This window comes from Sciurus carolinensis, chromosome 6 (genome assembly GCF_902686445.1).
Source record: "Sciurus carolinensis chromosome 6, mSciCar1.2, whole genome shotgun sequence".
Taxonomy (NCBI): Eukaryota; Metazoa; Chordata; class Mammalia; order Rodentia; family Sciuridae; genus Sciurus; species Sciurus carolinensis.
In genome coordinates this window covers 121250733-121394911 of record NC_062218.1, presented here as the reverse complement: position 1 = coordinate 121394911, position 144179 = coordinate 121250733, and positions in this window count along the sequence as shown.

The window sequence follows — 144179 nt, the reverse complement described above, 5'->3', positions numbered from 1 at the left end:
TTAATATGAATAATCTTACATTTTTGCATATCAGTTTAAAATGAGAAGAAATTTTAAAAATATGTTACTTGATAGGGTGTAATGAATAAACAGAGCATCACTTTTTTTGACATTCATGCTAAAGACATAGTCTACATATTTTAAAGCTAACCATGAAGAATTATCAGACAAAACCAAATTGATAAGTATTATACTAAATAAATTGCCTGTAATTTTCAAAACTATCAATTTTATAAAAGTGAAAGAAAGACTAAAGAACTATTCCAGATAAAAATAAGGGATCAAGCAAACTGCAATGTGTCATTCTGCACTGAATAATTTTACTATAAATGTCATTGTTGGAAGAATTGGTAAAATTTAGGTGGGGTGTGAGCATTAGATGGTAATAATACTCCAATGCTTATTTTCTAATTTTGATGGTTGGATTAAGGTTATATAGTAAACCCTTGTTTGTGTAACACAGCAAGCATTTGGCTCTGAAGAAGTATTAGGTAGGCAACCTGCTCCCAAATAATTCTGAAAAAACAAAACTTCTATTTTTTCTTATACATTTTATTTCCAACTAAGCAAAATAATTAAAATTAAATATAATCGGATATTGGAAGTATATTGCCTTCCAGATTATACACAATGGGGACCCAATCCTAGTGGTAAGGAAAGATAGTCTGCCATAATGAAATTAGTAAATTTCACAAAAGTTAAACTTGAACAGTTTGTTGGTGGAAAGTAATACACAGATATACTATCTCAGGCAATTGAGAAGTTCAGATGTAATAACTATGATTATATTGGTGTTGGATGGTTGAGAGCTTTGTGATTGCAAAGAATAAGGGCAATTAATTATCAATTTGAAGCAAAATCTAAAACAGAGGGAAGACTCCAGTATTACAATCTGAGCCCAGCATTATGCCAATTCTCCCATGCTCAGAAAAATATAGGAATTGGGGCTATCTGAGTATCTCACGGAATATCACACTGATTTACTGTGCAGTAGAGAACTTACATACCATTCGAATAAGTTTGTGGCATATTAATGGGTCCTTAAAGAGAATCTAATGGTTGAGACTTATGATTAGGAGCAAGATTCTAGTAGGCCCACCAAGTGTTATGCCAGAAATACTCACCAGCATGGATGTGGGGTAGGCTTATTGGCCATTGATAATGGGAAAAAAAAGGTCAACCTGATTTACCAAACAGATGAGCATGTTATGTAGGTGCACACCCAAATGAACTCTACTAAAATGCAGCTCAACTCTCAGTCTTTCTGCAAGAGTGATGAGAATAAATCCTCCAATGGGAAGTGAAAACACATTCATGTCCATGGACTACCATAGTGCTCAATGACTTATCTGGATGGCGGACATCCCGGGAAGAAAATACTGAAATATTAGAGACATGGATTACTTTGGAAAGTGGATATGGATGCAGCTGTGGAGAGTACACAAAAGTGAAGATTACTGTGTCACATGTTAATGCTAACCAGAGAGCACCCACCATGAAGTATGACTCAGACGACTGATGTCAGCCTGCAATTGGCCATCCCTGTGCTTGCAAAGTTAAGTTCATAGTGAGTGGATAGTGGCAAGGATAGAGGATATGCAAGGACCAACTGCAAATATTGCTCCCTAAGGCTATGTAAATACTAATACTACTGAATCCCAAACCTTCTGTCTAGCAATAGAGACAGACTAAAGCCGAGTATATCACTATTCTTTTAAAACTTCTCCCTGACCCTTGGTGTTCCTTCTGGGAACAAATACTTCAAAATTCACAGAGCTTAAAGGTACAAGGATGGACTACACAAAGAACTCTACTGATAAGGGGCAGGATTCTTCTAAATATCTTTTGAAAAGTCCAACCTGGTACTTGGTGGCAAGTTGGCTACATTGGACAGCCTCTATCCCAGGAAGTGTATCTAGTCATACTGCTGGTGTTGGGGTATATTACAAATATATGGCTTGGTTAAATCAGAAACATTATCAAGTTTACTGAGTTTCCAATTCACCCATTTTGTATCTATAAAATCATCATATCTTCAATGAAAGGGTATACTTTATAGACAGTTGGTACAGCAACAGTCTCATTTCTGAGAACTCTACTCATCTCATCACCCACAGGTGACACAATGAAAGAGTGCTGAAACAGCATTTTGAAGACATAGATAATTTGTGAATAGAGAAATACACTGAAAAGATGATTGTTGCAATACAGTCCTTAAATCAAGATCACTATATGGTGCTGTATCTCCAACAGGTGGAATTCCCCTCTTGATTTGTTAACCAAGGGTTAGAGGTAGAAATGGCCTACTTAGTTCTACTACAAGCTACCCATTCGAATTCTTTGTGCATTCCATCTTGGTACCATTTGATTCTTTGAACTTGTGGTCTTTGTTCACAGAGAAAATGACTCAAACAGGAGACACTATAAACATTCTACTAAACTTTAAGCTATGATTGAAACCTGGTTCCTCTTACAAAATGTCTAGAGGTAAGGAAAAGATAGATCAACTTGGAAGGGTAGTTGACCCTGGTCATCAGTTAGATATGGAACTATTGTTATATTGTAGGGTGGGTAGTTAGTTGATCCATAAAGATATCTCTAGAGATTGCACTGCTTGATTCTTATAGTAAATGGAAAAGTACATTAATCCTTTCAAATTATTAATTCATCAGATGGATTAATCTACTGATGAGGTTACCACTCTCACAGTCTATTCATTTCCCCTCTGAAAATTCCTGCATTAGCATAAGAGCTTTTGGGGGGCACATCTCATATTCAAACCATAACAATCACAATGTGAAAAAAAGTCAGAGACCAAATGAAAAATTACTGTAGGAGCAGGAAAAGCAGCTATATATGTTGGATATCTAATCTGTGCCCTACTGTAGAGGTTTTACATATTTAATCATGTTTAACTGCTAACAACCACCTGAAGAAATTATTATCCTAACTTCAGAGTGGAAGAAACCAAATGTTAGAGAATTTTAATAGCATGCACAATATTGTTCCTAGTACCTCAATGCAAACCTGATTTAATTCTTAGAGTCTCCTCTTTGATTTATCAGAATAAATATCAAAGACATTAGAATTGGAAACAGTAGTAAAGCAGGTTAGGGTTTTTACAATAAAATATAACAAGCTCAACCATCAGAGTATAACAGCTAATAAGCAGGACCGAAATTTATTGAACATTTACTCTGCATCATACATGGTATTAAATTACATACCTGGATTTTCTCATTTAATTCTGACTGAAAAGAGGAAATATTATTAACCTAATTTTACCAACAAGAATACTAGTATACAAAGAAGTTGAATAATTAAGTCAGATTCACATAAACAGTGAAGTCCAATGATTGTTGAATTTTATCAAGGAGAACATCTGGGTAACTTGTTAAAATAGAGAGTACTAAGTTATTTAAACTAGATAGTTGCTATATTATTATAACCATTAACTTAATTGTGTTAATTACTAATTCTTAATAGTTATATTATAACTTTATATTAATATTCAAGGTTATAACTATTAATAATATGACTATAGTTGATATTAATATAATAGTTACTATAACTATTATAATAATAGTTATTATTTAGTGAAAATAATAATTCTAGAGTTTCTGATTTCAAAGGTCAGGAGTGAAACTTTCCAGCAAGATGCCACATGATGCTGAAGCTGCTGAATCAGGACCCATTGGAGAATCACAAGTAAAGTCAAGGATAGCATTCAGAGCCCAACTCAAGCACTCCAACTCTGAAGTTCACACATTCTTTGCAAAATTTCCATTTCTAACAGAAAAAATCTGAGCATGAGAGCCATTGTTGGTACAAACCTGACTTTGCAACACTAAGCAAGGTATTTTTTTTCAATTTCAATTTCTTTCTAAAATAATCATCAAACCGTCTACTGAACCATGAAAACTTAACATTTTCTCCAGTATTCATACAAATTGTCATTGAAAGTAAAACCAAGGAAGTCCAAATAACAATTCATTTCCAAAGAGGGACCATACTGGTTTACTCTTTCTAGAGACAGCAGGAGGTTCACACCAAAGATGCTACAACAAAGGAGAGAAAGGAAATTAGGGGTGTCAGGTGAAGGAAGAAAAGGACAAAGATATGAGACAGATGAAGAAAGGGAAAGCAGTAATAACCATTTTACTTACTGCAATTTCCCTAAACATGGAGTTAAAGGGAGCATTTTTTTTTTCCCTTTTCTTTAGAGGAGAGATGAGCAGAACCTTGGAAGAGGGGATTGCAGTACTTGGATCCCATTACCCTGCTCTGTGACAGACAAAATGTGCAGCCTCCAGTGGGGTAGAGTGTCTGAAGAAAGACATGGGTGAAAAACTGTATAGCAATTACAAAACAGCACCCAACAGTATGATCAAGTACTCGAACATATAGCACTGTTCTTGTCATTAGAAGCCACACAGAATCACATGGGTGTAGTTGGCACCCAGCCCTGGACATATCAGAACAATAAATAAGGGAATTCAACAAGGAAATGATTGAAGAAGTCACCTTTACACAAACATTCCCAAATATGATAAGCTTAATTCTGTTTATTACCTTGGATAGAATGATGTTTGAATGGTCTGGAAGTTTTTCTTTTTATTCACTGTCATTAGTATACTAGATAATATAAGATATGAACAATTGATTTTGTTTGGAAAAGGGGGATTTCTATATGTTTAACAACATAAGACTCAGAAGCTGAGAATACTTTCAGATATTATTGCACTAAGTAAGATGGCCCTTTTCCAAAAAAATTCATGTATTACATTAACTTTGCTTTTTCACAATCATTTTCTTCCCTTTAAAATAAATACATTTTCCAACAACAACTTTTAAAAATTAATGCATATTCAAGAGAGAAAATAAATCAAATATGGAAATAGGCAAAAAGAAATAGTTCTAATTTTTTTTTTTTTTTTTTTTTAGAAAATGTTATACTATAACTAGGTACAGTGGAACACTCCCATAGTACCAGCTACTCAAGAGGCTAAGGCAGGAGGATCTCTTGAGCTCAGGGGTTTGAGACCAGTCTGAGCAACATAGTCAGATCCCATCTCAAAAAATAAATAAATAAATAAAAAAAATAAAACAAAAAAGGTTATCTAGTATATTAGAATATTTAACAAAATTTCCTGAATGTCATCTGATTTTTTTCACAGAATATAATTTTTATTTAGTATTCATAGTTGATTAGGACTCACATGTCTTCTAATTCAGTAGCATTAAAGATTAATTTGTAGGAAATGAAGCAGATTTTATTTTTTTCTTCTGTTTGACAAAAAAGATTGCCCCCAAAGGTTATGGTTTTACTTCTCTGTAGGATATTAATATGTTCTTTATCAAACAAAACAATCTTATCCCAAATTTCTTTTCCCACTGAACTTTATAAGTCTACATTTCTCATATCTTCTTTGAATCAGCTTTTACACCCTGTGGATTCCTGTATTAATAATTTAAATCAAATTTGACATGGGATAACTATTTATGTGAGTATAATTTTTTAACAATTTGAGGATCACTTATTTACACATAGATTCAATGAATCTATGTTCAAATATTTTATCTGTTTTTTCTCATATTTGACTTGGATGAGAGGTAATGACTTGAATGAAGCTCAAGTGAATACGGTAAGGTCAACTACCATGTCCTACATACCCGGCAACAAGACTAATGTTTCTTGCTACCTTATCTGGGGCTTTGAAAATTATGGGTTATTAAAGAACTTTTTAATATAAAGATTTAAGAAGTCCTAGATCAACTAAATCAACTAAACTGCTCCCCTGGAACAGACCTATACTCTGTCTTGCAAAGATTGGTCATATCCCTCTGCATTTTTATAGTCACTAATGAAACAAGGTTAATATATTGCAAAGTTTTGCCAAATTACTGCAAGCTTTAGCAGCAGGAACTATGGCAGAGTCTCTATAAGAAAACGAGCATTTATTTTATGCTGGGATTCCAAAGTTCACATGTCTTACTCTACTTCTTCCATGGACTTGTGAACATTTATAGTTCAATTCAATAAACATTATGATTGATAATGGAGAACAAAAAGACATACAGCATAGTCCACACCTTTGTAAACCTTACAACTTAATCTGTTGATTTATTTCACATACATACATGTACTGCCTTCAACATAATCCATCCTTGATATAAACAGTACATAATTTTTTCTGCCTTTGAACATATTTTTCAGAAGAAAAATGGGAATAAGAGGCAAAAATGGATGCAACAATACAGTTTGCTATTGGTAAGTGCTAGAGGAAAAATTAAAGAGATCAAGAATCACAAAGGTTCTTATTTTATACATGGTTTAGATAGAGTTTGTTTGAAGAATTTTACATTTCAGCTAGGACCAGAATGAAGTGAGAGAACAGCATCATTCCTAATTTATATTAATCCACAGCAAATTATAATATGTTCAGTGTCTTACAATGGCATTCTAAGATAATTTTTAAATATGTAAACCCCTGTTAAATGATGAATGAGAGAGCATCTAAAATAGAAATTCTATTATAACATATACAAAAATTGATTCAAAAATTAAAAACAAAGTTAATTTGTCTCCTTTGATTAAGTAAATACACTTAACTACACAACAGAGGATAATAGAGTTTCTATTTTTAGTGCCATAATCTCTTTGATTCCTAAAAAACAAAGTCAAAATAATTATGTTTCCTTATTCTGGTTCAGTTCCTCAAAATCATTTCAAAACTTAGCTTGTTTATATTTAGAATTGCAGTCCTTAACCATGGCTGCACATTGGAATCACTTGGGGAAATGTGTGCTCTGTGTGTTTGTGTGTGTGTGTGTGTGTGCGTGTGTGTGTGTTTACACTTTTTTTTTTTTTTGTCTGGATCCCCAACACCAGACTCTGATGTATGTGGTCTGGGGCAGAGCCTAAGTGTGGTGATTGCATTAACTCCCCAGCTGATCTCAACGTGCAGCCAAGGCTGGAACACCCATTTAGAGTGTAACTTTAGGAGGCAGTTTCAAGTTTGCTTGCCCCTGCCAGGTCTACCCCCAAAGTTTCTAGCTATCTTTTAACTTGTTGACAGAAGACCAATGTCCTCACACTAATAATATTTTACAGCTATTATTAACTCTTCCTGTTATGGACTTCTATGTAACTCTTCACCTCTGAAAGACCTTATTCTCCCTATGGAGCTCACAGATCTCCTGTTTTAACATGAAGTGATTGCAAAATAGACCTATTTATTGCCATCATCCTCATCCTTATTTTCACTGGACTCTTTGCTTAGTTCCACAGTTGTATGTAAGTTATGTCTGACTCTTCTGGTTTTTGCTTTTGTTTTGTTAGAATACACCCTGATAGTTCTTCTTAGGAATGATGTGTGGCGTCCTTTGAGACCTTGTAGATCTGGCAATGTTTTAATTATACACTCATACTTGCTTAATAATTTACCTGTGTATAGATTTTAAGTACAAAACTATTTTCCCTTGAAGGAATTTGGAGACATATGTTACATTATATTGTGACACCAAAATGCTGCTGATGAGGAATATGCTGTTTCTCTGCTTCTACTATCTTAATTTTATTTCTAGAACAATTTGTTATATTTTCTATATATTTTTTCCCAGGGAATATCCTACAGGCTTTCATTATCTTTACTTCTGTTAAATCTTCTATTAAAGGATCATAATTTTCAATTTCTTTATTATCTTCCTTGTTTTCTTAATGCTCCTTTCTTTTTACCTACTCCGCATGTACCAGTTTATCTTCACTTTTCTTGAGGATGTTTGTACTGGGTTTTCTTTTTCCTTTGTCCATCATCTAAATTTTCCTTTTTTCTTTGTCTATCCTCTAAATTTTCACGTGTTTCTCTAGGATCAGGTCTCTTTCTTTATTTTATTCCTTCTCTTTAGGCATTTTCTTCAAGCATCTTATAATCCTCTTTTGCTTTTGAGGTTGAAATGTAAGTGGTAGAAAGGTAAATTGAGGACCCAAAGTACATGTCCAAAGCTTGAATGCTTGTAATATTTGCTTTAGGTGACAGGAAGAGGAGTTTTTCCTTCATTGGGACATTCTAAATGTCAGAATAAGGGGCTTCACTTTGGAAACCAATTCCCATCATATAAGCATCCATTCTCATTGATTAATCTCTTTATTTATTTATTTATTTATTTATTTATTTATTTTTGTGGTCTACTGGGCATTGAACCCAGGGGTGCTTAATCAGTGAGTCCCAGTTCCCAGTCCTTTTCTTAAATTTAATTTAGAGAGAGGGTCTCACTAAGTTTCTGAGGGCCTCACAAAGTTGCTGAGGCAGACTTTGAACTCACGATCCTCCTGAGTCCTGGGATTACAGGAATGCACCACCACGCCCAGCAGTTAATCTCTTTAGAGGAGAGCCTTCATTTCCACCAGGAGTCCATATCAGGATGCTGATAAGCCAGTGTGGGAGGAGGCAGGAGAGGGGATAGATCTCTAGTGCATATGCTCTGTTACAGTCTTTCAATTGATCACAGTTTTTAGCCTTTTCTCCCACCCACATCTGAACCCAAATCTGGAGCTTTACTGAGTGCTGCAAGGAGAGATCATCTGTCTTCATTTTCCTGGGAGTGTCCCTCTGGGTATTCTGGGCTATGACTCCCTCCTCTCTGCTCTATTTGTTAAAACACTCCCATTTGATTTCTCTCTTCCAGAATTTGTTGAAATCTGTCATCTGCTAATAATTACCCTACATTATGTTATCTCCTTTAGCGTGGATTTATTCCTTTTAAAGTTTTTTTTTTTTTTTTTTTCCCTCTGTTATTACATTAACAGTATCTCAGATAAAGGGGAACCAGTAAGTATGCTTATTGTGCCATCTGGAGTCAGAGAGATCAAGGTTTTTCTTTTGTAAATTTCTCATAATTTTAATTTTACCTAAAGAAACCCTTCTCCAAATCAGTAGTTTTGATGATAATAGGCAAACCCATCTACAACTGACAGATGAATTACATCAAGTTTCACTTCGAATGGACTATACCCAATTGATAGCAATAAATCCAGATTTTTTTAAAAATTAAAGGCAGATGTTAGGACCAGAGAAGCCTGCTTCGATTAGATAGGCAGATGTCAGCCTAGGAGTGAATGTTTGTATATAGGACTGGAGGGGTAAACCTGATTCTTCCCACAGATAGAAACCACTTAAACTCCTTCTATGATATCAAACTCACTTAGTACCGACTTATACCAATTACAACAATTAGAAATGCAAGCAGAGAAGAAAAACAACTCTGCTGAAATCTATATAGTAAATTTTTAAATATATGACAATTTTGAGTGACACTGAAAAGTTGAGTAGTTCTGAAGAATATCAAGGCTCCTCCCTAAAAGCAGCAAATGATTACAGAACAATTGAAAACAGATTAACGAGAGAGTCAAGACCAAAATCAGAGACAATATGCTAGCCATTCTGTGATTAGGTCTTTACCAATAGAGAAGACAGTTGGGATTAATGGTGTGTGAATGAATATATGTACACACACACACGTATGATTACACACTAGGTAATTGTACTTTATACTTTTACTTGTAGGCTTACATTAGCTGCTAGTTGAAACTGATTTACCTGTACAATTAAGCCCTTTGGCTAGTTTAAATCAGAAATGTATCATGTTTACCCTTAACTTCCTTTCTGTAGGATGGGGACAGGAACATGGTAGATTCTCAATAAATAGAAAAAAAATATGCTTCAACTAGCTGACCCAACATTTTCAACCTAGGACAAAAACCAAGGTAATATATAACAAGAGCTTAAAGAATTAGTTCCTCTCTGAGTATATTCTTATCTGAAAAAGCCAGCCCTCAAACAACTCTACTTTTTCAAATGGATAAATTTCCCTAACGTATCCAGTATGTGCTATAAATTTTTAATAGCATTGACCTAAGCTGCTCAATGCTCTTTACAACCATAGAGCCACCTTGTTCATGATCCCTGATAATTTTTTCAGTTCAATACTGCTGACACTTAACCTTGTAAAAATGGAAAAAGCATGAGACTTGGTGAGTTTATTCTCTGTTCACTGGGTCTTCTCTGGCAGATAATGCCCACCTTGGGTGTACAGGAAGAGGGAAGCCATACTGCATGAAGCAATTATATCCCCTATGATCTGGTCAAAAGATAGTGTCTGCGTCTACATGGAGAAAGAATTAGCAGTATATCTAGGCTTTACATGTAAAATTTGTTTCTGTGAGTATAGTGCTTAATCCCTTTGTTTCCATTAGAATAAAACTGCTCTAAATAAGCCCTCTTCAAGCCTGTAATAGAGAACAAAAGGCTACGTTTGAGATTTACCCTAAGAGTCTGAGACTCTTGATTTAGCTGAAAACAAAGAATGACGTAGATCACATGCTCAACTTAAATCTCACTTGAAGATTAGAGAGTAAGATTGCTGGTTAATCTTTCTAAGTCCCAAAAAGACTTAGGTTAATCAGCTGGAGCATCTACCTTCAGTTGAGGTTCTTCTTATTCAGAAACTACCTCCTAAACTCACCGTGTTCTTGGCTTACATCTTATTTTCTATAGATAATAATCAAAGATAAATCCCAAAGAGAGAACGCATGTCTGTATTAGTTATCTATAGCTACATGACTGATTACCTCAAAGCCTAGTGCCTTAAAACAACAGCATTCATTATGTCACAAACTCCTAGCACAGCTTACCTAGGTCCTCTGGCTCTGAGTCACTCACAAGGCTATAATCACTTTGTAATGGGTATCTACCTCAATCAGCTGAGACTTTCCAAGTTGTTCAGTATCAAATGAAAAATATGTGACTATGTTTTTGCCTACCCTGTCCTTTTAATTCTAAAGTGATATTTCTACTTGAGGATATTTCCATTGTCCCTTCAGTTGTCCTGTCTCCTCAAAGACTCGTGTTTCATTTCTCATTTCTCCTGTACCTTCAACACAGCACCTCTGATAGCTTCCCTCATCACATGTCAAATGATCAAGTTTCTCCCATATTTTTGCCTTGTCCACTTCAATTGCTACTTATTTTTTCTCCATAATACATTTGAATGCAGTGACTGTTTCCACCAAGGCAGTGGCCCAACTTTTGACTAGGTGAGCCCTAATAGCTAAGTAACTCTTTTCCTGCCTCAGTTTAATTTCCCTTCTATATCATTTAACAGGTCTGATTGCTTCTATACTCTAGTGGTACCCTGTTTCTCTGGATTGCATGATTCTTCCCTCTTATGGGATTTCCCTACTTGTCCACCACTGTTTGTCAATTTTCTTGGCAAGGGAATCAGTCTGAGACTAGCCCTTGAATGGTTCCTTTTAGATTTCTAGCTCAGGTCCTCTTATCTTTTTACGATGTAGCTAAGTTCTCCTGAGAAAACTTTAGCCACTTACTTGATTTTAATTACCACGCATATGTGAATAACTCCTAAAGTTTTATCTTTAGCCAAAATTTCTCTTTAGTAAGCTTCATGCTCTTGTCCAACTACACAGGAAACATCTACTTGGTAACTGAGTGTAATGTCAAACTGAGCTCTTCACCCTCTGCAAATAAAGATATGGCTCCTAGGCTTCTTCTCCTTCAATAACTCCCTGCATTCCACTAGTCATAGCCCTCAGAATCTTTGACTCCTTCTCACAGATAACTTTAGTCAATCAATCATCAAGTTTTTATTCAGAAGGAAAAAAGTTAAGGTGGTAGAATAATTCTTCACAACCCCACACTACCCTTTTAACCTCCAAATTTAAAAAAAAATTAAATATATAAAGAAATGACCTTTTAAAAATCTGAATGGCCTTTGTGGTAGACAGATAACGTATTCTGCCAAGATATCCAGATTCTGATCCTCAGAACGTGTGAATATATCATGTGACATGGTGCAAATAAGGTTACAAATGAAATTAAGTTTGCTACTTAGATGATCTTAAAATTGGGAGATTGTCTTGTCAGGGGCAATGCGATTTCAAGGGTTCTTGAAAATAGAAGTGTGATACAGAAGAAATGTCAATATCAGAGGTAAACTGATGAACTCAGAAATTTAAAAGTGCATCATCTCACTTTAGTCCAACAGTCAAATTCAAGAGAAATTCCAAAATGCTTTTATACAGTAAGCAGGAGGCAAAGAGCATGACTGAATCAGAACACTGAATAAGATGTTCCTCTCATATTTTACATCCTATTTTGACTACTTTAATTTGACTTTTAAAACTTTTTCCTGGAACTAAAGGGGTCCGAGTTCCTATTGATGAATATTCTCTTACAAACTTTTTAGACCAGACCATTGTCATTTAAAATTTATTCATCTTATTTATTAATGCTTCGATTTCTACCAAGTCTGCTTAGAAACACAAAAACAAAAACAAAGAAATAATGCAGGCATATGAAAAAGATGTAACTCAGAAATTAGATTTATCGAAAAAAGGGAAAAATAAAAGGCACAAAGATAAAATATTTTATTATTCTTATATTACTAGAACAAGGAGATAAATATTTGCTTAAAGTAACAATAGCAATATATTTGATTTTACTATGTGTAAAAATGAAATAAATAACATGAATGCCATTAGGAACAGGAAAAAGGATTGGAAATATACTGTTATAGGGTACCTGCACTTCAGATGAAGTGGGCCATTATCTGAAGGTGGACTGTGCATTTTTAACTGTAAAAATACATGTTTTTAATTAAATTCAAGAATGACCACTTTAAAATTTTGAAAATGAAGTATAATTGATATGTTAAGGGAGAAGATAAAATGGAACAATATAATTGGTCAATTAAAACAGGGAAGGCAAAAAGAAAGAAAGAAAAAAAAAGTAGAAGTAGAAAACAGTTACAGATATGAGAAACATTATTAGTCAAATTGTATCATTCCTTACTTTACAAATTTCCTAAACATACAAATTCTAAAAACAGAGATTGTCAGAGTTGGTTAACAAAATGAATCTATGCAGTGTATAAGTAACTCACCATAAATATAAGGAATCACAGAAGTTCGAAGTAATAGAATACAGATAGGTCTATCTTATTTACATTAATCAAGAGAATCAGGAATACCTACATCCATCTTAGATAAAATAGATTTTAGAGCAAGAAAAATTATCAGGAAACAAGAGGGAAATTACATATGATAAGGAATTTAATTATCCATAAAAACATAATGCTAAGTATGTTTGCACCTAACCAGAGTGAATCAAAATTTCATGTGAAACAAACACTGACAGAACTGCAAGAGAAATTGACAAATCCACTATTATAGTTAGAGATGTCAATATCCCTCTTTGAGTAATGAATAGATCAAGTGGGCAGGAAATCAATAGGGATATAACTGACCCAAATAACACTATTAATGAACTTGTTCTAATTTACATTTATAGAATCCACCTCTAACACAACAAAACAACACACACTTTTTGAAGCTCACAGAGAATGTTTTCCAAGATGCATAACATTCTGTAACATAAGACATACCTTAAAAAAATCAGCAAAAATAAAAATCATATAATATTCTCAAACTACAAAAGAATTAAACTAGAAATGAGTAATAGAAAGAGAACCCCCAAACACTTGAAGTTTAAATAGTATACTTTGATAAAACACATGGGTCAAAGAAATGTCCTAGGAAATTTTAAAATATTTTAATCTAAATAGAAATGATGATAAACATAATAAATTTTGTAGAATTTGATAAAACAGTGCTTAAATGGAGATAATTCTAAAATCAATTATCTAAGCTACGTTCCTAGAAAACTAGACAAAGAAGAACATTTCCAAAATTAAGCAAAAGGGAAAAAATAGTATAAAAGTCAATGAAATGGAAAACAGGAGAGAAAATTGATGCATCTAAAAGTGGTTCTTAAAAGATCAATAAAAGTGATCATTTCAGCCAGGTTAACCTAACCGAATAAATAGATAAATAAATACAGAGGTGGGGACAAAAATTGCTAATATCATGATTGCAAGAGGGGTCATCAGAATTGATTCCATGAACATTAATGGGTTTATAAAAGAACGTCATGAATAAGCCTATGCCCACCAATTTGATAACTTAGAGTGGACCAATTATATGAAAAGCACATCTATCAAAACTCACACAAGGAGAGGTAGATACAACTTGAATACTTTCATATCTTAAAGAAATCGAACCAACAATTAGCATCATTTCTGAAAAAGAGGCACCAGTACAGATGGGTTCATGAGTAAATTCTGCCAATCATTTAAGGTAGAAATGATGATTCTGTACAATCTCTTGTAGAAAAGAAAAGCAAACATTTTCCAAGTCATTGTATTACCAAAACCAGATAGAGACATTGCAAGAAAGAAAAACTACAGACCAATATCTCTCGTGAACATAGATACAAAATTCCTCAATAAAATATTAGTAAATCAAATCTTACTCTTCTTTATGATTGAATAATATTCCATTGTGTATATATACCATAGTTTCTTTATCCATTCATCTGTTGAAGGGCATCTAGGTTGGTTCCACAATCTAGCTATTGTGAATTGAGCTGCTATAAACATTCATGTGGCTGTATTACCGTTGTATGCTAATTTTAAGTTGTTTTTGTTTAACTAGAGTAGCAATGAAAAACTGGAATTTGATTTTTTTTTTAAATATTGTTTACATTGATACCCACAAATAAGATACTTAGTCATAATTCTAATCAATATATGCAGGATTTCTATGCACAAAAATGTCAAAACACAACTGAATAAAATCAAAGACATAAATATCAGAAATGAAGTTTACCTAGGAATCAGAGCCTTGGTATTCACTAAAGTAGACAGGACCTTAATGGGATATTGACTATTTATCACAAGACAAGCTTGATCTTTCTCTTTATTCTACTACCATTTGCTTCCATTACCAATTTTCTCACAAACTTCTCAACTCTTTGCTCTTCAGTTAACATCATTTCGTATGTCTAGTAACCCTACTGAGATGTAGCTTTGACATGATTGTATATGTGTGCAGATATAAACACCTATTGAAGAGGATAGTGCATTTAATATGTAAGATTTTTTCTCTAAAATGTCAAACCCACATTGTTCTAATTTTTCCTATTAAAATATGTGTGCACTAGCTATCAAATGTTATAGAAATAAGTAACATTGATCTCCTGTTTAATATAACTTTTACTGGTGGAATTTAGCTATAATCAATGTATATCAAACCTACATAAGATAATTTATTAAATCAATGCCCATACAATATAAAAGCAGTCCTTTCCTTTTTCACTTTTAAAAATGGTTTGATATTATTTTCAAATGCTGTGAATACAAAGTTGGAGTAACTACCAGAACCTGTTATGCTTGTGTGATAGTTTTAAAATAAAACCAACACTCTCAGTCTTTATGTTATAAAAATTATTTTTCACACATTACAAAAAAGAAGCTTAGCAAATCTGATTGGTCACTCAGCAAAATAATACATTATCTGCAGATCTTCTTATGGTGAGTAGGCAAACTTTAGAAAGATATCACAAACTCAAGATAAAAGATAAAACATCCCTGAGACTTTTAAGGACAGAGAGTAGCACAGAATTGCTCTACTATTCCAAAAATCAAAGGGCAATTCTAGGAGATAAACCAGAAAATCAGTTATTTTAAATAACATTAATAACAATTTAAATTTGTTCAAATCTAGTACTATTTTTTTGTATGAAGTGTCAGTTTTTATGGAGTAGTAGAAATGCTACTGGTCTGGGTGTCTTCATTAGTTTAGAACTCCAAAACATAGGCCAGAAAATTGGAAAAGAACCAGTGTGAATTGGAAAAACAAAAATATTTTTCACATGTAATAAATTTCCAAATAGCACATATACCCTGACAGTCATTTGGAACTGGATCACAAGCAGAAACTATACAATTGGGAAGGAGTGATTGAAAAATTGCACAAAGTACTTTATTGGCTTCATGTCATTCTTTGAACAGCAGCAAGTAATGAACTCCATTCTCGACAGAAAGAGGCCACTTGTATTCAAGTGCCAGTTACTTACTCTCCTAATCAATTATGTCATTTTTCACATTGCCTTCTCTTAAATAAAATGAGTTGAGGACTTGGAAAAAGTTAGTGATGTTTTCCATTGTCCAAATTGCAAGAGAGCATATTTTAGTAATTAAGTTCACATTTGCTAAAGATATTATCAAATCTGGAATAACAGTAGCAATGACTTGTCAACACTGAAATATAATTCCCAGTTTCCTTCTGAGTTCTAAAACGGTTCAGTATCATGCTTCCACAATCCAGTACAGTTCTTAATAGTTGGAATTAGCAATTCACATTTCCATATCTCCATAGAGACTAAAGAATAATCACTTTTATATGTAAATACATTTAGTGTAACTACCCTAGAGACTGCAGTGGCTGCTGCAGTTATTAATGAAGCTGCACTTAATTTGATGCTCATCCAAATTATTCTCTAGGAAAAATTCAAGAAGCTGAACATGATCTGAGCTCAGATATCACACTTGCCATGTGTGATAAACTAGGTTAGAAGTAAAATTGCTTATACACTAAAATGGTGAAGTGGATGTGAAATACCCAAATCTCTGTTCTTCTCTCAAGGTTATATAATACTTTGTTCTGGGTGCATTTTTTGAAGCTCCTCATTGTCTTTCCCCTAGGGTCACCAGTTAGTCTTTATCTGTGTTCTGGTTTGAATGTGAGGTGTCCCCCAAAAGCTCATGTGTGAGACAATGCAAGAAAGGTTTGGAGGAGAAATGATTGGGTTATAACCTTAATCAGTGAATCCTGATGGGATTAACTGAGTGGGAACTGGAGGCAGGTAGGGTGTGGCTGGAGGAAGTGGTGCATTGATGGTGTGGCTATTTATTTGTATATTGAGAGTGGAGTATATATTTGTATCTGGAGAGTGGAGTCTCTCTCTGCTTCCTGATCACCATGTAAGCTAGTTCCCTTTGCCACTCTCTTCTGCCATGATGTTCAGCCTTACCTTGAGCCCTGAGGAATGGAGCTGGCCTTCTATGGACTGAGACCTCTGAAACTGTGAGCTGTCAAATAAACTTTTCCTCCTTTAAATTTGTTCTGCTCAGGTCTTTTAGTCACAGCAGTGAAAAAGCTGACTAACACAATCTGCAATACAACCGACATCAAACCTGAGTCAAAACCAAAAGCCAAAGTGAGGATGAGAGGCTGCTGCCAGGGCACAAATTTGGCTGGGTTGTTACCATCATCCTTTAGTCATTTGAAAAGTTTTCTCCAATATACACTTACACTTTAATGGGGTTGTGCTTTGTAGTGAACATGAAATATTGGGTGCCTAAGACTTAAGATACCTGAGAGGCCCAGGGAAAATTCAAATGTTCACCAGAGATTGCAGTGGGTCTGCCCACAATTCTCTATGAAATTTACGGTAAAGTCCTTTATATTGTCAAACCCATAGATCTTTTCATTTACTGCAGATATGTCTTTCCTCATTTTAAAAGTTTTAGCCCAGACCTGGACATTTTTGTTTTCAGTCTCTCTCACCTTTTTTATCCCTAACTTTCCACCCAATTTCCTTAACCTGAGAAATCATCAGCTAATTTCCTCTGCTTGTTTATGTGTTCTGCTCTGGTGTTGTTTCCATCCCACATTTACCAGGAAAGACCTACATTCATCTGTGTTTGATCAGTTTCTATTTTGACAAATGCATCCCTTTGAATGTTCCTCTAAATAACAACAAGCAAATCCAGCAGGTAGGCTAGTAGGGGCAAACCAAACCAAACCAAACCAAACAACACTGTCCTGTCTAACTTTAAGAAACATTTGCTTGTATTTGTTTCCCTGTGCTAAAGTCATGACTCAGGCCCTGGCTTAGGTAATTGTAGCTCATAGCTATGATCAATAAATTACTTTGTTCCCAAACTGGTTGAATCTTTATCCCAGAAGGAAAAACATTTCACTAGACTCTGCTGGAACTTCATTGACTGACCTAAACATACAGTTGGCTTAAGAATCTGAATGACTAAGAATTAAATTAAAAGCTTGGAAGAAAAAAGAAGAAAAATTAGAAAAAGTTCTATGAGGATCAGGGTGGACGATTTCCTAAACCTTCTCCCATTTTCTCAAATGTAACAGCTTATTTCTCATTAAAAATTACATTCAGAGAAATCCAAAATGAATGAATGAAACCTGTTCTGTACTAACTCAGTAATATAGGATATTAAATACAGTTCTTCGTTGTAAGGTTATAGTGTTTTGAGTATTGGATGATGTGGTTCATTTTGATCAGAAGTAGGACTATTCATATCTGCATTAATCATTCCATGTCTGAGTTTTTGTTTGTGTATTTATTTGAGGTGCTGGGGATATAACCCCATTTCTAGTACATGCTAGGCAAGTGCTCTAACTCTGAACTACATCCCGAGTTCTTGTTCTTAATCTACAAAAGTGTTTTAGTGTTTCCATGAATCTATTTCAAGTAAAAATACATAGTAGGCATTTATTGTAACAGATTTATCTTCCATTCATCATGAACACTTAGTGACCCTTCCCAGCCCTCACACCAACCTTAAAAGAAGACTTACTCTCATCTCCATTTTTGACAAGAAATCTAACCTGTCAAGCATGTTATAATTCTAATAGTCTGTTCAATTGTAGAATCACACAAGTATTTTAATTCCAATTGCCATTAAAAACGTCTGTTTTCCCCTAGACTTAGGGACCTACTCAACCATGGATTTTCTTTTCCTTCAATAGACTTTCCCTAGCATGGTACTTTGTCTCCTGCTTCTGTCCCTGTATTTCCCTTGGGAAATTAAGAGTCCCCATCTATATCAGAAAGTGCAGTTAAACTCCACTCCTGTTGCCATCCCCAAACTTGCAAACCCAAATTCACCACAACAATATGCACTAAACAAAAACTTCCATTTTAAGACCCATACTTTTTTTCCCCACATTTTTATTGGTGTATTATAATTATGAATAATGGGACATTTGTTGTTACATATTCATACATGCACATAATATAACAATATAGTTTGGTCAATATCACTCTCCAAGGACCCATCACTTTTTTGATATGTGAGTGGCCACCTCTTATTAATTTGGGTTGCATTTGGCAGTTTTTTCTCTGAATCACACCTACACACGTTCAGCACTCTATTGATTTTGAAAAAGTACATTTTAAAAGTGTTCAACTTAAGAGTTTCCTCCATCTCTTTATACACATGAAAAAAAATCCAATCACCTCTTCAATCCCATTGGTTTAAAATAAAATAAATTTAAAAAAATCCATGTGAATTGGCATCCTTCACTCATTTCAACTAAGAAGAAGCAAATTTCACTTGCCTTTTTTTTATATCAAGTCTATTGATGTGCTGAAGACTTTATTCACTTAAGAACTTGATAATGAATTAGGAGGGAAATTCTATCCTCTTATTGCTATCGCCATCTCATTGTTTGCTAATCCTGAGAGGCAAAGTAAAATTCTTTTACCTTCCCCTATGCTTTATATCTTCCATAGACTTGGAGATGATAGCGGCTTCCCTCACATATTCAAACACTGCATATTTTGAAATTGTGAGAAGTCAGACACTCCATTTATTAAACCAACCTATAGTGGGCACTCACTCCATAAACTGTATATACTGCAGGGTCTCATTCACAACACAGAAATGGTATTAGATTTAATTTTTACAACATCTGGGATATTTTCCAAACCTTTAAAAGAAAAACAGATCCTATCGAAATACTATAAATTATTAAGTAGTTAAAACATTTAAATGTCATTTTTGCATGCTGTCCTTCGTTAGCCAACCAATGTCCTTTGTCACTTGAAAAATATGAGTGTTTCTAATTCCTGACTTATAATTAAACTTGATTATCAAATGACAGTATAAATGACTTCTAATTAAAAACATAGATTCTGAAAATTTGACCTACTATTTTATTCCCATGTCAGGCAGTAACTGTGAGATTCATGATTTAGCAGAGTTTCGTTTTTGTTCTCTATCAAAACACATGCCCCAGTTTATTAAACATGATTTAGAGTTATGTAGCTTTTATAATTTTACATCATTTGATCACTATCAGTAATGAAATGTACTATAATTTAAACCAGGAGACAGCCATTAATCTCTAAAACAATGATCACTGACATTTAATAAAAATATATTACATGAAAATCATGGTTTAACTCTACTTCCAATATTCCCTATCATATCCACTCTCCTACATACATTCTTTTATAAAGTAACAAGAGAATAGATACTCTTTGGTGTTGATGGCTGGTTCAATTAGATTGATACAATTGATATGATATAGTAATTTAACTTAAAAGAGTTAGGCAATCTCAGTTGCATATTCCCCTCTTCTTAATGATAAGGTGGTTTCTTCATGAGGAGACTGTGTCATGTCATTGGACTTAACCTTTCCTTTCTACATTTAGAATTACATATTTAAGGTTAAATGAATCACATCTCTCTCAAAATTGTCCTTACCTCCTGATTTCCTATTTCTTTAAATATGAGTATTTTTTCTCCTAGCTATCCAGTTGTGGCTCCTAAACATATCCCTGAACTTCTCCTTTCCTTGAATTCTTATAGTCAATCATTCTAATGCTTAAGTGTCTTTTAAATCTATTTCCTTTTGTTCCTGTTGCACTTAAAACACACACACACACACACACACACACACACACACACACCCCACAAAGTCTTACTTCCACTTTACAACGTTTTGATCAAAGTCTTTAATTAATTCATTTGGACACAATTACTTCCTGTGTCATCCTTAAAGAAAAGGGGGACATCATGTTCCTGAATGCCCATTTCTATTGCCCAAAACCTATCCAAGTTTAAGAAACAGTATAAGTTGAGTTTGGGCCAGAATGTTCAAATTCATATACTGACTTTCTCTCCCATATGCTGGGAATTAGGGCAAGTTAGTGTTATTGGTTGAAAACTGCTTTCTTGCATGTATGCCAGGAGAGCTGCTCTGTGGGATGCTGGTCATACAAAGAACAAAGCAAACTAAGCAAATTAATGATGTTCTGCTTTTATAGCCTAGCTTATAAAACCCCTCTCCCTGTGGTAACTGGTGTATATCCTCTAATCCATAAGGAAAGGGACGTGCTTGTCCAGATGGGTGCCCCTGAACAAAGCCTTTTGAGGGATGGGAGGTACTGTAAGAACCTCATGCTGTCTCTTCCATTTCACTCTCCTGCTCACGTGCCCTTTCTCTTTTCCTCTCATTTTCTCTCTTACTCACTTTCTCTCTCTCTCCTCCTCGCTTTTCACACTCTCTCTTGCGTGCGCTCTCTCTCTTCCTCTCTTTTTCTCTCTTACCCTGCAGGGAGACACTCTGTTTGCTTAATAAACCCTCTTACGTGAGTTCCCATGTCCGGAGTGGTTTCTGGGTTCTTACATTGGTGCTGAGACTCGGATGGGCTCTTCCACTGCCTAAGCAAGTGGCATCCCATCTGACGCCCCAGTGCCCCCTGGACACTGGGAAGCGACCATTGAGTGTTCAGGGCCCTCCAGAGTTCCCGTGTCCGGAGTGGTTTCTGGGTTCTTACAGGTACTACTATCTGGGGAGGCACTGGATGCACTGTACAGAGCAGAGTTGTACCTGTCCAGCCTGCTGTCTCTGGGCTTTCTGGCAAAGTACCTGTACATTGCCACGTAACCTACCCCATAGGCATTTATCACTAAACCATGTATCTCATAGCCATCTCCAGGTGTTTTCCTTGGTCTCTCAGCAAGCTATCTCGGTTCACCTAGAACAACTGAGCTGGAAATGTTATATTTCCCAACTAATTTTTCTACTAACAACTCTCTGCCTCCCCCAATCCAAGCTACTTTACATCATACATATTTATCTTAATAAAACACTCAGACCATTTACCTTCTGATTACAAACCCCCATAACCCCTCACTACTTAAAAACAAAATCCATCTTCATGAAGGTTCTACACAATCTGAGCGCAGACTCCTTCACATTATTCAAGATATTAGTTACAAGAACTGTTCTTTAACCATATCTTCACTTTTTCTCCTTCCTGCCTTTGTTCTTCACCATATCCTACACACTTGTTATTCTCCATGCTTTTCCTTTACAACCTATTCTTTAAGGTTTGTATAGATTCTGCTTTTATATCCTTAGAAGTCTCTCGTCTTAACTTTTAAGAGGCTTTATATTTGTATTCCATATGAAACATAGAGACTTTTCCCCACTCTTTTATGTTAGATTTATAGGCCTCAAAGCCACTGACATCATCACATTTTTCTGTATCTAATACAGAACAGGATGTAGATGGAATCGTTCAATAGATGTCTACATTGATATATGAAATAACAGCCTGCATATAAATCTGGGATTAGCAACTATTGCCTGTTTTTGAAGATTAAATTTCATTGGGACACAGCTATGTCTATTTGTTTGTGTGTTGCCTATGGCTGTTTCTGTGCTACAATAGTAGTATTGAGCAGCTGCAACAAGGATTCTGCCCCACAGAGCCTGATATATTAACTGTCTGGTCCTCTAAGGAAAAGGGGTTCCTGACTTCTGATAAAATACATGGAAGGAATATGGGGCAGGGGATAAGTTTTGCTTGGGTACCTGAAGAGATTCCATAAGAAACACCCAAACTTGGCACTCTGCTCCCATTTCTGGCACTTGCCCTTCCTTCATTGCCAGCGTACCCACCTGTTCTGTAAGTACGATGATGTTTGGCTAAGCCATCTGAAACTGCGTTTTGTGTATCTCTCAGGAACACAGCTGCTTAAAGGCATATACACTGAGACACCTTAGATAAGCTTCTGTGATCAATGTTTAGGACATCTGCTGATTCTCACATATGGTCACTGAGAAGCTACAGCTGTCAATCAATCAGGGCTCACATAAATTTCACCAGCCATAGAACACAAACCATGAAGAGGGTGGAGGCTGTCCAAACAGTGGTGGCAAATGTCCTAATTAGCCATCAGAAACCATTTTAGTAGAAAAATTCTTGTCCATATTCCAGAAAAGTACATTTAGCTGCTTCATCTTGTCAAAAGTGATTTTGGCAATTTCAAAACTTAACGATAACAACAAAAAGTTTGCCCTGTGTAAAGAATTCAAAATCGTGCTTTTTACGTGGAAACTAGAATAATTATTTTTGTACTTTTGTATTCATAGTTCCCTAAGCACATCACACTGTGTTCATATACATATTTATACATCCATCTAGTTAAGTATTCTCACTTTCAAATCCAAAGATTCATAGGCTTACATATATTCCTATTTAAATTCTGAGTAAAAATTGCAGAGATTCTTTTGGATTATTCTAGCTACATATAGTTTGATATTCATGAATTTATTCTGTGAATATTTCTTAGGAACTACCGTGTTCCAGGCATGAGAGAAATAGTATAGTACAGTAAAATGAGAACCAGATTCTTAACAGTTAGAACTGGGTTTGAATTTAACTTCATGAACTGAGTGACCATGGATAACTCATTGAATGCCTTTGAGACACACTTTTGTGTTTTAAACACTGTGGAATACAATTTCCTCTAAGAGAGAAGTTATAAGAAATACGTGTAGTAATTATAGTAACTGTTTAAGTACTGCCTTCTACTGGGAGCTATCCCCAAGTGCTGTCCCAAAGGGTGATTAGTAAATCCAAAATGGTCCAATTACAGTAACCTTATGCCTCTGGTAAATTTCCAAGTTTGGTCATTTGCCAAACTCAAGTTAACAGAGTTCTTCCCAGGATTTTTAAACCACAGTTTGGGTGAATGTCTCCTTGTTTATCAGATTATCAAACTGTAAGACAATAAATCCAGGGATGTTGAACAAAATCAAAAGAAAATCAAGAGGAAATGTACCTAATAATGTTTTTGCAATGACTGTAGATCACACACACACACACACACACACACACACACACACACACATACACAAATAGGAAGCTAATTAAAAGGTTATTGTTAACAGTAACAGAAATCAGCTGTTTCCCAACACTCAAGGAAGAAGAATGCCAGTGTCTTCCATTTTTCTATAAACTAAAGCAAATCTTCTACCAACAACCTATTCATCAAGGTTGCATAAAGTCTGATATTGAGTATTATCTAGATTCCTTGTTTATCACTTTTCTCTTTTGAATCACATTAAGAGTTCCTAGACAAAAATATCCTGAAAATTTTAAAGAAGTTGACTGTGACCCAGGGCATGGTGTCACTGAATGTCTTGGGTCCTGCTATGCTGTATCACCTCTCTCAATCTAGTCCATCACCATCTCTTAAATGCAATTTCTCCAGGTTGCTGCCACAATGCCTATTTTGGCAATGCCTTTCAAATTGTGTGAGGATTAGTTTTAGAATGGTGCCCAAAGTCATGTTTTGATTTTTCCAAAACCCACTCTGCACATTTCTGGTCTAGATCATGAATAATCTTACAAACTCTGACTCTATCCAATTCTCATAGAAGTCACCTCCACATAGGAACACACTTTACAAATTCGATATACAATCCTTTCCCTTCTTTTTCTCAAGGAGAATGAAGATTGATGTCTCAAGTTTAGCCCAGCTACACCTCTGAAAGGATAGTTCCTTTTTTTTTTTTTTTTTTTTTTTTGCATTGTGATTCCTCTAGTGATCAAACATTTTCTCAAATTCTTCCAACATTTTATGAAACATTGCTGTTCTATGTTAATGCAATCATTTTCACCATTGTCATGATGACAACAATGATCATGATAAAATGAATTCAGAAGTTCTGTGGATGTGGCTTGATGGAAAAGCACTTGCCTAGCATGCCCTGGGTTTAATCCCCAGCACCACCAAAAAACAAAAACAAGAAAACCAAAAACAAACAAACAAAAAACTCAGAAAAGCTGAACACAGATACACATTGATTCATTTTTTAGTTATATATTTGAAAGAAAATACACATCTTGATGCATTTCTCCCAGGAGAAATGTTATTTTTTAAGGAGTTATAATAATTGTCAGTTTGAGTTCAGTAAAACATTTGTTTTGCTATCTCAAAAATTCAAGACAAATGTGAAACATGTTTTGTTCAGGAACAGATAAGCATCATTAGACTAAAACTTCCCAAATAGAAAAGAAAAAGGTTTGAACTCATCAAAATAAAAATGGCATGAGTAGGAACGATTTGCATAGACACAGAGAGAATCTATATGCTCCATGTTCCTTCCTAGTCTGACATAGTTGAGGGCTTTCGGTGTCATCTAGTTTTAATACTATTTTTCTGGAAGCTTCTTTAGCTGGAGGCTCAACGGCCAATTCACTGTCAGTTCATCTATTTTTCATGTCTACTCGTGATGAGCAATTACTGGCACATTAATCTGGAGTCGCTCCCTCTCAGTCCTGACCCTTCACTGAGCTTCAATAGCATTACATGAGCTAGATGCACTATTCATAGGTTCCTTGTGATAAAATAGAAACTGAAGGACTAGAAGGCACTGAAAGAGACTACAACTTTTCTGGGTCATAATTTATTAGGATTAAAAGATGCATTAGCATCAACAGATTAATGCTTCTTCAAGAGAAATGTATTTCTGAGAAAGAGCTTTTTTATTTTTTCTTAGAGATAGGCAGAGATAATTTCCTCTAGAAGGAAATAATCACAATTGGCTCAATTACAAGTGCAGATAATCCACATACAACATCACAGATACCCAATCTTTTGCTGCAAAAATTTCTTTTAAGACAGAAAAACTAAAGGTCAGTGTTCAGAAATGTGAAAATTCCCCACACCAACCATGAAAACATTTAGTCTACAAAATTGTCATGGCCTTATAGCAGCATTAACTATACCACCGTAATGTACCGTTTTATTTTATTATAGTTAACAGTTTCTGAGACATAATTAATCCCAAATGAGTTTCTGTCTCTTTATAATGTATATATCATGAAAATGAATCATCAAAGATTTAAATGTATTGTATACTTTATAAAACATAGAATTTGCTATCACCTTGTTCTTTAAAATATGTAATTTGATTGGTTAGTGAAGAAAAAAAGGGGATCATTGTCCAAGCCCCATTTAGAATATGTAAATATTTAAGAAAATTTTGCATTTCAATAAGTACATTGGCTATTAAATCTTACCATCTTGTTCTTGTCTCAGAAGTGGCAATGAAGGAAAGAAGGCATAAAATTCTTTCATCCTTTGGACCAGATTATAAGGATCTTAAAATCATGTAAAATTGTCATATTTTGCTAAAATTTGCAAGACAACGTTGAAAAATAAAAAGTACTTATTTGCAAAATTTATGCTAAATCCATCTAGCATGCAGGATCATGATCAGATCAAAGTAATATATAAATAGACTTTGTGGTACAGGCTTATAATCCTAGAGATTCAGGAGACTGAGGCAGGAGGATCACAAATTTAAGACCTTCCTCATCAACTCAGAGACCCTCTTTCAAAATTAAAAAAGGTGGGGTTGAGAATGTAACTCAGTGGTAAGTATACCTGGGTTCAATACCCAGTGCCACAAACACAAAAAATAAAATAGCAAGCATCTTCTTAATTCAATCACATAGATATTTTAGAATTGTACCACAGATGTTTATACCCTAGTAAGCATATCTTTATAGAAGTATTAGTGTGAAGTACTGGCATGAAAACATACATTTGCTTTGACAAATAACAGCAAAGTGCTTACTTATCTGGTTAATATTTCCAAGGACTTTTGTCAGCTGCTAAGCCTTGTTAGCACTTACCTAGTCTTTTGATTACAAGGTCATTTAGGGCCTTTTTAAGTGCTTACCAATGACTCAAAAGGTTATGAATACCCTCATATATGTTTTAAAAAAATTTTGTGTCATTGGAAACACAATCTTTTCTTCTTCTTCTTCTTCTTCTTCTTTTTCTTCTTCTTCTTCTTTTTCTTCTTCTTCTTCTTCTTCCTCTTTTTTTGTTAATCTCACTTTAAGTGATTAAGGTGTATATATGCATGTAAAATAAATTTTAAGTGCTAAACATTATTTCACTTAGAGTAAATTTTAATGCGACCAAGGTTATGTTTTGATGATATTTTATTATCTTAAATTGTTCTAGCTTCAGAATCAGGATCTACAATGTGAATAATAATAATAACACCAGTTATTAATGGTGTGTGTGTGTGTGTGCATGTGTGTACACTATATAACTGGAATATAGTATTTTAGAGTTTAGTCTGCAACTTTTACTCTTTAGTATGAGATGTAGAAGACCACTAATTAGAAATGGAAGCAAAAAGTGTCTGCTTCCAAGGTCTCAACCTCTTATACTTTCTATATCAACAAATTCCCATGTCCTTGTGAGAGTCCTGTGTGGGGGGAGTGCAACCCAAATGGTTCTATCTCAGTACCTGAGTAGGAAAGTGAAAACTGGTCTCAGCAGATCATGACTGGTAGACAGTGACTTATCTAAAACTTCCATTTTTTTACTGCACTTGTGATAGAGCAACATTTCACCATAGAAGTAGCAAGTCTTGAGAATTAACTTTGCTGAAAATTACTCTTTAGCAAACTGACTGCACTCTGTATCAAAAGTCGGTAAATTCCTTCCTCTAGATATCAGTGCATAAAGGGTGGTGGTATCCAAAGAGTTTCTCTTAGAAAATGCTACATAAGATCCCTTCACAGGTAAGAGAGTCTCATAAAAACAAGAACTTTATCCATTACACTCTGCTGTCATCTCAGCATACAGAACAGGAACTATAACACAGGAGGCACTCAAATATTTAAAGAATAAAGAAGAAACAAAGAAAGGAATTGGACATATAATGCCTTGTGTTCTAGTTACTAGAAATTATGGGCTCCAACTTACATTGTTGCACAGTACGGTTCTCTGTGAAAGTTGCATAGAAAACAATAATTGGGATTAAGTCCTCTAGTCTCAGGCACTATGAGGAATGCCAACCCCAATAATGTCTCCTGATGAGTTTCTTTTATTACCTAAAGAAGAGGTACTTCAGGGCCCTTTCCAGTGTCTACCAATGACATCCCTAGAAACTTAAGCACACTAATTCCCATTCATCTTTTATAAGTACAGAAATCACCCTACTGACCATTCCTCTTTACTCTTACCAAAACACACCCAGTAATACTGATGCCACTGGGTCATTATGTTAGCTTTTTGTCCCTGTGAAAAAAATACCTGATAAGGACAACTTAGAGGGGAAATAGTTATTTTAGCTCATGGTTTCAGAATTTCAGACCACAGTCAGTCAACTTCATTGCCCTGGCCCAAGGAGAGGTCCAACATCATGGCGGAAGGGCGTGGCAGAGGAAAGCTGCTCAGCCCACGACAACTGGGAAGCAGAGAGAGCAAAATGCTAAGGACAAAATATAAACCCCAAAGCATACCTCCAGTGACTTACTTCTTTTAGCAGTGCCCCACTTATCTATACTTACAACCCAACTAGTTCATTTAAATCATGAATTCATGAAAAGGATTAATCCAGTGATTAGGTTACACCTGTTAAAATCTAACCATTTCACCTCTAAACATTTCTGCATTAACACAGGAGCTTTGGGGGAACACTTCATATTCAAACCATAACAGTCATGAATTGAATTATCCATGTGCATCTAGAAAAAAACTTTCTTATTCTAGATGTCAGGAAGGAAAGATGAGATACAAGATATAATCACCTTTCTTTAAGATAAACCATAATTTTTCATACAATTTGGTTGAACCACTCCAGACCTTTACATGCTAAAACGAAGAGGGCTAATTTTCTTAAGTCAAACAAACAAAAAAAATCTTTCACACTTAATAGTTTAGTCAGTTGGCACTCAGATCCATACTAGATGCCTATTGCTGCAATTAGAAATTACCCTCAAAACTTAGTGATTTAAAACAATATTACCTCATAGGTTCTTAGGGTCAGGAATGCACTCATGGAATGAAAGTGAGCCTCTCAGAATTTGCTAAATCTAGACTTCAGATGATACTACAGCTCTGGCCAACATCTTGATTGCAGTATTAGCTGGTGCTCACTCTGGCTTCTTCAGGAAGACCATTATCTCATCCCACCTGTCCCTCTCCACAGAACTGTTCTTCTGCATGGCACCTGGTTTTCCCCAGGGTAAGCAATCTGAGAGAGAGAGAGAGAGAGAGAGAGAGAGAGAGAGAGAGAGAGAGCACAACAGGGAATGTATGAAAAGTGGAACCACAGATATTTTACACCTAATCTTATAAGTAAGCTTCAGTTAAAGCATTAACTCAAAGTCCAGAATCATCATCTAATTAAGGTCATGTATGAATGAGACCCTGGGGTGAAGTTCCTTAAGTACAATTCCTATCCACCTATGGATCTAAATAACCAGAGATAAGTTGTCCACACATGCATACCCCTAATGTACTATCGATGGCTACATGTAACAGAACACTGTAGATAAACACTCATGTTCAAAAGGGGAAAAGAAGAAGGCACAAGGGTGTAACTACTCCATAAAAAGTCTTAAATTCAACTAGGCAATAATTGGAAATTCCTTGGTTAAGTCTCAAGACCTGAGAATAATTCTTCATAGATTTTGGCTTTGCCTTGTGAACTCTTGGTTCTGCCCCTTAAACCATCTTACATTTTTTATGAAAGGTATGATGTTGGGTAGTTCATGAAATTTCTGAATCTACTTTTTGTCAGTAAAATTTGAAGTCCAAGGTCATTCACTCATTCCTTACATTTTGTCCCTCTTAACACAAGCCAGTGATATTTCTTCATTGTTTCTGAAATAACATTATGGGTCCCCTTTGAATTCTCTTGGAGTTCGCTCCATTAAAAACTAAAAAGGCATACCCACAAATCTCTTTGAGATAAGGCCTTCTGGGAGATTCCAATTCTTGATTGAGAAGATTATGTAGAACACCCATCACTTCCTTGAAGCCTTCTGTCTGACTGTCTAATAGACTGATATACCACCTTAGCTCTTTTGGAGATTTTAGTAAAAGGATTTTAGTGGCATAGCCTCAATTTCATCATGTTTTTGTGGCAATCTCCTAGATCTAACCTTTGCTTGAAAGTCACTCTTAATTATTATCCCTTGTTATCTTTAGAAGTTGAGAATTTCTGAAACTATCAATTTCAGACTCCTTATATTTAATATTCCTTTCTTCAATTTACCTTCTTCTTCTTTTTTTTTTTTCTTTTTACTAGAAACATCAAAAAGAAACCAGATAGCACCTCAACCTCTTGAATGGAAATCTTCTTTATCTTCTTTACTGGATTATGCAGTTCATTAGGCACATTTTCTACTTTCCATATCATGGAAAGCATCAGTTGTTAAATATCTTACATTAAATAATAAGTATCCTTTTTTTCTAGCTTCCAATAATATTTACCTCATTTTCCTGCAAATACTTTTGACCAACCTTATCAAAATTCATGAATCTGCTATTGATAACAGTTTCAATCCACTTTGGCTCTTCTCTAACACTTTCCCCAAAACCTACTGCATGTTCCAAACTTCCACAATTTAAAGTTTTTTTTTTCAGTAACACCCCTCACTTCTAGGTACCAAATCTGTTTTATTTACCAGTTTCTATGTAAAATGGACTAGTCACAAAATTTACATCTTAAAATAACCTGTATCATCTCACAAGTCTGAGGGTCAAGAAACTTCAAGCAGCTTAACTGGATACCACTGGGTCAGGGTCATTTATAGGTTGCAATTCACTCCTTGACTCTGGCTGTAGCCTTGTCGGGTGACTCAAATGGGGGCCTTCTTTCACACTTGGCTCTTGGAAAGGTTTTCTGGCTTTCTCTGAAATGTCAGTTGCTTTTCTCTAAGACCAGCAGTCCAAGAGCATTGAAAACAGAAGCCATTTTTAATAATCTAATCTTAAAAACGACATCCCACCACTTCGCCATAATATACTCATTAGAAGCAAGCAGGTCCAGTCCACACATAAAGATGTTATGGGGCACAACTTAAGAACAGACTGATCACCACTGAGAAGTCCAAATTTGAGAGTCTTTATTAAGCCAGCCAGCTGACTGTCTCACAAAATGCCCCCCAAAATGGTTATGGGGAGAACAGCCCCAACCATAGGGTTGTAGGGGTTCTTGTACCAAAAATCACATCAATCATAAGTGTCTGTTGCTATGATTTGAAATTACAGACTAACATCATGAGATCATCAACAGAGGGGGAAGTGGGTCAAAATGACCCTTACCTAGGTACAAACTAAAGAATGATTACTAGCATCTACATAATCACTGTTCACATGGCACATTGTTTAGGAGCAATAGGAATCAAAAGAGAGCAATTTTTTATTACATAAGAATTGGCATTTTGTATTGCTAAACATGTCATGCTGAGTAACTGAAGATGGGTACAGAGGTGGTGTGTTCCCATGGGAGAAGCTTATTTCCTACATAACATGGAGTCTCAGAGCAAAATGGAGTCTGTTTAGTCATTTCCCTTATAGTCTGGCCTATAACATTCTCATGGAGTCAGATCTGTCAGACCATCACAAAGAGAAATGATTACAAATAGAGGTGACACAAGGGAGTGGAGGACATAGGAAGTCACCCTAGTGACTGCATATCGCAGGGAATAAAGCAACTTGCAAAATTATCTTTTCCATTAAGAAGTGAATTTATACTTTAAAACTACCACCACTCAGTGACTCAGGAGGCTGAGGCAGGAGAATTGGAAGTTCAAAGTCAGCCTCAGCAAAAATGAGGCACTAAGCAACTCAGTGAGAACCTGTCTCTAAATAAAATACAAAATAAGGCTAGGGATATGGTTCAGTGCTCAAGTGTCCCTAAGTTTAAACCCCGGTACCCTCCCCACTTCCCCAAAAAACTACTAACATCACTAAAGAGTCAGAAGAGCTTAGCAACAGAATGGGTCAAGAAGATAAGAAAGGCATTATAAAATATTAAAATTAGCATAGGAAAGAAGTGGCTTGAATAAGAAATGGATTTTTTTAACTTAATTTTTAAATATTTTCTAATTAGCTGTACATGCCAGTAGAATGCATTTATACATTTTGATAGCTCATACACAAATGGAGTGTAATCTCTCATTTTTCTGATTATACATATTGCAGGATCATATCAGTCATGCAGTCATACATGCATATGAGGTAAAAATGTCTGTTTCACTCTACTATCATTCCTTACCCCATTCCCCTTCCCCTCCCTTCACTCCCCTTTACCCAATAAAAAGTAACTTTATTGTCCTCTATCCTCCCCCACTTATTGTGAATTAGCATGGATTTTAATTTTAGGCAAATATTTGCATTTAAAGAAAAACCATCCATTTGATTTTGATATTGAAATATTCTCATTCATCAGGTTTAATGACACATGATTACATTTTTTCTTACAACATCAATCATACCATTTGGTTACATGATTAAAATGTGTTAAAAAAATTGCATGTCCTTTACCCCATAAATTTTAGAATTGATATGCACATAGAGAACTGGATTTTTACTTATATTTATAGAATATTTTAAATATTATAAACTTTGGAATAAAAATGTAAGATCATTACTGTGAAATATAGAATAAGAAATTATAAAGTATGATAATTTCCTCCATTTTAACAGTGGTGAGTCAAGAAAACCCTATACTTTTAATTAGGAATGTAATAGAGCTGAATATATTTTCAAAGTTATGAAGAGAGTAATAAAGTAAGCAAAATAAAAGTATAATAAAATGTGTGTGGAAGGGAGATGCAAAGACATAAATTCATCCATTTTTGAAGACCAGAGTTTGCATACATTATCTGAAGTAATAAATCAAGCAGTAGAATGATAAATACATTGTTTTGCTTTATGATTATAATGAGGTATGGAATGTAGAAAATGCCTTTAAGGGATGTGGAGCTGAAATCAAAGAAAATGATGGTGGTAAGAACTACTCGTCACTCAATCCCATTCTAAAATGTTTGTACTGTTTTTATATGCATCTATGTATCATTTTTAATGTGAACAAAGCTAATCTCCTGACTGTTCCCTTCCCATGAGTCTGACTTGGCCCTTAGACTTATCTAAGCCTTATACAATCTAACAAAAATGATGCTGCATAATTTCCAAGACTGAGTCCTAAAAAGTCTTACAGCTTTTGTCTGGGTCTCTGGGAATCCTTTCTCTGGGAATTTAGCAGCCATGTGAGATGTCTGATTTCCCTGACTGCCATGGTATAAGGAAACCTAATCAAACCTTGTGGAGAAGTTGTGAGAAAATAGCTCGACCAGCTCCCTAGCCAAGTGTTGGGCCTATGAGTGAAGGAACTGTCCAGTATATTCCATCTAGTTGAGCTTTCAGATGTCCCCAACTCCAGTTACCATGAAAGATCTCAAGCGAAGACTTGTCCCACTGCTTCTAGTCAACCCACAAAATCATGAGAATGAGTTTGTTGTTCTAAGCCACTAAGTTTTGAAGTATGTTATGGTTTGGATATGAGGTGGCCCCCAAAGTTCCTTTGTTAATGCAGGAATATTCAGCGGTGAAATGCTTAGATTATGAGAGCTGTAACAAAATCAGTCCATCCTAGTTTGAGTGACTAACCAGATGACAACCGTAAGCACATGGGAGTGACTGGAAGAGATGGGTCATTGAGGTAATGCTCTTGAAATGTATATCTTTCCTGCTGACCTTTCCCCTTTCTCTCTCTGCTTCTGACCCCACCATAAGCTGAGCAGCTTGTCCTCTGGTAGACCCATGCCCTGTAATGTGCTATCTCACCTGGAGCCCACACCAATGGAGTCAGCTGACCATGGACTAAACCTCTGAAACCATGAGCCAAAATCAACATTTCCTCCCCTGAGCTGTTCTTGTTGGGTATTTTGGTCACGGTGAGGAAGAACTGACTAAGACAAAGTTTATCATTTAGCAATAGATAACCAGTACAATCCCAAAATTAAAAAACTGCTTCTTTTATCAGTTGATCATTTGAAATTTTTCTCTAGCCTCAAAACAATGTTTATAGCTGAAGTTTAATGTTTTCTGGTTTCTTTTATTCTTGCATCAGTCATTACCCTGGATTTTATCATCAGTTTCCTTTTTGCTATATGTCTCTTAGGTCAAGTAGGAGATATGCGCTTAACCTTTTTGTGTACCTCAGAGGAATATTCAGTTAAGATGAAAGATCTTTGCTGTGATTATGGACAATTCAGGTTAGGATCATGTTCTACATGCTTCTTGGTCTGATCTTCAGTTTTATAGGTCCAGAAATTTGCTTTTGTTAGTGCCCAAAGTTTTTCAAGTTCAAGAAGAAAAGAGCTACATAAACCAAATTATAAGCAATTAACCTACAAACCAGAATTCTAAATTATACTTTGCATTTAAAACTTAAAAGTCTCATGAAGATGAGATAATCACATCAAACAAGCAACTGCCATTTCTTATAGGAAAATCTATTTCAGAAAACTTTGTATACATGGAATCAGATTTGTAAGCATTCACAGAACTGTATTAATGACCTATGATATCAGATTATGACAGTGAATGCATAGGGCTTATAACAGGCATTTCCATCACAAAGGCATGTTAAAATGAAGCAATTTGTGACATTTTCTTCTGGACATTACTTGAAGGGCAAGTCAACAGAGTTTTGTGTTTGTGATTATTTTTTTTTCTAAGTGCCATCTTTCTTAGACTGCATGTTAATCAGTCCTTCTTTGTGGATTTATTCTTTTATGGCTTGTTAATGTGGGCTGTCACTGAACAAAGGCAAACTCTTATTGAATCTTGTTTCTGGTCTAGAGATTGTTAGGTATCTGAAGTAACCTAACAATGCCCATGTAAATTTTTACCTTTATATATCATATGTTAATTTTATACCTTATCAGAGTTTAAGAGCTGTTTTGCTGGGATATCTGAGTATCACCACCACTAATCTCTGTTATCATCAGCACATAACACAACCTGGTTTCTTATTTTGGTCTCATAATCCCCAAGAGCAAAAGAAATCCAAACAAACAAAAATGCAGTAAAATATTAATAAGTGTCATATTCACAAACAGTATCATGGAATTTAAATTCAAATAAATTAAACAAAGAAGTTCCAAATACAAATTTGTGAAGAAGCAATTTTTATGCAGTCAAAAATAAATTCCATTAAAATTGTTGATTTTTAAAGATATTTTATGTATCCCTAGTGTGAAACAAACCATTAAAGCAAGTAGTAGAGAATCTGTGCTGAAATATTTTTCTTTCAATATTCAGGGCAATGCAATCCCTTATTTGAAACAAGGGAATTTGGCTATAAAATGAGTAAAACATCACATGATGTTTATAATACAGTATCTAATAACTTTAAATTCAATTTTTTCAATACAGATTTTAGTTGGCATACAAAAATGTAATTGTATATTTTTTCTGACTTATTCATAATCACCCAAGCATATCTTTCTATAAAAATAAGCAACCAGGGGCACTTCCCCTGCTTCTATTGACTAGATCCATAGTAGACAGCACAATGGCCAGCACAAGGCTGAGCCAATGCTCCACTGGGGATGAATGAGGGGACAGAACTCAGGGGAAGGGTGTGACTAGAGGCCAACTCTAAAGATAACTTTATGGGTACTGTGATAGCTTCCAGGAGAGAGGGGTCAGTGTGGGAAGCCACCCATGATCTGAATGAGAACTAAGGGTAGCTGGGTAGAAAATATGGTCTTAAGAACTCTCGGCTATTAATGACTAAATGAGATTGACTGAGTCAAGTTGTTACCCTGCTTTAGCTCACCAGTGAAGTTAAAATGCAGGCCCTGGATGTGGGAATGACCCACTATGCCAAATGGATTGCTTAACTCCACCCCTTATCCTGCTTTTCAGGGAAGAAGCTCCTACCGGCACCCTTTTGATCTGTACCTCTATAAATAAATCAAGTGTGGGCTCCTGCCTTTGTTAGAGCCAGACCCTTATGGACGGCTCAATTGGTCATGCCCCTGCTTCAAAGATAATTCTATCTTCTGTCGTTATTCCTGATAAATAAATTTCATTAGCTTTTATTTCAAGCATCCCTTCTATAGGAACCCTGTTCCTTGCCCAAGTAGGAGGTGTGGGGATGGGTCGGGGCTGGGGAACCCTATCAATCCTCTTCTGGATGGCTCAGACTGCAGAGAGGTGTGCTTCCTCACTCTCCTCAACTCTCTTTCCCCATTTTGCTGGGGAAAATAAGCAATCATCACAAAATGATGCACTATAGAGTATCAAATTCCTGAATGTCTGATACTTGTTTGGTTTACTCTGTTTTCCAACTCTGATATTCCATATTTGATATTTTATTATGTTGTGTTACCTGGTAAATCTGATAAAGAGCTGATCCACATTCTGAACCTGGAAGATCTTCAGAGTTCTCAGGACTTGGGAAAACCCTTTCCTTTTCCATTCCAGAAAAGACAGAACAGAGAAGGAATTAATCTAGAAAAAAATTTTTTCAGACAATTCCATGAAAGATAAGGCAGAAAGTAATAAGTCATTCGAGTCATTCTAAAGACTGTTAGCCCCTCAGAACACAGCGCATATGAAAACTCAGACATGATTTCAGAACTGTAAATTAGCTCAAGGTATTCAGAACTTTGATTGACTGCTACATATTCCTAAGAAATCCTTGATATTCCAAAATTTCCCCTAGCTAGATGCTGATTTGTTCATTTATTTATGTATTATTTTGGTAAAGATTTGTATGATATCTACTATAAAAGTGAGTTAGGCACTGACTTAGTAGATGAAATAAAGAAGCTGGGGCTAAAATAGAGCATTTGCCTTTAAAGTGTAAGCAGAATATTAAGGGTTTCATGCAAGTGAGCAATCACAGCACAGTTAGGGTTAAGGGAGCAGACAGGATGCAGTTGGGGGTAAAGAACAGATGCTTGGAGAGTTGCTTAAAAGTTGCTAAGGTGATAAAACTAGATATTCATATTTTATTGTATATGTTTAAGGTATAAAACGTGTTTTGATATACATATACATTATGTAATGATTACTACAGTCAGACAAATTAGCATATTCACCTCCTCACATAGTTACATTTTTTTAAACATCAGAATGAATTTAGAAATTATTTGGACAAATTGTCACTTTTCCATATGAAGAAATCCATCTGGTCTCTCATATTTTTGTCCCTTGCCTGATGAAAGCTTCCCCCTGCCTAGAATGCTTTAAATTCTATTTCTTCTCTTCTTTCCCACATACAGAGTTCAACATCTCTTGCCTAGAATATCACAATCACTTCCTATGTAATTGCCCTGCCTATATTTTCTTCTCACTCCAGGCACTCTACATACTACTGTGAAATATATTCTGAAAATGCAAACTTGATCACATTATTTCCCTGATTTAAAATCTTCTAGTATCTCGAGTAGCCAAGAAGCAACACCAAAACTAGCAGTTTATATATATTACACACACACACACACACACACACACACATACACACCCTTATTTTAACCAAACACATTCAATATCTTCCCCATCCATCCATCTGTCCATCTACCCATCCATCCATCCATTTACCCATCCATTCATTCACCTTCCTATTTCAAAGGCATGAAATTGTGTTGGCTCCTGTAGAGGCATTGACAATATAAACATAATATCAAGTTTCCATCTTCAGTAGGCACAAGTTCAGTGACCTTCAACTATTGTTTCAGCCTTCTCTGTCACCACCAACAATTAATGATATAATTTCCATACAAATATCCACATCCTGTGTCCCATTCTCACTAATTTTTCATCTTTTCTCTAAAACTCCATACTCCATACATGCCTGGTGCCTCCTTCTTCCAGCTAATGTTTACCCCCACTAACCACTGCCCTTGAGAATCCAAAAGGCTCAGCACCAAGTATAGTTTCTGTACATACGGGTCTCATGAATGATTGAAGTTCCTCATAAATGTTCATGTGAAGCTTCAGCTTAATCCTATGAAAAACACAAGTGCACCTCTTATTTTGCCTTCAAATGTCATCCAGTGACAAGAGAGGAAAGGCCCCCTTGTAGGAAGAAACAGGGGTACAAGTGATGGAGACTTACCTCTGTAACACAATTGAAAACCCTAAGTTCTAAATAAGAACATAACTTTTCAAAACTTTTAGTCCAATTATTATAACTGTATTCCAAAACTTAAGGCAATTTTTAAACATTTTGTTATTCAATTTACCTTATAGAAGGAAATCATAAATTTTCACACATCTATAAATAGAATTCTCTGAGGAGAAAGGAACTTCAGAAAAGGTGTGACTGTTTTTTATAAGCCAGCATGAACTGCTTAAGGGAAATTCATTAAAATTTACTTGTAGCTCCCTAAGTGTTCTTGCTTTGAAAGCAATTAAGTTTACCTCACAAATTCTTCATTTTTTCCTCTAATTCCACATAACATTTTTATCCTTTGTGGATGCTTTCAGGAGGAATGTTGTCCAATAGTGTGTTCCAGGAAGATGCAAATGCTCTGTGTCTGCACTGTTTGATATTCAGTTACTAGCCATAGCTAGCTATTTATACTTAAAATATGGCTAATATGACTGAGAAACCACATTTTATTTGTTTAATTTTATTTGTATTAACCCATTTTTCATGACTACAATGACATACCTGAGGACATACCTGGGGCAGGTACTTGATTAAAGAAGTTTATGTTTACTCATGGTTCTGGAGATCAAGATCAGGGCTTCATCTGGTGATGGCCTTAGTATCAGTGGCAGATAGGGACATTGTCTGGAGCCTTTGGCAGGTCCCCATACATGAATCACAGAGGAGGTCATTGGGATTTTGGAGCAAGGCCCTGCCATCATGTTCAGACAACTATTCTCCCTTTAAAAAACATCTCTTGGCCTGCTTGGGCCTTAATGGAAATTGAAGGCTTGAACATGGACCACCAGGTTACTATGCAACCTGAGCTGCTCATCATGAACCAGGAGTTATCTTACCTACCAACCCATAAAGTTGGACAAGTGCAACAGCACTCCACCATCAAGTGGGAGTGGTACATACATGATCAGACATGGGCAGGACCCAAAGGTACAAGTAAATTGCATGAAAAACTGACCCAAATACTCCAGCTGCAGTACCTTCTGTCCCTCAATATGAACATATTTCTTAATGGGGTATACCTTATGACCAATTAACAGAGGAAGAGAAGACTAGGGCCTGGTTCACGGATAGTTCTGCACGATATGTAGGTAGCATTCAGAAGTGGACAGCTGCAACACGGCTGCCCCTTCTGGAACAACCCTAAAGGACAGTGGTGAAGGGAAACCTTCACAATGGGCAGAAATTCGGGCAGTGCATCTGGTTGTTCATTGTGCCTTGAAGGAAAAATGGCCATATGTGTGACTGTACATTGGCTCATGGACCATGGCCAATGGTTGGCTAGCTGGTCAGGGAACTGGAAAGAACATTATTGGGAAATTTGTGACAAGGACATTTGGGGAAGAAGTATGTGGATAGACCTCTCTGAATGGGCAAAGGATGTGAAGATATTTGTGTCTCATATAAATGGTCAACAAAAGGTGACCTCAGCAGAGAAGGGTTTTAATAATCAGGTAGATAGGATGACCAGGTCTGTGGATAGCAGTCAGCCTCTTTCCCCAAGCACCCCTGTCATTGCCCAATGGGTTCATGAATAAAATGGTCATGGTGGCAGGGGTGGTGGTTATGCATGGGCTCAGCAACATGAACTTCCACTCACCAAGGCTGATTTGGGTCTAGCCACTGCTGAGTGCCCAATTTGCCAGCAGCAGAGACCGACACTAAGCCCCCCTGATATGGCATCATTCCCTGAGGAGTTCAGTCAGCAACCTGGTGGCAGGTTGATTATACTGGACAATTTCCATCATGGAAGGAGCAGCAGTTTGTCCTTACTGGAATAGACACTTATTCTGGGTATGAATTTGCCTTCCCTACAGCCTAAATGACCATCTGTGGACTTACAGACTGCATTATCTGTTGTCATGGTATTCCACACAGCATTGCTTCAGACCAAGGAACTCATTTCGCTGACAAAGAAGTGAGACAGGGGGTTGATGATCATGGGATTCACTGGTCTTATAATGTTCCCCACCATCCTGAAGCAGCTAGTTTGACAGAATGATGGAATGGACTCTTGAAGATACAGTTACAGCGCCAGCTAGGTGGCAATAACTTGCAGGGCTGGGGCAAAGTTCTTCAGAAGGCTGTTTGTACTCTGAATCAGTGTCCACTATATGATGCTGTCTTTCCTATTGCTAGAATTCATGGGTCCAGGAATCAAGGGTTGGAAATAGGAATGATACCCCTAGTAACTCACTAGGAAAGTTTTTGCTTTCTGTCTCTGCAACCTTAGGCTCTGCAGGTCTAGAAGTCTTAGCTCCAGAAGAAGGAATGCTTCAGCCAGGACGTACAACAATAATTTAACTAAACTTGAAGTTAAGACTTCTCCCTGGCCCCTTTTAGCTCAGGGGCATGAGGAGCCCATAGGCTATGAAGGGAGTTACAGTGTTGGTGGGGGTGATTGACCCAGACTGACATTGGACTGTTACTCCACAATGGAGGTAAGGAAGCACACTCCTGGAGTCCAGGAGATTCTTTGGACTGTCTCTTGGTATTACCCTGTCCTGTTATTAAGGTCAATGGGAAACTGCAACAATCCAATCCAGGCAAGACAAAAATGTCTCAGACCCTTCAGGAATGAAGGTGTGGGTCTCACCTCTAGATAAAGAGCCAAGAGCTGTTGAGGTACTTGCTGAAGGTAGAGGGAATACAGAATAGGTTGTAGAAGAAGGTACTCATAAATATCAACTAAGGCCACATGACCAGTTACAGAAAGGAGGATTGTAATTGCTATGGATATTTCTTCCCTATTCCGTTAAAATGTGTTTATACATACTTACATATGCATTAAGAGGAAGTGGTTGTACTCTCCTGTTATTCATCATGTAATGTAGTATTGATTGACTTAATATCAGTACTGTTTCTATTTTTTCTTCTATTCTGGAGAGAGAACTAGTATGTTTTCAGTTGTACGAAGGATAGTTATGTTAGGTGGAATTATGAACTATTAATGTGTTGATTTGGAGATGAAGTATGATGTAGAGTCATATATGGATATCAAGTTGACAATGGGTGGACTTTTAATGGTTAATTTGAATTGTCAATGTAATTGAATTAAGAGATGCTGATGACTAAGAGGCTTCTGGGTGTATCAATGAGGGTGTGTCTAGGAATGATTGGAATATGGGGTAGGAACTGAAATGGAGACCCTCCCGAAACATGGGCAGCACCACCCAATAGGATGGAATAAAAGCTGGAAGAACAACGAAGCAGATGCAGACGCAAGCTTGGCTCTTCTTTAAGGAGTTTTTGATCACTGCTTCCATTATCTGAGGATATTGGACTCTTGCTTCTTCACTTTTCCAAAGTGGACTCTGCCAGTGATTCTCCAGGTAGTTTCCAGAAGCTTTGGTCTTGGTCTAGGGTAGCACTGTTGATCTCTCTTGTTCTGAGGCTTCTGCATCTTGGATTGCACAGCTGCTAATTCTTCCAGCTCTCCAGATGCAGATGGCCATTCTGGACTATCCAGTTTCTGGTATTGTAAAGCCAATCTAATAAATCCCCTTTTTTATAATCATACTTCCTGTTGATTCTGCTTCTCTAGAGAACCCTGACTAATTCAACCTTAATGACAGAGTCCTGAGGTGAGGTGTTATAAAGCATCACATGGGAAGAGATGTGTGTGTGATCTCTCTCCCTCTTCATATAATGCCATCAGGATTCAATCATGGGGGCATTATCTAACTGATGACCTTATCTAACTCTAATCATGTCCCAAAGGCCTAGGCTCTAAACACCAGAGACAGATTAGTTCTCTACCCTCTTAATATTTCACATTGGTGACTAAATGTCAGCACATGAAGCTGTAGGGACACAAACCCAAATAACATTAATGAGCTTAATTTTAAATATAAATAACCACAATTGCTAGGGGTTATTGGATTGAACAACACAAGTCTAGCCTATACTCTATTTCTCCAAATTTCTCAACCTTAGTCAGATGTCATCTTTGAATACTGTTTTCCAATCTGGTAAGGAAACCAGGATTCCTTCAAATGAGAAGAAACTAATATATATATATTAGTTTATATATATTATAAACTAATATATGTATATTAGATAATATATAATATATATTAATATATTATATATTAATCTAATTAATATATATAATAAGATTATAATATATAATATATAATATATATTAATTAATATATATAATTAATATTATATATATAAATCTAATATATATATATTAGATTAATATATATATAATCTCACTCTAGAATTGTCTGTTTTTAACCTTATTTAAAAATGATATGTTAACCACATTTCATATATAATTTGCACTGATGCAGAGAATATAAAGTAGAGACAACTAACTCATCACCAAGTTTCTCATAAATTCAAGAGACACAAATTTTATTATAACTTGTCTCCTATAAATTTCTTTCCCTCTACTCACAGGACAATTGACTTAGAATGGAATCTTACACCTCCCAACCTGAATGTACCTGACTCCTCCAACTCCATATAATGGCACTATTATCAATCCAGCTTTACTGATCATGCTAGAGTGTGGGAAATCTCTTTTACACATGATCTTATGTCTGCTTAAATTCTCTTTTTACTATATGTGGCCTCCAGCCAAAGAATACCAAGAATTCTCCTGCAGTCAGATAAAGTTGGGTTTATTGACTTGTTATAATAAAGGAGATAACATATTATGGGTTACTAGGGATAACTCGGTGAGTAGGAGTTAGGAGATATGGGTTTGTGTTACATAATTCTGGGGAGTGATCAAGGAGTATGGTTTCGCTCTAGTAAGTGCTATCATATCTGTGACTGGATATCTTAATATTTTTTCTTGGTAAACAAAAAAGAGAAACAGAAGAGTTAATGCCTTATTCCATAAAGCAAAAGAAATCAAGCCCATCAGAATGGAAAGGGGTGGATAATTCATTAATTAAAAAAGAAAAGGTCAGTGTTCTTATTTTTGACTGTGCTTAGGCATTGTCATAAGTGATCTTGTCTGATATTGATGTTATGTGCCATAATTTATGTGCATAAACAGAACATATGATCTAATAGTAAGAGTCAGACCAGGCTTAGCTAATAGTAATCAGAGGAAGCTTTTCCTTTCTTCACAACTATCCTGCCACCCACATTCATTCACTTATTCTTAAAGTTCCACACCACACAATGGATTTCTTATAATGCTTTACTTATGTTTTTTCCTCAGAGAGTTACTTCCCCTTCTGTGTTGCTATGTCATTGAATGTGTGTATATTTATGTATATGATACACATGTGTATTCAACACTCATTGAAATATACATATTAAAGATCAAGTTATTTTTTTTTCTTTTTTATTTTTTTTTATTTTTTTTTTTACGTTTACATAGGGTAATGATGTTTATTTTATTTTTCCCCTCGCCCCCACCCCTCCCACCCCTCTTTTCCCTCTACACAGTCCTTCTTTCCTTCATTCTTATCGCTCTCCTTAGCCTAACTCTAAACCTAACCCTAAACCTAATGCTAGCCCCTCCCACCCCCCATTATATGTCCTCATCCGCTTATCAGCGAGATCATTCGTCCTTTAGTTTTTTGAGATTGGCTTATCTCACTTAGCATGATATTCTCCAATTTCAACCATTTGCCTACAAATGCCATATTTTATCATTCTTCATTGCGGAGTAATATTCGATTGTATAAATATGCCACAGTTTCTTTATCCATTCATCAACTGAAGGTCATCTAGGTTGGTTCCACAATCTGGCTATGGTGAATTGAGCAGCAGTGAACATTGATGTGGCTGTATCTCTGTAGTATGCTGATTTTAAGTCCTTTGGGTATAGGCCAAGGAGTGGGATAGCTGGGTCAAATGGTGTTTCCATTCCAAGCTTTCTGAGGAATCTCCACACTGCTTTCCAGAGTGGCTGCACTAATTTGCAACCCCACCAGCAATGTATGAGTGTTCCTTTTTCACCACATCCTCGCCAACACCTATTGTTGCTTGTGTTCTTGATAATCGCCATTCTAATTGGGGTGAGATGAAATCTTAGGGTAGTTTTGATTTGCATTTCTCTTATTACTAGAGATGTTGAACATGTTTTCATATATGTGTTGACTCCTTGTGTATCTTCTGTGAACTGTCTCTTCATTTCCTTAGCCCATTTGTTGACTGGATTATTTTTATTCTTGGTGTAGAGTTTTTTGAGTTCTTTATAGATTCTGGAAATTAGCACTCTCTCTGAAATATGAATGGCAAAGATTTTCTCCCACTCTGTAGGCTCTCTCTTCACATTACTGATAGATTCCTTTGCTGAGAGAAAGCTTTTTAGTTTGAATCTATCCCAGTTGTTGATTCTTGCTTTTATTTCTTGTGCTATGGGAATCCTGTTAAGGAAGTCTGATCCTAAGCCAACAAGTTGAAGATTTGGACCTACTTTTTCTTCTATAAAATGCAGGGTCTCTGGTCTGATTCCGAGGTCCTTGATCCATTTTGTGTTGAGTTTTTTGCAGGGTGAGAGATAGGGGTTTAATTTCATTCTGTTGCATATGGTTTTCCAGTTTTCCCAGCACCATTTGTTGAAGAGGCTATCTTTTCTCCATTGCATATTTTTGGCCCCTTTGTCTAGTATGAGAAAATTGTATTTATTTGGGTTTGTGTCCATGTCCTCTATTCTGTACCATTGATCTACCTGTCTATTTTGATACCAATACCATGCCGTTTTTGTTACTATTGCTTTGTAGTAGAGTTGAAGATCTGGTATTGCAATACCCCCTGCTTCGCTCTTGCTACTGAGGATTGCTTTAGCTATTCTAGGTTTTTTATTCTTCCAGATGAATTTCATAATTGCTTGCTCTATTTCTGCAAGGTACATCATTGGGATTTTAATTGGAATTGCATTGAATCTGTATAGCACTTTAGGTAGTATAGCCATTTTGACGATATTAATTCTGCCTATCCAGGAACATGGGAGATCTTTCCATCTTCTAAGGTTTTCTTTAATTTCTTTCTTTAGTGTTCTGTAGTTCTCATTGTAGAGGTCTTTCACCTCTTTTGTGAGATTGATTCCCAAGTATTTTATTTTTTTCGATGCTATTGTGAATGGGGTAGTTTTCCTAATTTCTCTTTCTGAAGATTCATCACTTATGTATAAAAATGCATTGGATTTATGAGCATTGATCTTGTAACCTGCTACTTTACTGAATTCACTTATGAGTTCTAAAAGTTTTCTGGTGGAATTTCCAGGTTCCTCTAAATATATAATCATGTCATTAGCGAACAGGGATAGTTTGAGTTCTTCTTTTCCTATTCGTATCCCTTTAATTTCTTTCGTTTGTCTGATTGCTCTGGCTAGAGTCTCAAGGACGATGTTGAATAGAAGCGGTGAAAGAGGGCATCCCTGCCTTGTTCCAGTTTTTAGGGGGAATGCTTTCAGTTTTTCACCATTTAGAATGATATTAGCCATGGGCTTAGCGTAGATGGCCTTTATAATGTTTAGGAATGTTCCCACTACCCCAATTTTTTCTAGTGTTTTGAGCATGAAGGGATGTTGTATTTTATCGAATGCTTTTTCTGCATCTATTGAAATAATCATGTGATTCTTAACTTAAATCTGTTGATATGGTGAATTACATTTATTGATTTCCTGATGTTGAACCAACCTTGCATCCCTGGGATGAAACCCACTTGATCGTGGTGCACTATCTTTTTAATATATATTTGTATGCGATTTGCTAAAATTTTGTTGAGAATTTTTGCATCGATGTTCATTAAGGATATTGGTCTGAAATTTTCTTTCCTCGATGTGTCTCTGTCTGGTTTAGGTATCAGGGTGATATTGGCTTCATAGAACGAGTTTGGTAGGGTTCCCTCCTCTTCTATTTCATGGAATACTTTGAGGAGTATTGGAATGAGCTCTTCTTTAAAAGTTTTGTAGAACTCGGCTGAGAACCCATCTGGTCCCGGACTTTTCTTTGTTGGTAGGCTTTTGATGACCTCTTCTATTTCATTGCTTGAAATTGGTTTATTTAAGTTGTGTATGTCCTCCTCGTTCAGTTTAGGTAGTTCATATGTCTCTAGAAATTTGTTGATGTCTTCGAGGTTTTCTGTTTTGTTGGAGTATAGATTTTCGAAATAGCTTCTAATTATGTTTTGTATTTCACTCGTGTCTGTTGTGATGTTTCCTTGTTCATTCCGAATTTTAGTAATTTGAGTTTTCTCCCTCTTTCTCTTTGTTAGTGTGGCTAAGGGTTTATCAATTTTATTTATTTTTTCAAAGAACCAACTATTTATTTTGTTAATTTTTCCAATTGTTTCTTTTGTTTCGATTTCGTTGATTTCGGCTCTGATTTTAACTATTTCCTGTCTTCTACTACTTTTGGTATTGGTCTGCTCTTCTTTTTCTAGTGCTTTGAGCTGTAGTGTTAAGTCGTTTATTTGTTGATTTCTACTTCTTTTTTTGAATGCACCCCATGAAATAAATCTTCCTCTAAGTACTGCTTTCATAGTGTCCCAGAGATTTTGATATGATGTGTCTTTGTTCTCGTTTACTTCTAAGAATTTTTTTATTTCCCTCCTGATGTCTTCTGTTATCCATTCATCATATAATAGTGTATTATTTAGTCTCCAGGTATTGGAGAAGTTTCTGTTTTTTATTCTGTCATTTATTTCTGATTTCAATCCATTATGATCTGATAGAGTACAAGGTAGTATCTCTATCTTCTTGTATTTGCTAACAGTAGCTTTGTGGCATAAAATATGGTCTATTTTAGAGAAGGATCCATGTGCTGCTGAGAAGAAAGTGTATTCGTTCTTTGTTGGATGGTATATTCTATATATGTCTGTTAAGTCTAAATTCCTGATTGTGTTGTTGAGATCTATAGTTTCTTTATTCAATTTTTGTTTGGACGATCTATCCAGTGGTGAGAGAGGTGTGTTAAAATCGCCTAGTATTATTGTGTTGTGGTCTATTTGATTTCTGGAATTGAGAAGGATTTGTTTGACGTACGTGGATGAGCCAATGTTCGGGGCATAGATATTTATGCTTGTTATGTCTTGCTGATTTATGCTTCCCTTAAGCAGCATGTAATGTCCTTCTTTATCCCTTCTGACTAGTTTTGGTTTGAAGTCCACATTATCTGAGATGAGGATGGATACTCCAGCTTTTTTGCTGTGTCCGTGTGCATGGTATGTTTTTCCCCATCCTTTCACCTTTAGTCTATGGGTGTCTCTTTCTATGAGATGAGTCTCTTGCAGGCAGCATATTGTTGGATTTTTCTTTTTAATCCAATCTGCCAGTCTGTGTCTTTTGATTGATGAATTCAGGCCATTAACATTCAGGGTTATTATTGTGATATGATTTGTATTCTCAGTCAATTGACTCATATTTGTTTTTGACATGATTTGGTTTCTCCTTTATTTGGCTATTCCTTTAGGCTAGCGCCTCCTGTTGCTGATTTGCATCGTTGTTTTTCATCTCTTCCTCATGGAATATTTTGCTGAGAATGTTCTGTAATGCTGGGTTTCTTTTTGTAAATTCCTTTAGCTTTTGTTTATCATGGAAGGATCTTATTTCATCGTCAAATTTGAAGGTAAGTTTTGCTGGGTATAAGATTCTTGGTTAGCATCCATTTTCTTTCAGGGCTTGGTATATGTTGTTCCAGGCCCTTCTAGCTTTTAGGGTCTGGATTGAAAAATCTGCTGATATTCTTATTGGTTTCCCTCTGAATGTAATTTGTTTCTTTTCTCTCGCGGCCTTTAAAATTCTGTCTTTATTTTGTATGTTAGATATTTTCATAATAATGTGCCTTGGTGTGGGTCTGTTGTAATTTTGTATGTTTGGAGTTCTATAAGCCTCTTGTACTTGGTTTTCCATTTCATTCTTCAGATTTGGGAAATTTTCTGTTATTATTTCATTGAATAGATTGTTCATTCCTTTGGTTTGTTTCTCTAAGCCTTCCTCAATCCCAATTATTCTTAAATTTGGCCTTTTCATGATATCCCATAATTCTTGTAGATTCTGTTCATGATTTCTTACCATCTTTTCTGTTTGGCCAACTTTGCTTTCAAGATTAAATAATTTCTCTTCAATGTCTGAGGTTCTGTCTTCCAGGTGTTCTATCCTATTGGTTATGCTTTCTTTGGAGTTTTTAACTTGGTTTATTGTTTCCTTCATTTCAAGGATTTCAGTTTGGTTTTTTTTCAGTATCTCTAACTCTTTATTGAAATGATCTCTTGCTTCCCGTATTTGGTCTTTTAACTGTTGATTGGTGCGATCATTTAATGCCTGCATTTGCTCTTTCATCTCCTCCTTCAATGCCTGCATTTGCTCTTTCATCTCCTCATTAGCTTCCCTGATCGTTTTAATTACGTACATTCTGAACTCCCTTTCTGACATTTCTTCTGTTTGCTGTCATTGGGTTTTATTGATGTAGTATCTAGGTTTGTTTGGGACATTTTCTTCCCTTGTTTTCTCATATTGGTCAGTTGTCAGTGGGACCCTGAGATATTGCAGATTTCCTCTATTGGCTTATAGTGTCCCGGTAGATTTCCAGTGTATTACCTCCCAGCCTTCAGTAGCCTGATGTCTTGGAGGAAGTTGATAATGAAGTGCTTCCGAAGAAAGCTGCCCCTAGCCCCCTACTCGTTCCACGGTTTGGAACTGGCTCTGTGCGGAAATGCTCTCACTGTGTGCCTGCACCGTGCAGCTGGCCGTGTGGGAGGAGCCCACTGCCGGAGTGTGGAAGGCTACCTTGGGAAGACTCTAGCTGCCCTGCCCGGCTCTAATAAGCCACCCCTATCTGGGCCTGCCACCCGGGCTGAGCTTTACCCAGTGGGCAGACTCACCCGTGGCTCTATTTCAGTCCGAGTCTCTCAATGCCTCCCCTTCTTAACTCCTGGGTTCTGGAGCGACTGGGGGTGCAGTCTCCCTCTAGGCCGCCATCTTGGATCGCCCCGTGAAGAGAGCCTGCAGCCGGAGTGGGCAGAGCTCCTGAAGAGGTCTCTGGCTGCCCTGCCCTGATCCCAGAGGCTGCTTGCGGATTGAGGCTCTCCGCTGGTTCGTTGCCGGGGTACGCTGTGCTGCAGTGGCTCCGGGACTCGGAGCTTGTTCTGGTCAGAAAGGCTCTCACTAGCGGGCTAGTTCCGTTCCGAGAACCTGTAGAAGCTGGCTGTGTGGGCGGGGCCCACCGCCGGAGTGCGCAGGGCTGCCTGTGGATGACTCTAGCTGCCCTGCCCGGCTCCGATAAGCCACCTCTATCTGGGCCTGCCACCCGGGCCGAGCTTTACCCAGTGGGCAGACTCACCCGTGGCTCTATTTCAGTCCGAGTCTCTCAGTGCCTCCCCTTCTTAACTCCTGGGTTCTGGAGCGACTGGGGGTGCAGTCTCCCTCTAGGCCGCCATCTTGGATCGCCAGATCAAGTTATTTTTAATCACCGACTTAATCAGTACAAAAGAAAGGGAGTACAAAAAGGAGCAAAAAGACAATTCCCAGTACCATTTACCTCAAAATCTAGTGGAATAGTAAATTAATATATATATATTAACCTTGCAACCATGAAAAGGGCCACAACAAAAAGATTCACAGTGGCACGATAACCTGCACAAGAGAATTTGGTCTGGTCAGAAGAAACATGAAGCATGAGACAGATCTATATAAGGCAGAGAAAATAGAGAATATAGGCAGAGAGGGAATGGTATATAGAAATGTCCTCTGGTGGGCAGGACAATGATGAGCACAAAGGAAAGTGAGGAAGACCAAGTGCCTGTTAGAGCCAGACACTGAAGGATCTTGTAGACCACACTAAGGAGACTTCTGTCCTTGTTGTTAAGAGTACCCGAAAATCACTCAAGATATTTTAACATTAAAAAGATCACTGTGGCTTTCATGGATTAAATGGGGTACCAGAGTTTTGTTTTTGTTTTTGTTTTTGTTTTTTTGGAAAAGTGAGTAGGAGTTTATTTTAGAAGCATAAGTGACATCTGATGGATACTCTGAGCTGGGGTAGGGATGAAACAAAGAGGATGTAGATTCAAGACCACTCCAGAGATGGATGTGGACAGTGCTGTGAAGGAAAGTCTAGCACCAAGGATACCTTCTAATTATCTGGCTAAGAAAATGGATGAACAGTTAACTGTAGGAGAATCCTAACCTCATTTTATTTCATTCATGAATCGAGATAGAAATAATGAATGAATCATTGAAGTTCCATGATGAGATTTCTGGGAAGTGGTTGAGCATGTTATCTATACCCTCCAAAGAAGGGATTAAACTGGAAATAATTGTAGATCAGTTGTGTATGAGTAGAAATTAAGGCTGTGGGTTGGACAAGACAAAAATCCCCTTAGAGTAGGAAACAGATTATCTCCAGTCATGTGAAAATAGACATTTAAGGAATAAGGAATAAGGAGGTTTCAAGATGGCAGACTAGAGGGTGACTACATTTCATGTCACTCCAGGACTCAGGATTCAAAAAGTGGAGGTATTGAGAGACTCGGAACCAACTCAGTACCGCCAGGTGAGTCTCTCCTATTGGGGAGGCACCCTAGACGGGGCTGTAGTCCCAGAACACAGGGAACTTTGTGAAGTAGAGTTGCCCAACGAGACCTCCCTGCTGGAGCAGTGAACTCAGACAATGAGGAGCATTGTGGAGGAGGGCCGCTCAGCGAGAGGCTTAGGAGCAAAGTGAGAGTCCCAGGACTGCAGGAAGCCTCTTGGAGGAGGGGTCCCCCAGCAAGACGCATCGTCACAGGGCGAGGCTCCCAGGCCCAGGAAGTAGGTCTGGACCCCTGGGAACATTACAGAGGAGGGCTGCCCAGCCCAGGTGGTAGTTCTGGACTGAAGGGAACTTCTAGGAGGGGAGCTGACCAGCGAGACTTCCACACTGGGTGAGTCTTCCCTGCCGGGTGAGGCTTTCCCACAAGGGCGGTAGAACCAGAGACGCAGGCCCAGACCAGCCATGCCCCAGCCCATAGTTAGTTTCCCTTGGGCTTACCATTGGTCACCAAGTGGAGGCGCCTCTGCCCACTAGCAGGGAATATACCCCACCTGAAGGCCACCACCCCTAGAGGGGCAGCTTCCTAGTGGAGCATTATCAAGTTCCTCCAAGACTTCAGGCTACTGAAGGGTAGGAGGTGAGATATTGGAAATCTACAGGGACACTATAAATCAATAGAGGAAATCTGCAATATCTCAGTTTCACTGGTACCTGACCAATATGAGAAAACAAGGGAAGAAAATGTCCCAAACAAATCTAGATGCTATATCAATAAAATCCAATGACAGCATGACAGAAGAAATGTCAGAAAAGGAGTTCAGAATGTACATAATTAAAATGATCAGGGAAGCAAGCGAGGAGATGAAAGAGCAAATGCAGACTTTGAATGATTGCACCAATCAACAGTTAAAAGAGCAAATATGGGAAACAAAAGATCATTTCAATAAAGAGTTAGAGATACTGAAAAAAATGAAACAGAAATCCTTGAAATGAAGGAAACAATAAACCAAATTAAATTAAAAACTCCATAGAAAACATAACCAATAGGACAGAACACCTGGAAGACAGAACCTCAGACATTGAAGACAAAGTATTTAATCTTGAAAACAAAGTTGACCAAACAGAGAAGATGGTAAGAAATCATGAACAGAATCTACAAGAATTATGGGACATTAAGAAAAGGCAAAAATTAAGAATTATTGAGATTGAGGAAGGCACAGAAAAACAAACGAAAGGAATGAACAATCTGTTCAATGAAATTATATCAGAAAATTTCCCACATCTGAAGAATGAAATGGAAAATCAACTACAACAGTCTTATAGGACCCCAAATATACAAAATTATAATGGACCCACACCATGACACATTATAATGAAAATACCTAACATACAAAATAAAGACAGAATTTTAAAGGCTGGGAGAGAAAAGAATCAAATTACATTCAGGGGCAAACCAATACAGATATCAGCAGATTTTCCAACCCAGACCCTAAAAGCTAGAAGGGCCTAGAATGACATTTTTCAAGCTCTGAAAAGAAACAAATGCCAACCAAGAATCTTATACCCAGCAAAACTTACATTCAGATTTGATGATGAAATAAAATCCTTTCATGATAAACAAAAGCTAAAAGAATTTACAAAAACAAAGCCGGCATTACAGAACATTCTCAGCAAAATATTCCATGAGGAAGAGATGAAATATAACGATGTAAATCAGAAAAGGGAGGAACTACCCTAAAGGAATAACCAAATAAAGGAGAAACCAAGTCATGTCAAAAAACAAAAATGAGCCAAATGACCGGGAATACAAATTATACCTCAATAATAACCTTGAATGTTAATGACCTGAACTCATCATCAATCAAAAGACACAGACTGGCAGATTGGATTGAAAAGAAAGATCCAACGATATGCTGCCAGCAAGAGACTCATCTCATAGAAAGAGTTACCCACAGACTAAAGATGAAAGGATGGGGAAAAACATACCATGCACATGGACTCAGCAAAAAAGCCGGAGTATCCATCCTCATATCAGATAATGTGGACTTCAAGCCAAAGTTAGTCGTCAGAAGGGATAAAGAAGGACATCTCATACTGCTTAAGGGAAGCATAAATCAGCAAGACATAACAAACATAAATATCTATGCCCCAAACAGTGGCTCATCCTTATACATCAAACAAATCTTTCTCAATTCCAGGAATGAAATAGACCACAACACAATAATACTAGGTGATTTTAACACACGTCTATCACCACTGGACAGATCTTTTAAACAAAAATTGAAAAAAGAAACCATAGATCTCAATAACACAATCAATAATTTAGACTTAACATACATATATAGAATATACCATCCAACAAAGAGTGAATACACTTTCTTCTCTGGAGCACATGAATTCTTCTCTAAAATAGACCATATATTATGCCACAAAGCTACTGTTAGCAAATACAAGAAGATAGAGATACTACCTTGTATTCTATCAGATTATAATGGATAGAAACTAGAAATAAATGACAGAATAAAAAACAGAAACTACACCAACACCTGGAGACTAAATAATATGCTATTGAATGATGAATGGATGACAGAAGATATCGGGGGGAAATAAAAAAATTCTTAGAGGGAAATGAGAACAAAGATACATCCTAAATCAAAATCTCTGGGACACTATGAAAGCAGTTCTTAGAGGAAAATTTATTTCATGGAGCGCATTCAATAAAAGAAGAAAAAAATCAACAAAGAAATGACCTAACACAACAGTTCAAATGTGCTGTGCTTCTCCTTATACTCCCAGGGCCTGACACACTGCCTGGTTCAGAATAGATGTTGAGTGGCACTGTTTAATTAATGCTCTTCATATTTCCTTTGAATTTGTTTCTCAATAGTAATTGAAAGTATCTGCTCAGAAATTAAGAAAGGGATTGCTATAGATGCTTGAGCTCACTCTTTCCGATGTAGGTTTGGAAGTATGCTCATAAATAGTATGTTTTTCTATTTTTACTCATTTTGCTTTGTTTTCTTTGTTTATTTGAGACAGGGTCTGACTATGTTGCCCAGGCTGTCCTCAAACTTATGATCCTCCTGCCTCAGCCTCTCTAGTAGTCAGGATTACAGGCTCATGCTGCCCCCAGGAATTTGTTTTTCTAATTTATAATCCACTGAAGACATGAAGCCTAGCCTATTAGGTCAGCACTTCACAATCACTAATTAGTCATTCCTCATGGGCCCTGTGCAAGGGAAGGGAAGTCTTACTGAGAAAAATCCTGTGTATTATCCTAAGTTATTTCCTAAAGGGTAGCCAATTAGGTATTCACCTGATTAAGACAGAATTATGATTTAGATTAGTGGTCCAAGTTTGTGTCCATGTAGCTGACTTTTCCAGAAAATTAGAAGCAGAATACTCAATAGTTTTTTTATCCTCTAGTGCATACCCTTGAGTCTTAACACAATTTCTACATTTCCATTTCTTCCTGTCACTGAAAAATTGGCAGGTTAATGAGAAGAAACCTGTAATTATTAAAACTATCTTACTTAGACTATTTTAACTTTCATAATTGATATAAGAACAAACCATCACAAATCTAACCAATTGGCTTCTGTACTTTTGTTAAAAATATGAAAATAGTCAACTTAAGGTTATAATCAGTCAATAAGCCAATGAGTATTGATTAAATATTCAGCACATCTTAGCAGAAAATTAACCTGAAACTTGAATCTAAAAGTGCATATTAATAAGACACTATTAATTATTTATACTATTTAAGTACTTTACAGATGTTATGAAATTTAATCTTCAATAACAAGTCAAAAGTTAGGTACTGAGGTGTAAAGAAACTGACATAACTGTGCCAGGGTTAAAAGTAAGTTGTGGATTTGGGATATACCCCTAGAATTCTAACCCTTCCTGTTTTACTGCCTCCCTTGTGTCTGAGCAACTGATCACATTTTACCCTCAAAAGGCATGTTGTACCTTTTGTTACATGGTGTAGATCAGAAAATTTTCATAATAATTTTAACAGGCCCTGAAATAGCAATTATTCTGTCTGAGATATGCAATATGGAATATTCAAAATTGGATCAACCTTCTGTTTGTCTGCTTTTTTAAAGTTGTAAATCTTCAACGGAAGAACTTTTTTTCTCATATTTAACTCTGAACTTGTATTCAAATTATATCAATAATGATGAATATAAGTCTCCACCTGTGGTCTAAACTGGATTTGTGTGCATAAATCTTCTAGTCTCACTTCCTCTGATTTTAAGTTCCATAATGTATCTCTTTGGGTCACACTTAATAAATGCTATTTGGGTATAAAGATTGCAAACATCAATCATAATTTGACTTTTTTCTACTGAACATTTTGTATAGACACCATAGTATGACTTTACCTGTTATAGGATAGTTAATGACATTGAAAATTACACAACATGCTATAAATTCTGCTTGAAATGCAACATATTTTTACATGAAGTTAAATGTAAGAAGAATGTATAACTTTTGCAGCAGTGTCCTTCCTATCTCTGGAAGTATCATCTGATGATACTTTATAAATGCAATAGGCAGCACGACCCACAAACTATTTATGGCCTATGTGTTATCAGAAAAATCTCTATGGGAAAAATTCAGTTTTAAATGAACATTACCTGTGTTCTGATGAGACCCTATGAACAAACCAGTAAACTCTTTAGCATTTGTGAACATTCAACATTAAAGATAACTCAAACCTGTGGCATTGGAAAAACTGCATGTTCATCTAAAAATTAATATAACTTAGGTTTTTCATCTAAATTAATAAAATTTTCAAGCAGTTTGAATTTGAATTCCACAGGGATTTTATTTCTTTCTTAAGGATAATTCTCTGGAGAAATGTGTTACAGAAATGAAAATGAATGAACTCAGTAAAAACTCACTTTGGAAAATAAGCACTTATTACTTAAAGCACTTTTTATAAGACTTTAGAGTTATTCCATAAATAAGCTTTAAACACAACTTGAAAGGAATTCATGAAACAACTGAAATAGAATAACATACATGTATGTGCATACCTGAAAAGAAAGATGGTAACATACTAGTGTTATTTTCTGTTTCACTGAAAATTTCCCCTAAAATTGTTCATTCTCCTTATGCTCAAAGATGGCCATATATTTATTATTTTTATGCCATGTTACTAATATTAAGAAAAGATTTCTATAACTATTAAACTTTAATGAAAACCCAGGCCTTATATTCATTTCAGTTACCAACAAAGGAAGAATGTGGTTTGCTATACTTCTAACTGATAATGACTAGTAAAAACAATTCATACCATAAATATGAAACTTCACATTCTCCCAGACTGTTTTAATGCTGTTCTCCATATTCCTCCTAAAAGAACTTTATTCTTACATTTGGTCCCATGATCATAATCTGAACATCTAAAATATGACCCATTTCACACAAAAATACTTGAAAACTAAGAAGCCTATGGACCTTCTCATCCTGGAATTTCATATTTCATGTCAAAGTAGTTATTTGGACAAAAGCATATTTCTAAGACAGGGTGTATCCAAAGCATAGAATGAATGTTACTAGTGTTTTTAGGTGGTACAAAACCCAAAATTTATCCTTTTTTTAACAAAATCCTGAATTATATATAGCTATCATCTTGGTATATATGAATATATATGTATATATATGTATCTAGAATATGAACACATGTATAAATATATATTCTTTTATTCATTCAAATTCATTTAATGAAGTAAAAACTAAGTTATTTTTAATTAAATAATAGTATGGCTGTCCATAATTATGTCAGAGAATTGTAATGGATGGGAAGACATTCCTAAAGTTTGAAAAGAATCACAAATCATATCATACTGAATTTTACCTATTATTACTATGACCTAGTAAGATCTCTAAGTGGCAAGATCTCTAAGCAAAATATCTTACTTAATGTTTATAAACAAAATATGACTAATACTCTCTGATAATAAATTATAAAAGACACTGGCCCTTGTTTCAAGTATAATATTCACTTACTTCTCATATATTTAATATTTCTGTACTGTCTGTATCTTTGTACCCTACTTTCTTTTTCTTTTCTTTTGCTATAATGGTCAAAAGTCTACACTTTGGGTAGATCTTTGCTTAAAAACAAAGAATAATTTTCTATCACTGGCATAATGTATGAACTTTATGTTATCTCACAAATATAACCATTTGGTGGGAGTTAATGACCTAACATAGATTTGTAAAATCTCGAGACACTTTCATTTTCAGGCTAAGGATATAATAATCTATTAGTAGTTTAGTATTACATTGTTGAATTTTTTATTCAAGTTTCCTTGGGGTTTCTATTCTTTTTTTTATATTCCCTTTTTATTATTTGTCATCAATTAAATTTAAAAATGTTCGAGCTTTGAAGTATTACTTTGTAAGTCATCCTAAGTATCTGACAATGGTACTGAACTTTTTTGCAATCACTACTCTAAATTTTGGTATGGTTTGCTCAAAATCAGTTAAAAATTGTTACTCTAAATAGAGTAACAAACAGAGTGCACGAAACTATAGCTTTTAAAAATTTTAGTGACTGGAATTAGTGAAAACAAACTTCCAAACATCAGGACACTGCATTTTATCCCTTCAAGCAAAAGAAAGGAACTGAATGAATCTCACGATGAGGTATCAAACAATATAGATGTAATCTTGAATTTTTCTGACTTTTGAATCATCTATATTTAATGGAACTCCTGTTTTCAATTGGATAAATTTATACTATTGAGTCAAATGGAATGAAATAACTAATGCCCAGTGGTTTTGAGGCATCCAAATCGGCAAAACATTCAAAAGAATCATGGAGACAATTTATTTGACATATTTTGTCTGATTAAAACTATTTGTTGGGACTGGGTAATGGGTCAGTCTTAAAGCACTTGCCTAGCATTCATGAGGCACTGGGTACGATTCTCAGCACCGCATATAAAGAAATAAAGAAAACAAAGGTCCATCAACAATTAAAAAATATATTTAAAAAAGTATTTGTTGCTTAGGGCATTCTGACTGATGGCAAAGGGACAGAACATGGGAAAATATTGCAGCTGAAATTTTACACATTTCGCAAAAATAAATCATTAGGTTTTAGAACACCTCCATTAGCAAATTTTGCTCTCAATTTGCCAAGTATCTTAGAACGTGAAGAGAGAGTAACATTTCAGTTAATAATACTATAGTCTACTGAAAAGAAGGAATTGAAGGTATTAACAATTACAAAAGAAGTAATCTTAAAATGCAACTTCAAGGAATATTGCAGGCAATTTTTATTTTTATTTATTTATTTTTTATTGTAAACAAATGGGATAAAGGTTGTTTCTCTGTACATGGAGTCAAGGCATACCATTTGTGTAATCATAAATTTACATAGGGTAATGTTGGTTGATTCATTCTGTTATTTTTTCCCTTCCCCCACTCCTCCCACCCCTCTTTTCCCTCTATACAGTCCTTCCTTCTCCCATTCTTGCCCCCCTCCCTAACCCTAACTCTAACCCTAAAACTAACCCCTCCCACGTCCCATTATGTATCATCATCCACATATCAGCGAGATCATTCTTCCTTTGGTTTTTTGAGATTGGCTTATCTCACTTAGCATGATATTCTCCAATTTCATCCATTTGCCTGCAAATGCCATCATTTTATCATTCTTTATGAGTAATATTCCATTGTATATATATGCCACAGTTTCTTTATCCATTCATTAACTGAAGGGCATCTAGGTTGGTTCCACAATTTGGCTATGGTGAAATGAGCAGCAATGAACATTGATTTGGCTGTATCTCTGTAGTATGCTGATTGTAAGTCCTTTGGGTATAGGCCAAGGAGTGGGATAGCTGGGTCAAATGGTGGTTCCATTCCAACTTTTCTAAGGAATCACCATACTGCTTTCCAGAATGGCTGCACTAATTTGCAACCCCACCAGCAATGTATGAGTATACCTTTTTCCCCACATCCTCGTCAACACCTGTTGTTGCTTTATTCTTGATAATCGCCATTCTAATTGAGGTGAGATGGAATCTTAGGATGGTTTTGATTTGCATTTCTTTTATTACTACAGATGTTGAACATTTGTCCATATGTTTGGTGATTGCTTGTAGGTCTTCTTCTGTGAAGTGTCTGTTCATTTCCTTAGACCATTTGTCGATTGGGTTATTTGTAATCTTGGTGTTGACTTTTTTGAGTTCTTTATAGATTCTGGAGATTAGTGCTCTATCTGAAGCATGATTGGCAAAGATTTTCTCCCACTCTGTAGGCTCTTTCTTCCCATTGCTGATAGTTTCCTTTGCTGGGAGAAAGCTTTTTAGTTTGAATCTATCCCAGTTATTGATTCTTGCTTTTATTTCTTGTGCTGTGGGAGTCCTCTTGAGGAAGTCTGGTCCTAAACTGACATGTTGAAGATCTGGACCTACTTTTTCTTCTATAAAATGCAGGGTCTCTGGTCTGATTCCAAGGTCCTTAATCCATTTTGAGTTTAGTTTCGTGCGCGGTGAGAGATATGGGTTTAGTTTCATTCTGTTGCATATGGATTTCCAATTTTCCCAGCACCATTTGTTGAAGAGGTTATCTTTTCTCCATTGCATATTTTTGGCCCCTTTGTCTAGTATGAGAAAATTGTATTTATTTGGGTTTGTGTCCATGTCCTCTATTCTGTACCATTGATCTACCTGTCTATTTTGGTACCAATACCATGCCGTTTTGTTGAAGTTCTGGTATTGCGATACCCCCAGCTTCATTTTTCCTGCGAAGGATTGCTTTAGGTATTCTGGGTTTCTTATTCTTCCAGTTGAATTTCATAATTGCTTGCTCTATTTCTGCAAGGTACATCATTGGGATTTTAATTGGAATTGCATTGAATCTGTATAGCACTTTTGGTAGTATGGCCATTTTGACAATATTAATTCTGCCTATCCAAGAACATGGGACATCTTTCCATCTTCTAAGGTTTTCTTTAATTTCTTTCTTTAGTGTTCTGTAGTTCTCATTGTAGAGGTCTTTCACCTCTTTTGTGAGATTGATTCCCAAGTATTTTATTTTTTTCGAAGCTATTGTGAATGGGGTAGTTTTCCTAACTTCTCTTTCTGAAGATTCATCAGTTATGTATAAAAATGCTTTAGATTTATGAGCATTGATCTTATATTCTGCTACTTTACTGAATTCACTTATGAGTTCTAAAAGTTTTCTGGTGGAATTTCCTGGTTCCTCTAAGTATATAATCATATTATCAGCAAATAGGGATAGTTTGAGTTCTTCTTTTCCTATTCGTATCCCTTTAATATCTTTGGTCTGTCTAATTGCTCTGGCTAGAGTTTCAAGGATGATATTGAACAAATAAATGACCTAACACTACAGCTCAAAGCCCTAGAAAAAGAAGAACAGACCAATACCAAATGTAGTAGAAGACAGGAAATAGTTAAACTCAGAGCTGAAATCAACGAAATTGAAACAAAAAAAGCAATACAAAAAATTGACAAAATAAATAGTTGGTTCTTCGAAAAAATAAACAAAATTGATAAACCCTTGGACACACTAACAAAGAGAAGATGAGAGAAAACCCAAATCACCAAAATTCGGAATGAACAAGGAAATATCACAACAGACACGACTGAAATACAAAACATAATTAGAAGCTATTTTGAAAATCTATACTCCAACAAAATAGAAAATTTCGAAGATATCAACAAGTTTCTAGAGACATATGAATTGCCTAAACTAAATGAAGAGGACATACACAATTTAAATAGACCAATTTCAAGTAATGAAATAGAAGAAGTCATCAAAAGCCTACCAACAAAGAAAAGTCCAGGACGTGATGGGTTCTCAGTCGAGTTCTACAAACCTTTAAAGAAGAGCTTATTCCAATACTTTTCAAAATATTCCATGAAATAGAAGAGGAGGGAACTCTCCCAAACTCGTTCTATGAAGCCAATATCACCTTGATACCTAAACCAGACAGAGACACATCGAGGAAAGAAAATTTTAGACCAATATCCTTAATGAACATCGACGCAAAAATTCTCAACAAAATGTTAGCAAATTGCATACAAAAACATGTTAAAAAGATAGTGCACCATGATCAAGTGGGTTTCATCCCAGGGATGCAAGGTTGGTTCAACATCAGGAAATCAATAAATGTAATTCACCATATCAACAGACTTAAAGTCAAGAATCACATGATTATTTCAATAGATGCAGAAAAAGCATTTGATAAAATACAGCATCCCTTCATGCTAAAAACACTAGAAAAAATAGGGATAGTGGGAACATTCCTTAACATTATAAAGGCCATCTACGCTAAGCCCATGGCTAATATCATTCTAAATGGTGAAACACTGAAAGCATTCCCCCTAAAAACTGGAACAAGGCAGGGATGCCCTCGTCCTTTGTTTTTTTGAGATTGACTTACCTCACTTAGCATGATATTCTCCAATTTCATCCATTTGCTTGCAAATGCCATCATTTTATCATTCTTTATGACTGAGTAATATTCCATTGTATATATAGGCCACAGTTACTTTATCCATTCATCAATTGAAGGACATCTAGGTTGGTTCCACAATTTGGCTATGGTAAATTGAGCAGCAATGAACATTGATGTGGCTGTATCTCTGTAGTATGCTGATTGTAAGTCCTTTGGGTATAGGCCAAGGAGTGGGATAACTGGGTCAAATGGTTGTTCCATTCCACGCTTTCCGAGGAATCTCCATACTGCTTTCCAGAGTGGCTGCACTAATTTGCAACCCCACCAGCAATGTATGAGTGTTCCTTTTTCACCACATCCTCGCCAACACCTATTGTTGCTTGTGTTCTTGATAATCGCCATTCTAATTGGGGTGATATGAAATCTTAGGGTAGTTTTGATTTGCATTTCTCTTATTACTAGAGATGTTGAACATGTTTTCATATATGTGTTGACTCCTTGTGTATCTTCTGTGAACTGTCTCTTCATTTCCTTAGCCCATTTGTTGACTGGATTATTTGTATTCTTGGTGTAGAGTTTTTTGAGTTCTTTATAGATTCTGGAAATTAGCACTCTCTCTGAAATATGAGTGGCAAAGATTTTCTCCCACTCTGTAGGCTCTCTCTTCACATTACTGATAGATTCCTTTGCTGAGAGAAAGCTTTTTAGTTTGAATCTATCCCAGTTGTTGATTCTTGCTTTTATTTCTTGTGCTATGGGAGTCCTGTTAAGGAAGTCTGATCCTAAGCCAACAAGTTGAAGATTTGGACCTACTTTTTCTTCTATAAAATGCAGGGTCTCTGGTCTGATTCCGAGGTCCTTGATCCATTTTGTGTTGAGTTTTTTGCAGGGTGAGAGATAGGGGTTTAATTTCATTCTGTTGCATATGGTTTTCCAGTTTTCCCAGCACCATTTGTTGAAGAGGCTATCTTTTCTCCATTGCATATTTTTGGCCCCTTTGTCTAGTATGAGAAAATTGTATTTATTTGGGTTTGTGTCCATGTCCTCTATTCTGTACCATTGATCTTCCTGTCTATTTTGGTACCAATACCATGCTGTTTTTGTTACTATTGCTTTGTAGTAGAGTTGAATATCTGGTATTGCAATATCCTCTGCTTCACCCTTCCTGCTAAGGATTGCTTTAGCTATTCTGGGTTTCTTATTCTTCCAGTTGAATTTCATAATTGCTTGCTCTATTTCTGTAAGATGCATCATTGGGATTTTAATTGGAATTGCATTGAATCTGTATAGCACTTTTGGTAGTATGGCCATTTTGACAATATTAATTCTGCCTATCCAAGAACATGGGACATCTTTCCATCTTCTAAGGTTTTCTTTAATTTCTTTCTTTAGTGTTCTGTAGTTCTCATTGTAGAGGTCTTTCACCTCTTTTGTGAGATTGATTCCCAAGTATTTTATTTTTTTTCGAAGCTATTGTGAATGGGGTAGTTTTCCTAACTTCTCTTTCTGAAGATTCATCACTTATGTATAAAAATGCACTAAATTTATGAGCATTAATCTTGTAAACTGCTACCTTACTGAATTCACTTATGAGTTCTAAAAGTTTTCTGGTGGAATTTCCTGGTTCCTCTAAATATATAATCATGTCATCAGTGAACAGGGATAGTTTGAGTTCTTCTTTTCCAATTCGTATCTCTTTAATTTCTTTGGTTTTTCTAATTGTTCTGGCTAGAGTCTCCAGGACGATGTTGAATAGAAGTGGTCAAAGAGGGCATCCCTGCCTTGTTCCAGTTTTTAGGGGGAATGCTTTCAGTTTTTCACCATTTAGAATGATATTGGCCATGGGCTTAGCGTAGATGGCCTTTACAATGTTAAGGAATGTTCCCACTATCCCATTTTTTTTGTAGTGTTTTGAGCATGAAGGGATGCTGTATTTTATTGAATGCTTTTTCTGCGTCTATCAAAATAATCATGTGATTCTTAACTTTAAGTCTGTTGAGATGGTGAATGTCATTTATTGTTTTCCAGATATTGAACCAATCTTGCATCCCTGGGATATAACCCACTTGATCGTGGTGCACTATCTTTTTAATATGTTTTTGTATGCAATTTGCTAACATTTTGTTGAGAATTTTTGCGTCGATGTTCATTAAGGATATTGGTCTGAAATTTTCTTTCCTCGATGTTTCACTGTCTGGTTTACGTATCAGGGTGATATTGGCTTCATCGTATGAGGTTTGGAGAGTTCCCTCCTCTTCTATTTCATGGTATACTTTGAGGAGTTTTGGGATGAGCTCTTCTTTAAAGGTTGTGTAGAACTAGCTGAGAACCCATCTGGTCCTGGACTTTTCTTTGTTGATAGGCTTTTGATGACCTCTTCTATTTCATTGCTTGAAATTGATTTATTTAAGTTGTGTATATCCTCCTCGTTCAGTTTAGATAATTTATATGTCTCTAGAAACTTGTTGATGTCTTTGAGGTTTTTTGTTTTGTTGGAATATAGATTTTCAAAATAGCTTCTAATTGTTTTGTATTTCACTCGTGTCTGTTGTGATATTTCCTTGTTCATTCCGAATTTTAGTAATTTGAGTTTTCTCCCTCTTTCTCTTTGTTAGTGTGGTTAAGGGTTTATCAATTTTGTTTATTTTTTCAAAGAACCAACTATTTATTTTGTTAATTTTTTCGATTGTTTCTTTTGTTTCAATTTCATTGATTTTGGCTCTGATTTTAACAATTTCATATCTTCTACTACTTTTGGTGTTGGTCTGCTCTTCTTTTTCTAGGGCTTTGAACTGTTGTGTTAGGTCATATATTTGTTGATTTTTACTTCTTTTGTTGAATGAGCCCCATGAAATAAATCTTCCTCTAAGTACTGTTTTCATAGTGTCCCAGAGATTTTGATATGGTGTGTCTTTGTTCTTGTTTACTTCTAAGATTTTCTTTAATTCCCTCCTCATGTCCTCTGTTATCCATTCATCATATAATAGTGTATTATTTAATCTCTGGGTATTGGAGAATTTTCTGTTTTTTATTTTGTCATTTATTTCTAATTTCAATCTATTATGATCTGATAGAATACAAGGTAGTATCTCTATCTTCTTGTATTTGCTCACAGTAGTTTTGTGGCATAAAACATGGTCTATTTTAGAGAAGGGTCCATGGGCTGCTGAGAAGAAAGTGTATTCGTTCTTTGTTGGATGGTATATTCTATATATGTCTGTTAAGTCTAAATTGCTGATTGTGTTGTTGAGATCTATGGTTTCTTTATTCAATTTTTGTTTGGAAAATCTATCCAGTGGTGAGAGAGGTGTGTTAAAATCGCCTAATATTATTGTGTTGTGGCCTATTTGATTTCTGGAATTGAGAAGGATTTGTTTGATGTACATGGATGAGCCAATGTTTGGGGCATAGATATTTATGATTGTTATGTCTTGTTGCTTTATGCTTCCCTTAAGCAGCCTGTAATGTCCTTCTATATCCCTTCTGACTAGTTTTGGCTTGAAGTCCACATTATCTGAAATGAGGATGGATACTCCAGCTTTTTTGCTGTGTCCATGTGCATGGTATGTTTCTTCCCATCCTTTCACCTTTAGTTTATGGGTATCTCTTTCTATGAGATGAGTCTCTTGCAGGCAGCATATTGTTGGATCTTTCTTTTTAATCCAATCTGCCAGTCTATGTCTTTTGATTGATGAGTTCAGGCCATTAATATTCAGGGTTATTATTGTGATATGATTTGTATTCCCAGTCTTTGACTCATTTTTGTTTTTGACATGATTTGGTTTCTCCTTTATTTGGCTATTCCTTTAGGCTAGTTCCTCTCGTTGCTGATTTGCATCATTGTTTTTCATCTCTTCCTCATGGAGTATTTTGTTGAGAATGTTCTGTAATACCGGCTTTCTTTTTGTTAATTCCTTTAGCTTTTGTTTATCATGGAAGGATCTTATTTCGTCATCAAATCTGAAAGTGAGTTTTGCTGGATAGAAGATTCTTGGTTGGCATCATTTTCTTTCAGGGCTTGGTAAATGTTGTTCCAAGCCCTTCTAGCTTTTAGGGTCTGGATTGAAAAACCTGCTGATATTCTTATTGATTTCCCCCTGAATGTAATTTGATTCTTTTCTCTCGCTGTCTTTAAAATTCTGTCTTTATTTTGTATGTTTGGTATTTTCATTATAATGTGCCTTGGTGTGGGTCTGTTGTAATTTTGTATATTTGGAGTCCTATAAGCCTCTTGAACTTGGTTTTCCATTTCATTCTTCAGATTTGGGAAATTTTCCGATATTATTTCATTGAATAGATTGTTCATTCCTTTGGTTTGTTTTCTAAGCCTTCCTCAATCCCAATAGTTCTTAAATTTGGCCTTTTCATGATATCCCATAATTCTTGTAGATTCTGTTCATGATTTCTTACCATCTTCTCTGTTTGGCCAACTTTGTTTTCAAGGTTAAATATTTTGTCTTCAGTGTCTGAGGTTCTGTCTTCCAGGTGTTCTATCCTATTGGTTATGCTTTCTTTGGAGTTTTTAACTTGGTTTATTGTTTCCTTCATTTCAAGGATTTCTGTTTGCTTTTTTTTTCAGTATCTCAAACTCTTTATTGAAATGTTCTCTTGCTTCCTGTAATTGCTCTTTTAACTGTTGATTGGTGCAATCATTTAATGCCTGCTTTTACTCTTTCATCTCCTCCTTCAATGCCTGCATTTGCTCTTTCATCTCCTCATTTGCTTCCCTGATTGTTTAAATTATGTACATTCTGAACTCCCTTTCTGACATTTCTTCTGTTTGCTGTCATTGGGTTTTATTGATATAATCTAGGTTTGTTTGGGACATTTTCTTCCCTTGTTTTTTCATGTTGGTCATATGTCAGTGGGACTCTGAGATATTGCAGACTTCCTCTATTGGTTTATAGTGTTCCTGTAGATTTCCAGTATATCACCTCCCAGCCTTCAGTAGCCTGAAGTCTTGGAGGAACTTGATAATGCAGTGCTTCCAAAGAAAGCTGCCCCTAGCCTGCTTGCAGCTAGCTCTGTGCAGAAAGGCTCTCACTGGGCGGCCTACTCCGAGAAGCTGGCCATGGAAGGAGCCCACCGCCGAAGGGAGCAGGGCTGCCTGGGGAAGACTCTAGCTGCCCTGCCCTGCTCTGAGAAGCCGCCCCTGTTCGGGCCTGCCGCCCAGGCTGAGCTTCACCCGGTGGGGGAGACTCACCCTGTGGCTCTATGTTAGTCCGAGACTCTCAATGCCTCCCCTTCTTGAATCCTGGGTTCTGGAGCGACAGGAGATGCAGTCACCCTCTAGTCTGCCATCTTGGATCGTCCAGGCAATTTTTAGAAAAGTAAAAAATAATAAAACCATACTAGTAAATATACATTTCAGAAATATCAGTGACACAGTACTAGTGAGAGCTACATCTAAGAAACTAATTAACATATACAAATGTGCAGCAAAAATAATCATTCTGCTAGTTTTTAAAAAATATTCAGATAATAGGAAGAAGCTTACTTTTTTATCTAAAAGTAATTAGATACATATACTTTTTAGAAATAAAGCTTCTAAAATTTCTAGACTTTTATTTATTTTTAAATTTTTTGCTGCTGGGGATGGAACCCAGGGCCACACACATGCTAGTCAAGTGCTTTACCACTGAGCTACATGCCACCTGCCCCCAACCCTAGATTTTTATTTTTAAGAAACTTTTGTTTTTGAAAATTGAATAGAACATCTTATAGGTATATCAATATAATTAAGTTACTTTGTTGGTCAATAAAGTAATGTTTCAAGGGTTGGGCTGGCTTCATTGCTCTGGGCCTGAGGTGAGGCAGAATTTCATGGCTGAAGTGCATGGCAGAGGAAGGCAGCTCAGGACAAGAAAGCCAAGATGCAGAGAGAGCTCTGGTAACCAGGGACAAATATAAATTCCAAAGGCACACCCCAGTGACCTACCCCCTCTATCCACACCTGTATTAGGCAGAGTTCTCTTGAGGAACAGAATCAACAGGAAGTATGATTCTAAAAATGGGATTTATTAGATTGGCTTACACCACCAGAAGCTGTATAGTCCACAATGGCTGTCTGCAGCTGGAGAGCTGGAAGAACCAGCAGCTGTGCAGTCCAAGAGGCAGAAGCCCCACAACAAGAGGGATCAACTGTGCTACCCTAGTCTAAGACCAAGGCTTCTGGAAACTACCTGGAGAATCACTGGCCGAGTTCGCTTCAGAAGAGTGAAGAAGTGAGGGTCAGATATCCTCAGTCAATGGAAGCAGCAGCCAAGAACCGGTTCAAGAATAGTGGAGCGTGCATATTGGTTTCTATTCTTAAAAGGAAGATAATTACTGCTTTGAATGCCTGGTGACTTTTGTGACCACAGCAATGGTTACTTCAATCCAATGGACTATTTTCCTCATTCACATCCTTATATAACTATAGTGGTCTAGTTGAAGGATAAAATAACCATGCTACTATTCAAGAATGAAAAGAATAAAAAATTCTGACTTTCAAATAATATAGTAGGCCATAGTGCTAAGATTTGAAGAATTTTAAAATATTCTTCCAGGGTCTGGGGCTGTACCTTAATGGTAGAATGCTTGCCCAGCAAGGTCAACCCCCTAGGTTCAATTCCAAGTTACCACTTTCAAAAACAAAACAAAATAAAAAGAAAGAAAGAAAAATGATATGTTAAAAGCACCCACCACCTTGTAGCTACTCTTCAAGATTGAATCAAGCAGCCATTCTCTGGATTTCTGATGAGGTAAGAAGGCTGTTGTAAAGCACTGGAACAGAACTCGGAGAGTGGGCACCCAGGTGAAACCTAGAAATATCAGATTTTCAAATGGTGAAAGAATTAACAAAGGAAATAACTGCACCAGTTCCAGATGTATGGTAATTCACGGGCGGAAAGGAAGAACCCCTCCAAAGAACTGAAAGTTTCCCAGAGAGCTTAAAAACAGAAGGCTCTGCAGACTGGGGATGTTACCCAGTGGTAGAATGTTTGCCCTGTGTACTCAAGGTCTTGGGTTCATTTCTCCACTTCAGTTGCCAGCAAGGAAAAAGTTGAATCTTGTTAAGATTGTTGTTGCATTAGCTTTCTTTTATAAAGGATTTTGTTGTCTTCCCTCATTATTTGTTTTTTTTCCCTAGTTTTATGTGTTCTTTTCAATTAATCAGATCTTTTTCTCCACACCTCTTTTCTTCTTTCTCATTTCTATTCCCTTTTCTTTCTTCTTTCTTTCTCTACTCACTTTTTCTTCTGTCTCCATTTCCTCCCCCATCTATTTTCTCTTTTCCTTTTCCCCTTCTTATCATTTAGTATTAAGTAAATTGTCATTGTTGCATAACTTTCCAGTCTATTCTATATTATTTGTCACCCACTTTTCTCATTGATTTGTAGAGTTGTAGAGATCCTTAGTAACAAGTTTCTAAATGTCTTGATATATGGTTGACTCTTCAGTTATCACTATTCCTGTCAGTTACTTTCTCCTTTCAATGCAATGCTGTTCATTGAACTTTAGCACTTTGATTATGCTGATTGAATGTTTTTTGACAGTGACATACCCACAGCCCAGGAAATATTGTAGATACTGCTCACTAAAAAGACTCTCACTAATAAAGGAAGAAGAATCCAACACAGCAGATGTACAAACATCATAGAATCTCAGAAAACATGAGGAAATAGTCCAACAAGATACCTCCAAGAAAGTTTATAAGCCCTCATTAACTGATCACCATAATCAAGTTCATATATTTGTTGATCAACTATTTCTTCTTCTGTGAAATGTCTGTTCAATTCCTTAACCCATTTATTAATTGGGTTATTTGTTGTTTTGGTATTTTAGTTTTGAGTTCTTCATATCACCTGGAAATTAATGCTCTGAGGTGCATGTGGTAAACATTTTCTCCCATGTACAGGCTCGCTCTTCTCCTTACTGATTGTCTCCTTTTCTGAGGAGAAGCTTTTTAGTTTGAATCCATCCCATTCATTGTTTCTAGATTTTACTTCTTGCACCTGTTAAGGAGTCTTGTTAAGGAAGGCAGATCCTTGGCCAAACACGGTGAAGCTTTGGGCCTACTTTTTTTTCTATTGGGCATGGAGGTCTCTGTTCTGGTACCTAAGTCTTTGGTCCATTTAAGCTGATTTTTGTGAAGAGGTTTAATTTCATTTTGTTATGTGTAGATTTCCAATTTTCCCAGCACCTTTTGCTGAACAGGCTATCTTTTTTCCAGTGAATGTTAAGCCCTTCTAACAAAGAAATCACACTTTTTAAGAAACCACAAACATTTTAGAAATTGTTTCTTCTTGCTTTAATTATATCACTTGACAAATTGACAGGAAGTTTTCGAATAGATATTTTAAGTTTTCTGTCCTTAGTGGAATCAGAAGAGTGTTATAAATCTAAGAACTTTTTCCTCTCTCAACATCCCCTTGTTATACTGCCTATGGTCTTGAATGTGTTAGACCCAAAATTTGTTTTTGATTGAAATATTCCAAATGATGGTAAATTATTTTTCATAATAAAATTTTTTATATTCCATAAAACATATCTTACAATTTCTATGTCATATTTTTATTGGAAGAGAATTCCTTTCATAGTCTATAATAGCTCATTGTAGAAATCATTATGGTGCCTCATTTCTCTCATTAATACAACCATCAAATGATCTTCCATGAGCTGCCCAAATTTTGTACAGTATACTTTTATGGTGATCTGTGGTCATCATATTTCTGAAGCAAATTATTATTTTCTAAACATAAGCAAAAGTTGACATCCTTCAAAAATTCTGCTTGCAAATTTCAGCTGTTGCAAATTGCTTTGCCTATGTTATCTAAAGTGTGTTTCACAACTCACTTTTATGCTTATCATTGACATTTTTCTTCTCTAACTTATGCTCACCTTTTTGCTCTTTTCTCCTACTTTGCTTAAAACACTCTTAAATTGGATTTTTAAAGTAACAATGTTTTCATCTTCTGAAAACCATAACTTGCATAGCTTCAACTGCCCTTATCAGCTTGTTTGACTTTCTTAATTCTCATCACACCAACTGCCAGAGCAATTTTATATTTTATTATGACCACCTGAGTTTCTTCTAGAACACTTTAACTCCCAGATCAAATCCAAATTACTGATCCTCCCTCAACTTTCCTGCTAATGAACATGTATCTTGATTAAATTACTATGAATTTTTCAGGTCATATATTAATTAATAACTGCATGCCACTCTTAGTAACAGAGTCCTGACTGAAGTTTTGTTTTGTTTTATTTTTTATTTTATTTTTTATTTTAGTGGTTTATTTTCTAAAGTGAAAAACAGAAACTTTTGCATTCTAGTCCTGGCATATTAGCTCTACAAAGTCATTAGGAAGCCAGGTTTCTGTATCTTTTTTTCCACAATCTTAAGCCTATGCCTTCTACTTTCAAGATTATAGGATGGCTAACCGATTTGCAACTATCACATCCATTTTCCAGAAACATGAGAGATAAGAATAAGGGGCACAACAATTCTTCCAACCAAGTGACAACCCTTTGAAGAGCTATTATGGCAACTCCACCCAATGACTTTCATTTGTTAATAGTCACCCTTCAGGTCAATTGAGGCTAGAAAATATAATCTTTTACTAGACACATTGCTGCTCCAAATAAAATCAGAGATGTACTATTGCATTTGGGTAGGCAATTTGCATGCAGATGGGCAGTTCTGCTTCCAAATTATCACATTAGGCTTGTGTCAGTCTGATCTCTGCATTTGCAATAGCCAAACTGCCTATTTCCCAAACTACTTTTTACTATCCATAACTGCAGTTTTTTTTCTTTAAATAAAAGAGGCCATGTTTGCTTATAAACTTATTAAAATTTGCCATTTGGGTATTCATTCGTAATGTGACTATTTTTAGTCTCTTTTTGGAAAGAGTAAAATACTTGTATTTGAGCAAATGGGATATTTTATTAAACTTGAAATGATTTTTTAAATGTAAAAATTGGAGTTTTATCTTGAAAATAAAAAGATATTAAACTAATAATATTTGGTCAACATTGAACAACATTTAGATTATAATTGCAATTATGTACTTATTTAAAGGAAAAAGCAAACAATATCTCAAATCTACTGTTTTTCTGTACAGACATTTTTCCAATAAAATTGTATGAGTAGATGCATGATGCCTGTCTTTCACACAATATTTACTTTCACAGTATAAAGAGAAGTGTTTATGGAACAAGTATTTGAAGATTTCATTAATTTTCTCAGAGGATATATATGTGTGTGTATAAAACATTCTAAAATATATATAGCATTTTTTTAAAATAGAGGAAACATAAGGAGATTTCAAAAAGAATCATGAACCATATTCCAGACTTAACAAATATTAAGGTTTTGTTATGTCTTCTTCAGATACCTCTTAAAATGAATACAACACTATAAAATAAATCAAAATCTTCTTTGTTTTGTGGACATTTAATATGAATGGATCCATAAAATATATATTATGTCATCATTCTCTTCAAATCTTTGCATACATGTTTAATATTATGTGTACAATTCTATAACTTCATAACTGAACCTTATTTTGAAATTTATTCTTAATATATAAATTTAGTTCATTTATTTTAACACTTATGTTGCAGTCTGTTAAATAAATATTCCATAATTTATTTATTAGTGTGCTGCTCATGTTGAAATAAACATTGTTTATATAAGTTTCTTTAAGGCACACACTCAGATGTAGTATGGCTAGTCATAAAATATTTATGCCCTTGACATTGATACTGCCAGTTTTCCAAGATGGCAGCATCTGTAGATAGTTATACCAACAGTGTATGATAACTCCTAGCAGCCCCTGCTCACATTCTCCAAATCTTGATATTATTATTTCATCATTCTTTTAAGTGTTTGCCAATCTGGGTTGGTTTGAAATTATATCTTGCTAATTTGCATATATTTGAACAATTATTCTTATTATTAATGGTTTTTGTTATATATCTATACTGCTCACTAACCATTTGCAGGTGCATTTTTGTCTTTGTTATTGATTTGTAAAGCACTGATTAATAAATTAGAATACAATTATTTGCCTATGATATGAATATCTACTATATCACAGATTGCCCTTCCCTTCTTCAGGTTTACTATTTTCAATCTCCTTTTTGCATTTTGAATATATGTATAAATTATATTTAGCATAAATATTAGTTTGTGCATTTCCCACTAGAGCATTATGAATGAGTATGTCCCCTTCTCTTACCCCTTGGCTCAAACTCCTCTCCAAAGATAACTGCTGTCTCATTTTTGTGTTTAACATTTTCTTGTTTTTAAAATACTATTTAATAACATGTAACTTGTTTCCTTCTGTTTGATTATTTTAAACTAGGTACTGTATATTGTACTTGAAAACAGTATCTGCAGAAATAATTTTAGGTCCAAGACTATGATATCATCTTCCAAAATGCACCTTTGTTGCTTTCTGATCTTCATTTGGAAGTGCTACTAATTCAAAGCTGCATCATTTCATTAAGTGTAAGGATCCTTGAATAGGGACATGATGAGAAACCAGATTTCAAGCTCTTCTCAGGGTAGGTATACAACAGTTGATTATCATGTGACAGTGTATCCATGGAGTGTCCTAGGTCCATGTGTAGTTGGTCAGGGTGGTAATAAAGGTAAAGTGAGATGCCTATGGTATAAAATTCAAGAATGTACTTACTCCCAGAGCAATGTAAGCAGTTTCAGAAGGCTATGAGCTACAGAATTACCAAAACCCGCAAGACACCAACATGAAGTATGGATATTATAATGTATTATTTTCAATACTTAATTAATTTACCTATTCTTACTTATGAAGTTTATAAGTTTAGTAATTTTAGTTCTTTACTGTCATGTATTAAGTTGTAAATAATGTCAAATCATTTTTTTAATCCTATTTTCTTCCATGGGTTGGTTTCTTCTTTTGATTACTATGTGAAAATCATAAACCTTTTAAAGTACCATAATCTTCTGCTTAGCTTATCTTCAAAACTACTTTCAAAATATTCTTGGCTTATATTCTTCCATGTACTTGTATTATTGGGATTTTGTTGGGGACTGTTTTAAAATTCTTGACTAATATGGATGGAATTAACATAGTTTTTGGTCCTCATATTAATGAATTTGGTACTTATCTCCAATTATTTAAACTTATTATTTTTAGTCTTTTTCTGATTTATGGAGGGATAAACAAGGTAGAACAAACTGGATATAAAGTGTGCAAACTGAGTTTTGATATACACACTAATCCATGAAACCATCATGGTTTCATCAATATAATGAACTTTAATCAATATGTCCTCCTTCTGCCACTCTATAAAGCATCATTCCCTCCAGTCCCTTCCACAGGCAAATCCAAATGTGCTTTCTGGTTCTAAATATTAGGTTGCATTTTCTAGAATTTCATAGAAATTAAACCAGTCAGTTTGTGTACTTTTTTGGGTTTTGGTCAGATCTCTTTCATCTGGCATAATGATTCATTGATGTTGTTACATTTATTGGTAGATTATTCTATTTTATTGATGAGTAATAGTCAATTTATGACTATGCTACAGTTTTTTATCCATTCATCTCTTGATGGCCATTTGCATTGTTTCTGGTTTTGGAATGTTGACAGTAAGTTTGCTATCACATTTGTGTGCCTTTTTTGGATATAGTCCAGCATTTTTCCTGGATAAATTTTAAGAAACTACTGAACTCTCTTCTACAGAGTTAATATTTTATATTTCTACCAGTAGTATATAGAAGTTATAATCACCCCACATTCTTGCCAATACTTGATATGCTCTGTGTAATTTCACTGATTTTAGTGAATATAGTGTTTTTTTAATGTGGTCATTTTAGAGCATGTACAGTGGTACCTCATTGGAACACCATATCTCCCTAATGATGAACAATGTTGAGTATTTTTAAGTGTGTTTATCTGCTACATATTTTTTAAGTGTCTGTGAAACTATTTTGTCCTTTTATTGGGTTGTTTATCTTATTATTAATTAGTTTTAAAAGTTCTTTTTGTCTTCTACAAATTCTTTGTTGAATATGTGTTTTGCCAGTATTTTCTACTAGTCTGTTTCTTGCATTTTCTATTTTCCAAATGTTATCTTTTGGAAAGTAAATATTTTTTAACTTTAATGATTTAGAATAGTGATTCTTTTGGATTTCTTTTTTAAGCAAAGATCTGCTCTCTTTTATAGGTTGACATGAATGGAAGCACTTTGTACAATTCCAGGATAAAATTCTGGTGACTTAAGGTTTGTACAGTTTAGATGTTAAATTATCATTTTTGTTTTTGTTGTTGTTGATATCTTTTTTTCTTCCTATAGAAAATCAGCTCTATGAAATCAGGGATGATGCAGAGGTTGAAGAAGTCTTCCTACCGTACTGAATGGCTGGGGCTGTGCCTGGCCTTGGAGGGTTCTTGATGGGATTGCTGGACTTCTGTTCAACAAACATTTGTTATGTGATACAGATGAAGGGTCTTTCACTTTAAGAAAAAACCATGTCCTCTTGGCCCAACTTCACAGCAGAGCCATTGCTCTCAATTCTGCTTTCATTCACTCCTCTGGATATAAGCTGAGTGCTGTTGTCTACCAGGACTGTGAGGGGCTCAGAGACACAGAAATGCATAGTGTACTAGCTCTGCCTTTGAGGGGTTCCAAGGAGTGGTGGGGGAATGGAGAAGGGGACACAGACAACACCTGTCCATAGGCCATATGCACAGACTACAAAGATAGTCCAAAAAGGCTACAGAGAAAGGAGAGCAGACTTAGCTAATTGTCTGGGCTACTGGCCTGTGGGTGGTAAACTGTCATGATTCAAGTTTTATATCTAAGAAATATTTGCATGTACTAGGTCACCGTGATTTCCTTCATTTTCCTTTGGAAACTTTCTTATATTGTCCTTATCACGTGGATCTAAGTTCATTTTCAAATTGGCCATTGTTATGGTGTGAGGCAAGGGTCAAAGTGCACATTTAAACATATGGATATCCAGTTGTTCCACCATCAGTTGTTGAAGAAACCTTTCCCAGGTTGCATTTCTTTGGCATGCTTTTCTTTGTTGAAAAATTGAATTTACTTACATATGAAACCAATAAAGATGGTCTCCTTTTGTTCTCTACTCATTTCTATTTATCTGTAACAAATTTATATAAACATTAAACTTAATGCCTGAAACTTTATACTAGCTGTTCAGAATATTGTGTCTATCATCTTTGCATTCACTCATCTTTTTATTCAATTTTTTTGAAGATATTCTTGATCCTTTGCATTACCATATGACTCTTACAATATCCTTATCAACTCCAATCAAAAATATTCTGTATTTAATTGTCATAGTGGCAAATCTGTAGTTCACTTTAGGGGGGATTAATATTTCAATACTATTAAAATTTCAAATCCATGAGCATAGTATAACTTTTTTCATTCATGTAGTTGTTAAATTCTATCACCAAGTTTTACAGATTTCAGTACACAGGGCTAGCACATCTTTGACAAATTTATCTCTAACTACTTCATATTTTTATTCCTTTGGAAGTGTTATTTAAAAATTCACTTTGACACTTTGTTATAAAAATACAGAAACATAATTGTTTTTCTATATATTGACCTGTATCTTGAGAGCTTACTGAACTTATTACTTCTTAAGGCATGTTTATCAATTTCTTAGAATTTCTGTATAACTGATGGTGTTGTCTGATTTCTTCTTTTCAATCTATGCCTTTTATTTCTCTTTCCTGCATGATTCAAGAACAATACTGAATAGAAATGGTGGCAAACACCCTTGCCTTCTTACCAACTTTAGGATTTCATTAGGATTTTAGGATTTCTCTATTAAATATGGTGTTAGCAGATTTTGTGGTATGTATCCTTCATTTGATTGAATAAGATTCCTTTTATTCAAAGAAGGATGACTGATAGTTTTTATCATATGTGTTATGGTTTAGATGTGATGTGACCCCTAAAAGTTCACATGTGAGGTAATGCAAAAAGGTTCGGAGGAGAAATGATTGGGCTCTGAGAGTCTTAACCTAATTGGAGGCAGGTGGGGTGTGGTTGAAGGAAGCAGTTAATTGGCAGTGTGGCTATGGGGTATATATTTTGTATCTCCAGAGTGGAGTTTCTCTCTTTGCTTCCTGATCACCATGATGTGAACTGCTTCCCTCCACCATCCTCTATGCCATGATGTGCAGCCTCACCTTGAGTCCCCATGGAATGGAGACAGACTTCTATGATCTAAGACCTCTGAAACTGTGAGCCCTAAAATAAAGCTTTCCTCTTCTAAAATTGTTCTGATCAAATCCTTTAGTCACAGCAGCAAAAAAGCTGACTAAAACAATATGGATATTAAATTTTGCCAAATGCTCTTAAAAAACTAATGAGATGTTCATAGAACCTTTTACCATTTAGTTTCTAATATTTGAGAAATACACTGATTTTCAAAAGTTAAATCAACCTTACATCCTTGGACAAATATCATTTGGTAATAATGTACAAAGTTTTTTTATATACTTTGGAAACTGTAATGGACTAACATAGTGATAAATTCTTGCAGAGAATATTTGCATCTATTTTCATGAGGAATATTGATTTTTAATTTTATTTCTTTGTACCTTAGTCTAGTTTTGGATTCAGGGTATGAGGTTAAAAGTGTTCACCATGGGTTAACTGAGTTGCTTCTCTTTTGGTCAACCTCACCTCATGTGTGCAAGTGTAAATAGCTGATATTATTTGTGAGGATATTATTTCACACTTATAATGTACAGCAGGGTTTACTTCTAACTCTAAATATTAAATGAACATGTTATTACATGTTTAAGTAGTAATAATTGTAGGAGTACAAGCAGTTAGCAGCATGCATTATATTTAGCATATTATAATAATTATGTTGAATAATCCCCATAATAAGATTATATAAAGCTCATATTTATTGGCATTACATAAATGAGAAAATTATATTTTGAGAGCTTAGGTAACTTGGCGAAGCAAGAAACAGCAGAGTAGGGGTTCCTTTAAGCTACAAGTTTTCTGAAAATGTTTTCCATTTTTGAAACATCTATCAAACTTTGAAATTGCACCTTTAGAACCTTAGTACTAAAGGTTTTCACTAGAAAATGAATAAAAAGAAACTTCCAGATAAATTAGTTAATTTAGAATAGTACATCCTTGTGTGTGTGTATGTGTGTGTGTGGTGCTGGATATCCAACACAGGACCTTGTATATGCCAGGCAAGCATTCTTACACTGGGATATACCCCTCAGCCCCTAGAATAGTGTATACTTAATCATTGTTTTATCAGTTGATCAGATTCCATTTTGTCAGATTCTAAGATTTCTTATGTAAACTGAAACTGTTCAATGCACTCGAGTTTTCTTACTTAGGGGTCTATTTACAGAATATGAAATATCAGCAAAATTTAAACAGGTTGACAGAAGTAACAAACTCCTTGATCTGCTTGTCTATTGCTACAGGGAGTGAAAAACATGGAAGAAAGAGAAAATAAAACTGGAACAAAGCAGGGAAGCTAACCAGAGGGAAGCAGAAAGGTGGTTAAGCAGGGCAGGAGAGGAACAGGCTGCAAATGGCAGGCCTCATCAAATTTTTATGTTTCTTTTCCCCTATTCTTTTTTTTTTTTTTTCCTTTTTTTCAGTTCTATACCTTTGGTAACTCTAATACATTATACTATCATCATTCAAATCACTTAATAAATTAAAACCCACTCCCACCTCATACCAGACACTGTAGGATTAACATATTATCTAGGAGTACTGCCATGGAAAAGGATGGGATAGGAGAACAAAACAAAGAAAAAAAGAAAAAGAAGGAAACAGCCCTCAGGACTCTAAGACAGATCCACCTTTTCACCTGATATTTGTGTTTTCCTTTTGATTGGACAGGCACTGCATATTTCTAGCCAGCACCTCACAGCCTGTCAACACACTAATACTTCATAATTTATAAAACAGCTTTCTTCTCCCAAAAGCTCAATATGCTTTACAGATATATCATTGATGCTCACAATATTCCTTCAGGGAACTTAGGTGACAAGAATTATTATGTGTTTTACTAGGGGGAGAAAAGACTGAAGCAACAAAAATCCATTATCACTAGTGAGCTATAGAGAACCAGGAACTTCAGATCTCATGCTGTTACCTTCCTGACTACATAATCTATAAAGAAGAGATGAAAATGACTAAGTCCTATTACTTAGGGTTAAAATTAAACAGGGGATAAAGGTAGGTACACCAGTAGGTAGGTACAAAATGCCTGCTTACCATCTCCACTTGGATATTAAGCTAATAGTCAATTCCAACAGAATGTGATATCTAACACAAAATCCTAAATCACTCCAAAAATGACTTAATATTCCAGCATTCCCATCTCAGGAATAGGACTATGTTCCACTTAGTTGATCAAGGACTCAAACTCAAAGCAGTCCTTACTTTTCTTGTTCCCACTACCCTCATTTGCAAATTCTATTGCTTCTCAGCAGATATTACTTCTCTCTCTCTCTCTCTCTCTCTCTCTCTCTCTCTCTCTCTCTCTCTCTCTCTCTCTCTCTCTCACTCTCGCTTTGACTCTTTGGCTCTCTCCACTTGAATCCAAATCATCATCTTCATCCTACCAGCCTGGTAATCAGACACAATGAAATATCCTCCAACATCTACTCCTATGATACTTTTCTGTGTTTAGGGTTGATGGTATTACCATTGCCCTAGTGACAGCTTACCTTTCCTTTTTCCAGTCTTACTGTCCCTGAATCATAATCCATACCTAACAAAACTGGAACAAAATTGTAGGAAAAAATTAATTGTAATTTTTACGAGCACATTTTTTACTGATTATACATGTAAATGGTTTTAAATTAAAGCAATTCAACCATTTTCACCACAAAAGTCCCTTATTTATAGTCATATCATGTCCCTCAGGAGGTAATCACTTTCATTCGAATTCATTAACATAAATACATTGATATGTGTGTGTTTATAATATATGCTATATTTATATAACACACTACTTGATCTTTTGTTCACTTTGATCTACTTATTCACTTCCATCTATAACAGATGAGGATTTGGCTCTTTTGCCATTCCCCTTCAGAAACCACATACATCTCACATATTCATCTTCCTAACATAGTTTTATTGTAATTTTGTTTATGTAAGTATGCAGTATTTACACTATTATGATTGCATAAATTCTACTTATAGATGAGTCACACTTGTTTAGTTATTCTAGATACTTATAATAAATTTAATCTCCACTCTCCCCTATGTCAATCTCCCTTAAATATATCCAAGTGCTTTACACAGTTTTTCAATTTCATCTTGTTAAAGAAATTTCTACCACAATCCTCTTAACTATTTTGTTTAAACTGGTTTAAACCTGATACCCAGCTTTCATTCCAGCATCTTTCTTCACTTCATCCTGAAGATTTTTTCAACTTCTTTTTAGTATTCATGCTTGTTTTTACAGAATGGACCTCATCCTTCCTTCTTTCTTGATCTAGTCCTCATTTTTATGGAGTACATCCTCTAATAGTTTTCTAAGCAAAAAGGACTGAAGGACAAGTTTTTTAATATAGTACATATCTGAAAATGTCTACCTATCCTTATTCTTAATTGGTGATTCAGTCAAGTACAATATTCTAGATTGAAAAATATTTTCACTTGTAATTTTTAAGGCATAGCTTCACTGCCTTCTAGCTTTCAATATTTCTGTAAAAAGTGTGACACCATTGTGATTCTGATAATTTGCAAGAAACTTCCTGTTTATTCTGGAAGACATTTCTGGAATGTTCTGAAAAACATAAATTTTACAGCAGTATGCCTTGACATAGAACATTTTCATTTATTGTGCTGATTACAGGTCAATACTTAAGTCTGGCAATTCATGACATTTAGTTCTAAAAAAGTTTATTTTCTTGACAATTACTTCCTACTTCTCCTTTTTCTATCTTTTCTCTTCTGGTATTCCTATTATTTGAAGGGCAACCTGGTAAAGTAATCCTATTTTTTTTTTGCTCTTTTTTTTTTTGTTTGTTTGTTTGGTTGGTTTTTTTTTGTTTTTTATTTCCTATTTTTATTCCTTTATCTTTTTGCCCTATCTTCTGGGGAATTTCCTCAGCTTGACCATTCAATTCTTTTATTTGGGGTTTTAGTCTATCAATATATTTTATTATCATAAGATCTATATTTTATTCATTTTAAGTGTTCATATTTTGTTATTAGTATAGTACTTTCTATTGCCTAACTAAAGATATTAATGACTTCTTAAGGTAGTTTTCTTCCTTGAATAATGTTGGTTCCTACCAATTCCCAATCTTTAAATACTGCAGTAATTTTTTTTTGGCAGGGGCAGTATGGGGTTTTAAACTCAGGGGCACTTAAGCACAGAGTCACATCCTCAGCCTTATATTGTATTTTATTTAGGGACAGGTTCTTACTGTGTTGCTTACTGCCTCGCTTTTGCTGAGGCTGGGTTTGAACTCCTGCCTCAGTCTCCCAAGTCACTAGGATTACAGGTGTGATATTTTTAAAAGCATAAATGATTTTTTTATAGTTAAGACCTTTAAATATCATCCAACTGTACTTAAAATAAGGCCTTTAACTACCTCTCTATCTTAGTCTGTTGAACTGCTATTAAAGAAAATCACAGACTAAGTGAACTATAAATAACAAAGATTTATTTCTCACAATTTTGGAAGCTAGGAAGCCCATGATCATAACTCCAGCAGACTGGGTGTCTGATAAGAACCCACTTCCTCAAAGATACCTATAATCTCACTCTAAGTGAATAGGATGAAGGGAGAGAGGAACTTTGCCTTTTTTAAGGCACTAATCCCATTCATGAAGGTCCCATCCTTATGACATAATTACTTACCAAAGACCCCAAATTTAAATCCCTTCATATTGGGGATTATGTTACAACTTATGAGTTTTAGGGAGACACAAACATTCACATTACAATGCTGTTCAAATCTACCTAATCTCATTATTATGAGATAGCAAATAAACACTCATATTATTAATTAGTGATTCTGACAATATTCAAACAAATTTATGTAATGACTTCATGGTTTTTCTAGTCAACACACTATCTCTGTAGTGTAGACTTTCAATCTATCTCCCATTCCAAACCATATCATCTACTAAATAGGTTGGTCTTCCCAAGGTGTAGCCTAATCATGTACTTTTACTCAAAAACCAGACTATCAAATTTTTAAAAGAGTATAGTATCATTCTGGTAACCAACTTTTCTTAAATGTAACCTCAATATAACTCTCTAATCTTGCCCATAAAATTGATTCCTGGCAGAAATGAGTAGAATAGCCTCATCTGCTTATTCAATCAGTGAATAGGAACAGATTAATTGAGCTATCTCTATTGGAGAAGACTAAGGAGGATGTTCTTTTATTGAAAATGCCATTTTTTAGTGTTAAGAAGCAGAATGTGTGGTCATTCAAAAATTTTAGTGTGTAAGAAGATGTGCTTAAGATAATTCCAGAATCTCCTTGAATAGCAAAATAGTGATTATAAAAGTGGGTCAGGCAATGCATATATAGAGGTTTAAGACTGAGTTTAGAATTGAGAATACAGGCAGAAACCACAGTGAGGTTGGTTTGGAACCTAGTTGCAGGTATAGCCCACTGATAAACAGAAGTGAGAATTAGTAGCTATACTAGATTCTTGTTTTAGCGGCAAGTAGGAAGAAGGAAAAAAATTTTAAAAAGACTAGACATAAGATGAAATTGACCTTTTGCCTGGTCCTAGATGTTTCTTGAATCTGTCAGGAAGAATCTCCTTTGCATCTGTCACCACCCTTGTTCAGGGTACCTTTATCTCTCATGGGGCTACTGAAATAGCCTCCTAATTGATCTCTGCACATTCATTCTTGTCTAGCTTTAGTCCACTCTTTATACAGCGCTCAGAGTAATCTGAAAATTCAAATTTGATCATGTCACTCTCCTGCTTAAATCCTTTAAATATCCCCAGTTGCTCTTGAGATAGACCTCAAATCCTTCAGTTGGGCTGGAAGACCCTGGGTCTTCCAGCTGTGGAAAAGTTTATATTACCTTTGACCCTTAGATCTCTAGTCTGCTAATTCTTGCTCACCATTCAGAAAACAGCTTAGGTATTACTTCCACAAGAAAACTTTCCTAACCTAAAGATTATTCTAAGCCTTTGGTCATATTTTCCCAAAGTACCTTTTACTTCCTGGCAGCACACATCATTCCTGCAATGTTTTATTTAACATTTTCCATCCTCTAGATTGTAAGGTACTTGAAATAAGACACAACAGTACATTTGGCTTACAATGTGTACTGAATAAACATTATTATTACAATAATATCAATAGCTATTTTTTGAATGCTTAATATATACCAGGTGCCAAGTGCTTTATAAACTTTAAACTGTTCATCCTTATTTTAGAATCAAGGAAACAAAGGATAGGGTGACTACAGAAAAGTCATTAAAACTCCCAAGGCAGTGAAGAACACTGATAGTCCAATCAGATTACAGGACCAAAACCCCAGATCTACCATGGGCTGCGCAATCCTAGGCAAGTAACAGGTAGTAAGAATATTCATCTCACAGGCTTGCCAGGAAGATTAAATGAGTTAAGAATTTAGAACACATGGCACATTAGTGCTACATATGTTAGCTGTTACTACTACCATATCATACCAATTACTCTGCCAATGGTCACCCCAACAAATACTGTTTGACATATCTACAAATGACAGGAAGAATAGATGGAATTATTCATCACCAAAAATATATTTTTCTAAGGGTGTTGTTCAAATACTTCAGTGTGCTACCTCTAGTTTCAATCCTTGAGATTTTATACATACCAGTTCCCAGTAGCTTGAGTGGTGCCTACTTAGGAATCAAATAGAAGTACTGTTTCAAATATACATGTTGTGGCTATTGGTGTTCAGCATGTGTCTTATATACAGAGTGGAACCATGAACCACTCTGCAGGAAATCTGAGCTTTCCTAATGAATTGAGCATTTCACAGCATCTGGAGTCAATGCATTAAACAAAGCAGTACTCACCAGCGCTAAGGTGAGAGGTAATATAATTTAATATTTTAGCATCCCATGGGTATGAGGTATTTCCTTCCTCACATATTCCCCATTTTTTAGATAGTCAGCAATTTAGAGAAGTATTCCACCACATCAAGTTTCTGATTTTGTTTCTTCAAAATAATTTCTCTTAGAGAAAAATCTTCATATATAACTCTCTATATTAATCTGATTAGATTAAAATAAAAAGCAGTTAATATCATGGCTATTTTCCAAATGTAAACCATAACACACAACTATGTGGGAGATCCACCATGCTTCTGCTTGTGAAAATATAATAGCAGAGTTTGGTGTACCCTTGAGTATGCCTGGAGATTACACTAGTTCTGAAATAGTGATAAGAGGAAAACAATTCTGCCTAGCACCTGAAGAGAGTTTATTATCTGCTCCATTAGTGTCGTGACCACTCAACAAATCAAACTTCTTCTCAGGACCTTTTACAGCAACTCTTCGATTTCTTTTTATCTTCAGTGTTTTATTATATTTCTATTTTGAAAAGTGTCCACTTGAGAATTACAATCTACTTAGGTGAAACTAGGTAGCAATTGTTACAGGGCCAAAGTCAAGTGAGAAGTAGTTGTAGATGCCAGTTCAGTAATGGGTCCAGATTAGGGTCTGCTCATTGATTAATTTGGTTGAACATAGAAGTGACTATGTCAAAGGTACCAGCATCAAGCCTATATATATGAGTTTGCAAAGACTATCATAAAATAGATCGGGGTCTTTATAATTATAAAACAGAATTAGTAAAGGTAGAGGTAGAGCAGGAAGAATTTGGAAAATGGCAATAATAAATACAGTTCCGTTTCTCTCCACTGATAATTTTAATGTTTTCTTTGCTCGAGTTGAGTAACTGCTGAGGCATAAGAGATGCCTTCGTTCTGTGTCTCCTGAGACCAGGTTTAGAGCCCCTGGCATAGTCATGAGTATGGGGAAGAACTGGGCATCATGGAATCTACACATGGCCAGGGAATACTATGGTTGTCTTTCTATTCCATATGCTTTAATGTGCCCTTTAATCTCAGGCTTTCAACATACTAAAACAATGTTGAAAAACTTATTTGCACTTACATTGCCTAAGACTTGGTATTAAACTATTCTTTGCAGTCCATAAAGCTAGAGAAAAGTGTAAATATGCCCGAAGATGATTTTAAAGCTGCAAATTAAGAATTCCATATTTGAGTTGGACAAGGTGGCACATGTCTATACTCTCAGCACTCAGAAGGCTGAGGCAGAAGGATCACAAGTTCAAAGCTAGTCAGGTAACTTATTGAGATCCTGTCTTAAAATAAAATTTTTAAAAAAGGTTGAGTATGTAGCTCAATGATAGAGTGCTTGCCTAGCATGTACAAGGCCCTGGTTTGAATCCCCATTACCAAGGGGGGAAAAAAATGAAAAAAGAATTCCATATTCATTCAATATGTTATTCACTTTTCTAGGAAAAAAGTTTTCAGATAATCTAAGGAAAATGATATGAAAAGGGTTTAACTAAATAACAAATGAATAAAAACCAGAAACTGTACCATAGAGTAGTAAACAGTTTAAACAACAATCTTCGATATATGCACATATATAGTGTATAATATTATATACAGGGTATTTATAGTGTGTGTATATATGCATACATAGTATGTATATAGGTATGTATATATAACATTATATATGTATAGATACATGGTATACACATGTACTTACATTTGTATTACCTATCTAAATTTTAATATAAAATGATATATTATCTCAGGATATGTAACTTAAGTGTTAAGTAATGATGTAAAATTTTTAAAAACTTATACTGTAAAAGTTGCATTCTAATTCATTTTAGATATTACCAACATCCCTTCATTAAGTCATTCATATGTTGACTTTATCTGTGGTTCTCCTTATTGAGCAGAAGTCTTTTATTTTTATATAACCCCAACAATTATTTTTCTATAAATCATGCAGCATTTTAAAGGATCCCACATTAAAATTCAAACGCTCGAGGAACTTTTCACCATTTACCCCCTAGCAAGAAATGACTTCCTAAGGATTTGGGGTGCATACTACAGGTTATAGGTGACAGTGTGTTATATAAAAATGAAGTGTGAAGAATTTTTCCCCTGAATTACATCCCACGTATGCCCCATGAAATTTAATATGCCTACTCTGGAACTCCAATTAAGAATCATAGCCTAGTAAGCGATCATTACAGATAAAAGTATATTATACATGATGTATGTCAAAGCAGAGAAATAAATGTTGAATCTGAATGGTGTGAGACAAACTCAAAGTGCCCTAAGAGAATCAAACATGAGGAAGGTAGACAAATTTTGCTTTCTGAGAAAGAAAAACATATGGAAAAAAATACTGTGCAGGGTGAGGTAGAGTGACGGTGGTAGTCAGTTAGCAAGCTGCATGTTTTGTTCAGTATGACAGCTAAATAAGCCAGGTGAAGGTCAGACTCAAGGTACTCTTTCTTCATAGGAGAGGCAAGAAAACAGAGAGGAAAATCTTGCAATCTGTCTTCCAGCTGACTCTGACAGTTAAATCTTAATAGCAAATGAGGCCCAATAAAGGATACAAGAAAATTAACTTTCTACATTTTTAAAAAGCTGAAATTACTTTCTCGCTGGAAGTCCTACTCCATCTAAAAGTCTAAAATACTGCCTTTCTCATTAAGGCTGAACTCAAACCCTTAGGTGTCAACTGAGTGTGTTTAAGTCCCATGCCCCTTCCTCATTCTCTCTTCTCCCATGTGCAGCCTATCAAGTGCTTCTGGAATGCCATGCCTGGAGAAAGAACTCCACTTGACAACTGTGAGAAAGGAATTCTCAGGCTTTTTTTTGTCTTACTTTTCTGTTCCTTTGCAACTCTTCTGCCCCTCTTGAATTCAGAGGATCTTCATCCCCGCTGAAGGGAAAGGTGGCTCTGTTTGATTGCACAGTTTCAGTCTTTCTTGCACCTGCACCCACAGTTTTAGAACATAAAAGTCAGACATTTGATTCCTGTGTTCTCTAGACATACAGTGATCAGTTTTCCTAAAACCAAGGGTTGCTCGTGTGTAACATCTGAAATGGAGAAAGGTCAAGGGACAAAATGGAATGTGGACAAAAAAGTAAAAACACTCTAAGTAAGCCACAAAACAGTTTGTCTTATTATCTAACCCAATTCTGCCACCTACCTTAAATCTTTGCATCTTAATAAAGAAATTGCATTTTTCACAGAGGTGCCCCCTCCTCCACCACAGGAGCCTTCTCCCAAATCCATTGCTTCAGAAAAACAATTTTCACATTCAAACTAATACATAGCCATGTGGCTATTCACATTTCTTTCTTAGAGACATGGCACTCCAGAAACTTTTAAAATGGAGATGTGGCACTCAGAAGAAGAGGAAGGGACCTGAAGTTTAAACATACTGAGTTTATTTTGAAGAATTCCAGTTCAGTCTTAATTAGAAAGACAATATCTTACACTTTTAGATGGAATGGGGCTTCTAGCTAGAAAGTAAGTTCAGCTTTTTAAAAATGCAGAAAGTTAATTTTCTTGCACCCTTTATTGGGCTTCATTGGCTATTAAGATTTGACTTTAAAGACAAATTACAAGGATAGTCCTCAATATTTCCCTTCCCTTGAGTAACACATAACTTCTCATCCCAAATCATATGAATAGTCTTGGATGCCTAGTAAAGTACAAATTTCCCTCCAAGCATGTCCTCCAGGGATAGTACAAATAGCTATTTGATTTACCTTTTAAGTTAGATATGCATATGCTATAATGTTATGTTGTCATTACATAATGCAATTATTATTATACATAATGCAATACATAATATATAATACAAGCATGTATTATACACCTGGTACTTTTCATTTTAAAATTCAATTGTATTTTGAATGAAATTCTCACCTACCCTCATAAAATAGCCATAGTGATGGCATTTTAAAAATGGAAAAGTTAAGGTAGGAAAATTAAATGACTTGGTTAGAGAACAGTGCTAAAAGTAAAATTTCAAAATCAGTGACTATTAATACTCCAGGAACATTTGTATTAATCATTTGACTATTCTAAGAGTATGAGATGTAGAAGCTCCAAAACAAACCTGCATAATACCCACATCCAACATGAAGCAAATATAAGGTGGTAATGATGCTTCCTACCTTTTATCATTTTTGCTCTTTCAGTTTGTAAAATGACTATAGTATAGGAGTGTGGGTAATTTGATATGAATAAATACAAATGAATAGATTTTGGCACAAACATTTTTAACTTCCACAATGCTGTTATCTCTCTCTTATGTTGTCATTTTACTTATTCAAGTAGCATTAAACTAGTCTATGAAATGTTTTTTAAATACCTATCCAAAAATACCATAATGATTTGTTCAAAAGATTCTCTTCATTTTGTAGAATTGGTACCTTTATACAATAATGTGGGGCCATTTTAATAGTTACTTTTGGAATAGAGATGACAAATAAAATAAACTCAGAATTTCAACCATTTACTAAAACGGATTCAATTACCATCCACACAAGCAATTTTATTTCTTTTATGCAAGACTCTGAGACTAAAACCATCCTAACCAGAACTACAGATAAAGAAAACTTGGAAGAACTCCATAAAGGAAATTCCACAATGTCTCACAAAGTACTCCTGCAAAGTTTACTTGTCCATTCTCATCAACCGCTCAAAGTCACTGAAAATAGGTAGTCACATTATTGCTCATAGATACCATGTCTTCTCACAGCAAGTCACTCTGTTGATCTGCATAAACAACTTTCTGAACTTTCTGATTCGGTTCATCTTATATAGATGCATACAAGATTTTCTTATTTCAAAAACTCTTCAACATTCAAGATTGCCCCTTAGATTATATCTTTCAAAATTAAAAATAAATGAATAGATAGTAACTGAGAGTATGCTTAGCAGACTAAAACTTCCATTGTACATGAAGTGTATGCTTTTTTTTTGTTTTGTTTTGCTTTTAGATACATGTGACAGTAGGGTGTATTTTGACATATTGTACATACATGGGGTGAAACCCATTACAATTTTGATTGCATTCTTGTGGTTGAACATGATGTGGAGTTACATTGGTCATATATTCATAAATGAGCATAGAAAAGTTATGTCTGATTCATTCTACTGTCTTTCCTATTATAATCCCTCCTCCCTTCCCTTCATTCCCTTTTGTCTAATCCAATGTGCTTCTATACTTCCTCTCCCAACCCTCCCTTGTTATGGGTTAGCATCCACTTATCAAAAAGAACATTCAACCTTTGGTTTATTGGGACTGGCTTATTTCACTTAGCATGATACCCTCCAATTCCATCCATTCACCAACAAATGCCATAATTTCATTCTTCTTTATAGCTGAGTAATATTCCATTATGTCTATGTACCATATTTTCTTTATCCATTGATCTGTTGAAAAGCACTTAGGATGGTTCCATAGCTTGGTATTGTGAACTGAGCTGCTGTAAACATTGATGTGACTGCATCACTGTGGTATTTGATTTTAAGTCCTTTGGGCATAAGCCAAGGAGTGGGATAACTAGATCAAATAGTGGTTCCATTCCAAGTTTTCTAAGGAATCTCCATACTGCTTCATGAACAGATAGCCTACAGAATGGGAGAAAATCTTTACCACATGCACATCAGACAGAGCATTAATCCCCAGGATATAAAAAGAACTCAAAAAACTTAACACAAAAAAATAATAATAATAACCCAATCAATAAATGGGCAAAGGAACTAAACAGACACATCACAGAAGAAATACAAATGGTTAAAAAAATATGAAAAAATATTCAACATCTCTAGCAATTAAAGAAATGCCAATTAAAACTATACTGAGAGTCTGTCTCACTCCAGTCAGAATGGCAATTATCACGAATACAAGTAATAAGAAATGTTTGCTAAGATGTGAAAATAAAGGTTCACTCATACATTGCTGGTGGGACTGCAAATTGGTGTAACCACTCTGGAAAGCAGTATGAAGTGTATAATTTACAACCTAATTGCACATTGCAATGTTGACTTTTCTGGAAATAAAAGAAGATAAGGCATCATGACTTTACAGAGAAAGAGACAAATGAGCAGTCACTTTATGACTTAAGTTTAAAATTTATTAAACTTAAATATGTATAAAGCATAGAATTTTACATTTTTCTAATAACTAATTTTCATGAAACTTACTAAGTGCCAGCATTGTAGTGAATACAAAACACTCTGAATACAAAACACTCAGTATATCATTGCTGCCTTCAAATGTAATGTAGAGAGATACAAACACAAATAACTATAAGGTAAATTGAAATATGACTTTCATACATTTAAGGCAGTAATTAGTACTATGGGAGAAAAGGAGAATGTACAAGTAATGCCAGAGCAGAAGTGAAATTTGAGTTGAATCTTGAACCACAGGTAGGATTTCACCAGCAAAAGCAAGGGTGGCCATTGTGACTCTAGTCCAAGTAAATATTCTGAAGAAATGCATGAAGAATACAAAATGAAAGATGCTCTGTGAATTGGAGTAACATTTTTATTTCTTTTGTCTGAATCACTGGATTGGTGTAGGAGTTAAAAGTGAATGCTTCTGGAGGCCTAACATACTCCATTTTCAACCCAAAATATCCCAAATGAGACAGCACAGAGCTTAGATGAAAAAGTTTAGTTTTTGTGTTTTTAAAAATCTCAACTTTGCTGTACAATGGTAAGCTGATAAATCATATCAAAAGCCCCATACTCATTCAACAATCATAAAATTAAGATACTATTAATATCTTGAATTTCCATGTGTAGAGTAACAGTATATTAAAAATGAGACTTTTACTGTCTCAATTTTAACTGAGACCCCAATAGTCAAAAGCAATACAATGGATGCCAATTGCACTGAATCCTACAGCATGGGTCAGCAAACACACACACACACACACACACACACACACATACACACGTTGTAGTTATACTTGGACATGATACTTTTATTTTATTTATTTATTTCTTTTATGTGGTGCTGAGGATCAAACCCAGTGCCCCACATGTGCTAGGCAAGGGCTCTACCACTGAGTCACAACCCCAGCCCCTCAGCAAATATTTTTAAAAGGACCAGATAATAAATATTTTAGGCTTTACATCTCATCAGGTTTCAATCATTCAAATCTATCATCACGTGGGTAAAGAAGCCACTGACAGTAAGCAAATGATAGGTGTAGCTGTATTCTAATAAAACTACAGACAATGAAATATAAATTTCCTATCATTTTCACATGTTGCAGAATATTATTCTTCTTTTGATTTTTTCAATCATTAAATAACAATATAACAATCATTTTTAAAGCATGAGTCATTCCAAAGTAAGCTACATTTGGGCAGTATACCAATACTTGTTCATGTCCACCTATGTAGGACATGCTAGGAGATTATAAAATAAGTTTTAACAACATGTGTGCTTTTCCACTTCCAGAATATATAAGTTAAAGATATTTCATGGGGTAGAAAAAGTATACATTCCTTTGGGAAGAAATATGAGGAAGTTCTGTGGCATTTCTCTTATTTTCCCTACCAGAAAGCAAGAAAATGTTTGGGAATAAAGAAGTTGAGAAAAATAATTTCTTATTAAGAGTTCTCAGTATGCTGTGGTATCTCCCTACCACACCTACGGTCAGGATGAAGTTTTTCCTAATACCTGGAGACAATGTGCTTACCATGAAGTCTTGGTTTGAGATGGTAAGGTAGATCATTGCATTTTATCTACGGTTAAGCTAGAATGTCTGAGGTTTCTCTTTTGCCAGAGAGCGACCTGGCCTAATTGATTTAAAGAGGAGGCTACCCAAGAAGAATGCCCAAAGAAGTAAAGAAGTCCCCAAAAGAAAATCTGGGTTGGAAGTCAATGTGTTGGGCATGAAAGCTATAGAAGACCACACCAGACATATCACTGCCCCAGGAAGCTACCATCAGAGTTCCATAGCAGGGATATTAAGATAAATCTAGAAGTATCCCATGAGAGTCAGTAAGAGTATACCTTCCAGGTTAAAAGAAAACCAATGACAGATTATAATTGCGATTGCCACTTAAGCCTGCACCTCCTGCCTCTAAATCACTCTCCCTACAGAGAAGTGTAGAGAAAGTAGCAGCAAAGAAAAAACAGACAAAACAGCACTGTCCCTCTCTCTCCCCAGGTTCCCGATCTGAAGTCCACCCAAAACTGGAACTCTGATTCGCTCACTGCAGAGACAGCTTAATGAGACTGTTTTTAAATCTAAAGGGAACTGGAGAAGTTTAATCTAAAAAGAACCATAAATTTGTGATACATCTGTTTTCACCCAGTGGCAAGGAAAAAATTATTTGGCCTAGGAAGTTTATTTGGTTAGGGTTAGGTTTTAACAGACTGGCAGAAAAGAATAAATGTTTTTGCTTACAATCTGTCAGTTCCGTTTTATTCAATAAAAGAGAGTAATAACAGATAAACTTCTTAGAATAAAATCATTTTTATTATACTTTTGTAATCCCTCAGAATTGACATGATAATGACTAAATTTCTTAAAAGCAAAGAAACAATTATTAAATTATGTACACAGTCCTACACCTTAATTGCACTTTGGTTTCATATTGATATAACATATTCCCCTTGCCTTTGGTAGTACACATCGATTACTTCAGAAGCAACCTCAATATTCTCTAAGTAAAAATGATAAAAGAATCTAATGAATTTCTCAAAAGGAGCTGATTTTTCAAAGGTGACTATAATATCATCAAATATTTATTTTTCTGAACTTTACAGGTAGAAATGAATCATTCCTCATTTAGCATTACTTATGGAAGGAAATATGTACCATTTTCAAGATCTGCTTTTGATGTTTCAAGTATTACATTTAAGCAAAATAGAAATCTGGCAGTGAGTTACAAATAGCACAGTTTTAGTGGCATTCACATTTTTCTATATTTTGAGAGATTGCATAAATGTAGGTATTCTTAACATGTCTAGGAGAGCGAGGTTTTGTATCAACTTTTCCATAGAGGAAAATTAAACTGAATGGGCTATTTAAATTCACAAGTTGGGCTTATTTTGTCACTGGCTATCTTACGACAAATATAATGGTCATTTTTGTATATCTAGAGTGAACCTAGAATTCATATTCTATTGGAATATGATTCTTAGAATTAAGATTCCAAGATAGAAGGAAACAAAGACATTTCAGAAATCATTTATAACCTGAGACTGTCCTGAACAATTTGCTTGTATGGGCACTTTAATTGTGATTAACGGGGCCATAAGTAAGTTGCCAAATTGTCTTTTCAGCAATTCACAATCTTCCAGTCATGTACTCACAAATGTTTTTAGAACTTAGCATAAAAGAAACTCTATTCCTTACATTTCCAAACAATAAAATGGCAGACTTTGGAAGTGTTTTCCTTATACTTCATTTCACCATAAGAATATTTCACCTCCACCAACTTTATGTTTCGTGTTGGTTCTCCTTGCCAACTTTCAAATTCTGAGCTCCAGACCAATGGTAAGGACCTCACAATATGGGATACTGCTGCTTTTTTAATTTCCATAATGGCTATCGGTAAATATCAAGGAGATGGGAGGGAAATATGCACTTTAGGCAGAGGTAGGAGAGCTGTGCTGCTTTTGCAGTTTTTTCATTTTATTAGATGACTTGGGATTTGGGAAATTAAACATTTCAAAGATTAAAAAGACTTGGGAAAATGATTTAATAATCATTACAATAATTTCCACAACCTACTTCACAGCAAGATGTAGGTCTCATTAAATTCAGCCACAGATGACTGAGCTGGAAAGATGTGGCTGAGCACCCAGAACAAAGGTGACTTGCTGAAGTCAGAAGCAAACAGAATAAAAGCACTTTTCATCAGTTCCAAGTGAGCAAAGACACTGAGACAAATTTCTTGCACTGAAATTGTGTCTAATTAGTTAATGGTTATGTTAGAGGGCAATGGTACCAATTTGTTGATATAAATGCGTTACCCATTTCCTCCCATGTCGAAGGCCTTTTTTTATTTCTTTTGAACTTTTCAAATTGTACCCAAGGTTGAAACATGTTTGAACTCAACAGGAAATCACCATCCCAAACAAACTCCTGGCATTGATCTATATGCCCTATGAGAAATACAGGATTCTGTAAACTGTGTAGCTAGGAGCTCTAGGTCTTTGCAAGTCCATGGCCTGAATATTGCAGATGAGCCTTTCACCCACAGGTGCTTAACACCAAAGGGCTCCTAACCTCTTATTTTGTTCTCTTTATCATCTTCATAAGGAAATACTCAGTTCCTATGATCATTTACCATGCCTCATTTAGCAGCTACTCCTGTTTCCCACAATGGCTATTCCATTCTTCACTAATCCTCAAGCTCGTCCAATCAGAAAACATTCCTTTCTATTTATAAAGAAAAATATTTATCCAAAGGTAATTGAGGCCCTGACTTCCTCAAATGTCCTGCACCAACAAGGTGCACCATGTCTTCACTTCCCTAAACTTTGTCTGTGCCTTCTGTGCTTCAAAATCAATTGCTTCATTTCGGCCCACAATTGCCAAGACTCACAAGACTGAGTTATTTCTTCAGTCTCCTATAACTTCTTGCTTTCTTTCTCTGCTCCCCATGTATTCCATCACCACAACCTACCAACACGTGCAAGCTTCTCCTGTCTAAAAAGATAACACAAAACAACATACATGCAAATATTCTTTCTCCTGTCTTAAAATCCCTGAAATTGTGCTTCTACCTTCGTTTCTCTTCTAAAAATTTCTCTTAAGTCTCTAATTATATTCATTCATTCATTCATTCATTCATTGCTCAATCCATTAAATATTCTACTCATCTCTTTTCTACTTCATAGTATTTTTCAATGGTAAGCACTTTCCTTGACCTCTAGAAGAGTATTCCGTTGTGATGGTCTTTGAACCTCACTGGCTATTGCTCAGTTGCCATATAAGTCCCCTTGCCTCTTTTCAGCACTTAAACTTTGATATTCCTTAGAATGTAAGGAATCTCACAGGACATAGCTTCAATTTTCTGATGTCTTCTGGTATTCTACCCTAAATGTCCAACCAGCCCACTTTTCTAAAATTTAAATCCATGAATTATGCTGATTCCTGAATGGAGTCTCACATATCTCACTCTCAACATATTACTTACCTGATTCTTTTCGTCCAAAACCTATGTTCACTATTTCAGATTGTAACCAGCAGTCCTTTGTTTGAAATTAGAAAGTCAAAACATCCCATATAGTCAGCTTTGTCTCATTATCCTCAACATATTTAAGCATACATTACCTCCTAAATATTTCTGTATTCTTTCCCACCCATCCAGTTCCACTGCTAATTTAGTTTAGGGCATAATCTTCTTTCACTTGGAATATCAAGCTAGACGTTATCTATAACTTTAATGTCACACTTACCCCAGAAGCTTTTTCAGATGGGAAGAGGAGGAAAACTGAGTCAAGTATCTGACCCTTCAATAATAAGCATGCTGCCTGCTAGCAAACATTGGTGAGTCAGTGTTCTGAAATTGTACACAACCACATCTACTCTGCTCATTTGGGTAAAGAAAGACAGGGGCTGGCTATCGCCTCCCTTTGCTACCTGGCTAAGAGCTGTGAGAGAAACATCAAGCTTTTGCTTTGCCTTTTTAAAATCTAAGAAATCTATACTCTGTTGACCTTCATTCTTCACTCCCGATGCTAGTTTTACCTGCCACATTCAGGCAAGCCCTAGGCAGGACAACATAACATAAAAGTATTCCCTGAGTTGAATTCCCTATCGAGAGCTTGAGTCCTCTAGGATTGATTTAAAATTGAGAACAAGTCTTTGTTTCATTTTTTCATGAATTATTTAGATGGCAAGAAATCAGGAAATGGCAGAATAAAAGGAATAAAAATGATCAAAATCGTGAGACAAAGATGCAGGGAAAGGAAAAATGATTGTGGGTGAAGGGAGATGAGAACCACTTTAACCGGGAAATGAAAACAATACACTTTCTAGCATTTTTTAAAAAACACTTCAAAATATCTGAGAAAACTCAGAAGAGCCACACTGATAGCATTAGCACTCTCACTCACTCGCTGAATTACCACTGTGTTGAAACTCTCTTGGAAGAAGTCTGTTCTCACATGAAATCCTGCTGTTCTCAACTATTAAGAACAGACAAGCATTACTAAGAGGCAAAGAAAACTACAAAAGAAATTGTTGAAAATATAAGAATCTGGTGATGCTCACCCCTTTAAATACTCCTGAATTCATATTTCTTAATACTTGTCATTTCTAAAATACAGCTGAGAAACTATTTCGGTAAAGTCCCTAGAAATCTTTCCTGGGGGTCTACGGGTCCTAAATCAGCATACATCTTGCTGGAGCAAGACAGGGGTGATATAAAAGTTAAAAAGTCAATATATACACATAACACAATAAAAATTTGAGCATAACTTGAATTTGTGTTGCTAAAATTAATACCTCTCAAAAAGCACTATTATTGTCTTTACAGTCCAAAAGAAAAAATACTTCAAATTCTGCACATCAGGACTTGTGTGATCATGTGCAAATCAAGAAACCTGTGGATTCTTTAGCTTTCTAAAAAATTTGTAATGCAAGATTCTAATCAGTAATATATTATTACAGTAGAAAAAAGTGATGTAAATTTAACTTCAATTTGTACAAAGATGACGGATTATTTTAATGAGGGTATAAGACAAAAGTCAAGGTGGCTGGAAACTCAGTAGCATCAAGGAAGAAAAAGATTCTTTAATTTTATTTGCATGAAATAATAAAAATTAAAACAAAAATCTTAATGCACGACACTATGTGATGCCAGTCAAAATATGTGTTATAGTCTGCTTAGCATCACTGTGACCGAAATACACAACAAGAACAACTTAGAGGAGGAAACATTTATTTTGGCTCATGGTTTTGGAGGTTCAGTCCATGGTTATACAACTTCATTGCTCTGGGCCTAAGATGAGGCAGGAAGGGTGTGGCAAAGGAAAGCTGCTTTCTTCATGGTAGCCAGAAAGCAGAGAGAGCAAGGGAGGTACCAGAGACAAAATATAAACTCTAAGGCAAGCCCCAGAGACCTACTCCCTTTAGCCACACCCACTTGACTATAATTATAATCCAATTCATCCATTCAAATTATTACTCTACCAAATGAATTAATCCAATGAATAAGTATGCTTCTCATAATCTAATCACTTTACTTCCTGCATTAACAAGGGAGTTTTTGGAGGACATCTCATGCCAAACCATAACAACATACTATTTGATTGCATCCTTAGCCGCCTGTACACAAAGAATAGGAAGTCAGAGAATTTAAAGAACTTGACTAGGATCATACAGCTGCTAAAACTGTGACTATATACCACCTTAGATGATGGCACCCACTATGCATGCTACTTCAAGATATATTCTTAGGGCTGGGGAGATAACTCAGTTGGTAAAGTGCTTGCCTTGCAAGCACAGGGCCCTGGGTTCAATCCCAGCACCACAAAAAAAAAAAAAAAAAGATATATTCTTACTGGAAGGGGAACTAAAAGAAACCTTATATATAAAGATAGCAGGTATTTTTATGTATTCTAACTTATATACTTGAAAATCTTCCCTGATGTGTATGTATTTGGTTTCTAGAGGAAAACCTTAAATATTCCAATCCAAACCCGATCCAAAGATTTTTCCTTAATTAAAAAAAATTAAGTTAAAATGCTGTTATAGTTTAGATATGAGATGTCCTCCCAAAGCTCCTGTGTGAGACAATGCGAGAATGTTCAGAGATGAAATGAGTAGATTATGAAATATTTAATTGGTTATGGATTAACTGGGTGTTTACTATAGGCAGGTAGCATGTAGCTGGAGGAAGTACATTACCAGGGGCATGTCTTTGGGGTTTAAATTTTGTCCCTGGCAAGCAAAACTCTCTCTCTTTGCTTCCTGGCTGCCATGTCCTGAGTTGTCTCTGCAGCCACACCCTTCTGCCATGATATTCTGACTCATCTTGGGCCCAGAGCTATGGAGTCAGTCAACTATTATGAACTGTACCTCTGAAACCATGAGCTAAAATAAACTTTTCCATCTCTATGTTGTTCTTATCAGGTTCTTTGGTGGCAGTGAGGAAAAACTTAATAAAATAAATGTTGGGAGATTGTACATAAAATTCCAGAGCAGCAGCATCTATTTGAACAATGGAAAATCTAACCCCTCAAGTTTTCATTACTCCCATCTCTCGGAGCCAAGTGGTGGCTTTGCCATGAATGTACTATACAGTTCACGTGATTCTGGACACCTATTCAGCATTTTACCCAGACTCTGTAGGACTGAAGTTGGGTCACTCCTATTTACCATCCTTGAATGTTCTCTGTTGAGCACTTCTGCAACTCTAATTGCATTGTGTTGCAGCTTTATTTGGCTACAAGTGTTTTTAAGTTTAAGGCAGCAAAGTCCCAAGAATGCAACAGAAATGAGACAGAAATAGCCATCTATTACAAAATTCATAGACTTACTTGGGGAGAACTTGCAAAAAATAAAATGAAACTGCCAGAAATATCTAATGTGAAAAGTAGAATCTAATCACCGTGTCTTTTTTTTTTTTTTTTTTTTTTTTTTGTGGTGCTGGGGATTGAACCCTGGGCCTTGTGCTTTGCAAGGCAAATACTCTTCCAACTGAGCTGTATCTCCAGCCCCCATGTCTTATTATCATGGCACCAGAAATAATTGTCCAGAGACCTGAAGTTGGGAGGGATATACTGATTTCTAAGTGAAATAATTTTGAAAGCACAGTCAATGAATTTCAACATTTTTGGTATCAATATGAGAAATAATAGAGAAAAACAGCATAACTTGAGTGTTTACTTACATGTGTTTTGTTTGTTTACACAAATCAAATGAGGAAATTCAAAGGACAAACAGGTTTTCTTAAATTGTTGTAGAAAAGATATGTACTTTATAATCATGACAAAGAAAGGCATCTGACAAATTGGTTTGTATTTTATAGGCAATATAGGTATTCTTCAAAAACTATCATAGCAGTTTAGGATTGAAATTTTCTGCTTAGAATCAAATGAAAGGATTATTGATGTCACCTAGCAACTGCATTTCATTTTTTCTTCCTTAATGTTTGTCATAGTGGAAAAAAATTTTGTTTAATGATCTTAGAAAGGGAAAAAAATGTTAGCATATTTACTCATTATACTAATTTCAAATTAAATATATGCATTCATCTTATTAAAATTGCTAACCTGATTATTTTTATCACTAAGAGATAACTTTTATATTCATATGCATATATATGACTTTGTATATATATATATATATGTTTATATACATGTGTGTATATGGGTGTGAATATATATAAACCTACTATGCATGCTACTTCAAGATATACTCTTACTGGAATATATATATATATATAAATATATATAAATGTATATATAAATATATTTATTTGTATACACACACACACACACACACAAACTCACACACACTTACCAATTATAAATATTTAAGTCACAGGGGTTCAAGCTTAAATATGAACACTTTAACAATTCCTGATAAGGTGAAGTGGTAACAAATTATTTGAAGTGAATAATTGTTAGCAACAATAATATAAATTAAAATCCTATACCTGAATTGTGGCAATTTGTGTCTCTAGATCATTATTTTAGATAACAAATATCTTTATGTTTAATACTTAAATACACACACAAACACACACACACACACACACACACACACACACACACACAAGCCTCTATGGCAATCAGTTCTAAAGGGATGTTAAAGTCATTCTACCATAAGAATTCACAGAACTGTACTGGTTTGATAGGGTAGGCATCTTAATCTTTAAAGGAGCAATATCCTGGAACAAGCTTAACCATAGATCTGTCTTACAAATAGAAAAAGTTTAAAATTTCATAAAACAGAGAAACTAAAAAGTGGGTCAGTTGTCAGTAATGTATTAATTTTTCAACACAAGAATTTAATTCTCTTACACTCTTTTTTCAGGTTTCCTTTGAAGTTAATAGCAACCAAAATGGAATAAGCTTGAATATAGAATCAGCATATTGCATTTGTTAATGCAGAGGATTTGGAGTACAAAGGAAATTAATGAGTCCTTTAAACTAACACAATTCTATGTTTTGCTTTGAACATGTAGTTGCATTGAAAGGCAACGTTTGTGCTAAACTGGTAAAAACAAGAAAGACACAGCAAGTAGCAGGGTTTCTGTAGTTCAAAGAAATTCCAGTGGGAGCCTGCTTCAAACCACAAAATCCCTACCCCTCATTACCCATGTCTAGTAGCAAGCCCCATGATTTGGCCTAGGGGAGGACAGGGATGCCCATTGATACAGACTAAGAAGGAAGATAACTTTTTTACTCTTAAAAGAATATTTTAAAAAGAAATAGAAATAAAAATTTCTAAAATGCAAAAATTAAAAGAACTTCACAGTTCTAATATCCATATATATCATAAACCAATGAACTGTTTTAAATATCATAAAATCATACACTGTTATCTTTATTTCAAATATTATTTCCCTATTGATATTTCAGTTAATTATTAAGAAAGTCTGTATTATCTTTTAATTCTAAATCACATATATCAATTTCTGGCTGTTATTATTAAAACCATGTTTGTCTTTATAAAATTTTGTGCCTTTGAACAAACAGACTCTTTTATATTATAACCACTTTTGACTATTTGGGGCCAAGATATGTCCCAAAGTCTCAATGACTTGAAGGGAGTTGTCACCCTTCTCAGGACCACTTTCTATCATAGACTAACATAAATCTGGGTTGATATTTTGGGGTGAATTTTTTATATCATTTGGGAGAATTATACCTCCTGTGAAGTATCTTCCCTTGGCCTTACTCATAAATATATTACAAATTCCAATAGTGTTGATCTCATATATTGAATATTCTAGTTTATCATATCATGTTCAGGGATGAAAAGTCACCATTGAAATTCCTTTCCAAATGTAAACATCATGGGAAAAATAGGAAACTGAGAAATCATTCTTCTTGTTCTTCCTATATATTTATTTTTTGCATTGACTTTAATTAATGATCAGCTATTTCCAAATGATTTCACATTAAGTCAATCACTTATTTTTTATAAATAGATATTTGGCTTTATTTATGGCAGATCTAATAACCTAGAACAGTTCATCTTAAGTATATTAGAATCACCTGGAGAGAGTAATACTAATGCCTGCAGCCCTGTCTTCAGAGATTCTGATATACAGTTTAGGGTCAGACCAAAGTATCACAACATTTTAAAAGTACCCTACAAGGAACAGTGTTGAGATCCACTGCAACAGAAGGATTCTTGCTTATTGCCTGTGTGTCTGAGTAATAATAATACCTTTTATAGCATCAGAAACATAAATTACTAAGTAACTACAATAAGCCAGAACTTATCTCCATTATCACACCAAATTCTCATACCAAGCCTATTTATCAATGAGGCAAATGGTTGATGTAAATTCATTGCCCACATACCAGAGAGCACACTAAGCTGGGTTGATCTACTAACTTCAATTTTACAACAGGTTTGCTCAATACGTAGAAATTCAAGTTGTAACCATAAAACAGTGTGAGCTAATGACTCTCATGTTCCTTGTGTTCAAAGATCTCTTATTGTTAGTCACAACCGCATTTCTTTTCTTCCTAGTGTTATTTTGCTTAATGCTCACATTTCTCCCAAGCAGAGTAAAGTAGCAGAGGTACACAGATAGGTTTCCCTTAGTGCTTCCTGTAAAACTACAACACCTACTTTCTTATTACTCCATGAACCTGTCTCCGCCATGCAAGTCTCAAAAGTTCAGCACAGGAGAGTCAATGATTTAGGATGTGTCAGTATCAATATATTCCACGGATATAAGCTATCTAGTGAAGAGTGATTCTGCAAATGCTGCTACTTTAAAGGTATGTGGGTTGTCACTATCAGAAAGACTCTTAGGTACTATACGGTTTTGCATTCCATAGGACTAATTATTTCTTAACAAGTCGCTCAGTTTTGTCTTACTGTTTCCGGTGATAGAAACCAACTCTCTAGTTACCAGAGGGACTCATCCCATCCTCAAAGAACTCCAAGTTCTTGCCTTTTTGGGGGATAAATCTGCAGTTACCCAGAATAAATCCCTATTTTACTAATACTTGGAAAAGGTATCATATTTCATTATTAATTCTTCATTTTATGATATTGAGTAAGGCCTTTTTTCATAGTTCCTCAGCTACAATCTTGACACCTAATTATGTAGATCACTCTCCTTAGACTTGGCTCCTTCTGTCATCATAGTACTTTGCCTGGACTAAAACCAAAACAGGATGTGGTGTGAGGTGGGTGGGGTCACATGTGAGCATACAAGACATCAATCAAGACAGTTTACATTTCTTTTCCCAAGGAATTTTCTATTGAAGCACACTTTCCCCAACCTTCTACCCAATTAGTGGATTCCTTTCTTTCTTTCTTCCTCTCCTCCCATCTTCCCTTCCTTCCTTTCTCCTGTTCCTCCTTCTTTTCTCTTTGCATCCAAGTTAAAAAATATTCAAAATCAAATTTGCTTCAAAACTTCCTAAGAGAATTGTTTTGATTTCATCCTGGACTACACTTTTACTTATTTGGTAGTTTTTGCCTTGGCAGAAAAAGAAGAGAACTTGAAGAAAGTTTGGAGACTTTTCCCCATAGTGACGGAGTCGAATTAGCTTAAATCACTTTAAAATGGAGAAAAACATGATGCCTATTACAGGAGACACTGTTTGTCTTTAAACTTTAATTAAAACTTTATTATCAAAATATTTCTGCAAACTGAGAATCTTAAGTTAAAATGCAGCATATACAGAGTATAACAATATTCTTTCAAATATTAGTAAAGATGATATTAATAGTAAAATCAATTTGTTGTTTCTAAATTCTTAAATCAATTGTTGGATTTAGAACCACATATTTCCTGATGGGAAAGGAGACATTTTTTTTAGTTTGATTGAATACTCTCATCAGAAATTAAATGGGCATTGGGCTCTGAGGAGGAAATTCTGGAATCATACCACACTGATCCATCTTACCCAGTGCTTAGATTGTAAGGAGCTAAATGCATCATGGTATTAAAATGAAATGAATTATGCAGAACCTTTGACAGACAGCATGTATAATGTCTTCTTTAAAAACTCTTCAAATCATTCTGTTCTATCTTTGATTATGTGCTAGTTATGCTGAAAATAAGTAACCCCTCAAATGTTTTAAAACACACATACATATGGATTGCATAAAATTAATATCTTTACCTTTACAAAAATCATTCCAGGAGCACATTTGCCTGTAAAATATATTTAAGACAGTTTCAGCACTCCACTAAACTCTATTTTCAGAGGTTTATAATATGGTCATAAAAATTCATTCCAGGCTAAAATTCAGTACCAAGAAAAATGTGCTTTACACTTGGTAGATAACCATTTCCTCTTCTTTCATTTCTCAAGACTATTTTAAAAAGTTTCCACTGAGTGTTTTTCAAAAGTTGAGACATAAACTCACAGGAATTAAAATGACAATTGGCATTCAAGTCATTTTTTAATTTGCTTGCAACTCTCCCCTTCCCTCACCCTCCATTTCTCTCTCACTTCCAAAATACAAAAGGTTAGAGAATTTTTCACATAAAACTGCAAATTTAAAGAGTCTAGATCAAAGATGGCATGGTGCCTTACTTCAGAAAGTCTGTGTACACACTGCCTAGCTCTGATAGGCATTTCAAGGGGAAATGGTGTGTTCACAAAGTCTTAATCTAAATCTTGTTAACATCCAGCTACTAGTTTATACAGAGAAACACATGAAGGATCACATTTCAAAAATCATGTTTTTTATTCAAGAAAGGAAGGAAACTATTTCCCAAGCCCCTGTAGCTCCTGAATTGAAGCATGATTAGAACCCTAAAACCCATGAAGGAAAGAAGGGTGTCAGCTGGAGAGGAAATAACTGCTAAACTCGGAATCATTTCTGGAAAACAGAAGTTTGATGGACCAACTTTTTCTTTAAAAAGTGACCCAGTTCATCTGATCTAAAACTAAAGATCCCAGTTTAGACTCTTTTCTCCTAGTTTGCTTCTTGTGTTTGGGCAATAAAATAACTTTGCCTACTTTCCTTTATTGTTAACCCTTAAAACTGTCCCTGTCATATTTCCTAGGATGTGGGCAATATTGTGATCATTTTCTTTTCATTCTTGACCATAATGTTGTATATAAATAAGTAATTGTAAAGAAATATTTCACAATAATATCTCAGTTCCCCTTAAGGTTGGTTATTCAATGAGTAAGATTTACCCAGGATGGTCTAGAATCAGAGAGGGAAAGATTTATGAGACATGGAAGAAGTGCTTGTTTGGCTTCCTGACTACTGAAACTGGAGAAGCTTGAGTGAGAACAAATCATTTTCCCTTTCCACTGCAGAGGAGGAGGAATGAGAAGGTATCTTGCTTCCTGTAACACTAGGCTCAAAACCTCTAGCAATGCATCTTTACTGCAGGCTCCTTGACTTCAGTTGCTTAACCCAGTTCTGTGAAATTGAGAAATGGACAAAACTTGGAGATCCAAACTCATCCAAAATAATACAGTTTAGGATGATTTATTGAAAATATATCTAGATCATATGTAATTTTCCATTACCAACAATTGACCTAAATTCATATTCGGAACAGTATGATTATATATATTCCTTCTCCTTGTGGGAATTATTCTAAAGGTACAGGTGAAACTCAACATTTTTTTTTCAGTTTACATACTCACATCAATTTAAAACCAAACTTTAAAAGACTGACGGTTTAAGCAAATGTCTCATTTCTAACCATTTTTGAAACCCATATAGTTTTTTTTTTCCTCATTGTTAATATTTCTACATATTGTCAGTTGAAAGTTTTGTTCAGGGCTGGAGGTGGTGTAGAAAACATACTTGAAAAACATCACTTCTTTGTTGAAATTGGTGGGGAGAACACATTCAAAAAGAAAAAAAATATAAAGAACAGATGCATCTCTGGTTTTACTACAGCTTAATGTATTTTCTGCTTTAAAATGCCCATTTTTATGTAAACAACTTTGCTTTTTTGTTACCTTTATGCTAGACAAAGATGTCATTAATTTTCAAATGTCTTTTCTTCTTCCTTAGGCAGCAAACTCCTGGGTGCCACTTTAGCCACATACCAGAAGAGAATATTAATTTAAATAATGGCAGGAAATTGGTTTTTATAATCTCTGCAGAGTGCAAAACAGGGGAGAAACCTACTGCATTGCAGAATTGAGTGCCACTGCACTTGTACTGTTTTACCCAAGTCGCTTTACTGTGCCATTTTACTGTGGCTGGTGACTGTGGTCACCATTGTTATACACTGAGGGCATCGTATCTATAGAGAATCTCCCCTTTGCCCTCAACCCAGAAAGAATATGGCAAATGTGTGTAGAAATATGTCTTCTCAATATAAAATTAAAGAAGCTTGCAGTTATATTTCATTGACTGATACACACCTTACCCATTTTTAATGCTTTTCTGACAAAAGTTTTCCAAGTGGTCACTGCATGGTGGTGTAACAGAGCAGAGGTCCTCCCACAAAACTGAGGCAGGACCAAGGCCCTTCACCATGATTCTTCCAATCATACCAGCAAGATTTCAGACATGTCACTCAGAGAAATAGGCATGAATTTATTACAAGGAATAGGAAAATGGATAGGGGGACACTTTCAAGGGAGAGAGTAGGTCCTCTCAGATGGAAAGATAGTGTTCCTCTCCTGCCCTCCAGTTTTATTGGGGTTCTCAGGGACATTTCCAGAAAGTCCTACCCAGGTCCATCCCTTGATTTTTCATAGCAGAATGACATCAGACTTTCAAGTCCCCACTGCATAGGACAACTCTGTCACTTTAGCCCATGCTAAAGTCCCCCCTTCCTTCAGAGTAATTTGTATTCTCTTTTCTTTATGGAATTTGGGCCTGAATTTCCCTGTAGATAACAGATTGTTTGCTGAGAAATGTTTACCATATCCTGATGACGTAAGCCAGGCAGGGCTGTGGGTAAATTGCCTTTTAAAAGAGAAAGCACAGGGGTGTCAGCCCAGTAGGCACAGTTTATAGAATTATTCCCTTAATCTTGTGTTTCCACCACTCTTGTCTGTCTGTCTCCTATCAGTGGTACCTTAGGTCAAAGGCTAACTTCTCAATTTTTTTTCTTCTCAGACTAATAATTGTTCTCTTTAAGTCTTATGACCTGTGGAAAGATTTTGTTCAAAGTACCCGCCAAATGCACAATAAGCATTTGTTAAACATATTAATAATTCTACTGTTCAGAATTTGTTAGATAACTTGAAAGCTCTTTTCTACAATTAAACAGTTGAAATATGTTGAAATATAAAGGCACATAAAAAGGACCAAAATCCTCACATGCTGACCTGTTCTGCTTCTTTTCCTTCATTGCTCCAGCTAAAGGCTAAGCTCCACCCAATCAAAACCAAACTGCTTAATCAGTATTGACGTTGATATATTCCTGTCACCCACCCCCACCCCCCACTTACTCTTTCTAACTGGAATGTTGCCTTTGCTCTGTGCACCAGAGTCTGCTCCACAGCCCTTCCTGCACCTCGTCTTCACCTCTTTAAGAAATGACACTAGGATGTGCTAAAGCCCTCTGTGTACATGTCTGTCCTTTTCATGGCTTATGTGTCTTCTGGGTATCCCCTGGGCCTTCTACAATGTAGCTGGTAGAAAGTACATTCAAGTGAAAGACTAAACAAGGCAAGGTGTAAGTGGAGTCTTCATTAGCTACAAATTTTTGACTAACATGCTACTATGAAAGGAATGTTGGTTAAGTTTGAATTGACTAGGTGATTGGAGAAATGCTTGATCTGCATATTATCTTGGTTGCAAAATAATGAATTCAAAAATAAAATACAGATTTTTATGGATTACACAGTCATGTGGTCAATGTAACAGGCACCTATCTAAGCATGAAGAGACAAGTTCTGGTTCTAGATCTTCAACTAACCTAGAATTATTCTGAGCAAGTGAATTATTCTGAACAAGATCTTGATTTCTCTGCCTCATTTTCACCACCAATTAAATGTAAGAGCCAGTCACAAGATATAAACTCTAAAATTCTGCTCCTCTCTAACATTTTACCCATCCATCATACAAATCTTCTACATCTTTAAGTTCTATGCCATGAGAATCATTTTTTTTCTGTCAGTTCATCCTTAACTAAGTGCCAATGGCATGCTAGACAGTATACACCTAACCAGATGGACAACTCGGAGGGAGTAACAGCACCAGTTCTGATTGACTTTTAACTCATGCCACCCTCTAAAGTAGACACAACTATTCCAAGTTTCCAGATGAAAATATGGAAGCCCAAAGCAGTTAGATAACTTTCTCAGTCTCATTTCTGGGGTAAATGAAAGAGTTAAGAGTAGGATTCAGACTTTTGAAAGCTAAGCTCTCCCATCTTGGCTAAGCGACTTCCATTCTTATATAAACTATTATTGAAAAGATACCAAGAAACAATGCTGTTGTACACTGGCAATAAATACAGACATTTTCATTATCATGGGACATGAATGAATAAAATTGTTGAACAAGAAATGAAATTTTCCCTTTTTCATTATGAATCTATTTTATAGTGAATTCTCCTTTGTTTTTCCAGTTTTATGAAAGTGGTTTTTATTTTGCTGCAAAATATTTTTAAAATGAATAAATGAAGCGTATAATTCATGTTTTTTCGTACCATAAATATTTCTTCATTTATAATCATTTCTGGAAATCAGAGCTTTTGGTTCTGACATGATCACCCAGCCACACACACAAAATGAGAAATTGAGATTAATAGTTTATGAAAGCAAATATGAGGAACATATATGTTTGGGTAAAGAAGATACACATTGACTTATATGATTTAATCTAAAATATTCTTTCAAACTTTCAACTAATATTCTGTGTATAAATGTAGTTTCTGTGTTTAAGATGCTGGTATACTCTGGTGGTATACTCAAGATGATGTAAGTAAAAATATTAATAACAAGATTTTGGAGAAATATGTTCTCCCCTCATGTACTGTCAGGAGTAATGCATGGAAAGAAATGGAAAGGAACTGTGCAATTCAAACTGCAGGAAGATAAATGGCCAGCCCAGATTTTTCGTTTTGTTTCATAAAGCATTCAAACTCTGCTCAAAAAAAAAAAAAGAAAAGAAAGAAAGAAAGAAAGAAAAGCAACTAGATTTTTGCAAGCTTTTGTTATGCCAGGGAGAAGCTAATACATCACTCTAACTATGAGCAGAAAACAGGGGAAAGAGAAGGGGTCACAGCTATCTATCAGCCTTTAAACAAACGCAGTCTAAGTTGCTACAGGTAGCACAGTACATAACATCAAATCAAGGCCTTGCTGAAGTGCTGCTGTTCACTGCCTAAAATAAAAACTAAAGATTTATATCATACCCATTGCTTATCCTGCCACCCACCTCTCTTCGTTTTTCAGGTTGGGGAAAAGAAAATCAATTTTTTAAAAGCTATAAACAAAGATAGTTCTTAGTTTCCTTTGTCCACAGACTAAAAGATTCTAATGAAATGGTTAAAAACCTGGGTTCTTTTACTTGTTCCAAGTTTTATGACACTGTTCTACCGAAATGATAAATGAATCTAGAGCTATAGGTATAATTGTAACAAATTCTGTGGTACAATTCTATATGTAGTTATGGGGTTATTCTCAGACTTTTGTTTGTTTAACAAGGCTCAACATACATAGCTGGTATAGATTTTATTAGATAATCTCTACTAGTAACAGCAACTATTAGATTATAACCAGCTACATTAAAAAAAAAGGTAGGACTCCAATTAATTGGTAGAAATTCTAATGATATTTATGGCTTTAATTAAAGAAGTAAAACTGTATAACCACATAGTTTTCCATAGCTTTGCTATTATTTTTAAGAACATTTGTCCCAGGAAGGTGAAATTGCACATAGCTTTCTGCATTTCAAGAACTTTCTGAAAACTCACTTATCTAAGCAATTGACTACTCAGCTTGGTCTCATCAGGATAGTAGCTCCTTTGCAGAACAACTTGTCGCTCAGTTAGGCTTATCAAGCAACTGTTTAATCTTCAATGAATTTTAACTCCTGCCTGTGTCTTCCTAGTCTAAACTGTTACATTTCAAAATGTGCAAATTCTCCATGAGGCTCTGTCCATCTTCATCCCATAAGGAAAACCTGCATTAAGCCACAGAACACATAATACATGTCCTCCAGGACTTAATGCTTTGGAGACATTGCTAAGACTTTTCAGGACAGAAGTCTCTCCTGTTGAACAAACCGGCTATTTTCACTGCTTATTTGAGAACTTGACAGAACTCTATTTGCTCTAAGAGGAAGATCTATATTCTACTATTCTATAATTTAAATAGTAAAATAAAGCAGAAGTATCATGATTTTATACTTCTTATATCCTGTGAGTACAAATCCATTCTCTTCCGATTCCCAACAAAGTTAAATTCCAGTGGATAGTTGACCTCAGAGGAAACTACTTTTCTAATAATATGGTTGCCTTTCTCAACATGTTCTGATTCATTTATTTAAATAACTCATCTATGCCTAATTAAAAACTAGTAAGTTAATTAATATGGACAAGTTAGTCAATATCTAAATAAACAACCACCAAATTTTTCAAGTTAAAATTAATTCTCACTTATCATTAGAAGAATAAATACAGCTAAGGAAAAATTGCTGAAGTGAATGATTTAACATTCAGTATAGTTAAGTATTTATTTTAACTGTGATCTTTTTCCTGTTGGTAGAGTTTGAAAAACATATTTTAAGTGCTAAACTTAGAAAAAATTTATCACTATGTATGCCCTTTTAAAATTATGTGTGATATTAAATTATGATCCTAAGGCTTATCACATCCTGTTTATCCAGAATTAGAGACAAAAGACTTAGTGAATTTTGTAGCTCTCTTTCCCAGATGCTTTATTCAAAACTCAGCTTTGATGTGATGAAAAAGTATCAATGAGCCTTGCACGTTTCACACTTCCAAATAATTTCCTATTAGTTGTTTATTTCTACAAAAGAAAATTCACAGAAAGGAGTCAACAGATGGATGTTAGAATTCAATGTATTTAAAAATTATGTATTGCAAAGATACAATAATTATATACTCAAAGAAAAGAACAGTCTAATTTTGACCACATATTATTGATTATTTTAAAATATCACCCTCCACAGTACTATATTATCATCTTCACCATTTTTTCAGATTCCTAAAAATTATCTTATCTTATTGTCTCACAAGACAGGTCCAAGTAGCCAAGGGATGTAAAAGGAAGACAAATCACATTCAACACATATTTCAGCTATAATTGCACAACATAAAAATAATAACATTTAACAGTTGATTTTTTTTTAAAGTGTGTATTATGGATTTTAGGCAGTTTCCTAAATTTTTCTAAATCTCAAGAGTTCCACTAGAAAGGTAGGTGAGAGTCTTATTTTTCTATCCTTCATGTAACCTGGCACATAATAAGCAATGAATAAATATTTTGGTATTTACCAAGAATTTGAATATACTCTAATCTCAGATATTTTATATTTCCCCCCCAAATCATAATTTTACCACAGTTTCAAAGTTGTTTTAAAAAAATCAATCTAACTCAGGTGAGGTAGTCCTTAGCTATAGTACTACCTAAGTACTACCCTGGAAGATGGGAACTTGGGTTATAGTCTGTAATAAGCAATCACAAAATCAAGTGAGTAAGTCACTTTTCCTCACCATGATTCATCCTTTTTAAGATTCACTTTTCTTACTTATCAAATAAGAGCAAGTGAAAAGTTATCTTTCATCTAATACTTTCTGAAAAAAAAAATTAGCTCCTAACAACCCTAGTGAAAATTCAGTTGTTTCACAATAAAACACTGTCAAAAGTGATAGTTTGATATTGGTATTATTATTAGTAACTCTAGTAATTTTAAGTACCTTTAAATTCAGTATAGTTCCCAAGACTCTCGTGGTTACCAAACACTATTATGACTTAGTTTCTATAGGAAAAAAAAATCTGTTCAAAATTACAACCCCCAAACCTATGAACACAGCATTTTATTCTTTTGGAATTATATATACATATTCCCATGTGTTCTTTGTTAGCAAAATTTATGACTAAAGAAGTCAAAAACCATAAAATCATTTCCTAAACATTATTCACCCCATCAACTAAAATTTTATCCTACCTTCTAGACTCCATCTACCTAATAGATTTTCTTTTCTTAATTGAATAATTATTTAACATTACAAAGGTGTAACCCAGTCTAAACATAAAAACTCAATACATAATTAAATTTTTAAACTATTTGTTAGGAAAAATTGGAAAAAAAGAATAAAAACTGTTCTGAGTTTTTAGTTTGACTTAACTGAAAAGAGAGATTCAGTCTTGACTCCAGAATATTCATCATCAATAAGTAAAATATGTTTCTCTTTATCGATCTTTATTCCTAAAGTCTTTTCTAGATAGAATAGAAAGTATATTTTTAGAAACTATGCTGTTATGAATTTATTATTGTACATATTTCAAATACGGAACTGATTGCTGGTCCAATCTACTAATTAAGTTTAAAATAAAAAATAAAACATGCATTCAAAATTCAACTGTATGCTAATATGAGTTTTATGATTCCATGCATAGATTTATTTAAATGATATTGAAAACTATACAAACTAGGTGCTCATGTGGTTACATCAGAAGAAGGAATTTTTCTCCATTTAAAATATCTTAGTAACTTTTTTGCAGACATTACAGTAAGCCGTTGGCCATCATGTTGATTGGGAGTATAGAAGGAAAGAACTAGAAATAATGCTAAGCTGATTTTAAACTTAGAACAAACTTTAGCTGTTTAGATTATGGGTATGTACAGTCTTAAATTTTAAAAAAAGTAAAAAATAAACCTCAAATATACTCTGAAAGGTCTTCAGCTGATTGCTTCTTTTATTTCAACATTCCTTATTTCTGTCTTTGAATATTATTAAAACAAAAGATGATTTAAAAGCAAACAGAATGGCATGACCAAACATTGCTTTCTTTTTTTTTTTTTTTTTTTTTTGAACACTATGAGTTCATAGTGAGTGGATGCTGAATTCAGGTTTGCAAGATTCTTCTATTTAATTCATTTCACATTTGTGCAAATCTGTCTCTGCCCATAAAACCCACATTTCATTTCTAAACCAATTTATAGTGAAGAAAGAAAAAAAAAAAACTTAGGGAATTATCTTACACTGTGGTTGTATTTCAATTAAAGTTGTTCCCTTGATTTTAGGAGGATTGGTGATCTGAATGATACTGGAATAGAATCCCAACATGAATGAAACACCATGAGCCCTATGCAGGCTGAAACAATAGTAACAGAAACTTCAGCCTTGCCAAAAAATATTTCTCAGATGTTTTAATTGGAAAAGACATGCATGACGCAAGCAAATGGGAGGAGTATGGTCCAAGCATCAGGTTTTCTTGGCAGTGGTCAACTTTGTCAATATTCGCCTTTTGTGTACACTTACATTCGCCTTTTATGTACACTGACATTCACCTTTTGTGTACACTGACATTAGCAATGGCAGCTGTAACATATTAGGGATTCTGGCCCAAAACCACTGAAAACAACTGGGTCACATTTTGAAGGCCTCAGCACCACCATTGCTGTGGCTCAGCAGGACTTTCCAGGATCCTGGGAGTCTCAGTTCCTTTATTTTTCTGTCCTCTCAGAGCAAATCTCCTATAGTGTACACTCTCTTTTAATCACCTACTCACCATGGCCAGTTGACAAGTTTTCTCAGGGTCCTGATGATTCTTGTAAACTTCTGTAAAATGCCAAGTCTCAAGAGAATTTTTATTTCTCCCCTCTTCCCAAAGCAGTCTTGTGAATTTTGTGGTAAGATGATTGTCAAAAAATTGGATGTCCTATTATTTTACTTACAATCACAGGTTAGTATTTGGAACCCTGATACTAGTTCTGCATTCTTAAGAATGAACTCTTTTGAAGTTTGTTCTAAGTATAAACTAAACGTTTTTGAGCTGGAGGAAATTTCCCTTTAAGTTACTGTTTTCTTTTCACCATTCATCACTTTTCTGTTGCAGGATCTAGAAAAGTTCGGAATCTGTTCCCACTTCTCCATGTTGAGTAGAGATTGATGCTGCAGCGTCAACTAAGGGGTTGAAGAAGACAGTTTTGACTATCTGCAGGGACAGCTGTTCAAATGCATAGGATAAAGCCATATTTGTGACTTCTAAAATATTTTAAAATGTTTAAGAATAAAGAAATCTATTAAAAAAACAGGATGGTGGGTTGTCACATTCATATTGTTAAGTTTAATTTTATTGGCTTCCTGTTTAATATTTAGTTGCATCTCTGTTTAGGAGTAAGAGGTGGCAGGTAAAGTGAAAGACTGTTAAACTGACAGTAAAGGAAGATCTTATTCACCAGAAAAATATAGGAACAGGTAAGGTGATTAATTTCCACATGCTGAGGGGTTCTCAGATCTAGTCATTTCATAACATTTTATTGTCACTACCCCCAACCTGAGAGCATTTACCTGGCATATTTTTATGCATATTGATATGTCTTCAGGGAAAGTTTTATTTATAATCAGAAAAGGTTTACATTTTTTTGTAAAGAGCAATAGAGTATTTTTCAAGCTAAATCATAATGGATAATTTTATCTATTGCTGAAGCTGGCTGATTCTGGGGATTACTATGGATGACAAAGATCATGATCCAACAGGGTCTATAACTTATCTATGTCAGATAAATATAACTGAGATGACTATTATAGGGTAGAATTTTGCTTCAAAGCAGAAATTCAATACCAAAGGACCAAAAGTGTCAGAATTAGATGGTATATGAAAGAAGAATAAAAAGATAACCCTAAACTCAATTCACATTAATCAATATATCATTAGTTCCTCTTAACAGAGCTGTCTTCACAGTAGAAATCTCTTTTGCAAAAAGGATCCTCCTTTTTGAAAGTTCCATGTATCTCTTGGAATGTGCTTATAAATAAAGTACACAAGGCACTCTTTTTTCTTCTTTGTGACTAAAGGAAACCAAAGAGTTTGTTCTTTACCAGATATACTGATAAACTTACCGTGAAACTGAGGAAGCAGGATAATTGTTTGATAGGATCTCTCCTAAAGTCCTTACAAAATCCTCATGAATTCAAATACATATAGAAAGTACTGAGAAAAGTTGTAGAAACAAAAATCACTTATGAATAGAAATTTTCTAGTGGAGTTTTTCGGATCCTCTAAATATAGAATCATGTCATCAGCAAATAGTGACTGACAGCTTGAGTTTTTCTTTTCCTATTTGTATCCCTTTAATTTCTTTGGTCTAATTATTCTCACTAGTGTTTCAAGGACGATGTTGAATAGAAGTGGTGAAAGAAGGCATCCCTGTCTTGCTCCAGTTTTTAGAGGGAATGCTTTCTGTTTTTCTCCATTTTGAATGATGTTGGCATGAATGTAGGGGAAAAGGCACACTTGTACATTGCTGATGGAGTTGCAAATTGGCACAATCACTCTGGAAAGCAGTGTAGAGAATTGTCAGAAAACTTGGAATGGACCCACCTTTTGACCCACTTATTCCACTCCTTGGTTTATACCCAAAGGACTTAAAATTAGCATATTACAGTAACACAGCCACATCAATGTTTATAGAAGCTCAATTCATAATAGCTCAATTGTGGAACCAACCTAGATGTCATTCAACAGATGAATTGATAAATTGTGGTATATATACACAATGGACTATTATTCAGCCATAAAGAAGAATAATATTATGGCATTTGCAGAAAAATGGATGGAATTGGAGAATATCATGCTAAGTGAAATAAACCAATCTCAAAAAACCAAAGGCTGAATGTTTTCCCTGATAAGTGGAGAATGATACATAATGGGAGCTGGGGATGAGAGAAGAATGGAGGAACTTTAGGTTACGTAGAGGAAAATGAAGAGGGGTATGAAAATGGTGGAATGAGACAGACATCATTACCCTATGTACATGTATGATGATTACATAAATGGTTTTCATCTACATTGTGCACAACTATAGAAATGAAAATATATACCCCATTTGTGTACAATGAATCAAAATGCAGTCTGTAAAAATTTAAAAATAATGTTAAAAAATCATAGTCGATGATTTTCTGAAGCCCTGTGTGCAGGTACAGTGGCTATCTACACTAAGTGCATCCTCATGGGGAAAAATTCCAAAGTACCTTCTTAGTCAACTTGCCAGGTCTGAAGGACACTGGCCAAATGTGCTCTATACCCTGCTCAAAGAGGAAAATACCATCTCTAGAGTTGAGTTATAGATATTTGATACAGGATTCATATTGATCAATTAAAAATGCAACTGGTCCTCAAATTCATATAACTTGTCCACTGAATCAGCCAGATTCTGAACCATTCTTCCTTCCCCCATCAATGCTGCACTTTCTTCAGTCATTAAGAAACTTCAACAGAATTTGGTGACTGGAGTAAAGTATAGTGCTCTAAATTCAGAAATAAAAATCTAACTGCTAAGGATTGAATTGTCAACCACTCCTCAAAGTTACTTATGTGAAAGGTTAGTTTATTCATTTTTTTTAATAAATTTTCAAACTATTATAAACTTAAAAAATCTAAAAAAAGAGAAAAATGAATCACTTGAAAACCTAAACTAAAATTCACTGCACAAAAGACGAGTCACTCTTTTTACCTAGTAGATTCAACAGACAAAATTAACCTGTGATTTTCAAAAAATGTTTCAAAAGGCTTACTTTCAATTTCTTGACTTATCTCTTTGTAGAAACCAATCTCTTTGTAGACCTATAGCAAGCACTGTGCATACTGGCAGCAACTGGAAGCCACAGTTTGAGTAGCATGGAGTAAGGCAACTCAACTGTCAACAGAGAAGAGGCCATATCAGCTCCACTTTTGAAAACAAAATGAGAGATTTCCAGACTTTCAAGAATGATCTAGTACAACTTCTTCCATCATGTTTAGGTCTAAGTCTATAGCTCCCAGCATCCAAATAGAAAAGAATCAAGGACATTCTATCCTGCCAGCCTGATATGAATGCACTGAGATTAGATTTCTTATAAGAGTGCATAAGAAATACTAGGACAAACAGAAAACAGAACAGTACCCCAAATTCATGAGGAAATTCCTATCTCTGCAGATACTTAACTAGAAAGATTTCAGAAGTTCACTAAAACAGAGAAGTAACACAAGCAATTTTTTTATCAAGAAGAGCAACACACAAAAAAGATCATGATGAAAGCAAAATTTCAACAATTTGACTTAATAGAAAAAGAATAAATTCTTTGACAGATTTATAATCCATTGAAGTCACTAAAAAGAGAGGACATGGAAAGAGTCATGCTAAGTTATGTTAAGGAGAAACATGATTCTAAGGGAATCAGTGCAGGAGGAGGAAAGATGGAAGAGACATAAAATGCAAATTCAGTCTAGGATTTCCATATTTTAAAGAGGAAACAATAAAAACAAAAACTAAAGTGATCCAAACAGCTCACTAACTTTCAGGAAACTTTAAGAGCACGTAGTCAATGAATATTGATTTAACAAGTAAGTGACTGGCAACAGAAAGACAATTCTACCAGTTACTTGGTTAATCAAGTTTGAGCAGCTATTTTGATACCCTGAAGAAACTATCTGTATTGAATTAAAAGTAAAGGACGTGAGTAGCATTCCAGTACAGTACTTGATGATACCCTGCTCCCTCACCATGAGTTAGGAAAGGATGGGGAGGTGGCCTAAAGAAAAGAAATATGTAAGCACAGTGCTATGTATGTAGGTGTCTTCCAAACTCATGTGCTAGAAACTTAATCCCCAGTGCAACAGTGTTGAGAGGTGGTACCTATAAGAGGTGATTAGGTTATTAGGGCTCTGCTCTCATGATTGGATTAATGTGTCTATCACAGCAGTAACTTAGTTATCCCAATAGTGGGTTTGTTACAAGTATGGTCCCATCTTGCCTCTCTCTCTTGCTTTCGTGCTATACTCTCTTCCTATTCTGCCTTCCACCATAGATGACACAGAAAGCGCCATCACAAAATTTTGGTGTCATGTTCTTGGATTTCCCAATTCCCAGAACTCAGAGCCAAATAAATCTCTATTCTTTATAAATTCCCCAGTCACAGCTATTCTGTTATTACAACACAAAACCAGTAATGACACACACACAAACTCAATAAAATGACTCTCATGTGATTTGAGCATGTACCCACCAATTTAGGCTTAACAAGTATATTTCTGATGGTACTCATAGTATGGAACATTATTCTGAATACTTATTTTTATCAAAAGCATATATTACAAGTTTTAAAAAGTAGTAAACAAAGCAAAATCAAGGAATGCTTAAAGGAGATCATTACAAGGTATTATTTTGGGGGAAAGTGTGTATATACAAGCATACACACACATGTATGCTGGGAACATAGGTAGTAAACTGCCCACAGAATGTGGTGCTGCTCCCATGGGATCAAGAGTATATACATCTGAGGGCCGGGGAGATAGCTCAGTCAGTAGAAAGCTTGCCTTGCAAGCACAAGGTCCTGGGTTCAATCCCCGGTACCACAAAAAATAAAAAAAATAAAAAAAAAATTAAATAAAAAAAAGAATATATACATCTGCAAAAGCTGAAATAAGAGCATTAACCTGTATTTGCTTTTTCTTCATGAAGGTAAATGGCCCCTGACTTACTTGATCAGATTTTTCTTGAGCCCCATGAACCTTGAATTACAAATATGTCCAAAAAGAGAGAAGATAATAGAGGGTCTAGTGAGAAAAACAAACTTATTGGAGATAGTATTATTAAACACACAAAATTAGAACAATCAGGGAAAACAAGTAGCCCCATTATTAGATTACTGAGAGGTCAAACAAAGCAAACCATACAAATTGTTAGGAGGGTACATACAGTAGAGTTCATATTGAATGTCAGACCAAGAACATTGACCGAGGGTCAACAAATGCTTCTGAGTTTGAGAATCACTGGACCAAAGTGAATTTAACTGAAGTAATTCTTAGAAATGTATTACCCATTCTATAGTTACAAATGAATACTTGTGCTAAGAAAGAAAAAAAAAAATTAAATAAATGAAAGATTTTTTAAAGAGGGTTAAATAATGTCAAAATAAGATGTCTTAAAAAGGAAGAAGTTTGAGCTAGTTATAATAACAGAAAATGGAGGGAAAGAGTTAACAGGAGGGGAGGAAAGAGCCCAGGTTTTAGCAGCATCTAACACATCCTTCATATAAAGTGCTAAAAATGACATCTTTGAGGAAAAGTCCAAATAAATTTAGTCCTCCAGTTCTACAATGTTCAACATGATCAAAAGACAAACTTAAATATCTGGTATTCTAGGTATTTTAAAAGTCTAAATGAGAAATAAGTCTAGATCAAACTATTCTTTCAAAAAAATTGATATTTTAGAAAATACTGCACCAATTAAATGGAAAGATTAATAGTAGCAGAAAATGTAAGGTAAAATAAATACATGGATAAATAAACAAATGGAAGAACTGAAAATGAGCCTAGTGATCTCATGCAAATGAAAGAATTTGCCCTCTTGATGAGCAATGCTGAGAGAAGACAGAATATTTATTCAAAAAACATGAAAATAATGTCTTTTGTGTTGGTTAGATAACTGCAATTAATTGAATCGTTAGTATATAAGCATGAAAAATGATAGATGCAAAATGAGTACATTGTGCTCACTTGTACTTTGAGAAAAAAATTAATATTTTCAGTAAAAAATTACTTACAAATTTGTTTTCTGAGATGAGATTGTATAAAGCACAAATGGTAAAGTGAAGTACATTCATGCTCTGAGCCAACACTGGTTTTAGAGACCTTTCTAATGTCCTTCCAACTACAAGAACCTGTCACTGTATTTAACTGTATTGTATGTGAAGTCATTTTTCTCTAATGGATATCCAAGCAGGCATCTTAGACTCTGCCTTAAAAGGAAAACTTGACTCATGGAGATGACAGGAACAGATTCCAAAGAAAGGAACCCAGATAAAAGCAGCAAGTCCTTTAACATGTTAAATTTGACAAGGAAAGAAAGTGTCTATGTCCATTACCAGTTCAACTATTTTAGGGTAAAACATTTTTTCTTGCCATTTTCAATGCCAAAACATTTTAAATACACAACAGAGCCCAATCAATTAACCTATCAAAGTGACTGGAAACACAATATTTGGCCAATAAAATTGAACAAGGCCATTTGTTTGTGATCCAACCAACCATTTTATGGTCATCTGGATTGTAAAATATCAATCTAAATAATAATGTTTAAGGTTCATTCATTGAATAAGAAAAACGATTTGATATTACGTGGAGTAAAAACATAAAAATAAACCATTTGTTTTTGGTTTGAAACAAAAAAAATATTCCCAGGCATGAACCAAATTTTAAAAGGGAAAGAAGAAGGACAAAGATTAAGATGTTGGAAATTTAATATAGTCTAGTTCAAAATGTAATATTACCTGAAAGATAATAAGATAAATGAAGGATAAAGACAGAGAGGAGAATTATTAAAGATCATAAACTCTAAAATAAAGAGGAGATTTTAAATGGAAAGATTTATTTGAATATCTTTGTCTTTTCCCTGTAGAATCTTCTCAACTCTGACCTCTACTTCTCACACTATGAGGAATTAAGTGACTCTATGATGAAGCCAACAGTTAAGACTGTATCTGTTTAGTTGAAAGTACTTTCCATGACAGCAAACAATCCAGAGTAAGATTCAGCTACAGCAATCAAACTCAAGCAATTCTGAAAAGTAGTGTGGTCAGTAGAAAATCATTTCATGACTTAGAACAGCGGAGCAAGAGAAAGTTTGGTTTACAGAAAAGCAGAAGAAAAATGATTATCAAAAACAGTAGGCGAGCCAGGTACAGGTGTAATCCCAGCAAATCCGGAGGATGAGGCAGGAGGATCACAAGTTCCAGGCCAGACTCAGCAACTTAGTGGGATGCTGTCTCAAAAATAAGACTTAAAAGGGGTGGGGGTTGGGGGGATATTATTCAATAATGGAGGGACCCTGAGTTCAATCCCAGTGCAAAAAAAAGACAGGAAAGAGGAGAAAAATGAACATAATGAACACAGAATATCCACTTTTTTACTGATAGAGAATAATGAAATACAAAAGAGAACTAAATATAGTCTGAACTTCATAACCATCAAAGGAATCAGGTATAATTAAACATTTACAGATAATTAAAAATTTCTAAATGAAGACCTAGTCTTTAAAAAGTTCATAAATTGGAAAGTCAAACTAATAGATAATGATAATGTTCTGTATATTTCAAAAAGCTAAAAGAAAGGATTTTGAATGTTTTCACCAAAAAAAATGATAAATGATGAGATAGGTATGTTAAATCTGATTTAAACATTACATAATATATACATGTATTCAAACATCATGTTACCCCATAAAATGTATAACTTTTATGTTTTTATGTCTGTTAAAATAAATTAAAATTTAAAAAGTAAACAATGAATAAAAGTCAAACTAAATGGATACGATATATTTGAGAAGAAAATAACAGATTTACTTGATGTTAGAACTAATATCCACCTGCCAATTCCTCCATAGTTTATGGATATTAAAATATGAATTACAAACCCTTGGAGAAAAATAACATACCTTTTTACTTTTGAAATAAGTAGACTTCATATTGCCTGTAGAGGACATATTTGACATATTTATGAAAAAGCCATAATATAACTAAGTAACATTTTATAATAAACAAATGAAAATGAAATTATTTGGTGAAATTAGGTTCTGTAGAACATAAATATGAAAAGTTCAAAAGCATTCATCCTTTGAGCCATACTTCAAATAGTGGCAGGTTTAGTCATTTGTTTTTCTAAATACCAAGAGAAATGTCACAATTTTATTTTCTACATAAGCAACAAATATTTGCTGTCTATTTGTAGGACTTTCTTTTCCTTAAATTAATGAACACTCCTTGATTCTTCTCATGATTTAAATTTTGCAAAGTTCTTTAGCAAAAGATTAAACCCAAGACTTGAAATTAGAAATTATCCACAATATAAAGTAATAAGTAAAAGTAAACTGAGCAGGAAGTAGTGCAATTGATATTAATCAGAATTCATTCAAGAATAAAAGTGTTCAAATCCCAGAAAATTTTATAAATATCTTTCTAACCTTGTCAGTTTTGAGCTTTATTTCCATAGGGCCACAGAATTTAATATTTTGATCAACATGTTTGAGACCCATCTCCCTGGCAAAGAGCTGTTTCTGGTGAAGTCATTTTGGGAATTCCTTCTAAATAACTAAGGGGAAATAAATAGAATGATCATTTAATCCAGGGTCTAGGACACAGAAGCCAAACCAATTGAAAAAGAAGGCACAAGAATCTAAAGACAGACTAACAAAATAGTGAGATTAGGATAAAAAATAAAGGAGAGAAGTAATTAAAAAACTGGGATCAGGGGAGAGATTACAAAGGTGCAATGGTAAATAAGGAACCAACTCAGAGCAGGCACCTGACTATTTTAAATTTCTTTGCAATTCATACATTCCTTATAACTAACCCATGTGACCATTTTAACAACCACTAATTCAGACCTCTTGCTCCCCTAGTCAGCTTCAGCACTCAACGTAATACACATTCCTTTAAGGATATTTCCTCTCTGTGACAGCAATTTGTAAATAGTCATTCCTCTCTATATCTGTAGCATTTAATTTCAGTGCCCAGACCATAGAAACAGTATGATAAATGAAATGGTAGTCTTTCATATACCTTCCTGTATTTATACGTCAGAAAATGATGGTTTTAAAAGTGAATGTATGTGACATTACAATGTTAAAGTATTAAATATTATTCTCATGAAATAGAGTTCATCACTTCATTTGAGCCACAAACATCATATAGGAAATCATCCCTAAAATTAACATAAAGGCAGCTACAACATGTAAGTTTTGTTGTTGTTCATAGGAATCATGAAATAGTTTGGATTTATTAAGTATTACTTGCATTTTTTATATATCATTTGTTGTGTATTTTTTTCAGATTATAAAAAGTATGTCTTTAAGTACATGAAAATTTTAAAATGTATAAAATCTTCAAAGAAAGAAACCCCCTAATGATGTCACTAACTAGAAGTAACTATGTTTCCGGTTTAATAAGTAATTTAAAGTCCTCATTCTATATTTATATTGTGTTTAGGGTATTATCAATAATGCAAAATAATACTTTCAGTTTTCTTTATCACTCAGTCTTCCACAATCACGCAAGATAGATACAGTTTGGAGGTGTGAGATTAATGAATAAATCAACACACCAGGGTCACTTTCTAGATCAGCCATTTACAAGAAGTGTGCTCTGAAGAGTTAGTTAAGTCTCACTGTGTTCACCTATAAAATAAAGATGATAACACTACCTTTTAAGAGAGTTGTAAGGATCATGTGAGATAGTCTATGTAAAAGGAATACAAGCCGTACCAGCAGCATAGTAAGTGTTAAAAATCCAAAACGTGGCCAACCTTGACTTTCTCTCCTCTCCATCCTAGAGCAGAACAGCCAAAGAGCACATGGTGATTCAGCACTGGGAAAAGACCCTTTTCTCTCAAAGATCTTGGAATGATGGACATGCCTTGGAGGCTAGGGACAGAAGAGCTGGATATGAGGTGTCATAGCTTAATTCCTTAGCACAATTGGGGAGCCCACTGTTTGTGAACTGCTTAAAAAACGCTAAACACCAAGTAATTCCAAATGGAATTCTACTCAGTGAATTATGAACTTTCACATCTCACCCTCTAGTAGCCCATCTGTGCTCTATTCAGTATTCAGTGCATGCCATTGCTTAAATCCCACCCCTGGAAAAGCTAACTTTACAAAAATGAAATTAAATGTTGGTGTCTGTGCACACAGTAAAACAAATTCCTCTCCTGCTCTGCTGCTTTACAAAACTCATCTGGGACTACAGCTCAAACTGATTTCAAACTTCACACTTGGATTAGGCCTTCAGTCTGAAAGGACAAGGTGAGAGCGTGGCCCATTAAACATTATGGAGTAAGTCAAGTAGCCAAGAGTTGTGTGAAGCTCCAAGCATCTCCAGAATGTTTTCAGCTTTTACATCAAAGACGTTGGAGGTTTGTTTGCAAACCAGGGCTCTGAGCTGCATGAGTTCACACTGTCGCATTAGGAAAATGGCAGGTTAAACCCGTGCGGGCAAAAAGCATCACTGCTTTCCATTAGGGCTCAGTGGCGCCTGTTCTCACATTACAATGGTTAACCTTGGGTTAAAGTACATTTGGATAATAATGGCATAAACTTTTCACAGTTCACTTAAAACTTTACAAGGACTGGTTCTTTGTAGCAGAGAGTGCATTAATATATAAAACAAGCATGTTTTTTAGTTTAACTATTTGGCCATGTGTATTTTCAGGGTCACTATTCCAGCAGAATGTAGGCAATTTCAATGTTTTTTAATAAAGTGAGAGAATGCAAACCTTTACAGTTCACTTGAATAAAGCTGTATGACCTACATACCATGTATTAAAAACAATGATTATGCTGTTGCCAGACAGTATGGGGTATATTACCAGAGCTACCATCATTAGGCATGCCTCAGCATAGCACTTAAAGAATCCAGATGGTGGTTTTCGACTTTATCTCCACGGTGTCCCCTAGGAAGTATGTGTTATAATCACAGTCTCCCATTTACTTCAAAGTTCTGTAACACAGAGCCAACAGGAGAGGGGGCTTCCTGCTGTTTTTGGTGGTCTGTAACTGCATTAGCCATTACCCTCAACAGAAATTAAAATACCATGTGGCATCAAACATGTGCCCCAATCCACAATAGCAAATTTGTGGCCCAAGGTCAAATATTGGTGCAGAGAGGAATTTCTTAGAACAAGGACAACAAATTACATTTTTCTTTCAAATTAATTTTATTCCAGCGGAAATTGAGGAAGGAGGAAATTAATATATTATTTGTGTTTTCATAAAAATTGTTTCCATTCAGATTTTATTATAATAAACAAAGAAATTATCAAGTAGAGTAAAAAAGAACTAAAACAATTGTGAATCAAACTCTTGTCTTTGGGAATAGAGTTGATCTGGAAATACCACCCTCAATCTACGAAAGGGTTTCATACATTAAGCACAACTTTAGTGTAATTGCAATAGTATGAAGGGTTTATCTTGCTGGAACTCATGGTGGAAGCCCTCTATAATACCATGATGCTTTGTTGGCATATTTAACTGTGTACTGAGAATATGTATAAGTTCTAGATGTTTACAGTTTTAAGGTTAATATTGGTTTCTCTAATTATTTACTTGAATTTACTATTCATTGATTTCTTTTAACTAAACTTATAAAATATTTTATGAAATTTAAAAAAATTTGACATTGTTGCATGACAATATCTGTAAAAATTTAGAATACATACATACTTAAGATGCCAAAATTCTATCTGAAGTATGATTGGCAAAGATTTTCTCCCACTCTGTAGGCTCTTTCTTTGCATTGCTGATAGTTTCCTTTGCTGAGAGAAAGCTTTTTAGTTTGAATCTATCCCAGTTATTGATTCTTGCTTTTATTTCTTGTGCTGTGGGAGTCCTGTTGAGGAAGTCTGGTCCTAAGCCGACATGTTGAAGCTCTGGACCTACTTTTTCTTCTATAAGATGCAAGGTCTCTGGTCTGATTCCGAGGTCCTTAATCCATTTTGAGTTTAGTTTCGTGCATGGTGAGAGATATGGGTTTAGTTTCATTCTGTTGCATATGGATTTCCAATTCTCCCAGCACCATTTGTTGAAGAGGCTATCTTTTCTCCATTGCATATTTTTGGCCCCTTTGTCTAGTATGAGAAAATTGTATTTATTTGGGTTTGTGTCCATGTCCTCTATTCTGTACCATTGATCCACCTTTCTATTTTGGTACCAATACCATGCCGTTTTTGTTACTATTGCTTTGTAGTAGAGTTGAAGATCTGGTATTGCGATACCCCCTGCTTCACTCTTTCTGCCAAGGATTGCTTTAGCTATTCTGGGTTTTTTATTCTTCCAGATGAATTTCATAATTGCTTGCTCTATTTCTGTAAGGTACATCATTGGGATTTTAATTGGAATTGCATTGAATCTGTATAGCACTTTTGGTAGTATGGCCATTTTGACAATATTAATTCTGCCTATCCAAGAACATGGGACATCTTTCCATCTTCTAAGATTTTCTTTAATTTCTTTCTTTAGTGTTCTCTAGTTCTCATTGTAGAGGTCTTTCACCTCTTTTGATTCCCAAGTATTTTATTTTTTTCGATGCTATTGTGAATGGGGTAGTTTTCCTAATTTCTCTTTCTGAAGATTCATCACTTATGTATAAAAATGCCTTAGATTTATGAGCATTGATCTTATATCCCGCTACTTTACTGAATTCACTTATGCGTTCTAAGAGTTTTCTGGTGGAATTTCCTGGTTCCTCTAAGTATATAATCATATCATCAGCAAATAGGGATAGTTTGAGTTCTTCTTTTCCTATTCGTATCCCTTTAATTTCTTTGGTCTGTCTAATTGCTCTGATTGGAGTTTCAAGGACGATATTGAAAAGAAGTGGTGAAAGAGGGCATCCCTGCCTTGTTCCAGTTTTTAGGGAGAATGCTTTCAGTTTTTCACCATTTAGAATGATATTAGCCATGGGCTTAGCGTAGATGGCCTTTACAATGTTAAAGAACGTTCCCACTATCCCTATTTTTTCTAGTGTTTTGAGCTTGAAGGGGTGCTGTATTTTATCAAATGCTTTTTCTGCATCTATTGAAATTGACAAATGGGCTAAGGAAATGAATAGACATTTCACAGAAGAAGATCTACAAGCAATCAACAAACATATGGAAAAATGTTCAACATCTCTAGTAATAAGAGAAATGCAAATCAAAACCATCCTAAGATTCCATCTCACCCCAATTAGAATGGCGATTATCAAGAATACAAGCAACAACAGGTGTTGGCGAGGATGTGGGGAGAAAGGTACACTCACTCATGCATTGCTGGTGGGGTTGCAAATTAGTGCAGCCACTCTGGAAAGCAGTGTGGAGACTCCTTAGAAAACTTGGAATGGAACCACCATTTGACCCAGCTATCCCACTCCTTGGCCTATACCCAAAGGACTTAAAATCAGCATATTACAGAGATACAGCCACATCAATGTTCATAGCTGCTCAGTTCACAATAGCCAGATTGTGGAACCAACATAGATGTCCTTCAACTGATGAATGGATAAAGAAACTGTGGTATATATATACAATGCAATATTACTCAGCCATAAAGAATGATAAAATTATGGCATTTGCAGGCAAATGGATGAAATTGGAGAATATCATGCTAAGTGAGATAAGCCAATCTCAAAAAACCAAAGGACGAATGATATCGCTAATAAGTGGATGATGACATATAATGGGGGGTGGGAGGGGTTAGTGTTAGGGTTAGAGTTAGGGTTAGGGAGGGGGGCAAGAATGCAGGAAGGAAGGACTGTATAGAGGGAAAAGAGGGGTGGGAGGGGTGGGCGGAAGGGAAAAAATAACAGAATGAATCAAGTAACATTACCCTATGTAAATTTATGATTACACAAATGGTATGCCTTTATGCCATGTACAGAGAAACAACATGTATCCCATTTGTTTACAATAAAAAAAAAATGAATAAAAAAAAAGATGCCAAAATTCAATTCTAATAATTCATCCTATAAATATTCTTCTAATTATATGCAAAGATATACTCAAGCTAATTTAAAATTTTTTATTTACAAAAGGAAATAAAATAATCTAAATTTCCATCAACAGGAAACAAGTAAAGTTCCTGAAAATCTATAAATAAATAAGGTGTATATGTATCAATTTGGTAAAATCTCCCAGATACATGTTTTAAAAATAAGGTGTACTATGGTGTGTACAGTAAAATCCTACAGATATTTTTTTTAACTCTTTCATCTTTAAGACATATTCTTTTTGAGTTATGAATAGTGTGTGTGTTTATGGCTTTATTTCCATGATCCTTAGAGGGTTGGGGAATGAATAGATGTAGTCAAGTCTGCCATCTTGAGTTGTATTCAGTTAATCCTAGTTGTATTTTTATGATAATATTTTTATAATAATTTTATTGTTCCCACCTTAAACATGTAATAAATGATGAGAGTGTTCTAGAGGATATGGCGTATGAATAGGATTTTATTTGCTATTCAGGAATTACATCATGACTCAGGATTAAGACATGAAGAATTATCAGTACTGTGACATATAGACTGTAGTACTCTTTCTTCTATTCCTGGACAGGAACTTTTAAATACAACCTTTTAGAGTATTTCCTTTTTTCTAAATTTATTTTTTTTAATTTATTTTTTAGCATGGTGAAGTGATAATGTTCCTGGTTGGAATGACCACAAGATACAAGTAGGAACAGATTTTAGCACATGCCAGAGGTATTTGTTAATAATATAACAAGAGGAGTTTAAAATATATTTAATAGGGGTACCACAACAGTGGTGTATGATTTATTTAAAGAATTTTTGTTTTTTTTTTTTTTTTTTTTTTTTAGGCAACAGGAATTTATTTCATAGTTCTGGAGGATGAAAGGTCAAAGGTCAAAGCACCACCAGGTTTATTGTCTGGTGAGGTCTCCCTTATTGAGTTTTATTTTTTTTTGTTTATTTATTTATTTTTAACGTTTACATAGGGTAATGATGTTTATTTTTTTCCCTTTCCCCCACCCCTCCCACCCCTCTTTTCCCTCTATACAGTCCTTCTTTCCTTCATTCTTACTGCTCTCCTTAGCCTAACTCTAAACCTAACCCTAAACCTAATGCTAACCCCTCCCAACCCCCATTATATGTCCTCATCTGCTTATCAGCGAGATCATTCGTCCTTTAGTTTTTTGAGATTGGCTTATCTCACTTAGCATGATATTCTCCAATTTCGTCCATTTGCCTACAAATGCCATAATTTTATCATTCTTCATTGCGGAGTAATATTCCATTGTATAAATATGCCACAGTTTCTTTATCCATTCATCAACTGAAGGGCATCTAGGTTGGTTCCACAATCTGGCTATGGTGAATTGAGCAGCAATGAACATTGATGTGGCTGTATCTCTGTAATATGCTGATTTTAAGTCCTTTGGGTATAGGCCAAGGAGTGGGATAGCTGGGTCAAATGGTGTTTCCATTCTAAGCTTTCTGAGGAATCTCCACACTGCTTTCCAGAGTGGCTGTACTAATTTGCAACCCCACCAGCAATGCATGAGTGAGTGTACCTTTCTCCCCACATCCTCGCCAACACCTGTTGTTGCTTGTATTCTTGATAATCGCCATTCTAATTGGGGTGAGATGGAATCTTAGGGTGGTTTTGATTTGCATTTCTCTTATTACTAGAGATGTTGAACATTTTTTCATATATCTGTTGATTACTTGTACATCTTCTTCTGTGAAGTGTCTGTTCATTTCCTTAGCCCATTTGTTGATTGGATTATTTGTATTCTTCGTGTAGAGTTAGAATTTTTGTTTTTAATTAATATATTTTCATGGAAATTAGCATTACCCCCTCACACTCTCTTCTCCCGCCACCTGTTTCCTACTGTCAACATTTGCTAGTGTTGTGTATTTGTAACCACTGACGAGGCAACACTGATTCTTTTTATTATTAACCAAAGTTCACAGTTTATATTGTGCTTTACTCTACATGTATTACATTCTGTGGGTTTGACAAATGTATCCACCCTTACCAGTCCTACCACTGCTTTTCACCAAGTCTAGAAAGCTAGAATGAAAAAAAGTAACCCAATAATATCATTGGAAAAGTTTTGTTCCTAAAAGTAAATCCGGTTTGGCATTTTAAAAATATAAATAAATAAATTAAAATTAAATTTAGACCTGAATTTCAATCAGTCACCAAACAGGCAAAATAATAGTACATGGTAGCCTTCAGAGTTCAGCCCTGAATAAAAAGTAAAATCTTGATGGAGATCCTATAATTTAATTAAATGATTTTATAATATATTAAGACAACTTTAAAATGTTAATATGTGCTACCTTTTGACACTGAAAGTTCAATGAGACACTAAGCCTTGTTAAAGAGAGAGAGGGAGAGAGAGAGAGAGAGAGAGAAGAACAAGGCGAAGCCTGCTTGTGGAGCAAGCAGAACATTTTTTGAAGGATGCTATTTAAAACAAACTGCTAATTTTTGTTTGGTTAATCAAACAGTGGGAAGTGTTGTAATGGATAATTGGGCTACCCAGTTTATCATTATAATTTGACATTTACAAAGGTCTTTATATTTTCAAAATATTATGCACCCATTTTTCTTAGTTACATCAATATTACCTTGAGAGGTAAATTAATTCTTCAATTCACATTTTACAAATGAGTACAAAGAAGGAAAGTGAGAAGCAAGATAAATGTAAAGCTAAAATAAGAAATTCTTGCCCTGGCAGGTCTACTTTTGCCACTGTTTTCAGTCCCTTGAGGAACCCTAAGCCTTCCTGTTTGAAATCTCTCAAAGAGAATTAAGCTATCAAACACACTTTCACAGTCAGGGCCCCTCATTTCTTTAGCCCAGGTGGTCCAATTACAGATTTAGCCTACAGTAAATTTGGATATAAAATAATATGGCAAGTCATGGTTGCTAGGGTCTTAACAATCCTTTATTTTAGAACAGACTTCAAAGATTAATAATAACATGCCTTTACACATGGGTAAAGTTTTCTTTCCAAATGTACCCCTTAGTCTCTTTCTCCTTTCACCAGAAAAATAGTATTGTTCAGGTTCCATTTGCGTGAACACCTTAGGAAGCTCTCTGTGTCTGCCTCAATATTACAGAGAAGAAATGAGGACCATAACAACAGTACATCATTGTGGGGATAATAAAGCTATTATCTGACCTTTAATTGAAAAACTTGATCAGAAGATAGGCCATTCCTCTCAGCCCAAGTGCCCTGTGTACTCTTCTTTCCTTTTCTTCCTTTCATTGCCTGACTCCAAAACACTCCACCACCATCACCCCCACCCCTACATGAACACTTGCACATGGAAGCAACTTACAGGATGCACGGAGATGGAAAGAAGTTATTTTGACTTGGGAAGTAAAGGATGCAACTCAAAATAGTCAATGCTCAATTATGCAGACAATCTGGGTGATGAATTGAATTTTTCAGCTTTGGAAGGATTCTAAAAATTTTTAGATAAAGAATATTCAAATCTTTTAGGAGCTTCAGTTGGGCTAGCATAGCTTGTTTTAAGGATAACATGTATTACATGTTATCTAAATGTTTCGGTTAATCTAAATCAAATCCCAACCCCACAAAATAAACTTGGATCAATCTGAAGATGAGACAATATGGTGATAATATACAAGATGAATAACTTGCAAACAAGTAAAAAAGATCAAATTCAATCCCGCTTTGCTACTTTTCTTGGTAATTGGATTTTATACTAAGAGATGAGAGTTAACAAGACCTAATGGTGGCAAGAATAGATAGAGTTGTTAAAGAAAAAATAATTCATCATCCTTTGACAAAAGTACCTCTTTCTCCAAGTGCAAGATTAGAAACTACTTCCATCTGAACTAAATCTACATGAAATATAATTTATATTACATAATGTAAATTAAACAAAGTAGTTGAGAAAAAATAATTTGCTATTTGGCAGTACATATAGGAGTGTGTGCGTGTGTACATGCACGCATTCTCTTGGAATAGTTCTTTGCAAATGTATTTCATTCTTGAAGTTGTACCTTGATTTCCAAGTTAGATCAAAACACAAAGATGTGATAGTGCATAATGAGATTTGAAAATAACACTTTATTAAGCTTTCGTTACTTTCTACAACTCCAAAAACACTAATTATAAACAGTAGGGTGGCATTATTTATGTTCACATATTTATGAAATAAAATTATATAGACGAACAAGAAAGTTACAGGTGTATCTACATAGTAAATTCATTAAATTTCACCCTAAAATAAACAAAATGCCATAGCAAATCATGAAATATAGTTCTAAACAACCAAGTTCCAGATGCCTAACCTAGACTTTCATGCTGTATTAATCTGTTAATTTATGCCTACCATTCCTGAATCAGAATCATACCCTACCATTTTTATTAACAATTATAAAAATAGAATTTGAAAAGGATAATATTCACTTTAATATAAAATTCCTTTGATTTTGTCATTCCTGTCTAAAGGATTACGTAAGTTTTGTTTTATACTTCAACTCTCCTTCCTTATAGATAAAACAAATAGGTAAATAAAAACAACACTTTTCAGAACTGTGTATTTATTAACTTGTTAAATTACCTGATTAGATATTGCCCTGTTCCATCTCTCCCTGACATTTTGACATTAATAAATTGTCCATGTTTTGTGTTTGGTTGGCAAAATCATGTTCAGAAATGGAGAGACTAGACTAGGGTTGTAGCTTAGTGGTAAAACACTTGCCTATCATATGTGAGGCACTGGGTTCAATTCTCAGCACCACATATAAATAAATAAAGGTCCATCGACACCGAAAAAGAATATTTTAAAAAAGTGCTGCAACTTAAAAAAAAAAAAATGGAGAGACACTCAATTATTTAAGTCAGGTAAAGAAGTCTTTTTTTTTTTATTTTATGGTGGCAGCATTCTGATTTTTACTATCCTTTTCTTAGTACATTGCCAGTATAAGCTACATTTTTGAAAGCACCTATAAATTATAACATAATGTTGACATAAGAGTGGATAAATGGATGAGTGGGTATCTACATTATGATGTCTAGTCCTGAGAACATACTACTACCTGCCATCCCTATAGAAAAGCCAAAAGAATGCCCTTAAAATTCATTTTAATTCCTTCAAATTGACCTGTACCAGAAGTTATGAATTAAAATCAATTTATATTTATTTTATATGCATAAAGCACCATGAAATCACAAGAGCAATAAAAGTGATTATCAATTTGTCATTTTCTATTTTATTTTAAGACACTTATAGACTCTATCAAAGAAATAAAATAATAGCAACTGCATAAATATTTGACATTAAATGTTCCTAAAAGTGAACATTGATGCACAGAAATTGGTATATTCATTAATGAATTCTACCACAAATTCTATCCAGTGTCTTCACCAGTGCTTTCCTCCACACCCCCTCCACAAGGTGGTTCTAGTTCCATATCCCAGCTACTATATTCCAGCTACAAAACATGTCTTGATATAAGAAAGAAATGAAACCTCCTACACAGTTTTAGCTTCTCCCAGAGTAGATTTTACTATATCCAGCACTTCCTTAAGCACAAAATTACATTGCTGGTTTTGCTAATGATTTTATATTTTTCATCTCATAATTTTCTTTTTACCTCAGTTTCTTTATTATATTAATCAATTTTCCATTGCCGTAACAAAATACCTGAGGTAAGATAATGTATAAAAAAGAGAAATATTTAGCTCACAGTTTTAGAAACTAAAAGTCCAACATCAAGTGGCCCATTTGTTCCACCTCTGGTGAGGGCCTAACAGTCAACAGCATCATAGAGGAAGTACAAGAAAGAGGGAAGTCAATGGAGAGACAAGAAACCAGAGTGGGGAGGATTCACATTTGTTCCTTCATTACCACTTGTTCTTGCAAGGGCAACAGGGTTGTCACAAGAGAACTACCTTAATCTTCTTCAAGGATGGCACCCTCAATGACTTATAATAACCTCCCACTAGTCCCCACCTCTTAAAGTTCCCACCATCTCTTAAAACTGCCACATTGATATCTTCTCAGATCCATGAACCTTTGGGAGGACAAGCCACATCCAAGCTATAATAATCATAATAAAAGTAAAATATAGGATATAAAGCCATAATCATAGAGAGATGGCATTATAAAAGATCTTAAAGATCACTGTAGCCACAGTGGTGATTCTCAACCTTTTGTCTCGTTATTGCCCTATCAAGAGGCTTTTTAGGCATGTATTCCTACTTGGTGCCCCCACCTCTGTGAAATTCTAGTATCATGATATAATATATATGTGTGTATGTGCTTTGTTTTTCTGTGCTTTAAGAATAAAAAAAGAATAAGATCTTTCAGGTCCCACCATGATATCACCTTTGCATTGAATGCATTTTTCAATTAAGGAAACATAATTCCAATAAAATTAGAAATATGATAAGATATTCTTATCAAATGGCATTATTCAATTATGGTGGGACAAGAGTTGTACCATCTGCCTTTTAGAGCCATTAATGAGATACTGAATTACACTAAGAGACACTAAGGAAGAACTGATAACAATATTAACTCATTAATACTCTCTCCCTATCTAATGTTTTCCATTATTTCTCTTTCTTTGACTATATGCAGACCGCTCTTTTTGGTCATGCTAGTAACACTAACAGATCATGTTACTTCTCTCTCTCCAAAGCTATTTGTGATTTCTCTTCCCATTCAGCTTCTCTCTGTTTGTCATAAGAGCACCTTTTCTCAGCATCTCTCACCAATAACAGATCAGCTGAAAGGTATATAAGCCGGCATAGTATGTAAGAGCTACTGTGTGCATGCATAATGCACACATAAACACACGCAAGCATATTATTCCAAAGTGGAGAAAAGTACTTAGGTGGTGGTACGTATTTTCTACTGCTGCAGACCAGAGGCCACTGCATGATATGATGAATTGTAGAAGTTGTCCATGATGACATTTACACATTTCAGGTTTTCATTAAATCATGACAAATTTCTGACTAATGCAGCTCCTTTCAGTGCAGCTTAAATCATAGTATAAAACCAAACCACTTAATATTACAATATTTGACAACGTAATAGTGAAAGGTGCAGGAGCAGAATCAATAAAAATAGATCCCAGACTACTGCAAAAGGCAATCAAGTGGACTCAACAGAAGGTAGCTGACTCGGCTTCTTTCTAATTAATCAAATAAATCACTCAAACCCCCTGGAAATAACGGGTAAGAAGAATCTCAGGAATTCGGTATTAGTAGATGTTTTTATATGATCTGTGTTGGTCTTGGTTGTTCACAAAAGGACCATAGTGACTGGGCTTAAATTTCACTGATAGAGGGGGATAGCTTGCATCACAAAGTTTTTTTGTGATTTTATGAAAAGAATATAGAGCAAGAGGACAAAATAAATCCTTCTTCTGGCTTTGACGGTTTCTAGCTCTCTTTTCTGGCAAGCCTGTGACCCTCTCTGAGTCACTCTTATATTAGGCATGGATTATTTTGAGGTCAAATGACATAACAAATATGAGTTATGAAAGCTGCGCGGTGTTTACAAAACTAAGGAAGCTTTATTTCCTCATTATTGCTGTCCTAGGGTCTCCTTACCTTTCTTTTCTATTTCAAATGCATATCCAGTATATTAACTTTGAGTTTCTTTGGCGTAATAGAAAAACTATTAACAACATATCATTCTGGGAGCATTGCCATACATCTGAGTGACTTGATGACAGGTGTGAAAAGCTGCAGACAGTAAAGAGTGAGTTCCATGAAATGGGTTCTCAGTCAGTCTCTGTCCTGCCCCTTGACATGGTTGTCAGGTTTCCCAGTATTCCTGGGTTTCAGAGTCTTATTTATCCTTCTACTGAAAAATCATCCAGGGTGCCACATGGTTCTAAACACTGAACCAGGTGAACCGAGTGACAGTAATGGGGAGCTGAACGCCAGGGACTCAAGGTGGGAAGAGACATTTGCAAACAGACACTCGAGTATAATTCCCATTCAAAAACAGAGAGAGAAAGGAGTGCCTACACTTCAGCATGTGTTTATGCTGATGTATTTGCGAGTTCTAGTAAAGATTATGTCTGGACAGTTGCTATTTCCCTGGCTCCCCAAAAATATATGCATAAATAAAATGGGAACTGAAAAGTTGAGGTTTCAGTAAGGATGTACACCACATGTGCAGCAAAGCTCTGAGTCAGAGCTAGCCGTCATTGCATCCCTTTCAAACATCCTTAGAGCTCACATCACATTCCACTTCCTGAAAAAGCTCTTTTTGGATAACTGACATGTAGCAGCACTCCCTCTGGAGATTAGGGGTTGCGTGGTAGCCACCTTCCCACTCTAAAAATGCTGGAGCAACTGTAGCATGTGCTAGACATTCAACAAATGCTTGTAAGTTAAAATGAAACACAGAGAAGGCACAATTCGAAGTTAAAGTTTCTAGTTTTGTACACCACATTCTGTGATTATATAAGACTTTTTCTACATTGATAGTGTATCTTCAAACTCTCTCTTGCACTACTTTAAAATACAGCCTAAATGCAGGCAGGGAGGTTTTAAAATATGATCCTAACTAAAAGGAGAAAAAACAGTAAATTATTGGAAAGCCCCATTAGAATTTATCATGGTAAATTCTACTTCTAACCTTTACCTCAGCCTCCCATTTGTAATGCTATTGATCTTCTGAGCAGTTTGTTTTAAAGCATGTTTCTGAAGGTTAAATTAGACTTAACAAGAGCATTCCTCCCTTTTAAGATGACAAACTATACACCTGCTCCTTGAGGAGGGAGTTACAGAAAAGCTTCTGATAAAAATTTCTACACAATTATTACATGGTTTGCCTTTTAGCTGGCCCATACTCTCTGCTTCATCCAAATTAGCTTCAATGCTAATACTGCTTTTAATTGTGAATTTATTTCCTGCTTTCTTAATTGCTCAAATTTCTTAATTGCTATTCAGCAAAAAGATTTCTGTGCAACCAAATGTGTTTCACAGTGAGGAGCAGAAGGGGAGAGTGACCCAAGCACATGAATAATGCTCCTTTTCCCTTGCCTTCCCTGGTCACAAGCTCCTGATCGATATGTTTAAGGGTTGTTTCAAGTGACCCAGAGCAGAACTGAAAGTTGGAGGTTCCTTTGGCGAAGAGTCCCCAACAATAACTCATGTTCTGTAAGTGCAAGCTGATCCAGTGTCCCACGCCTCAACAGTTTAGAGGGGGCACGGATTATTAGAACAGAGTCAGGACTCCATTGTGGCTTATGCTTTTGTCATGGTGTGTTGCTATTGATTTTTTTCAGGAGGCACAGAATCTGTGTCTACCCACTCAAGGGATGGTTTTGGTACATGGTTCAACTATGGAAAGAAATAATCTTTTTGTTTATTTCAGTTCTTCTCTGAAGTATGTCTTATAATTTTACTTGATAACATAAATTATTTGTAGTTATGCACTAATTTTAATGTGTATTAAAAATATCTAACTAGCACATGAGACCAATGATTTCTTCAATACCATTCAAAACAAGGTATGATACTCCAAAATGACAAAATTATGCCTGTGATATAGCAATTACAAATTTGGCAATATGCTTCTTTATACCCAAACTTGACTCCTTATAAACAGGAAGTAGATAAGCCACCAGAGAGTGTTTCATTTTGATCTATTATTTCACTTTCTGATATATCAAAGCTAAGCATCACAGGACACTCTACACCAAGATAAGTGCATATAAAACCTTTAGAACAGCCAGGTACAGTGGCATACCTGTAATCCCAGTGGCTCAGGAGACTGAGGCAGGAGGATCAAAACCAACCTCAGGACCTTGGCAAGGTCCTTAGCAACTTGGTGTGACCTTGTCTCTAAATAAATCACAAAAATAAGGACTGAGGATGTGGCTCAGTGGTCGAGTGCCCCTGAAAAAAAAAAAAAAATGAAATCTTCAGAACAAAATTTTTGGAGCTCAGATGACCCGGGACTTAGATTCAGCAAAGGTCAAATCACTTTCCCTGAAACATAACTGCATGCAATAAAAAGTGAAGACACCATAGTTAACCCATATACCACAGCAAATTTTGTTCCTAGGCATCGGCAGCATAAAAAAGTACAATAGCCACAGCCTGGTTTGCTAAAACTATGGACACATCTCCAGGAGGCAGTCTTCTAACTCTGACTCAAGCGAGTGGATGGGTTGCTGAAGAAGTGAAACTGTATTTTAATTTAATTCCTGATATTGATCCCCAAAGTAAAGAGAACAAGGCTCACTTACCTTCTCTTGTTCTTCTCCAGTGGCTTTCTGCCACCCTTTAAATAAACCCAACCTGCACACCTTAGAATGTAAAGCTCACTGTGATCTACATCCTGCCTGTGTGGCCAGTCCATCTGTTTTAGTCAGCTTTTTCGCTCATGTGACTAAAGGACCCGACAAGAATAATTTTAGAGGAGGAAAAGTTTACTTGGGTACTCACAGTTTCAGAAGTCTTCATCCATAGACGGCTGGCTCCTTCCTCTGGGTTTGAGGTAAGGCAGGACATCATGGCAGAAGAGTGTAGTGGAGGGAAGCGGTTCACAAGATGATCAGGAAGCAGAGAGAGAGGTGCCACTTTCCAGATACAAAATACATACCCCATGGCCACGTCCCCAGTGAACCACTTCCTGCAGCCACGCCCCACCGGCCTCCAGTTACCACTAAGTTAATCCCAATCAGGGGATTAATTCACTAAATGTGTTAAGACACTCATAGCCCAATTGTTTTTTCCCTGAACTTTCTTGCATTGTCTCCCATGTGAGTTTCTGGGGGACATCTCACATCCAAACCATAACACCATTCTTCCCCATCTTCCTGTTTATTTACCATGACTTAGATACCTGGACTGTCTGTAATTCTGGGTACAAAAGTTCATTTTCTCCTGACAAACTTTACACATATTATTCTCTCTGTCAGGAATATTCTTCCCCCCAATCTTTTACATTTTTCCCCCTTTCTCATCTTAAGGTATTAGTTTAAATTCATCTTCTCGAAACGTCTTCTCTAACTAGGGGATCTCATCCCAGGGGATCTCTTTACTCCATATCACTTTATCTCTCTGCCTTTTGCACATTTCTTTTATGAAAAAATAGTAGTCAGCTAGGATTATTTTTAGTTGTGAATATGCATATGCATGTGTGTGTTTTACTCCCACTTGAATAGATGATCCATTAAGGCAAGGACTATTGCTGCCTTGTTGACCTTTTTTTATTTTTTCTTGGCAACTTCTACAATACCTACCTGCCAAGGGTGCTGTAAAATTATTAAATACTTTTAATGGTTTAATGAGGACATATCATACTGTTAGTTTCCTTTTTAAATGTTCAAATCATCCTATCAGGATTCTTCAAATAGATTCTATTTTTATCATAATATTAAAAACAAAATGGGCAAAATGGGGCAAATTAGACCTTTTAAATATTATTCCTATAAAACTAAATTTAAGGCATGATTTTCTACACTTGAGTTCTGCAACTCAGCTTTGTCTTAGGGAAGTATGATGAATCTCTCTCTTAAACACTAAGTTATATCAATTTAAAACTATGAAGTCAGGGGTGTTGGGAGCTATCCTGCTCTTTATAGCCTTAGCAGTGCGGTTCTTCATTTTGCAATGTGTCTTTTGATTAATTATCCGACTAGTAACTAACCAGTCCCTTCTTCAATTTTCTTTGTTGAAATCTATTTTTCTCTTTGACACTTAAGTTTTTCTATCTTCCTCGTGTCATTTTTCCATCTATCGTTTTCTCTTTCATTTTCCCCAAGAAATGAGTCACTTGAAGAGTATCCTTTACCCTCATCTTCAAAGAGATGTGAAGGAAAACGTGTAATATCTCAACCTGTTTGTTGAATTCACTTTTTTCAGTTCCTAATGTGTGCTCTGAATTACAAGTCAAGCGTTTTTAAATGAAAACGTTTACTTTCTTCACAAAGCCATGTCTTTCCAACTACCTCTGTTGTACAAATTAAATGTTTAATTGATTCAACAAAGATGTGTTCAACTGCCACAACATGAACAGCACAGTTGGAGGCTCTGGGGAACAGCAGAAAACAAAATATCAAGTCTCTGCATGAGCAGATTTCCAGGGGCAGAGACCTGCTAATTGAGCTCATATTCACATGTATGCATACATGTTCACACACACTGACACCTTCGCCTTGTCACATGCCTGCCAAAGTGTGAGGATTCTGAAGAAGAGGAGGGAATCACACTGGGGATCAATTCAGCAACACTGATGGCTGAATTTTACTAACTCTACCCAGAAAATAAATAAAACATAAAAATCCCCCAAGTAATTAAGAATATATTATGTATACTATGTAATCTCTAGGCTCTAGGAACATATAATCCAGTTAGAAATAAAAAATAAAGGTAGTGTAACTATTTGACCAAGTATCTTAGCTTGGTGTAATTTCTTCCTTTCTTTCTTTTTCTTTTTTTGTTTTGTTTTCCCTGATACTAGGAATTGATTCCAGGGGTGCTCAGTCACTGAGTCACATCCCTATTCATTTTTATATTTTATTTTGAGACAGGGTCTTGCTAAGTTCTTTGGGGCCTAAGTTGCTGAGGCTGGCCTCAAACTTGCAAACCTTCTGCCTCAGCCTCCCAAGTCACTAGTATTACAGGCATGCACCTCCATGTTCAGCTAATTTAGTATAATTTCTTAGCAAAGCAAGATTTCTTTACATCTGTCTCCTCAACATCAATTCAGAAATTATGTAACTAAAGTTTGTTTTCATACTGATGGGAAATAAACTTACATAAAAATCCACTCAATATTCTATCTGCCATGTGTTTAATTTAACCTTTGTTTAAGAGGTTAAAAAGGAATGAAAATAATTATATCTTAATGCTGCCATAAGAAATAAATTATAGATATAGATATAGATAGATGTAGATTCACTTATAGCAATCCACAATGCCCATAAAAGATAAATATATAAGCAAAAGGTGGTAATACAAATAAAATGGAATATTATCTAGTCCTTAAAAAGATTGAGATTCTTACACATGCACAAAAGGGATCAATCTTGGAAACATGTCAAGGGAAATAAGTTGAACACAAAGAGACAAATATTGTATGATTTTGTTCATATGAGGTATCTAAAAAAGGCAATTTCATAGAAAGATAAAGTAGAATACTTATAACCAGGGCCTGAGGAGAAGGGGGAGTTCTTGTTGAATAGGCAGAGTTTCTGTTTGGAATGATACAGGGTTCTGGAAATAGATAGTGTTGATGGTTGCACAGCGTTGTAAATGGACTATATTGCAATGACTCGTACACTTAACAAGGCTAAAATGGTAATTTTATGTGTAGTTTACCACAATAAAAATATCAAAACATATGTAATGTACTTATTGTTTTGAATCCTGAATCATATTAGGGAGGATATAAATGATATCATTATTACTATCATGTTATTTTAGTTACTACCAAATACAACCAAGTTCTTATTGGTTAGTCACAAGCCAGGAAAGCCAGGACTAGAGGAAGAACAGGGCCCCAGGGTCTTATGTTGCTCTACTTGAGAGAAGATGGCCCAGAAAGTACCTTGAACCCAGCATTTCCCAAGCCCAAAATAGGCTATTCCTCCCAGGATGCTATGGGTGTCTCTGACATGAGGTCAGCCCAGCTATACCACAAGGGGGAGAGATTGGGAGCCCCACCAAGAGCAAGCCACGAGGAGAAGCACTTTTCCTCGGAGCCTAAGATCTTCTTACCTAGAGAAAGAGGGGTGGCAGGCAGTCTTGGAAAGAAGTACTCAGTCATAACTGGTGTCCTGGCCTGGGAATTCTCCACAAGTCTGAGTTCCTGTCCCCTGACCAGAGACACTGGAGCAGCCAGAGGCCACCACAGGAAGTACTACCACACCCTTACCAAACAGAGACATCAGACACTTGAGCTTCAAGAAACCCTCACATCCTCTCAGGCAGCACCAGCAGGAATCAGTGGAAGTCCCAGCTTATCAGACAAGTCAAGTAGACCAAGTAACTTCACAAAAGTTCTGAGACTCACACTGTCACTCACCCTAGTCCAGAAAAGCAGGCTGAGGGCAGCACGCTTACTCTAAGCAGGGCAAAGACCTGGTAATGTGAGAGATTTAAGTAAGACCCAGAGGCTCATGCATAATAGATAAATGTTCAGGATATAAGACTCACCTCTCATAGGAAGAACCAAGCAAAATCAGAATTTCAATGAGAAATAGCAATCGATGGATATCAACATCAATAGAAGTAAGAAGTAGGAATCATCTGACAGGAATTTTGACATAACTGTCATAAAAATGGTTCAATAATCAATTACTAACTTTCTTGAATCAAGTAAAAAAAAAACTAGTAAATTCAGCAAATATGTAAAGTTACAAAAAAGAGGTAAGTGAAATTTTACACTTGAAAATATAAAAATTACAACAAAAACCATATGTATGAGGGGTTCCACAAAGTGAAAATGACAGAGGATACAATCAGTGAACTTGAGGACAGAAAACTTGAATTCACATATTTTTGAATGAGAGAAAATAAACTAAAAACAAACAAAATTGAACAGATTCTCAGGAACTTATGGTGCAATATAAAAATTCAACATATTTAACCCAATATCAGCACTTACTATATCATTATGATAACCAAACAGGGTAATACTGGTAAAAGACAAGTACACAGATCAATGAAACTAAAGAAAGAAACAAAAAATAGTCCCACACAAACACAAGTAGAAAAACCTTCAATAGAGGAAGGAAAATAATTTTTATCAAATGGTACTGGAACAATTGTACATCTACAAGCAAAAATATAACCTTTCACCTAAACCTCATATTTTATATAAAAATTAACTCAAAATGTGTTGTGAACTTACATATAAAAACTAAAGCATTTAGAAAAATTATGAAAAAATCTTCAGGATTCAGGCAATGAGTTCCTAATGTTGACACCAAAATCATGATGCACAAAAGAAAAATTGATCAATCAGCCCTAAGCAGCAAAGAGGAAAAAAGACAAATTATAATACGGAAGAAAATTTCTGCAATATACAACAGTAAGAAAATAAACACTCTGAATATAAAATGTATAAAATCCATGAAGTTATTTCCATGACTTGAAATAAGCACATGAGATGTTCAAGTTCATAGTTATTCGGGAAATGCAAATGAAAGCCACAATGAGACGACACTACATAACACTGGAAAGACTAAAGCAAAAATGATGACAAACCCAAATTCTGGTGAGGATGAAGAGAAACCAAATCACTTATATATTCCTTGTAGAAATTTCAGATAGTAGAGAAACTTTGTAAAACAGTGTGCAAATTCATTTAAAACTCAACAGGCAATTACTAAATGACACAGCAACAGAACTCTTGGGCATGTCTCTCAGAGAAATGAAAATGTATATTCACATAAATACCTGTATACGAATGTTCACACAACTTTATTTGCAATAGCCAAGAATGGAAATCAGTCCAGGTGCCATTCAATAGGTGAACAGTGAAGTAAATAGTGGTATATCTATACCATGGAATACTACACAGTCATAAAAAGGAATGAACTATTAATATGTGCAACAACTTTAATGAATTTCAAAGACATCACAGTTAGTGGGAAAATGCTAATCTCAAAAATATATACTTTGTATGATTATGTTTCTATGACATTTTTGAAGTAAAATTTCAGAAATGTAGATTAAATAAGCAAGAGGAAGTAAGTTTGGTTACAAAACAATAACATAGGCCACTTTTGTGGTGGAACTTGACGAGTGGTAGAAACACAAATTGATGCATGGAGTAAAATCATACACAACTGGACACCACACAGATTTACACACAAGTACAAGTGAAACTAGAGAAATCATGATTAGTTTGGAGAATTATATTAATAGCAATAGAGTGGCTATGATATTTTTCTATAGATTAACAAAACATTGCCATTGAAGGGAACTGAATAAAGGCCACATGAGAACAACTTTCCTGTGTTTTTTAACAACTGTATGTGAACTTATAATAATCTCATTGAAATTTTTAGTTAAAAAGTAAGAACAGAAGTTTACCTAAAAAGATTCTCAGAAACAAGAAACATATCTAGGAAATTATAAGTGTGGTATCTGCAACTAAAACAAAATATCAACAAAAAAGATGAAGTTAAAAAATGGGAAAAAGTAAAACAGTTAATAAGCTCCATCCAGGAGGTCAAAAATCCAAAGCCCAGAAAAAGTAGAAAGAAAAACGTACAGGAAATTATTAAGGAAATAAAATAAGACACCTTTCTAGAACTGAAGGCCTCAGTTACCATAGTGAATATGATGCATAAATGTACAGAAAATGAATTTTAAAAGACCAGCAGCAAGGAACACCATTCTGATTCTTCAGGAACACTAAGAATAAAACAGGATTTTAAAAACAGTTTACACTGAAAGACATAAGGAGACATATAAAAAACCAGGAATAAAAGTGGCATTATAATTGCCATCTTAAAACTAAAAACAATTAAGTAATAGTTTCAAAAGTCCAAGTGGAAACAACTTGCAGTCTAGAATTCTGCACCTGGTTACATGAACAATCAAGTGTAAGGGTAAAACAAAGGGAGTTTTAGAAATTTGAAGTCTCAAAACATTTATCCTGTCCTGCAACCCTTTTGAGGAAACTTTTACAGAATGTGCTCTACAAAACCAGGTAGTAAGCAAAAGGAAGTCACAGGAAAAAATTAAATAGTTTCTCATTATGTTTGACAAGAGTGACAAGTCAACTGTTCTTCCAAGGTTGGGGGATTAGTTTCTGATAAGTAGAATAAGCAAGTGATCCCAAGAGGGTTAATACATTCTAGTACACTACCTGGTTCAGTTTGATAGTAATGTTACTATAATGCAATTATCATTGCATTTGGGAGGTTGGAGGAAGGAAAATCAGAAGAGAGGATGGCAGGGTCAGGGACAAGTCAGGTCAGATTGCCAAAGCATCAACTTTCACATTTACCAAATAGTATAAAGTGTCTGCAACTAAAAAAATTTAAGAGCAGCAATATAGCCAGGTGGGGTGGTACATATCTGCAATCCCAAAAAGTCAGGAGCCTGAAGATCACAAGTTCAAGGCCAGCCTCAGCAAATTAGGAAGCCCCTGTCTCAAAAAAAATAAATAAATAAAAATAAAAATAAAAGTCTGGGAATGTAGCTCAGTGGTAAAGCAACCTGGTTGGATCCCCAATACTCAAGGAGGGAAAAACAGCAGAATATATTTTCAGATTTTTACTTGTTTTGTTTTTTATATTTTTATATTTCATGAATCATACTTTATTTTTATTTGCCATGTTGTTATAGAAATTTTCATGTGTAGAACTGAGGGAATGGTCTAATGAATCTGTATGTATTATCTGGTATGGTAGGAATATTAGAACATCGGAATGTGTGAGAAAGTCTCTGAGGAACAGAAGTTGGAAGTGGGGAGAAGCAGAACAGAAACTGCCATTTGCTACATGCTGTGGACTATGAAAATGGTTAAGACTTATTTTACTCATGTAATTGCATGGAAATAAACATAATTCAAATAACTTTAGAAATGTATAGAGTATAAAACATTTTAAATGACCCCTATAATTCTGCCACATAGAGGGCACCATAACTTAAATTTTGGTCCATTTTCTAAAATTATAGTGTAAGGTTTAAAAAAAAAAAAAAAGGAAAGATTGATTAAAGCAAACAAAACATTCAATTGTAGAACTTAAAATCTTCTTTGGAAAATACTCGATCTTCAAGCACTCTTTTGAAAACACTAACATTACAATTGACATTGCAGTTGACACTGGGGAAATCTTGGCAGGCACTGAACTGAGTAGCTTGGAAAGGAATCGCCCACAGCTGTCCTTGCCTGGACGTATCCAAATTTGACCATTAAACATGAGAAAAACAGAGGGTCCACTAATTGAGAATGATAATCAGCAGCTTACCTTGGGGTCACATTTGTGGAAGTTAATTCCATTTGATTAAGCCTCCAAACCATCGGTGTTCAGCTTGAAGCGGTATTTCACATGCCTGCTATTTGTCTCTAGTGGATTACATCATGATCTACAATATTTAGTCTTTTTAAATTTAAAAATGTTATCTATATATTATTACTCATTACTTTTACTTCATATCTTTAAAGTGTTCCAACTGAACTACAAAATTAGTATACCCTGATATTCCTTCTACATAAATAACAAGTCTCACCATAAAACTCTCATTCTATTTTGCAAATCATTTATAACGTTACTGGTTGTACTTTCGTTTAGATGATCACCAATTTAAAGTGCAGTTGAAATGTGCCTTTCTTCCTCCTCTAGCAGGATTCTGTCACTTTTTTGCTATTAGTTGAAGAATAACTTATCTGCTAGTCTTGGTTTTAGGATGTTAATATCCATATTTAACACTTTTTTCTAGGACCCTGTAGT